Raw genomic sequence first — 138663 nt, forward strand, 5'->3', positions numbered from 1 at the left:
GTTTTTATCTCTAGCCATGCAGTAAATAAGTGTTGTAATTTTTCTTTTATTTAACGTTAGCATTTTTAAAATGTAACAAACTTTCTTTAGCAGAGTTGTAAAATTTGTCACTTTCTAAACCATGTTTATCTTCTCTCTGTGTAGTTGTCAGTGTTCTACAGTGTATGTTTCTATTGTTATTCCTAAACTTTTTTTGACAAATTCTTCCCAGTTTCTAAGTGAGTTTTTTGCCGAAGAGGGCACCCGATTGTGCTTGTTTCACCAAGGGGGCTGCTTGCAATTGCTGGTAGTAGGACATCAATGAATTGAAAAAAGGGAAAACTTGGTTGCAGCACCATAAGTGCCAAGAAACACTGGTATAATGAAGGCAACTCCAGCCGAATGCATTAAGAATTAGCCACGTGGAGCAGACGATATTTCGGCTGGCTGTTTTCCATTTTACAAACTTTCATCTTTGCCCTGCATCTAGATGGTTTTTCGTTATGGATTTGTGCACATTTGGTTATCTTATGCTTATAATGTAGGTGCAAGAAGCGACACTTCAGACAACTGCTCCTTTATGATTAGATGTTTTCACGTCTAGTTTGTGCACAGTTGACATGCACACGGCAGCACGGTTATACAATTCTGGAGGCGGGTTAGGTGCTGATCCAATGGTCCGCAAGAAAGGACTGTGATGAAATTTACATCATGTGCACTGTACTGTACCCACACATGAAAACATTGCATGGCTTCGACTGTTCACTGGCTTGAGGAATGAGCAGTTTTTCAGATCACGTTGCTGTTAACACTCTGAGTGTGTTTGCATAGAAATGTAAAATATATCTTGTATACTACGACAAACATTTGACTGACTGATGCCAGAAAAACTCTGGAATGGTCTCGGATCCACTAAGATAAGTTTTAAAGCGTCCTAATAAACAGTGGGAAGTCAGCTTGCCATGTGTTTCCTTTTCAGGTGCTCATGCATAACAGTTGTACTCCTGTGCCATGCCAATTCTTCATTGCATATTTTACAACCAACCGTTTTTTTGGAAGGCTTTAACACAGTGTTCCCATACTTTAGACATTTTAGGTCGCAGTTTTGGACTTTCAACTCTGTCTTCGCCATGTTGAAATGCACTGCTACCAAACGTGACGACGTAACGTGATGCATGTGAATTTTTGGCAACGAATTTAATAATCAAATTTTATCAATTTTTGTCGGTTAGTTGTTCCATGCCCTAGAATCATTTGATTGCAAAATACAGAATGAGTCAATTTTTACCATATTTCTGTTCAGATTTAATGTAACACTTTTGATTAGGCATGGCACAGAATGCATTTAGTGTTTAACTCTGATATTTATCTTTGATCTTTATCTTTGAATTGATAAAGAAGTGTAATATAACAATATGTTTAATGAATGTTAAATATGAACTCTCCCAGTAATGTATGTTTCATACAAGACAACAGCAAATCTTTCTGAATTCTGGTATAATATTTAATGTTGGAGAAAACACCCTTCCTAGTCAAAATTAAAAATAGCTAATGTAAGTTTTATGTAAAAACAAAAAAGCTATTTATCAACCATTTCTAAATGTTGTAATACTTTCCTTAAGGTAAATTGATGAGATGTGTACGTTGTCCTGTTGCGTATCACACTGGAGATGCCTGTATTGCAGCTGGATGTGAGGTTTTGACATATAACTCTATTATATGCACCAACCATTTCAAGTCCAAGAAAGGCTATAGTCACCATGCACATGTCAACGTCAGCTGGTGCTTTGTGTGTTCAAAAGGTAAGAAATGGAATGAGTGGTTATATATAAATTCAGGTCTTTGTTTTTATGAATTTTAATTTTCCTGTATAGTGTAATATGGGAACAAATTTCTCTGTTTTCTAATTTTACTTCTTACGGTGGTTTTTTTTTTTTTTTTTTTTTTTGGAATACATGAAGTACTAATGCTTCATGTCATCTTAAAGTATGGTCATTTTTCCAAGTCAAACCTGTGTGCAAATTTCTATTTTTTATGTGTGACTGTATATTCTCATGCTGGAAAACTCCTTTTCAATTGTTCACATAAAGGAATGAGAAGAGGGTTGATTGCTCTGAGAACATACTGTTGGTTGGTAATTGTGAAAATAAATTGTACTGAAAGTCATTTGCTGTAGCTTCTATAATTATGCCAGGCGTTTGTGGTATGTGCCTTTTGGCAGTGATTTCTGGAAGACTTGTGCAGTATCAACAAGCTAATACCTACGGAAGCATAATAGGGCCACGCAGAAGAAAAAAAATAGACAGTGAAGAAAAAAGTGTATGTCGAGAATGAAGTCAACATGCTGACTTTATTATCGACATTTCCACAGTGAAAGTCTTTGTTAAGCCTGATCAATTATTGGCTTTGAAAAAGAAGTGAATTCAAAAGTTGTTAGATTTACATTAACTCCTGTGTTGTGGGAAGGTGAATAGTACAAATTATTACAATAAATACAAACATTATAAAATAAGAATGACTTGCTTTATAGACCAAAAAGGAGGGACAAGAGACAGATTGGATAAAACAGGACATTAATTCTGTGTTGTATATTTGGGTTCTTTAGAAGCTTTTTTGTTTTTCTAAAAATGGTTTACTTAGTATAAGAGAATCCTATACTATTGCTTAAGAGTTCTAATTTATCTTAGATCAAACAACATAGTTGAACAGTTCTGAAGCTTTCATATATATCCATTGTCCACTAAATTGCTGTTTTGCTTTAATGTGGTTTCAGCTGGAGAATTTTAATCATAATGGGGAGTGTCCTTATCTTGCCTTCGACATGTGGTTTTTGTCTTTTAGTGTCCTCAGGCTTTCTTCTCACCTCTACTATTGGGATTTTTGCCATGTTCTCTAACTTTGATTTATACCTGGAAATATGGCCAGAAGTATTATTCTGATACTTTTTTCTGTATCATTTCAAATTGCTAATTATGAATAATCAGAATATTCATTACCTAATGTTCAGATTTAAGTGTGAATAGTATTTTGAACCCCAATCATTTATTATTGGAATCAAACATTTATTAATATAAGCGAAAAGCACTAGATTTTGAAGACCCTTTGGCAATAAACAACTGTTTTATGAATGGAAACATGTTACAAGACATCTACCAAATAAAACATGAATCAAATTTAAAAAAAAAAAACAAAACTAAGTGCAAACAATAAAAGCATAGTAGTGAATTAGCTTTATATTGTGAACAACAAGGTTATGTTTCATTTACAAGATTATGGCTGCACATACCAGTCTGTCTGCCATCTCTGACATATTGGGATGCTTTGTGGCACAATACAGTGTTGCCACCTGTCCTGAAAACAGGAACAGGTGTCAGGGATGCACAGTCACTGTTTGGCCAGGCAAGTCACACTGGGAAAGGCTAGATTTATGCTTCCCTGGGGTGGGTTCCAAAATTAGCATGGAAAAAAAAATTAAATGATAATTAACAATATAATATTTAATAAATAATGCTTTATGTAGTCTATAATAGTAACTTTTTTTGTTTTTTGGTCACCTTATATCAGCTTCCTTTTGTCACTTCTAAGGGACCTGGCCAACAGGTCAGGAATATCTCAACCAACCTTCACTCCATCATGCCTGCTGTGCTAGAAGCCATTAATCAACCAACATGGCGCTACGTTTAGATTTTGTATGATGTCAGAGGTGGGAAGAGTAGCCAAAAATTGTGCTCAAGTAAGAGTAGCGTTAATTCAAAATAATATTACTCAAGTAGAAGTAAAAAGTAGTCATCCAAAAAATTACTCCAGTAAGAGTAAAAAAGTACTTGGTGAAAAGACTAGCAACTGTTTGATCATAATACATTATTTATTTTTTAGAAATGTTGTAATATGACAGACAAAAATATAAAATAATGTGCAAATTCTGCTATTTCCAAATAATAAAAAAATGAGTAAAAATAAATAGCATCTTTACAAAATAAAGATGTACAAATAACACAAAGTTCCAAATCTGTTTTTCACAACAAAGCTTTTGAAGCCAATACCTACAGTAGGTAACATGTATGTTTGAACAGTGCAAACTACTTAGTGACAAAATACACTGTACACTAGGGTTGCCCAATGCGCAATCGACCGGTAGATCGGAAAGGTAGTGCAGGTAGATCGTGTTGCATTCTAAAAAAATTTTTTTAAATGTTAGTCTATCATATATCCTCCCTATGGCATTTGCCACTTGATTGACATACAGGGCGGCCAGTCTGAGATCTCTTTTCTTCTAACACACTGGTCATCCCGCATGCACGATCAAATGCGCGAGCTACTGCAAAACTCCGGCTATCTAAGTGATCTAGTTAGCCTTCCAATTTATATTGACTAAAAAAGGGATTTTAAAAATAATCTGTTGGTTATGGGCTGGATATACTCACATTGTGGCTTTACTCACAATGTCACAATTGAAGTGTGTTTGTCTGATCTGTCAATCTATCATTGCTATTCCTAAGAAGAAAAATGTGGAAAGGCACTTTCGAACTGTTCATAAAAAAAATACGAAACTGACGTCCTTCCGAAAAGCAATCTGAGAAAGGAGAGGGAACTAACATCGCAGTTAATCGGACAGCCGTCATTTTTCACTCGGCTGAATTCAAAAACAAAGGCAGACACACCGAAGTATTGTTCTGGGTGAGTCACTCAATCATTAAGCATAAGAAGTCCTTCCAAGATGGAGAGATAAGAGGCCTTCGTTGAGGCAGATGGCAAGGGAGAAATTCCTGCTGAGATTTCAAGACCCCTGGCTGGAGAAAAAGGAGTTTCTCCTTGTCATTAAACATGCAGAATACAAGCAACTTAATAATGATCAATGGCCGCTAGACTTGGCATTTTTTTTCCGATCTGACCAACATGTTGAATGAGCTTAATTTACAGCTGCAAGGAAAAGAGAGAACTATGGTCAATATGATTAGCTCAGTTAATGCTTTCAAACGAAAAATGCAACATCTGTCCTTAAAGCTGCAGTGCCTTGATTTGGGGAACATCCAAAACCTCATGTCAGAGCTGGAGAAACAATGGAAGGCGTGCAATCCATTTAGGGAAGATGTTGAGGGTGATTCACCCGCATCAAAAATTGCAACACTGTTTCACCTAAAACTCCTCTACAGTGCAGGATGAGATTCAGCTGAAGTATGGGGCTCATGGACAGTTTTGGAACTTAATCACAGAGGAAAAGTACCCAAACATGAGGAAATGTGCTACCTCCTTGACTGCATTATTCGGCTCTACTTATTTATGCGAGTCAGCCTTTTCCCACTTGAAGATTATTAAATCCAAATACTGTAGTGACCATAAATGTATTGAATTGTTGTTCTGCCATAAGGGTTATTCAGTTATGCAAGGTACAACAACATATATTTTATGTATAAAGTATACTCGGTGTGTATATATATGTATATATGTGTGTGTGTGTGTATATATATATATATATATATATATATATATATATATATACACACACAGTACTGTGCACAAGTTTTAGGCAGGTGTGAAAAAATGCTGTAAACAAAGAATGCTTTCAGAAATATAAATAATGATTGCATTTTGTAAATTGATAACAATAAACAAAGTGAGCGAACAAAAGAAAAATCTAAATCAAATCAATATTTGGTGTTACTACCTTTTGCCTTCAAACCAGCATCAATCCTTATAGGTACACATGCACAAACTCAGGGATTTTGTAGGATTATAGTCAGGTGTATGATCAACCAATTATACCGAACAGGTGCTAATGATCATCAATGTCACACATAGGTTGAAACACAGTCATTAACTGAAACAAACAGCTGTGCAAGAGGCTTAAAACTGGGTGAGGATCAGCCAAACTCTGCTACCAAGGTGAGGTTGTGGAAGACAGTTTCATGTCATGGCAAGATTGAGCACAGCAACAAGACACAAGGTAGTTATACTGCATCAGCAAGGTCTCTCCCAGACAAAGATTTCAAAGCAGACTGGGGTTTCAAGATGTGCTGTTCAAGCTCTTTTGAATAAGCACAAAGAAACAGGCAACGTTGAGGATCGTAGACGCAGTGGTCGGCCAAGGAAACTTAGTGCAGCAGATGAAAGACACATCAAGCTTATTACCCTTCGAAATCGGAAGATGTCCAGCAGTGCCATCAGCTCAGAGCTGGCAGAAACCAGTGGAACCCAGGTACACCCATCTGCTGTTCAGAGAAGTCTGGCCAGAAGTGGTCTTCATGGAAGATGTTGCAGCCAAAAAGCCATACCTCCGATGTGGAAACAAGGCCAAGCGACTCAAGTATGCACGAAAACATAGGAACTGGGGTGCAGAAAAATGGCAGCAGGTGCTCTGGACTGATGAGTCAAAATTTGAAATATTTGGCTGTTGGTTCGTCGAAGGGCTGGAGAGCGGTACAATGAGTGTCTGCAGGCAACAGTGAAGCATGGTGGAGGTTCCTTGAACGTTTGGGGCTGCATTTCTGCAAATTGAGTTGGAGATTTGGTCAGGATTAATGGTGTTCTCAATGCTGAGAAATACAGGCAGATACTTATCCATCATGCAATACCATCAGGGAGGCGTATGATTGGCCCCAAATTTATTCTGCAGCAGGACAACGACCCCAAACATACAGCCAAAGTCATTAAGAACTATCTTCAGCATAAAGAAGAACAAGAAGTCCTGGAAGTGATGGTATGGCCCCCACAGAGCACTGATCTCAACATCGAGTGTGTCTGGGATTACATCAAAAGACAGAAGGATGTGAGGAAGCCTACATCCACAGAAGATCTGTGGTTAGTTCTCCAAGATGTTTGGAACAACCTACCAGCCGAGTTCCTTCAAAAACTGTGTGCAAGAATTGATGCTGTTTTGAAGGCAAAGGGTGGTCACACCAAATATTGATTTGATTTAGATTTCTCTTTTGTTCATTCACTGCATTTTGTTGATTGATGAAAATAAATGATTAACACTTTCATTTTTGAAAGCATACTTTGTTTACAGCATTTTTTCACACCTGCCTAAAACTTTTGCACAGTACTGTATATGTATGTGTGTGTATATATGTTATAGCCAAAACCCGAAATTGGCCAAAGCGGGAAATGTCCGGCCAAATCGGGAAATGGCCAATGTCGCTGTAAATTGACCGGCCAATGTCCGATCTTTTCCTCGATTTCGGGATTTGGCCAGCCAGTTTGCGAAATGGCATGGGGCGATCGGCCAAAGTCGGAAGGAAAAAGGCATGAGCAGCGATTTGTTGCGCACTTAGTAGTGCAATTGCGTTGAGTGTAGCTTTGGCGGCTCATGTTCAGAAAGCGGACGCCACTTGGTTGTTTCACAATAATTAAGATCAGGTATATAAGTAGATTTCACATTTCTGTTATTTTAGCAATAAAATAGTGACTTAACATCAGGGACCTATTTTATTGACCTTAAGGTTAATGTTCGGGCGAGGGGAAGGCCGTCTCAAGTGGCGTCCGCCTTGCTGAACAAGACCCACCTTGAGCAGTTTCTCGTGCAGAATGGAAAACTCACTTCTGAATCTGCATCTGAAAATTTTTAAGCATCTTCGCACCTTGAGCGGACAGTCTTACATCAGCACATCGGATTTTGACCAGGGAGTTCTCGCCACTTCGCGAAATGGCTGGCCAAAGTAGCATATATGCCGGTCATTTCTAGTACTTCGGACTTTGGCCACACCTCGCGGCCAAAATGCGAAATGGCCGGGTCAATTCGGGAACTGGCTGAACTTCGGGTTTTGGCCGTAATATTATATATATATATATATATAGATATATTACGGCCAAAACCCGAAGTTCAGCCAGTTCCCGAATTGACCGGCCATTTCGCAAAGAGAGAGAGAGGAAGAGTTAGATAGATATATAGAGATATATATATTATAGAGAGATGATATATATATATAGAGAGCGAGAGAGAGAGGAGAGAGAGAGGGAGAGATATATATAGAGAGGGAGAGATGAGAGAGAGGAGAGAGGTAGATAGATAGATATATATATAGATATATAGAGAGATAGATAGATAGAGAGAGAGCGATATATATATATATTTAGAGAGATATATATATATATAGAGTATATAGATATATATGAGAGAGATATATATAGAGAGATAGATAGATATATATATATATATATATTAGATAGATATATAGAGAGATAGATATATAGATATATAGATATATATATAGAGATAGATATATATATATATATATATATATATATTTTATATATATATATATATATATATATATATATATATATATATATATTATATATATTATATATTATATATATATATATATATATATATTATATATTATATATATATATATATATATATATATATATAATATAAAATATATAATATATTATATGTATGTGTGTGTGTTCGACCTGGTCATTTTAAAAGTAGCTTGCAAGCTGAAAACAGTGTGGGCACTCCTGCTGTACACTGACAGTATAATACTGCATATTCACTTGCCCTTCAAGTAGCACAGCTGATAGAAAATAACATTAGAACAAGGCAGGATGTGCACGTACAAGAAGTCTCACTTTACCTTGACTGTCTATGTTTGTGCATGTTTGGTTAAAACGTGCTTGTTCTTCACTCAGTGAAGTGATAGTTAAGCTTCAGCAGAAGTTGGCTCTCATTTTTCATGTACAGTATTCTTTCTTTCCCTGTCCGTTGTCTGTGACGAATTTGTGCCGCTAGGACACAAGTTTGTGTGTGGTCATGTGACTGCATGGCTACGTCTGATTTGTGAAACGGAGCCATGTTATTATTGTTGCTATGTCTGATTGGTGAAATGGAGCCTTGTGATTATTGTTGCTACGTCTCATTGGTGAAACAGTCATGCAGTAGATCCACTGGCAGATTCTCTCTGGCAAAAATATAGCGTACTGTATCTAATGGGGGAAAAAAGTAACGATTCGAGTGTTGCCCAGTGTAGCAGATTAAGAGTAGCATTTCTTCTTCACAAATGTACTTAAGTAAAAGTAAAAACTATGGTGCAGTAAAACTACTCTTAGTAGTACAATTTTTTTTTTTTTTTTTTTTATTTTTTTTTTTTTTTTTTTTAAATTTACGCAAGTAAATCTAATGGAGTAAATCTAACTCATTACTGCCCACCTCTGCTGGGTGTACATACTTAAAACATAACATGTTTTTGCCAACATAAAAAGGCAATTTGCTGCACTGTCCAGTTTTCCTGCACCGATTGCAAAATGGGCACCTAGTGAGAATGAAGCTCTCTTTTGGTCACTACAAGCATCGACTTTCCATTAACGCACAAGTTATCAGCAATGTCAATATGAGTTCTGAGGTGTTTTTAAATATACACATTTACAAGGTGATTCTGATTTATAAAAGTGTGTTTTTTAATTGGGGTACACACGCATATTTACTTGCTTAGATCCTAGCAATGTTTTATAGATGAGGCCTCTGGTGTGGAATTTTCTACAGGTGCCATGCAGGTGGTGTTGTCTAGTCTCCATCTACACTGCCCTTCTCCCATGCAAGTATCTGTCTTGTTTTACAGGGACTCTTTCTCACTGATAACAGAAAGTGCTCAGAATAAATACATCTGTTTGGAATCTGCACATATGTTGTTCATATCCAGTTGGCAGTAAAAAAAAAAAATAATAATAATAATTACAGGGAACATAGGTGGTATAATGTAGATGCTCAAAAAGTTTAAGAATTTGGAATTTCTGACTTTGGATACTCAACCTGCACAAAATGTCTGAAAGATCCACCAAAGCTTGAGTTTTATTTTAAGCATATAAATAAAAATGAATACACACATAAATAATAAATACGAAAGTGCTATGTTATCCATCTGTTTACATATTTATGCTCTGCAGTATTTAACCTAAAATTTCATGAAAATGGCTAGATTGCAATGGGGAAATATACATAAAATATTTTAAAAATGGCACTCTATAGAAATATTTTTTTAAATTGTACTGCTGTTTCATCATTCATTTCCTGGGTGACTGACTGTGCTAAAATGTCAGAATGTGAATTACCTTCCCTGCCAATTAACCAATATACTGTATTACCCTTTTCTGCTCTGTTGCCAATGAACCAAAATGACTACTGTACATGCAAAATGTTAGCATTTCACATGTTTGTCAATGTGTGTGTTTGCACCAGAATGAATTGACTAGAATGCGCATACAGCTCAGATCTGCCTTCTCAAAAAAACTGACCTAATTCTCTGCTTTGTGGGACACCACCATAACTTATGCCATGACTTAACCATTTTTACAAGTCTTCTGTTGAAAGCTTTATCAGTTAAGGTGGTACTTGTCTTTATTTATGCCAGATTTGCTAACTCTTCATGTTGTTAATTTCCATATTTGGTCCTTTATAAAAGAGCCACTAGCTTATTAGGCAACTTAACAGTATACCTCTTGAAGCCAAATGTGGATGCAGAAAATAGTTGCTTTCAAGTCAGCCTTTGGAATTTCAGATGCAAAAAATCTTCCCAGTTCTGATTTTGTTTTGGTTTTTTTTTCTCCTCCTCCCCTTTTTTCTTAAGGTCACTTATGGTTAATGGAGGGTGACAGAATATGGATTTCTGACATATCGGTGGTTATTGCTTTTTAAATCCACTTATCATTGTATCTTGCTTATTGTTTAAGATTTCATTATTGCTGGGATTCTTGATTACTTCAATAACCATGTTTAATTCCTCCAAACGTATGACTGTCATTTCTATGAAGAATTTTCCTGTTACTAGAAGCATGTAGAATCATTATTTTAAAAATAATTTTAAAAAATTTTATTTTAAAAGTTTAAAAAATTTGAAGTAGAAGAATGTATGTAAAAGTTTATGTAAATATCCTAAAATACCGTAAAGCTTTAAAAGTACTTTGAAATATATGTGAAATTCTTAGTAATAAAACAGATTATATAGCCTGTGTTTTTACTAAGAGTATTGGTTAAAGTTTTGAAAGACAAAGATATTGCAGTTAAGGAAATTAAAATTTTGCATGGACATGATTGGAGCATTTTTCATGTAGTTCATGTGAAATGTCTTCAGATATCCTATGGATCTTATAAATATTTATATAATATTAAAGTATAACCTGGAAAAACCCTTTAGATAGTGAATCACAAGAACTGGAATTCATAGAATACAGTACGTATATGCACACACAATCTGTCATGCCCACAATCCCAAGCAAAAAGATTAACAATTAGTCTTTTCATAAATGTTCAGACGTTTACACAGTTCTTTTAAGCCATGCTTCTTTCTTGATGAATGCAGTTGAAACGGGCATGTCCTAAAGCTCTCAGTGCTGACATTTAAGATTTTCTGGTAGTATAAAAGCTCTGTGATTGTGAAACACAGGTTTTTGATGGGTCCCCTCACTACTGTGGTATTTGCTATGATGATTCAAAAAGTATCACTTCTGGTTGGAGTTTGTTTTAACAGTAAATGATGAAACAGATAAAAAGTACATTTCCCGTAAGCCCTTCTACATCCTTGGAAATCCATCTGTATGGAACAGTTTCCAGTTAGACTCATAGACATCAGTTCCACAACATACACATAACATTAAACAAGTAGAAACCTCATATCTGACATAACTAGTGTTTCATTTTCTTTGTACACAGAACCATAGATACGTGGAAGAAGTTAGCAGTTGATTGAGTAGATAGAAGTTCTTGGAGACCTTCATATCTAAATTATATTTTGCAAAAGTTCAGTTGCACAGCAATAAAGATTAAGCTGTAATGGGCAGAATGACTTAATGTCAAATGGATTTAGCTTCTATAATCTGCATAGGCAGAAGATTACATAATAAGAATAGTTTGTGTAGTATGTATTTCCTTACAATCTTAATTGGTCATTGTTTGTGTATTTTTTATTTTTGACTTGTTAAAGAAATATTTTAGTTTTCTGAACATTTTTTTTCCCCCCGTGTACTGTCTTGTAATAATAGTGTTTTCATGTGTTTTGTGATATTCACTAATTGCTTACATTTTTTTTTTAATTTTCATTGTGAAATCTCTTTATTTTAGGAGGTAGTCTGTTGTGTTGTGAATCATGCCCTGCTGCATTTCACCCAGATTGTCTAAATATAGAGATGCCTGCTGGAAGCTGGTACTGTAATGACTGCAAGGCTGGAAAGAAGCCTCACTATAGGGATATTATATGGGTCAAACTGGGAAATTACAGGTAAATAAATGGATTTTGTTTTTATTTAACTCTTAAATGCAAACTCAGAAGAGCACTTCACTCCCCTTAAATGTGATTGACAATTTTAGCCTGTGAGTGTGATTATTCATCCTGCTTTTATTTTATTTAGGGCAATCATCGTTAAGCAGCCATGAAATGTAAATATATTTAAAAATGTATAGAGTTTGTTGAGAAGGTTCAGCCTCATATTAATCATGTTATCTTTTGATAATATGCATTCTAAGGTAATTGTCTTGTCAGTTCCAGATGTTATATAAAGAAATGTCAGTTTCATAATTTTAATCTGAAAAAGGAAAGTTATACATATTTTCCTACCTTTTCTTTCTCAAAGGTAAATGCTTCATTATGACACAATTAGTTTTCTGAAACTATAGGTTGTTAAAAAAAAAAAAAAAAAAAAAAAAATTTAAATACCTATATGCTAGCCTTAGCATATCTTCAAGTGTATGTATTTGTGTTAGTATGTATATGTGTATGCAATATGGGTATATATAATGCTAGTTAAACACTACTGTGCAAAACCCTTAGACAGAAGGTCACGTCGGGTTAGGCTGCATGCACTGGTACAGCACATTACCGCACCCACCACACAATGAAACACCTCAGGATCTCGGGCGGTGGCCGGAAATGACTATCTATCTTCCTTAGCCAGGTAATACATGGGTATCCCCTCCTCGTCCAGCTGCGAGCTAGATCAACCTTAGGGAATCCTGCCACTTGGACATAGTGCTGTAACTAACGCTCCCTCACAATGCAGGAAGTGTGTCTCATTCAGGACTCTGTGAGCAACTGCTCGTTTGACACAAAGCCAATGCAGCAGTACCCAAAGATTCTCCAAAGAGACACAGTACTGAAGGAGTCCAATCTTGGTCTTGGGGCACTGGATAGCATCCTGTTTTGCTATATGGTTGTGAGACATGGAAGCTCCAAGGGCCTCATGTATAAATGGTGCGCACACCTGTTCCCACACTCGCATCGTGATGTATAAAAACTAAACTTGGTGTAAAGCCATGCACATTCTCACACCAGGTCAAGCCATTGCGTACGCAAGTTTTTGGCCCGGTTTTGCAAAATAGCGGCACCCAATGTCAAAGCTACTGTGCTGCTGTTCCCGTGTGGTTTCCCTTTCTTTTTTAGATTCACATCCCTGACACAGCTTTATCAAATTCACTGAAATTAACCTCATATCGTTTATTAATTTAAGGTATCTGAATGTAATCAACCTGTAACCATATAATTGTGCACGGAATGGTCAAACTATTCCAAATACCATAGCTGCTTTAGCGTTGTTACCGTCCGTGCACCTCTGAGTATTTTAACCAACTGTATCTGATTGTGGAATCATAGCTGTACGGCAGCTGATCGGAAAACACTACAATGGGTTGTGTCGAGATATCACAGAGAATTATCTGGATACAGCATCTAGCACACGCTGCCTCAGCCATGGGTACAGTCTATTTGAACCTCTTCCATCTGGCAAACCCTTGAGAGCCTTTCTGTAGGGACCTTGCAGTTCAGAAATCGTTTCATCTCAAGAGCTCTAAATGCACTCAATCAGTCCATCAAATGCTCCCAGTAGAACTGTTTGTACTTATAAGTACAATTACTTTACTTTAAACTTGCACTACAATTGTAATATTGCACAACCTGAGCCACTTATGCTTTCATATTGCATGTTTTTCATTGTTTTATTGTAGTATTATTGTTATTACTGTTGTTTTATCATTTTATAGGAAAATAAGTTTATGGAGGATTTGCATATTGATTTTACCATACAATAACAATAATGGAATTCAGTAGAAAGCACATATTTACATATGACGACGACTGACTTCTAAGTCGATTTAAATTTCCAAATGCTATCTTCTTGGAGCTCTTGATATCATTTTTAAGATGAAATGCAGTAAAATATGTATATTATATTATACAGATACATTTTTAAATTAATTTAAATAATGTATATTGTTAATAATTAAACATGTGGGGTGCGGTGGCTCACTGGTAGTGATGAGCTTGCGCCCCATTCAGGGTTTGTTACTGCCTTGCGCTATATGCTTGCTGGGACTGGCACGACCCTGGATGGATAGATGGTTGGAATAATTAAACATGTACAATAAAGATATTTCTGTGTTCCTTAAGTTTTGAAGATACAGCGTTCTAGGCTTACAGATGGCTTGACATTTATTACAAATCTGATTTTGTGGTGACTGGTTACTTGGAGAAAGAAAAGGAAGGACAGGAATTGGGGGTTAGTACGTTTCAAAGAGACTGCTGAGAGTGTACTGCTGCAATATCATGCTACTTTAGTTACAATGGGATCTGAGAAACTCTAGTAAATTAAACATTGATTTTAAGATTAAGTTTATGACGTTCTACTTTAATGAGGAAGTAAACTGAGAATGAAGTGGACAGTTGACCTTTTTTTCACTGTGTCCCTATTTTGTTTTCTTTTCTCTGTACCCTAATATGCTTCCGTATGACACTTGGATGGTGGGCAATGACTCGCCTTTTTACGGCGACTTTGATATCTGACCACTTTTTATTTTGGGCACTTCGCAACTTTCTGAACTTGAACTTTTCAGTTTCTCTGCACTCTGTATCACTTGATCGACATCCTTTTGTTGTTTATACCATTGCTTAAGCCAACAAATAGTACATTTTTCACTGAAGTTTTTTTTTTTCACATGCTTTTTCCTTTGTCTTTTAACCAAACACTGAACGGAAAGAGCTATTTATATTGATTTGCATATTAAAATATGCAAAATTCTGTGAGGAGTAAGGGTGGGGTGTTAGGTGCATGCACGAGCATTACTTTTCACGCTGACTGGGATTTATGCAGTTTAACGTCATACCCAGCACGTTAGATGCCCTAGATATCTTAGTTTTATTTTACATTTTTTTTCTTTTACATTAGTTTGTCAGTAGAAATGTACAATAATTTAAAATAAAAGGAAAAAACTGTGAAATTGTTGTGATACTACTAAGTGTGTTTACATGCACTTACAAAATCACGCTAACATTATACAAAGTTACTGTCTGTTATACCTGCATTTTTATCACTCTTTAGTTTTAATATTGTTTTTTTTAATCAGTATGCTGCTGCTGGAGTATGTGAATTCCCCCTTGGGGATTAATAAAGTATCTATGTATGGATGGATCTGGATGGATGGAGAGTAATGTGGTTAAGGCAGAAAACCAATTTCCTAAAAATCCTAGTGAATCTGAAAACAAACATGGACCCTGTGTCTATTGAGGTTGTGTTTCAGTACCTAGAACTGTACATTCAGCTCAACATTAATTTATTGATTTCTAAAATATTGAGACTGATTACTTCAATCAGGAGAAGGAGTAATGCAATCCCTCAAATTTGCCTCAGGAAATTTTTTCTTTATGGATGCTTCCACTGTTTTATGTTGAATGCATGTGTAAAGCACAGACATGCGCAGACTACTAAATCCTTAACCACAACCCAGTTAAGGGTTTACATGGCCACATAATTGGGTGTGCGCGGTTAGGAATATTCATGTTTCCCTTATTCCAGTTAGAGAAACTGGGTTAACAGGTGGCATTTTTGAAACCTTTCTTTTGTGAATAGACTAGTTATTAAAGCACATGTAAACACACTCGGTGTTAAATGCATGTTTGATTGCCTGGTCTGGTAGAAAAATGGCAGTGATTGCACACCATTGCTCAAACATGTCACAAATTAAGCCCCATGTTGTGCATCAGTACGGAATAAGACGATATGCAGGCATATTTCACTGTTGGCTGTGCCATATGACAATTCACTGCCAAAATAGCTAACCTTAAATTGCACATTTGATGTCTGTATACTATTGTTCAGACATAAATATCCAGTAAAGTTTAGTTTAGGATACAATCATGGTTTATTTAAATTGTTAAAATTCTATTATGGCCTTTAGTTGACATTAAGGAGTGTAAATGTCATAGTTGTGTACCAGGTCTGTAAAAATTGTTGAATTAGTAAGTTTTTAGGTAAATAATTTAAAACTATATTCCTCTTTTGGTAATATTACCTAGCCCTACTGTATTACAATATATTTACTCCTTTGTTTATAAATTTTACACACCCTATGTAACATACTTGCTCTATCTTTATTATGTTAACAGATGGTGGCCAGCAGAAATTAGACATCCAAAAAGTATTCCTTTGAACATCCAGCATCTACGCCATGAAACTGGAGAGTTTCCGGTGTTCTTTTTTGGATCCAAGGATTACTTTTGGACACACCAAGCCCGTGTTTTCCCATACATGGAAGGAGATCAAGGGAGCAAATACCATCGAATGAAAGGCATCGGCAAAGTTTTCAAAACAGGTTCACAGACTTTTTGATCTATTAAGTTTTCAAATGTATTTTTATGTTTTGCAGATTTTCTGAAAAATTTTTTTCTGTCTATACATTGCTTACGTTTTGTAAAACTTCCATTTACACTTTTAATAGATGAAAACAGTATCTGAAAGCAGTTTGTTTTAATACTAGTAATAGTGTCTGATAATTTGAAATGCGCCTTTACTCACTGAGAGGGTCAGTGTGCCTTGTGAGATTTGTTTGTAGTTAATTTATTAGCTGATGCACTGTTTATACACACACATTTACACATTAGTATTAATATTATCCATATTACTAACCGAGAATGGTAAACCGGATATGGACGCAGGGACCTGCCCGTGGACACAGGAGACATAGTGCGCAGGCGCCACACAAAGCCCCCCGCCCCAGAGCGAAACGGGAGAGACTACAAACCGTCTGACATGCCGCAAGCAGGATAAAGCAAGGTCAGAAATAAAAGACAGAGTAGGAAACAAAGTAAAATGTCATAAAGAGGTTAAAGAACAGGGCCAAACGCATGAAGAGCAGGTGCACAGCGAGATACAGAATATAAAGGCAGAAAAAACGACAATTAAACGTCCACACCACACAGCGGAGCCAGACCCGGAAGGTGCAGGCGCCTACATCGCGCGTCTGAAGGAGCAGGAAAGTACGAAAGGCAAAGGCGCCTAAACAGCATGGTAAAACCCGACATAATACGGAAGGCGCAGGCGTTGCCACCATATTGTGAGTGGCACTACTGCGTAGTGAAGGCGCATGCGTCACCACCATATTATGCGTGGCACTACTGCGGAGTGAAGTTAGGAATAATGCGCTGCTTGGGATCGTACAAAATGCCGAACGCGACCCAACCTCTGAAACTAAGGAGGCAAAGCAGGCACGGGTTCAAACTAAACGAGCTCAAGTGACGGATATACGCCTACAACGCGCGTCTCAAACCGCAGAAGCAGGACAAGCACGGGTTCAAAACAACGCAAGCTCCTACAACGCACGTCTGAAACTATGGCTGCCCAGTGGGCACGGGTTCAAAACGCCAGGGGTAGGCGAGCGAAGCGAGCAGGGGGCAGAGCCCCCTTGTAAATTTCTAATGTAAAATGCAGAATCACTGAACCAGCCATGACGAACAATATTACACATCCTCTCTGCTACACTATCATTAAGTACTTTCTGTCAGTGAATTAATCGACTGAAGTGTGTCAAACGCCACTGTTTCTCCTCAATGCTAATAGCAATGTGCCTTAACACTTCAGGGTGACTGCTCTATTTATCTTTAGCCCTTCAGATGTTTTTTGTTTCTTTTTAGTACTTCTGATGTGTATTTCATGGTGTTAAGTTGATTATCGTGTTTATTTAATTACTTTCTGCAAAAAGATAAGTTCTCCTTGGGGCAAAAAGTGCTATCTGTCTGTCTAACTAGCTATCTAAATACAGGGTAGACCCATGTGTTTTCCACAAAAAAAACTATCTGTGAGGACACACCTGGGAAGGGGGTTCACGGGTTATAGTAGTGTCGGTCCTCCTTAGAAGTAGATCATTATTTTTGTGGTATACTTTTAATGTTTAAGTCACTTTCTTAATGGTTACAATGAGTATTACTATTTTGCATAGAGCTGATAGATAGAAACTTTATTAATCCTGAAGGAAATTGCAGGGTTAGAGCAGCAAACAATAAAGTCGGAAATATACATAACAAGAATGATAATAATCTTAAATATGCTAACAAGATACCAACATACACATAACAAGAATTATCTATAAATAAAGTGTAGATATTTACCAAGTGATTAGAATTACACATAAGTTAAGATTTTAATGTACTGGCTAGTAATAATTCTTTACATTTACATAACGCTTTTCTCAATACTGAAAGCGCTCTCCACACAGGGAGGACCCAGAATGCGAACCCATCATCTCCTCAACTGCGAGCCCGCAACACTACCACTGCGCCACAGCATTTGGCACAGTATATGGCATAGTGTCATTGTCTGTTAAAATGTCTGCCAGACCAGCTCAGTAACATTCAACAAACACCAAACAATTCCTCCTCAGCTGAGCAGTGACTTATTATAGAGCCTCATGGCTGATGGTGGAAATGTCCTTACATTGCACTCCTTGGAACAATGCAGTTGTCTTAGTCTGTTGCTAAATGTGCCCCTCTGTTTAGTCAAAACTTTAAACACGGGTGAGAATCATTGTCCAGGATAGTAAGCAGCTTCCTAAGTGACAGAAGTTCACAATCCCAAAAGTAACGTGTGTTAAGAAGTCCAAAATTTTTTAAAGTGACAAGTAACCTAATACTCTACTTGTTTTTTTGAAGTAAAAATACATCCATTATCACATCAGCACAGGGTGAAAAGCAAGAAGCAAATGTATTAGTGTGGCACTGCTTAATAGAGGTCAGTTGTAAAATAAAAATATTAAGTGTTAGTTTATTTTTCATCCACCTATTTGCTGTAGATATGTTAAAACATTATGATTTGGTGACCCACTGGCCAGTGTCCATACTACGAATTATTGGTGGCTCAGATAGAGGATGTTAAAGGAATAAAATTTATTTACTTCAGAGCACATGAGGGTCTAAACATATTTACTGTATAGTGAAAGCACAAGAAAATTATCACAGGCTCCATGTTTTCAGATTCATGGTAGCCAATGATGAGGTTTTTTTTGCACAGTTTAATGACTTCAGAGAGATTTGCCAAGTACAACTTAAGAATATCATTTGCAAGTAAATGTAGATTAAGGAAGGAGGTTACTTACCTTATCCTGGTTTTGTGTGTGCATGTAAACCCACTAAGTAAGAACCAAAGGCAGTGGTTTTGACCTTCCTGAAGCCTATGATTATGTCCTTGGTTTTACTGATGTTGAGCTACAGGAAGGTCAATTTTCACCATTCAACAAAGTCCTTCACTAGTATCCTGCATTCACTCTTCTCACACTTCAGATAGTGAGGGCACATAATGACATCAAGCAGCTCTGTGTCTGGATTGCATATTATCTCTTTAACCATAAAATGTCCAGGATTAAACCAGTTGTTGTTTACAAGCACATCCAGCCCCCGTGTCTTTACACTTACTGCGCTGTTGGTGAATTTGGTCTATTCGCAGCATGGTAAATCCTTTTAAGGCAATATGTGAATCTGGAACATACTCGTGTAGCCACGTCTTTGTAAAATACAAAACCTACATGCACGATATTCTGTCTGTGGTGTCGCCAGTACAGTTCATTCTTCCACTTATTCTCTAGTAATCTTAATTTCCCTTAAGATAGTTTATATCTCTGTTTCTTGTTTCTTCTTTTAACACTAGGTCTACTGCCACACTATCTACTTTGAAGCTCCTTCGTTATATCCTCCTCCTGCTGGGCAAACAAAGTCTGCCGTCACATGGTTAATAGCTGATCCCTCATGTATTCAATCCTATCCCTACTGTTGTCAAAATCTCAGTGGAATAAAACATCCCAAAAATTAAAACAAGATTAAAATTTTCTACAGCTGATTAATGACCATCATTACAATATACAGTGATACCTTGAGATACGAGCCGTCACTAGGTCGATTTTTTGTCTTGAGTTACGAGCCAAAATTCGAAATAAGAGCCATCAAAGAGCTTGTCCCTGCACATTCTGAGGAACTGACGACAGAGGAGGTGACAGAACTACATTCGCAGCAACATATGGAGGTTCTGCAGGAGATCGGTATCACGGAGGAGTTTATCTCTTAAAGTGAGATAAAGGAAGTGTTTGCAATGTGGGAAAAAGTTTCGAACTTTAAAGAAAAGAAACACCCTGAAAAAATTACAACTGATCATACAGTGGCGCTATTTAATGTCGCTTGCCTAACGCCTGACTTTACTGAAATGAAACTGAACTTGCAGCCGCGCTATTTAATGACACTTGCCTAACGCCTGACTTTACTGAAATGAAACTGAACTTGCAGCCGCGCTATTTAATGACACTTGCCTAACGCCTGACTTTACTGAAATGAAACTGAACTTGCAGCCGCGCTATTTAATGACACTTGCCTAACGCCTGACTTTACTGAAATGAAACTGAACTTGCAGCGCCGCTATTTAATGTCACTTGCCTAACGCCTGACTTTACTGAAATGAAACTGAACTTGCAGCCGCGATATTTAATGACACTTGCCTAACGCCTGACTTTACTGAAATGAAACTGAACTTGCAGCGCCGCTATTTAATGTCACTTGCCTAACACCTGACTTTACTGAAATGAAACTGAACTTGCAGCGCCGCTATTTAATGTCACTTGCCTAACGCCTGACTTTATTGAAAAGAAACTGAACGTGCAGCCACGCTATTTAATGACACTTGCCTAACTCATTTCAGAAACATTCTAAAGGGGAGGACTAAACAAAGCTCCTTGGACAGGTTTCTATTGAAACGCCCAGCGAATAAAAGGGATGAAAGTGTGGCAAAAAAGAAAAAAACTAGTGAAAAAGAAAATTAAGTTAAGCAAAAGTGAAGTGAAACAAAAAAAAACATTACAATACGCTAATCGGCTTTGCCAACATCTGTTTATTTCTTTAGATTCTCTTTTATATATTAGGTTTTATTTTGTTTGTATACAATATTTGTTCATTATAAATACATTTTTCTTATGTTGAAAACATTTAACAAAAAATTGGAATGGTTTTTTGGGGGCTGGCACGAATTAATCTCATTTCAATTAATTTCAATGGGGAAAATTAATTTGAAATACAAGCATTTTGACTTAAGAGCTCGGTCACAGAACGAATTTAAACTCGTATCTCAAGGTATCAGTGTAGTAAAACTAGAACAAATGCAGCAAAAAATAAAGACTGCAGTGCTGGAAAATAACCAGTCACTGAGCTACTGTAACTTAAAGCCACTCCCCATGGTGCACTTGAAAACTGTTGACATTTAACTGAAATTGAATGTAACAAAGTTTATATATCTAATTGAATATCAATTTCCACTAGGTGAATTTCAAAAAGCATTAAATGTGGCATGTGAAATTGTTATGGATCTCCATTATGTATACAGTTTTGTAACCATGGTGGTGGAAAACTTTGCAGTGGTAGCCTGCAGCTAAATTTATTTGTGTGAAGCCAGGGGTATGAAACTCGTAAGTCCAAGATGTTGCATTAATCATAACAGCAACAGAAATAAAGTCTGAATTAGCATATGTCACCCTAATTCAGGGTGTTCATTAGAAATTATTTACTTCATGAGGTAGAAGTTCATAATAAACACAGCATAATAACAGTTGCATCAAATGTTTTAGATATTAAAATGTGTAATTCAGTTTAAATATTTAAAGTCAAAATATTATTGATTGTACAGTAACAGAAATTTGTCATTCTTTTACCCTTTGATAGAGGTCCATAGATGGCTAGATCTCTCTTAAAGGATCAAAAATAACATTTGTATTTGTAATCATTGACCTTGAAACAGTCTAAAATGATACCCCATCTGATTATATTGAAATTTGTCATTTTTACCCTTTTGGTACTGTCTGTTAGAGGGCTAGGACCACCAGTAAGGAATTGTATCAAAATATATTCGTGATCAGCAACCTCAAAATAGCATAAAATGACACTTAACATGCCTGTGTTACCAATACCTGTTTGTTCAAAGTTTTGTGAAAAAGAGTAACTTTGACCCCTTGCATACTTTTTGCAGGTGAACCCCTGGGGTTGGTTGGTTGTGGCGTGCACAACTACAAGTCTAATCATTTTTGCTGAAGGCAGCTGTTGGTTTACTCCTTTATCATAAGTGTTATTTCATGCACATAATATGGTCCACAGATGTCCTAATGAGTTGGGTTTTTTTTGGATCTAGTGTGCCAAAAATTGGGGGTAACCCCAAAAAAATCGACGTCTTACATAACTGGACATCAAGAGGAGTCGCACGGTCTATGTGGGGGTTTTCTTATAGAAGATGACAGACAAAATAAAATGAAATATCAAAGTGTTCATAAGTATTTTTTATGAACACAATACTGTGTTCTTATTTTCAAGCAACATTAAGAATATACTCAATAGTGTCACAGTCCAAAATGAGCTTTTATCAAATATCAATGTAGAGAAAAGCCAAGCAAAATGACACCTTTTATTGGCTAACTAGAAAGATTACAATATGCAAGCTTTCGAGGCAACTCAGGCCCCTTCTTCAGGCAAGATGTAATCTTGAAGAAGGGGCCTGAGTTGCCTCGAAAGCTTGCATATTGTAATCTTTCTAGTTAGCCAATAAAAGGTGTCATTTTGCTTGGCTTTTCTCTACATTCATAATGGCTAACACGGTACAACACCCTAGTACTACATCAAATATCAAGTAAGTGCAATCACTAAACTACAAGAGTTATAGTCTTGGCTGTAAAATCTGAAAATATAAAATATACTTGATGTACTTTTTTGGTCTTTTACATTATAAGCAACAGATGAACTTAAGTCAGAGGCTTCTGCTGAGTGCTTTATATTAAGCAGTCATTTTTAAACTTAAAAACACTTCAGAAATCTGTGCTTCTCTAGGCCTACAAGTGGCCTCTTTATGTATGCCTGCTTAATTGCTTTTATTACACTTTGCATTTATTCAGGATATGAGTTCTACAGTTGCAAAGCAGCTAGTGGAGTCTGTCTTCTATAAATTGCTCATTCCTTCTAGCAGATTGCCCCTGAAACAACATTCCTTAAGAAACAATGAGAATGCGTAAATTAACAAAAAAGAAGTTGCAAAAAAAAAAAAAAAAAAATTGTTAGAATTGAAATTTAATCGAAGAAGCTGCAAAACATGAATATTTCAATGGAGCATGCATCATTCAGCACTTTTTATTCTTCATTTGTGATGTCGAGCCAAGCATCTGCTTTTTATAAATGCTTCCTACACTGAATGGTGCTAATGGAGTGGAGAATATTCAGTGCTAGTAAATTATCCGTTCTTAAATGAATTTTATAGTGACTTATATTTGCAGATGTCAGAGGATGATCTCCTCTCATAAATTACAACACATTTTGTATTCATTTAATATACTATAAAATTGTGTTTAGCTAAATGTTGTGTGACATTAATTGTTGTTCCAATAACTGTAAATGGATATACAGAGAAGTACAGACACTTCATGATTTTAAAACATTTACAAACAACCATTATTATTTCTATATTAAGGCACTTTAGAAATTTACATATATATTACAGCGGTTGGACACGTTACAGTTGTAGTTCTGCTGCCTGGCTACAAGAAGACTTCAAAACCTGGTTACTTCCTTTTTAGGATTTTCATGTTCTCCTCTTGTCTACCTGCATTTCCTCCTACAGTCCAAAGACATGCAGGTTCCGTGGACTGGTGATTTAAAAATTAATTCTAGATGGGTGTGTGTGTTTGCATACATGTGTGTTCACCCTGCGATTGAGTAGTGCCCAGTCCAGGGATTGTTTCCTGCCTTACAGCCGATGCTTATTGAGGTAAGCTTCAGCTTTCATGCACCCCTGCTCTGGATAAGTAGGTGTGGAAAATTGATTGATTACATCTATTTAAATCTTTTCATTTTTTGTCACTATTATTACAGTTGGGGCATTGGCAAAAGAGGTCTAATGATTTGCGAATAGAGTGTGTGGATTTTACTTCCATACCAGCTGCACTGCAGTAAAGCTGTTTCTGACACTTCAGACTTTGAAATAAGACTGGAAATTTAAAATTTTGTGTCTTGTTTTTTCCAGCACTTCAGGAAGCTGAGATGCGTTTCAGACAGCTCAAAATTGAGCGCGAGACTAGAGAGGCACAGGAAAATGAACGAAAGCCACCTCCTTACAAACACATTAAGGTATTTAGGTTTTTATTTTGTGTATGTATAAATATTTTGGATGATTAACTTTCTACATCCCAAGATAATTTACATTTCTAAATATTTTCTAAAACTTTGTTCACTGAAGTAACCAGAATTGTTTATATTAACTATTATTTGGCTAAAATGTTTTTACGGGCTTTATTTTGAGAGAAATCCTTTTTAAATAATCGCGCCAGACTCTCCATTGTTACATTATAAACCTAAAAATCATGGGAAGTTTTTCAGTAATTTTTGTTTGTCTTTTGAATAAAGTGCAGACATTGGTGAGACCAACTTTTTTTCTGTGTTAGAAGAAACCATATCTCAAGAGTAAATTAAGAGAAGAGCTTCTAGACCAACATGAGGATTGTCCGATTTGAACTGTGAAGAGTTGGGGGGGTCTGTCATTCTTGTAAAATTGGTTTTTCAGGATAGCTATACAGTAGATAACATTTGTTCTATTGTTTGGATGTATTTTTTGCACATAAATATAACAGTAGAAACGGTAAAACTTTACCTAGTATTTATAATTAAGTGTAAATTATTGGGACCATATACTAGGAATAGTTGTTTGTGAGCTGACCTGTTCTTGTCAAAACATTGATTTTATTTTATTTTTTTTTAATTCAGCTAGTAATGTTTCCTCTCAAACCTTGTTCAGTCTTGATCCTTCTTACACCCTGATAAAAACTTGTTCTCTAGCTTAATAAATATTTTAACTGCATTTTAATGCTCTCATGTTTGGTTATTTCAAATGTAGGTTAACAAACCCTGTGGCAAAGTGCAGATATACACAGCAGACATTTCTGAAATCCCAAAGTGCAACTGTAAAACCACAGATGAAAATCCTTGCAGTTTTGAATCGGAGTGCTTAAACAGAATGCTGATGTACGAGTGCCATCCCGCTGTGTGCCCTGCAGGTGAACGTTGCCAGAACCAGTGCTTTACTAAACGTCATTATCCAGAAACCAAGATAATCAAAACAGCAGGAAAGGGATGGGGGCTTATATGTAAGAGAGACATCAAAAAGGTAAGTTCAGTTATACTGTGGAACTGTGGGTAGTATAGAATTGAGAACATTTTGAGAGTTGTTTTTTTTTTTTCCCCCTCCACTCTCCTTAATGATAGTTTCATCTAACATCTCTGCTTTCCAGACAATTGAATGTATACCACAGCTATGAAAAAATAAATTCAAATTTTAATATTCAGAAATTGTGCTTTAGTTTGGGCATGGCATACACAAATTGAGAAAGAATGTATTTATCCCATTGTTGACTCCTTCTCTGGTGGTCTGATTATAAGGTTCCGTTCTCAGCACTATTTCAGATTATCAATTTACATGTCCATTAGAAGTACTATAGTATGAGGGTAAATCAGAAAGTAAAGACAATTTGAAAATTATGCAGAAACCACAATGGATAGAAGCAGACACAATACAACACATTCTCGATGGCTTATGCATAGTCCAAACATGTAAATTTTATGGTACCCCAGTTTGTCTTACACTATGGCATGTGCAGATCCATAGCTGATATCCAAATGTGCAGTAACAACAGGCTTCGTATTCCATCGACCTTCTCTGAGGAAGGCATTCACCACGGCTTGTGTACGTGATATTGATGGTCGACCAGATTAAGCTTTTTTGGTTACATTTGTTTTTCCCAAGTTAAATCTTTCTAGCCGTTGACAAACTTTTCTTTAAGTCATACAGTTTTCACTGAGTGCTGAGACAAGGTACTTCAGTAAAATTCAGCAGGTTTCACTTTATCTGACTAAAGAAATCTAAATGCAGTGTGTTGTTTCAACAATGGTGCAATATCGCCACGGAGCCTCTGTTCATTTGACCTTGGCTTCAGCTAGACTAACGGCAGAGCGCTGTATGGATCTGAGCTAATCCTAACCCATCACAAACGTGTTGTATTGCGTAAGCTTCTATCCATTGCGGATATATCATTTTCAAATTGCCTTTACTTTTTGATATTTCCTCGTACAGTATATAGAGTAGTCCAGACCTGGGCATTTTACGGCCTGCAGGCCACATGCGGCCCACTGACTACTTTTGACTGGACCACATGAGTTTGTAGTAAAAGTGTAGCGACATCTATTACTTTGTGATAGGTGCACGAAATACAATTACACAGCTTTTATTTTGAAGGCCACTGTTGTTTTTCTTATCAGTGCGCTTATGCACGTCAGCGAATGTGTTGAACAGCGTCCAAGAAATGAGCTCTTAGCCCTTAAATATGTAAGCTAATGTTAAATGTAGAGTTTTTAACAAGGTGTGGACATCTAAATATTTATTTGCTGAAATCAAAGGTAAAGTTGTGTGCTTAGTGTGTGGAGAAACATATAGTGGTGTTTAAGGAATACAATTTGAATCACCATTACGAGAGTAAACACTGAGAAAAATACAAGAATTTCAGTGATGCAGAGCGGGCACGAGCATCGGAAGATTTGCTAGTTAAACTGCAAAAGCAACAAGGATTTTTTACAAAGCCCCACTCATCCAGGGATGCAGCAGTCATGACCAGCTTTGTAATATCCCACAAAATTGCAAGATACAGTAAGCCATTTTCTGATGGGGAGTTTATCAAAGACTGTTTGGTGGAGTCTTCAGTGCTAATATGCCCTGAGAAAAAAGTCGCGTTTGCAAATGTGTCTATCTCGAGGCGCACCGTAACGAGGCGGGTCGAGAACATCATGGGGAATTTGGAGCTTCAACTGCAAAAGAAAACGGGACAATTTTGTCTCGTTTTCCTTGGCTCTGGACGAGAGCTGTGACGTCCGTGATACAGCCCAGTTACTTATCTTTGTACGTGGATTAATGAAAGACTTTGAGATGACGGAGGAGCTGGCAGCTATGCGGCCAATGAAAGGGACTACATCGGGGAGTGATTTGTTCACAGAGGTAAATGCATCCATGGACACGCTGGGACTGAAATGGGACAAACTGGTAGGTGTTACAACCAATGGCTATCCAAATCTGACAAGGAAAAATGTTGGACTTATGAGGTGGATGCAAGATAAAGTGACTGAAATTAACCCAGAACAGAAATTGATATTTTTGCATTGTATCATTCATCAGGTGATGATGTGCAAGTCAGTGCTAAAAATTAGCCATGTTGTTGATGTTGTAACTAAAATAGTTAATTTCATCAGGGCAAGAGCACTGAATCAGTTTGTTTCACTGTTAGAGGAGTATGAAAGTGAACATAGTGACATAGGCTACCAGACAGCTGTGAGATGGCTCAGCCTTGGCAAGGTGCTTAAGAGTATGGGACCTGAGAGCAGAGATTCAGGAGTTTTGTGAAAAGAAAGACAAGGACATTCCAGTGCTCTCAGATACACACTGGATTGCAGATCTGGCCTTTGCTATTAATGTGACTGCACTAATGAATGAACTAAATACCAAGCTGCAAGGCAAAGGCCTCTTTGCAAATGTACAGCTTGGTAACAGCTTTCATGAGAAAGTTGAAGTTTCTTTCAAGTCAATTAGAGGGCAACAGTCTCACTCACATACCAACACTGAAAGAAGTCACACTATCAGCTGATCACCTCCACAAGTATTCATCCATGTTAGGGGTACTGCATGGTGAGTTTTCAAGAAGATTTGAAGACTTCAAAACAGTTGAGAGTGAAATGCACATGATTTCTTCTCCCTTTACTTATAGTGTGGATAATGCACCCAGTGATGTCCAGCTTGAACTTATTGATCTGCAGTCTGATAATCTACTGGCCGAGCATTTTAAGTCAGTATCACTGGTAGTTTTATTCCTCTCTCAAAGAGGAAATCTTCCCACACTTGAAGAGGCATGCTCAGAGGATGTTGGTTCTCTTTGGATCTACCTACATCTGTGAATAAACATTCTCAGTGATGAAGTTTAACAAATCCAGATATAGATCCTCTCTGTGATGATCACTTATGTGCTGTCCTTCGCATATCCACCTCAGATATTCAACCTGACTTCCGTAAACTTGTTCAAGCCCAAAACAGGCTAAATTTCTCTCACTGAACACCAGAAGAACTGAGGTAAATTAATGTGACGTTGGTCTTTGAAAACTAGTTAATAAAGTTATGATGCTATTTTTTTAAATGCTGCAAAAAATGCACATTTTCTAAATTGTTTTTATAAATGTTCCTTAAATAGTACAATAATTCTGTGCTCCACACTTGTTTGATTGGCTGTTTGACATGTTTGGTTTACTGTAAGTTGATGCTGCTATTTTACGTCAAGTTATGATGCTAGTTTTTTTAAACATTGCAAAAGATGAAATTTTCTAAACTGTTTTTATGATTGTTCATTAAATAGAATTTTATATCTTCTACATTTTCTCATTGTAATGTTTCATTTACTGTCTCTTATAGTGGGATATCATATATATTGGAAATTAATTAAGAATATTATAGGTATTAAGTATATGTATGTATGTATATATATATGTATGTATGTATGTATGTATGTATATGTGTATATATATATATATATATATATATATATATATATATATATATATATATATATATATATATATAAGTATATTAGGTATATATATTCCGGCCCTCTAAAACCATTCCAATTTCTCATGTGGCCCCTTTGGAAAAATAATTGCCCACCCCTGGGGTAGTCTGTTATAAAAACTGAGATAGAAATCTATATGAGGCAAGCAGAGTTATTTGTTCAAAAGCCTCGTAATTGTACATAAAATAAATGCTTGTGATTAGCTAACTTACATTCTATTGTAATACCCTGACTTATTTTTTGATATTAATGAAAATGGTTAGTTTTAATGTGTGTTTTTTCTCATATACCCCCCCATCCTAGGGAGAGTTTGTCAATGAATATATTGGAGAGCTAATAGACGAAGAAGAATGTAGAGCAAGGATAAAATATGCCCAAGAAAACGATATTACCCATTTCTACATGCTTACCATTGACAAGGTAAAGTAATTGCTTATCTTCAAGATTTCATTCTGAAGGATTTTGTAAGCTTATTTAGTATTCATGTTTTGATTAGAAGTTAATTGTATATGTTTATATTAAAAAATACACTAGATAACCCAGCAGACACCATTATACTTGTGTTCTGCCATCCCACCAACTCAATTTCTGTTTATACCTATGAGAAATCGTTCAGAGCAAATGCATTGTCTTTGTTCATAATTACTCAGATAAAGTTCCTCAAGTATGTGATTTAAAACTTCTCTGGTGGAAATAGAACTACTACCTAGTCTTCTATTTATAGCTGTATGCCCAGCATGTTAAAATGCGTTTGTACCCTGTTTGAAGTGACAAATTAAGAATATAATCATCACAGTAACTTCTAGCTGCTGTATTTTCTAACAAAGGAATTTTCCCTACTAAGCAGACTTTTTTGAAAATTATTGAAGTTATAATCTTTGTTTTTGATTATCATATATAATCAAACTTGTTTCCAGTCCAGTTTCACGGAGTATCTCTGATTTTCAGGATCGTATTATTGATGCTGGTATGAAAGGCAATTATTCTCGCTTCATGAATCACAGCTGTCAGCCGAACTGTGAAACACAGAAGTGGACAGTGAATGGGGACACCAGGGTAGGATTATTTGCAGTCTGTGACATACCTGCAGGTGGGTTGTTTTCATGCATGGTTCTTTAAGCAGTCACACAAGATTTTTACAAAGAATAAAATGTGAATTTCTTGTATATAAAGTTAATGACTTCCAAACTAAAATGAAACCATGCTTGAAAAATGTCAACAATGGATTATTTTTTTTCTTGCAATTAATAGGTACTGAATTGACCTTTAATTATAACCTTGACTGTTTGGGCAATGAGAAAACTATTTGTAGGTGTGGAGCTCCAAACTGCAGTGGTTTCCTTGGAGACAGACCTAAGGTAACACCCAAGTCTTCACTTGCCAGTTTCTTCCGTACTGATTAGCATAATTTGTTATTGGAAATGTGAAAACTTCCTAGGTAGTGTGACTTATCTATAACTGAATTGTAATTAACTGGTAATTATACTTGAAAAGAATATATTTATAAATCACACAGTATATAATGATATACTCAAGCATACCTGGCGATCCTCAGCCCTCTTTATGCACAGTTTGAAAGGTGAAATAATTAAGAGTAACCTTCATTTTTCTTATTAAATCACTAGCGCTTCTGATCTAGTCTGAAATTTAAAACGCACAGTAAATACAGTGGATCTGTATTCTGTCAAATACGTATACAAACATATACAATATTTGAATTCTTATGGTTCACTATTCAGTAACCTTATGACTTACGGAAAAAATGTCTCTATCTACTGGGCAGAGTGGGAATGGTCCTATACTACTTGTCGGAAGAGAAGAATAAGAAAAGTGGATTGATAGAATGGCTGAGGCGTTTAATTATACTGTTTGCCTTTTTTTAAAGCAGCAAGTGTTGTATTATATTGTTTAGTATTGGCCAGGAAACACTGCTTTCACTTCCTAGATCAGGTTTTCTTTGAAATTAACCCTTTTTCTTACATAAGAAATGTATGTCAGTTGTCTTAGCCTGCAACTGTCATATCTCACAGTAATAAGTTTTTAAAAGTGTTGGTGTAATTAAATTCTTTGCCCCATCTGCAAGGACCCCTCTAGTGCAGCCTCTCTGAAAAGACACTTTTGAATTTTATTGAATGTTGCTCCATTTCAATTTTTTACCACTACATATTGAATCTGATCAGTTTTTCTGTCTTGTAACCATTCTGATACAGTATATAGGAGTCAATATTTTAAAAAAAGACCCATTTAAATTTAACTTTTGGAACCTGATGGAGAGTGCTAAGCTAAATGTTAATAATTATATTTGTGGATTACATTACCTAGGAGGATTGTTATTGTCAAAATCCTCTGGATTTTTATATTTTAGCTTTATTTTCCAAAGTATCTTTATATGTTAAAAATCCTTCTTTAAAAATTGGACCTCTTTCTTAAAAGAGAAAGGGGTGTGATGATGCGGGTTTGCTCCATGCTCCCATGCAGCTTCAAGGAGCCCTTGAACCCTGCACTGTTGGTAATGTTACCAATGAGCTCGGCAGTGAGGCATAACAAATGGAGCAAGGGGATGGTGTAGTAGTGCAAAAGTGCTTTTATTAAAATCAAATCAAAACAATATCCCAATAAATAGTGCAGTGCCTTCCAAAAAGTCATTAAATAATCCATAAAACAAGTGATGAAGTGGAGGTTAAAAATACCATAGAAAAAAAACAGTCCTTTTAAAACAAAGACATAGTAACCATGCTGGAAGCAGTCCCTTTAAAATCCCAAATCCAGTGTCTTTATCTGGCGGCTCCCCTGCTTCTCCCATATACTCTTCTCAACAGGGAAGTCGCCCTTTCTGCAGCTGACCTTACAACAGTGGAACCTTGGTTCACGACCATAATTCATTCCAAAACTCAATTTCCCCCATAGGATTGTATGTAAATACAATTAATCCGTTCCAGACCATACGAACTGTATATAAATATATATATATTTTAAGTTTTTAAGCACAAATATAGTTAATTAAACCATAGAATGCACAGCGTCATAGTAAACTAAATGTAAAAACATTGAATAACACTGAGAAAACCTTGAACAACAGAGAAAACTAACACTGCAATAGTTTGTGCTATAGTGCTACCAACCGCTGGCTAAAAACACTTTTTTTTTTTTTTTTTTAAATGAGTTTTAAGCACATTTGAAAAAATCCATAATTTAATAAACCACCAAGAAAAGTAACATTGCAACAATGCACGCTACGAACTGATTGCTGTAAACAAAAGTGAAAACAAAATCAAGCCCAGTGCATTCTTTAACTGCCTTCCTACCTTATGCGTCTAGCTCTCTCTCGTTGCCTGTGTGTGTGCGCGTCTGTCTCTTTCTCTTGCACTGCCTGTGTGTGTGTGTGTGTGTGTGTGTGTGTGTGTGTCTCGCGCTCGCTGCACTGGGAGAGACTGAACATGTACAAACCAAAAGGGAAACTGGCTTGTTCGTATACCGAATGTGTGGTCGTGAACCAAGGCAAAAGTTTGGCAAACTTTTTGGTCGTAAACCGATTTGTACGTGTACCGAGACGTTCGTGAACCGAGGTTCCACTGTACTGTCCGGTTGCCTTCCGTTCCCTGGCTCCGTATGGCTACTTTACCGCACCTTGACTTGGGTTCCTCAACGGCCAGGTCGCTCATGCTGAGGCACACCTTCCCAAGACTCCATGACTCCCGCTGCCATCTCGGCCTTATGCGGCCAGCTGTCTTTCATCCCTGGTCACTCCAGCTCCTTGTTCGCTCAGCTGGAGCGACCGCTTCCTTCTGCCCCACCAAGTGTCGGCAAACACCCCTGCTAGGACTCGCTGTCCAGCTGCTTGCCTGCGAGCACACGCTCCCTCCCTCTATCGCTCGATCTCGCTTTCTCTCTCTCACACCGGCTTTCTCCTTCAGCTTCCTGCCTTCCTCCTCACTCCCGCAACCTCAGTTTCTGTCTCTTTTACTTTTTCCTCCTGCTCTCCTGCAACCTCCGGCTCTTTTTTTCTTTTACCCTCCTCTTTAGCTGCCTGGTGCTTCTATTTATGAAGAGGACATGGCAGCTGTGGCAAATCAGCAGCCCTGGAAACAATCATGGATGCGGACGGTTTCTCACCTGTGCACTTAGGTGAGAAAGCCCATGTCACAAATCACCCAGGGAATCGCGTCAGCCACACAACCACCACACCCCCTCGCTAAGCCGCAAGTGCGGTGATTATTTATTTAAAACTGGCCTTCCTGATGGGAGCTGTGGACCCGCAACACCACAAGGGGCCACAGAAATAAAAAAAGAAAAAATACCACTTTAGAGATTTAAAGCAGAAGGGGAATTTCACTATCTTTCTTCCAGTTCTACTACAGGGTCAGTGATATATAGTTACTAAGTCAGTACAGTTTAATTTCTCAATTAGCTTAGATAAGGAAATCCTATTCAAGCTGTTCTTCATACTCCTTGCTCCATTAATACTTGTCATTCTAATTGCTTTCCATTTAGCAGGAATCTAGTGGTGGCACAATTCTTAAATTATGGTATCAATGTAGAATATACATAGGTGCAACTGTGAATAGTATCTTATTCCTCTATCGATTATTTATTCTTTTTCTATTCATCACAAAGAAGGTTCTTAGCATTGAAGCATTTAGAGATTTCTATATTGTTAATACATTTGCATCCTTTGAATATCTAGTCTTCTAATAGAGGCTGCATTTCTTCTACTATGTGCAATTCAGAAGTTGTTGTAGCTTAATTACTGGGCTTTCTTCATCTTCCTTTAATATCAGTGGTGGAAACTGTACAATTTGTCAATATTGAAAACATATGTAGAATCTCTACATTCTACTACATTTTGTCAAAATTTTTCTCCTAGATGAATTGAGGCAGAGTTATGAAAGGAACCTACCTGAGTCGCAACAATATTTGAGAGTAGTGCTGTCAGGCACCTCATATGGGCACGTTTTGGGATTGTCCCACACTCAGGTCATACTGTGAAAGCAGTCTTTGCCTCCCTGTCTGACAGTATTTAATCCATTAATACTTTAAATCCACATACAGCAGTATTCCAAGTATTACTTGATGGGATGATTTTTGCTTAGTGAAAAATATGTTGTCGTAACTTGTAGCACTGTGCAGTATATTGAATTCTTGATTGGATGTTTTTTAAAAAAAATATATATATATATAATAAAGCCCATAAAGTTATTTGATTAGAACATGGATGGCAGTATATTGGCTGCAAGGACTTAACATGTTTATAGAAAACACTTTCACCTACTTTACTTGTGCCCTAAAAATACATGCACGTTGTCCGTGATCAGATCATTTTATTTTGTTACGGTACTAAAACACAAGACACTAGATAGATCAACATCTCTTCTGTCTGCAAGGTCCAAAACACCCATGTTCCTTTTTCTTCGTCACTTCATTACATGCATGGGACTTCCAGGTGAGCTTTCATTGGTTGTCAGCTGTTATGCACACAGATGCCCATTCCTGTGACTAAAGACAGACTCTAACCTGTTTGGTTTTGTCGGAGCAAGTCCTGGATAGTTGAAATGAGTCGCAGGGCATGTTGTAATATGTCACCATATTGCCAATTGTCTTCAACTCTCTGAAAATCGCAGTAAAAGTTGTTGAATATGACATGGCCTTAACACTGCATCAAAAAAAAAAAAAAAGTAAGCATGTAAGATTGATTTATCGATGGGAGCAATGTTGGTATACATCCATTTTTAAATTTGTTCCTTGGTTATATGTACATATCTGTAAATGTTTAGTTTATTCAGATGCAGAATTGGTGTTGGTCTTTATTATAATATGAACATTAGCAGTTTTCTCTATAGTTTTCCGTTAATCCACTTTATATACATACATTCTTTTGTGTATTTTTGTTATTTCAAATCTAAGAATGCCTCCAGCAATACTTCAGAATTCAAAGGAAAGAAAGCTAAGAAGAAAATGAAAAGGCGCAAGTCTCGAAATGAAGGAAAGAAGTCTGAAGATGAGTGCTTTCGCTGTGGTGATGGTGGAGAGCTGGTTCTTTGTGATAAGAAATCCTGCACCAAGGCTTATCATCTTTCATGCCTTGATCTCACTAAACGTCCCTTTGGTGAGTGTTTATCATGGTAGTGAAAGAAGGTTGGGGAAATATCATGATACAGCAGGTTTGGTATCTTTGCTATTTACGTATAGCATTCATTGTATGCTGTATCTATCTGCAGTATCAACCCTAAGAACTGACAAAGCACGTGTCACTGTAAACAGTTCATAGCTATTTACACAGAGGTATTCTTGAAATGGCTTAGAGTAACTAAAGGTGGCAGCTTTTTTGGTTATGCATTAGCTCTTGTAGCCATCTGTACTGCAAAGCATTTACAGAAAAAAAATATCTGACTTTTTTTTAATTCTAAGAGTGTATTGTTGCTTAAAACTTCTGAAAATATAAAAGTAAAATGTCTGCTAAAAATTACTATTTTTAATGGCAGGACGTTGGGACTGTCCTTGGCACCACTGTGATGTCTGTGGAAAGAACTCTGTGACATTTTGCCAGATTTGCCCAAATTCTTTTTGCAAAGAACATGAAGAGGGAGTTGTATTCATTTCTCTGAATGGAAAACTATGCTGCTCAGAGCATGAGGACCTAGACTCAAATCAGGCTCAAGAGACAGTGGAGAAAGCACCCACACTGGAGAAGACAACTGTGAGAAAGTCCAAAGTTGCCAAGATCTCCAAGAAAGCATAGGCATAAGAAAAAGGTGGCAAAGGACAAGAGACTATTTGCAGTTCCAAGCTGCTAACACTATTCTGTACATATTTAATGACAGTTTTGAAGCAAACAGTTTTCACTGTACAGCATATTATTTCTTCAGGGAAAGCAAATTATATTTTTTTTCCTTCCTTTGAGCCACAAAAATCATTTAAAATATATTAACCAGCATTTTTGATTTTTTTTTTTTTTGGTTACATTTTCATGCATCTGCACTGATACGGAACTGTGGTAAGCACAAACTTAAACTGTCAAAACCTTCAGTCTGCAAAGCATTACAGTTACACTTGAATATTTTTTAGTTCTTTGGAAATTTTAATATAGAAAAGAGATATATTAAGCAACCAAAATTTAAGTAATACTGGAACTTGTAGAGATTTGAAAGCTTCTCTCCAGATAATGACATTGTAATCTTAAGACACTATCAGTAGCCTGTAATTTATCTCTTCCTGTATTAGTGTATTTTGCATTTAATAGGACAGTTTCAGTCTAGTCTTTAAATCAATGTAGCTGAAACAGTCTTTGTAAGAAATGGTATCAATCATGTTTAATAATTTGTTTCAGGTATATCTGGTGCTCCTGTGGCAGAAGATCTAATATATACACTTAAAACTAGGTTATGTGAGCTGATTAGTTATTTGATGTATTATAGGCAGAAAGAAAGCTTATGGTGTTATGGTATGTTTGCTTTGAATTTCATAGTGTGTGTGCAGTAAACTATGTCAGTGGTGACCAACCTGCTGCTACTACTACTTTTTTGCTTGTTATTCTCAACTTGAAAACGATAGCACTTGTTTTGTAAAACAACACTGGTTCAAATGTAGAGCAGCTGAAACTCAGATGCAAGTGCAGCCAGACTGAATGTTTTGCTGTGCAGCCATAAAGGTAGTAATTTTTATTTTATTTTTTATTTTTTTTCTGGAGGAAACTTCTTCAGTGATTCATTTTTCCTTTAAAACAAAGGTTCAGATCTACATTGACGGTCACGTTTAAATGGGTGTGGTTCTGCTACCTCTTTGGCTATTAAAGAACAAATGAAATGTAGACTGATTTTTAAAAAAACAAAAAAAAAAAACTTGAAGAATAATGATTTTATTTTCTAGGTCCTTAAATAGACCTACTACAATCTAGTATTTTTTGATTTGCACCAATGAATGATCGGGTTTTAGCTACCTTTATTTGAATTTTATATTAATATCCTCAATTCTCCTGTCTTCTGTTCAGTAGCCATTTAAAGTCCTCGAAGAACTTGAATTTCCCATTTAATATCCTTGTTGAGAAATGAAACGGGTTTACATTGTGTTTATGCAATATAATCCCGTTCCATCCAAGGATGATTGACGGGGGTGGGTGGGTATATATATATATGTGTGTGTGTGTGGGTGTGGGTGCGCGTGCATGTGTGTGTGTGTGTGCATGCGTGCACGTACATTTTTAATAGCTGTTATATATTTAAAGTGTAATTAGGATTTTAACTGATGTTAACACCCACTGCTTACACAAGCATCTTTTGTAACGTATTCTAGATTACCTAATTGTGTCAGGTATATAAATCAGGTATTATACTAAAATGTTTTGTTGTTAACAATGATATGCTGTTATAAATTAGCAGCTGCACAGTCCAGACAAATATTTAGTCCAGAAAATATCAGGTATTTTCCTATAGTTTCTGTATTACCTTAGCTTGTCGGGTATTCCCTTTTTTGTAATTATAAAATGTTTTGTAGTTGTACTACATTATTTGGCCTCAGTTTATAACTCTGCTGCTTACATCTATGTATTACTCAACAAAGTCTGCATTTGCTGGCAGTGCAAATGCATGCAAGGTTATGGGGAGTAAGGCTCAGCCAACAAGATCACTCTCCTCTTTTACAAAGAGCTCTCTTAATTTCAGTCATTGTTTTGTATTGGGGCAATCCCAAAGTAAGTGAAAATGTGCTTGTGGCCAATGATACCAGAAGTTTCTGACTTAAAGTGTGTTGTGCAATTTTTAACCATTCTGTTTGGGTCCTCCAAGAACCTGACAAGTTAAAATAGAAAAGTATTTTGGGTTTCTGCAGATTTTTCATTTTATTGAAAGATAGCAGTTGTTTGTTTTTAGGTACTTAAATGGAATTATTTCTTAGATTATATTTTCTTGTAATGTTTGTTAAAATTAAATATTATAATTTCCACTTTCAAACCCTCATTATGAAACTTTTTTTTTTTTTTTTTTTATGGCTAAAGAAGATGGTATAATTCATTCTTTGCTAGGTGGGAATTCAGGAGGTTACACAAAGACTAACAATCATTTGTGGGAAGTGTAAAGGATGGCTTAAAGTCAGGGTGTGCTCACGTTTATTTATGCAGGAATTGCGCAGAAACCCTTGCAGTAAACAGCAGTGTAAATTCTGCAGATGAGCTATTGATCTCTTCTAACATAGAAGAGGTCCATGGTGGTGGCATCATGCAGAGGATGAGAATGTGTGTTCAGTTCTAATAAATTCTCTTAGTAGTTAAGGGGTCAGTTTGGTATTGGACAAGTACTTCCCTGCCCCACTTCAAAGATCGTTCCTGACTTTTTGAATGTGTAAATACCACAATTTTGAAGAGTGTGCCATTTTGTAAATTTTGACTTTTGTAACATTAATTCTGATGCCAGCTTGACTAAGATGTACTTGTTATCAACAGTTTAAACTATCTGTCCATCTTCCCAACTGACTTATCCAGGGTGGGGTTGTGGGGCAGCTTCTATCTAAAGCAGTTTTAAAAGTTAAAATGGCAGAGTACAATAATTTACAAAATATAATGTAAGGGCAGGCAGGTTAAGTGAGAGACACAATGCCTGGGAGGTGGGGATTGAGCCACTGTACTCTACAGTCTGTTAAGCTTTGGAAGGTAAAGAAGTTTAGCTACAGCAAGTAATCTGCTTCCATTCATGTTTTTTGTGAACTTTGTGAAATACTCTTAACGTGATCGATTCCTAAGAATACAATTAAGTCTTTCCTAAGTAATACACTGTGTTCTTACTATAAAACAAAATGGACAGTTTGCACATTTGTAACCTATATTTATTCTTCAGGAGTTAATTTAAGAAAAGTACATTTGAATGTTTTTGTAATGAAATTTATAATGATGAAATTTCTGTGGAATTGACAAAAATCTCACCAGTCTAGCTAGCTCCTATTTGAGATTTTCATGATGGTATAAATGTTTTGACCTTCTTTTCTAAGAGCCTAGACCAATGTTTCCCAGCCTTTGTTGTCATGATCCAGTTTTTCCACATGGTGGGCCATGATTTTAGAGTGATCATCTGAACAGAAAAGTCAGGTTGTATGGTCCTCCTGAGGTAGCCATGATCCACCTGCAATGCTGCTGCTTTCGATACAATGTGAATGTTAGGTGTGGTTGGGGGCAGGCAGCGTTCTCACCAGGTTGAGCATCGCTGACCTAGACTGATGGAATCTTTGCCGACTTTGCTTATGTTCGCATACTGCCCTGGGTACATTGCCTAATCATTTCCAGGTACATTTAGTAGCCACTTGTCTAAAATAAACTGTGGGTTCCATCATTCCATAGCTGACTAGGTAGTGCTCAGACCTGCAGAATGAAAACTGTGTTAAATATAGGAGTATTGTTCACAATGGCAACAAAACCTTTCATCTGCTACCCTTTCTGTACTCAATAACATGCAGAAAAGCTTTACCAATAAAATGATTTGCATATACAATGTATTATTTTAAAATACAGGCAGTTTAAACAACTCACTCAGAAAATGTCAGGTTCATCCTTAGCCTCTGAACAGCTTGCTGATTACTCTTAAAGGTAGCCTAGATACTTGCACCTTTATAATAATACAATACTTGACAAGGTCAGCATATTAAACCTAAAATTACAGCTTTTTTTCTGACTGATATAAATAGACATCAGAGACTTAGATTTTCATCCACCATTTTGAGATGCTGCAAATTTGTGACTTGCTGGAATCCACCTTGATGTCTGAGGAATCGATGTATTCGTGCGGCTTCTGTTTGCTGGCCCTGAAGAGGAAAGCAGTATTCAGGTTTGGTGTGGATGCCAGCTAACTGCTTCACAGCAATACTTCTCAAGAACACTGCTCACCCCATCTAGGGACACCATGGTGCCTTTTATGAATCTATTTACTACCGTAGTTTGCCCAAGTGCTTCCAGGTCTTCTCTGTCCCCAGTCAGTTGAGCAATGACAGTTTCCTACCTTTAATTTAACACCTTGGTTACCTTATGGGGACTCAGTGACCTCTAATCTATAGCAGTGACAACACTGCCAGTTGGAACCTTGTCAGGTTTAATGAAGGACTTATCTAGCTTTCTTTATACTTCTTCCTCACATAGGGGCATATAAGGCAAGTATTAGGTCACTGCCTTTGGTCTTCATGTTTGATTGTTAGCACAACCTTTTGTCAACTAATTGTTTTGGCTTGAACCAAAGGGCAGTTTACGTGTACAATGTGGTGTTGCTGTTGTCAAAAGTCTTCCATGAAGTTTACCCGATTACTATTTCTTAATGTGGGAAATGAGCGGACCTTAGAAAGCTAATGACTGATGAGCAGGAGACCAGATGTAACACTTGTCACCCTATAGTGCAGAATATCAAATGCTCTTTAAAGGGGCCTGCTTATGAATGAGGTCCATAACTATATAGAGGGCAAAATGAAGTTTGCTCACAGTGATGCTTTTACTGGTTTTCAGTAATTCTGTATGATGATAGGAAACTGTGCTTTGCCATTCTGAAAAGCTTAGCAGTATGGGGGAGAATATGTGAATAATTGAGTAGAAGAGTACAAGACACTTGGTGTAGTTTTGATAAAATACTGGCTGGGTTAAAAGTTTGTATCTCTTGTGCTCAGTTAGGTGAGACTTGTAGTTTTCTCACTCGCTGATGTCATGTTTCTTTTTTCTGCCTTACATAATCTCACAGTACGTGTTGATGTCTTCAGCTGCAGGGACGCCATCTCATGGTACGCTTTCTTTCTTGGTCCCCACCGCTGCTTTTCAGCTTCTGTCTTATAATTTGAGTGCGTCGTCCTTGATGCAAAATGAAGGAAAACTGTACCCTAGCAAAAAGTATTTGGATGACCTTACCTGCTTTGATTGTGTCATAATTTTACTTTGAGCTTAAACAAATGTACACAATTTACGATTAACTGTGCAAATGTGGCAGACTTGTTTGATCATCATTCAGATTGCTGTCCCATGAGGTTTCTGTAAAAAAAAAAAAAAAAAAAAACGCACTGCTTCGTAAATGAAGCTTTGTAGTACGTAGCTTGATCAGTGCCATAGCACTTGTAAGAGCTGAGCAAAGACTTGAACAATTTGGCACGCTGCTTGAGCCAAGTTATTCCTAAATGAAACTGGAGTTGTCCTGTACTTCTTGAACTTTGAGCAACTGCACTTGCTGATAACCAGTAGCAGCTTCAGCCTTCAGAAAGTTCCATGTCCAGGCGAACAATCGCTGTTCCTGTCCTTCCAACTGCCATATGTTGACCAAACAACCTTTACGTAGGACCCTTTACAGAGCAGACCATCGCAATGTACTTTATAAAGTGCCCTGAGCTAGGCTGGTCACGATACTAAAATTTCAAACTTTCAATATGATATGAAGACATACACTGAAGTTCAGAACCCAATACAGTATATTATTATGTAACTAAATAAAAATGAATGCATACAGAACTGAAGTTTACTTAAATACAAGTGTTAAAATTGATGAAGACAAATAATACATGTAAGTCATTAAATGCAAACAGTTCAAGCAGTGCAATCTTTTGTAAAATATGAGTACAGTTCTGGAAGCAATAAAAAGTTAAGTTTAAATCCAGTCACGTTTTTTTTTTTTTTACATTGATGAAAACAAACATTGTTACCAAGTTAGTACACAGTAACATGTTACAAATGTCATAAAATGTTAATTGAATAAGTATTGCAATGTTTTTTTTTATAACAAACAGCCAAGTAAAAGGAGCATTAATGGGGTCTTTTGTAAAGGCTTTGCTTAAACACAAACACCGCACATTGTATTTTTGTGGTAAATAAATAAACTACAATGTCTTTGGCACTTCCATTGTGCTCTGACTTGAGCCCTGGTGTACTCCGTACACGACCCACTGAGAAGGCGCCCTGTACGTGAAATTGAGCACTAAAAAGTGATAGCACCTTACATTAGATAGTAAACGTGATGCAACCTAATTTTAAAAGCGCACTTTACAATGGCATTTAAAAATCGAGGGACTGACAGAGCTCTAGTAGTGCAGAGTGTTGCCTCAGAATAACGGCTAAATAAAAAATAAATAAATAAAGAGCCCCGTCTTAATGCGTTATGTTAACTGGCTGTAAAATAAGAAGTAACAGTTGTATTCTTACTTCAAATGCAACACTTTACACGTTTGTACGTATTAATGTCTCTGTGATGTAGAAGTTTTCTGTATCGACTCTCCTGCAGTTCTTGTGCTTTTCTCTCCCCATTTGTCCCAATCCCAGGGGGTTTCCTGACGCCGCTGCTGAAGTTGCCATCTTGTTGTTACCACCTGTGCTTGGATGGAATCGGGGCTACGACTCAAACTGTAAGTGCATTAGTAATGTAGGCTGTCTGTAGAAAAGCGAGCATTGGAGTAATTGTAAAACGGTACGATCAATACTTCGACACATTTGACAGCCCTACCCAGAACCCCTTGGCTTTCATTTTTTCACGAGAGTTTTCAGTTATGGTTTTGTTTCCCTCCCCTTCTTCGTCTCGGTTGTTGTATTAATCACTCTTGACAAGGTTTATTTTTTTGTATGCTCCAGTTGTAAGGTGTATTATTTTACTGTCACTTCATTTTATGGGGGGCTTGTCTGGGTTAATGTGAGGCCAAGAGTTTGGGTTTAGTACCTGACCTATACAGGTGCCACCAGTGCTGCTTACTCGTAATTAAAAGTGGGAATTGTCCAACAAAGTGCCAACGATAGCCAACTAATGGTAGAGATTGACTTAAAGCTGCAGCATTGTGAAGATGTCAGATGTTTTGAGAAGGCACAAGCACAACAAAGCACTGATGGATGTCAGCTTCGTAAGTTGGCCATCCATTTGTAGAGGAATGTTTATTTTATAAAGGAAATGTCACTGGTAAAGGGAAGTACGTTATTGACATAATAAGGTTATTTATATTCAAAGTAAGTGTGCAGTTCTTTTGGGCGGTGGACCATCTAATTGCATTGTTGGAACTGGAACTATGGCAGCTGCAAAAGTGTGTCCACTCTGTGTGAACTGGTGAAGTATCTGGACAGCAGTAACTCCTTCAGAGTTCTCGCAGGTCTCCTGGTGGCCTCCATCGCTTGTTGTTGTCGTCATCTTGTTCAACCACTTGGTTCTTGTGGTCAGCCCGCTCTGTGCAGATTTATGGCTGGGCCTATTCTTTCCATTTCTTAACCATTGATTTCATTCAACTCCCGTGATATTCAGTGACTTGGATATTTTCTTGTCTCACTGCATTGCTTGACATGTTCTTTTATCTTCATCCACACCGACTCCCAGACATGGAGGGGCATTTAGACAACAATCTGTTGAAACTCCAGACATTGAAGTACATGTGTGACTTCTAAAACCAGTTGGCTCCACCAGTGATGATTTACTGGTGTCAAACTAATGCGGGTGAATTCTTTGGAGATCATTTGTTTTGCTGTCCCGTCGTGTTACTCCTGGTAATTCCTTCCTCCTACAGCGAAGCTCAAGTCCCATGATGGTCTACAGCAGCTGCCTAATGGAGAGTTACAAATATGTAGCCAGTGCAGGTAGGAAGAGCTCCAGAAACCTCCATTGTTGCATTTTTGTTCACCCCCAGGGCTGCTTTCAGTGTGAAGTGGTGGCAGGATTACTGCACAAGTGCAGGGCACCGTGCCCCATCTGTGTTTTTTGAAGTGCACAAGGGGTGCGGGGTTGTTGGCTTTCAAGCTCAGGGGCTTCTTAGCAGGAGAGACCTTTGCTTTAAATGCAATCATTTGGTAAAAAAACAGTGCAATGAAAATAAACAGAGAACTGAAATAAATCTTTGTGTGGGTGTCCTGTGCCAAAGCAAATGCTACTCGGGCACCTTATTTATATATTAAAAAAAACAAAGCCCCCTTTAGCAGGTGCTCTAAAGACTAAAAATGGAATCGCTGACTTTGCCTATTGTAAAAATAGTCGTTAATCTGCACAAATCCTACTTTACACAAGCCAAGCCCACCTTCTCTGCAAGTCTGTGGTTCCAGGATCCCCTGCAGCTCAAGACGTCTATAAAAGCAAAACGACGAACACAAGGGCTGCTGCAGTGGCACGGAGGGTAGTCTGACTGGGTGGGCACGCTGTGACTGCACTGCATGGTGTTTCTTGGGTGTAGTTAGTGGGCAGTGCTGCACATGAGAATTTCAAACCATGGTGTGTCAAAACTACTGAAAGGATGAGGTGGTCTGACTGTAATATTGCAATACAGGAATAAAGACGAATAAAAGCGCTGTGCACGTGACCCATTCAGCTTTTTAGTTAAGTGTGTTTGTCAGTCGTGTAAGTAGAAGAGCTCATCTTCCAGACAGCCATAGGAACTCCATAAAGGCTGAGTTAGCGTAATGTGATCCTGTAGAAGTACAGGATTGACCAGAAAAGCTGCATCTGACCTTTGAAGTATTGAGACGGGTCCTTCAAGTGAAGCGTCCTTTTGTTTGTTTCTGGTGAATGGAGGCATCTCTTGGCTTACCGGGGGCGGCTGATCATTTTTTCTGAAGATGCCTCTTGATTTACTCTTTATCATCAGGGTGTAATTTCCTGCACATAATATGAACCAAAGATGGCGTAAACTGAGGGGTTTTCAGGCCTAGAGGGTCAGAAATAAGGGGGCAATCCTAAAAAGCTCAATAGCTGCCATAATCGGACAGAACCACGTCAACCATTGTGGCAGATGGGGGGGGGGGCGCTTTTGTCCAAAGAAAGCTGAAATGACTCCAAAGCTTTCAGATGTGATGAGCGATACTCGAGGTGACACATTCAACTGGCCAGCCTTAACAGCAAACTTTATTAATCGGTCTGTTTTTCCTTTAATGGGCTCCTTCCACATTGTGTGTCCTCTCAGGCCCCACTCTTCCTGGAGTTCAGGTTTGCACTTCATCAACTGAATCGCCTGTACTGGTACCAAGACTACAAAACTGGAAGAACCCGATACCCAATAAGGAAAACAAAAAACCCAAGTCAATGACACTCTGCCCATATCGTGGGCACTTTGGTAATGAATGTCTGCTCTTATTTTCACTCCTTGTTCTCAAGTCGTACTTCCACATGTCCTCAGAACAGCTGCCACACAACTAAACACACTAAATAAGAAGGCGAGAGACCAGGCCACCTTTGCTCTCTTCAGTATTTGACTATTCAGCACCCCTATGGCCCTGAAATGACCACCAGAACTGAGGAGTGAGGAAGGTGGCTGCAGGAAGGTCTTCTAAGGCAGCTAGTGTTTAATACGTGCTGAAGAGGATGACAACACTCACTGCCAGTAATATCCTGTGCCACCTTCAGGACCCTCTGCAGTGCTTCGGGTGGATGAGCCTTTCTGCACTCTTGGGTTCATGAGTGACACTGCACACTATTTCAACAGCATCAGTGTAGACAGAAGTGGGGTCTGCCACCTTTGTTCTTAAGACTATGACTTGTTCCTGGTTTTGCTGAAATTTTGGGTGAGTTTATTGTCCGAACACCACTAAGTCAACAGGTAAACCTCATCTCAACAACACTAGAATTCCTGAAGCCTGTGGTAATATTCGTAATGACGAGCCACCTTCATTTTACTCGCCGCTCCTCCTCACTGCATTAATTGCACACCGACTACCCCATACCCCACGGAGGCAGCTGAAGTCAGACACAAAATACTCACAGCTGGAATCGGTTTATCTGGGCGTGAGGTGTTTGGAATTGTATAGGAAAACATATCCTTATTTGAAACTTATATTTCACGTGTGTTCCATGTCTACAACAATCAGTGTAAATACAGGGTGACACTTCCTGTAAGGCATGTTGAACACATCTAAAACAGATACTTCTTCATATGTTATAATAATAATGACAAAAAGCGGATGTAAAGTGTATAATGTGTGAAGACGTGAACGTGACAGAGAATTTTAAAAAAATGCTAATTAAGGTGGCCCAGCATTACGAATATTTTCACTGGCTTCAGGGATTGCAGTGTTAAACTGTCACATCACTGCTCATGATAAGGCCTAGGATGGTTTTGTCATCGCCAAATAAAATGATAGAGAAAGCTGTAACTGGCCACAGAGACATAGGTGAATAAAAAGTACAGGTGGAGTGCTTGTGTTGAGGGTCAGTGTATGATGCTGCTAAGGTCTGTTTTTGAGAAAGTCCAAAGTCAAATTGCATAGGATGGTCCTAAATTGAGGAGGTTGGTGGTACAACAGTATACAATGCTAAGCTGGAATGCACCAAAAGGACAGTTTTTATTATTCTGATGTGCCAGGACGGTATGAAGTGCAAGGGATATGGCATTCCCTGTGGGCCATTTGTGAGGACATGCAAACTGGAGATGGTCAGGGATACCTAGAAACGTCTGTTTAAAGAGAGTGCCACCAGTCTGTGGTCATTCAGACTGCCAAATATGGTTTTCTTAGGCACAGGAAAAATCGTAATTTTGAAGCAGCCAAGGACCAAAGGCTCTCATAGTGAAATATTGAAGATATCACTGAAGACATCAGCTAATTGGTTCCTACAGGTTTGTAAAACACGCCCATGTGAGCAGGATGCCCTTGTGGACATTAAAGTGGTTTGAAGTCCTTAGGAAATACAGAGAGCCAGAGAAAGGCCCTTCATGACAGGCTGCTTGTCGTCACAGACGGCTCTGGATTGGGCTGGAAGTAAAAAAAAAAAAAAGAAGAGGACACTGCATTCGGTTTTACTCCCAGTATGTCTGCTCCTCTCAGTTTGTTTCTGCACTAATGTCAGTAAATGTAAAGTATTAAAATGTTAGGTTTGAATACACAAAGGGAGGTCTTAAACTCAAGTGTACAACGTATGAGGAGGATTTAGGAGTCCTAGTGGACTCTTAAGCTGTCAACTTCCCAACAGTGTTCAGAAGCCATTAAGAAGGCTAACAGAATGTTAGGTTATATAGCACGATGTGTGGAGTACAAGTCACAGGAGGTTACGCTCAACCTTTATAATGCACTGGTGAGACCTCATCTTGAGTACTGTGTGCAGTTTTGGTCTCCAGGCTACAAAAAGGACATAGCAGCTCTAGAAAATGTCCAGAGAAGAGAGACTAGACTCATTCCAGGGCTACAGGGGATGAATTATGAAGAAAGATTAAAAGAGCTGAGCCTATACAGTTTAAGCAAAAGAAGATTAAGAGGTGACATGATTGAAGTGTTTAAAATTATGAAGGGAATTAGTACAGTGGATCGAGACAGTTATTTTAAAATGAGTTCATCAAGAACACGGGAACACAGTTGGAAACTTGTTAAGGGTAAATTTCACACAAACATTAGGAAGTATTTCTTTACACAAAGAACGATAAGACACTTGGAATAAGCTACCAAGTAGTGTGGTGGTCAGTAAGACGTTAGGGACTTTCAAAACTCACCTTTATGTTTTTTATTTTTAGAAGAATTCAGAAAATAAGACTGGTGAGCTTTACTGGGCTGAATGGCCTGTTCTCATCTAAGTTTCTTCAATTTCTGGATCTCCATTTCAAAAGGCATTGCTATTTGCATCTAGTAAATTGGCAGCTTGTTTTTATAAGCTCTTAGTCGCCCACGTGTTTTGTGACGAGTCTCCATAAACCCATCCCAGTTTGCACACTCGGTGGTCCTGCAGTGTTTCCCATTTTAGCCCAGCACTGTACCCCCTTTTTTTCTCAATGGCTCCTCTCATCTTAGTTTTAGTCTGGAAGGTGGCAGAAGGAACAGGTGAGTTGGATCATCCAGCGTGCTGGCACAAAGACGGGTCTAGCAGTGTATGAGCAGCACCGGTGTGACAGGTACCATGCTGGTGATATTTAAAACAAATATGCTTAAAATTTAGTTTTAGTCCAGAACAACAACAAAAAAACCCAATCACTCACATTACATTGCTGTAAATATTCTGTGCCAATGTTGTACAAAACCTTCAGCATGGAGTCCATGTTGGCTTGCAGAGGCATATGAGCAGCGCCAACCCCCTAACACTCTCGGAAGATAAACTGGATGACCCGTTGTGGCTCACATTAACAACGTAACAATTAGTGGAGGTAAAAAAAAAACACACAAGACCCCCTGCATTGTGTCACTTGACAGTGCAGCCGATCCCCATGGAGGACAGTAAAGCCCCCTGTATTGCAGCGTCAGGTTCCTCAGCCGTTAGTCCCGTTTCCAAGAAACAAACAAAAAACCCCACGTCTTCCCTTCTAGCTTGTTAGCCAGGGACTGCAAATCTGACAGACGGAGGAATGCTGGGTAGAGGAGGTCGGCTGCCAGTGTTCTGTTCTCCCCCAGATGCCTCCTCTTCATGCCCTTTTCCTAGTTCGCTTTGACTGCCTATTGTTGGACGAGTCTGCTGCTTGAGTGGGCTGTGAGAAGCCGATGTTTTTTGACGAAGGTCATTTCTGAATTCTCAATGCGAAGTTTGAAAAACTCTTATGGTTATTATAACTGACTGCACAAAGAAGATTCTATACAAAGAAATTCAGATGCCTACAAGGAGGAAGGTGCAGCATGTGGCCACAGTCTGGTGCCGGGAGTCCTGAAAGACGCTGAAGATCTGCGAGGCCGTGGCAGACGTGTCTTTCGTTTTGACAGTCGCGTATTCTTGAAAAGTAGCCAAGCTGTAACCTGGAGAGAAAGGCCTACGTGACGCTCCTACGGCTTGATGTGAATGACGCATTTGTCAGGGAGCCGTTGCAAAGGCCTGATGAGGCTGCCATAAGGGAGTACTGCCACGTGGTGCACATTACACAAGCCCCCATTTCTGTGCAACTAATAAGAAAATAAAAGCCACAGAGCGTTCGGAGTGCGTGCCTTGTGTGGCGAGTGGGTCCGGCTCACAGACAGTCGCTAGGCTTGAGTGATCTCATGCTGTACCAGGAGATTAAATAACCCAAAGCACAAAAATGAAAATATTGTTCACAAAATAATTTATTACCAATTCTCAAAAATATGCCAAAACTCCATACATAAAAAACGGAATGTGCAACAGTGAAAACATAAACAGCTGGAGTCACACGTAAAACGAGTGCAAGATTAGTCTTTACTGTGCAGGAAGTGACGCGTATTGTTAACTCTGGAAGGCAGCAATCCTAGCAAAACAATTTCCTTGACGGTTGTTTTTTTTTTTTTTATATTACATGATATTAAGTATCTGAAAAATAATAAAAGCTTTATACACTTGAATCATTACACCAAACTTCCATTATGGCTGATGTGCCCATCAGGTACAAGTTGCCTACTCTGAAGACAACAGAGAAGTCTTGGCCAGACCTCAGGCGTGTTTTGTTTTTAATCATATTGGCAAAAACAGTTTGTCTTAATAGATACTCAGTAATTAACATGAATGCTGGCACTTCAAAAAGATTTCAAAAACAGAAATAAGCAACTAAACATGTATTGTGACAGAGCATTAAAAAACGACTGGCCGCCTCGTCACCTGACCAGGGCTGGACCCCCGACTGTGTGCCTGAGAGATAATCGAGTGAAGAGGGGCTTAAAGGTCCGCAAGTGTCCAGTTTCAAAGTTTATTCTCACTTGTTCCAAAGAGAATCTCTAAAATGCCCGTCTTAAACTCCTCTTTAGGAAAAAAGAAAAAAAAGTGCTGGACACTTAAATAAATGGCGGGTGTTCATTCAGAACAACAACTTGAAAATTAAACCACCATGGTTTTTTTTTGGTTTTTTTTTTAAAACTATGTATTTAAACGTTGTTGGACGAGTCTGCTGCTTGAGTGGGCTGTGAGATGTTTTTTGACGAAGGTCCGGTATTTCTCTCTTCAGAGAAGTCATCATATTCGCTTGTCACGGTAAGTAAACATTTGCCTAATGGTAAAACAACGATTACACAAACTATTAAAGTTTGGCCCAGTCCTGTCACAGTGGCTATGCCGCAGTCCAATCAGGTTCAACTGATTTTAATCTAAACGATTCTCACGCCAGGAGCCAGTTTAACAATACCTGCCATCATGGATGTTATTCACAAGAGCAATGCTGGAATGACATCCAACTGGCAGGAGAACATACAGAAAGTGCGGCCCCAACTGGCCAACAAAACGAATACCTTACAGGGGCTGACACTGAGCAAACACTCATCTCCAGCAGGCAGTGCTGCAACCGCAACAGATACGCCATCGAGTAGTTTAAAACGAAAAAGTGGCGCATGTCTGCTGCTTCTGATTTATTGCTGTAATCACACCCACCTCTGCAGCCCATCATCACTGCAATAAAAGAACAGAGTGAATTATCAACATGCCTTACAAGAGAGAGAGGACCTGCGCTTAAAGAGAACACCTGAAGATAGGACCATGTTCCCATTTAAAGACACACACATACTGAATCCAGAATAAGAGCTGTCCAAAGCACACGGCGGTGCAAAATCCAAGCTTACGTCATCGAGCAGCTTGACACAGCTCACTGAAGACCTGGTCTGCCTTTGAAGTTTCTCAGAAACTGAAGCAGCTGAATAAATGTCAGTTCTTTCCAGAAGTGGAGTATATGCAGTCTTTTGCACTTCATTGGGTCTTCAGTATTGTTTTTTTGCTACCAACCAGCATAAACTGGTTCAGCATCCCAGGCTACCCCATAACTCCTCTTTGGGGTTCTCTCTTTGGCCAAAAGAGGAGTCCTCGACAAAGTCAGCTCTCTGTCCTGATCCTTCCTCTTCCTAAGGATTACTAGAAGGATGACGACAATTATAACTGTGGATGGGGACAGAAAGGCACAGTTATTAAGTGTTCTTAGCAAATTTGTGCATAGAATATTACACACGTGTGTGTGTGTGTACCAATTTATGAATGTCTGTATTCAAGCCAGTGCATCTGAACTGATTATTTTTTTCCTGAATTGTGCCTCATAAACACACATATATACAGTATATAGAAATACATAAACATTCATATATACTGTATACACACATATATACATATTTACATTTTCACACAAATGCACACACACTGAACAAAAGCATAGTCTTTCAGGACCATCACCATGTACTAAACTATTATGAACCAAACCAAGAGGGGTACACCACAATGTCAAACTCCATTATCTTGATCAGTCACAACAAATCAGACTCTGTTTTGGCACAAATGGATGCAAGGTAGGAATCCATCCTGCTGCTGCTACAATGTAATGTGTGCACACTGACGCTGGCCAATGGAAGGATGTAACTTTGCAGTAATGTGTGTGCAGGTGTGAATCATTTGTGAGTATTAGCCATGTGTTACAACATCATATTCTGAACACTTATTAGAGAAGCTACTCATTTTAATTAGACGGATCCTTTATAAGCAGGAATATTAGAGGCCTGCGATTGTTTTTCCCTCAGCAAACACACTGTTATGTATTAGGGTGTCTTGTTAACACTAGAATCCCTGAAGCCTATGAAAAAACTCGTAATCCCGGCCCACCTTAAATTTCTTTGCACCTCTCCATTAGCGTCTTTTGTTTTGTAAATGTGTCGATCAGCTTCATCTGGGTGTGAGGTGCCTGGAGTTGTAGAGGGTAAATAATGTATTGTTATTTGGAATACATATGTTTCATGTGTGCTCCGTGTCTACAATGATCTATGTAAGTGTAGGATGGCAGAAAATGTAAGAAATGCTGAACACATACCTAAAACACAAACTTTTTTCATGTTATAGTACTAATGACAAAATTTTGACATGAAATGTATAATGTGTGAACACTGAAGTCCAAATATCAAATAAAAACTTTTACAAAAGGTGGACGTATAACAAAACAAGTGCGCTTTTATTCAAGAATATGACTGAAGAAAAACAAATAGAGTTAGGGTACAACGCTGATACGACCGCTTGGGTGGTGCAATGGTAAGAACTGCTGACTCGTAATCAAGAGGTTGCAGGTTCGATTCTGCCAGCTTCCCAGAATTACCGTGAGCTGCACTTATTGTTATTATTATACAATAAAAACATACATTTGATTCGAGTCTGTAACAGCCGGTATAAATTTATGGTACTTGTAAAAGTTAGCTTTTTTTTTTTTTTTTTTTCCGTTTTTATTCTCTCAGTCACTTTCATGGTCCCCCCGATCTGAAACTGCTGTTTTCAAATAAAGACATGTTATAACAGAGGTGAACTCTGATGAGGATGAGGGTTCTACATCTGAGAAAGAGAACAGAAGCTCTCCCCACAAGAAACGTCCACTCACACATAAGTAAAACGCAGCTACACCAGGCATAAAGGCGAAAGACGGCACCGTTTGGATGCAGCAAGCAGTTGGGCGTCATCCTGCCAGTGAACCTGCCACACATGTCCTTCAACAAAACAGCAGGCTTACGGAGCTTGCCAAGGTATCGTGCAAAGTTCCTTTTATGATTGTTTCTTGATGCTCTTTATATGAAAAACACTCATACGTTACTTATATAAACGCCACATCGAATGTTGTTTACTTATATTTATTTACTTATCTTCCTACAGCGTAAAGTCACAAGTAGACTGCAGAGATTTCTGTGTTTGATCGACATGGGAATGCTCAAAAAGTACATGTGCAATGCCACTCCTTACTCAAAAAAGATCAGTTACGAAAAGTGCAACGGCTTTTTTTTCAGTACGCGAGCGCCTCTCCACACTAATGCTTAGATCTGGCAGTGCCATGCTAACACTTCAGTATGCGAGCAATGGTACGAGAATGAAGTCAGACTTTTCTTTTTTTGGGCACATACACTGCCAGATCTAAACACCAGCATGGAGAGTCACTCGCGTACTGAAAAGAGTGTAGAGCTGCAGGTGGATGCCGCCATCACACTTTTCATAATTGATCTTTTCCTGAATAAGGAGTGGCATTGTACATGTACTCTGTTAGCATGCCTGTGCCCTTTAAACACAGGAAGCTCTGCAGTCTACTTGTGGCTTTACGCTGTAGGAAGATAAATAAATAAATATAAGTAAACAACATTCAGTGCGTCGTTTATATAAGTAACATATACATGTTTTTCATATAAAGACCATCAAGAAACATACTCGCAAACAGAACTTTACACAATACCTTGGCAAAGTCCGTTAGCCCTGCTGTTTCATTGAAGGACATGCGTGTGGCAGATTCACTGGCAGGATGACGCGGAACCTCTTGCGTCTTTCGCCTTTTTGCCTGATGCAGCTGCACTGTTCTTATGTGTGAGTGGACGTTTCTTGTGGGGAGAGCTTCTGTTCTCTTTCTCTGATTTAGAACCCTCATTCTCATCTGAGTTAATCTCTGTTATAGCACGTCTTTATTTGAAAACAGCAGTGTCAGATCGGGGGGAGCATGAAAGTGACAGAGGGAATAAAACTGAATAAAAAATAAATTAATAAAATCACTAACCTTTACAAGTACTATAAATTCACATTAACTGTTACAGACTCAAAACAAATGTATGTTTTATTGTGTAACAGTAACAATAAGAGCAGCTCGCTACTCAAAACGGTAATTCTGGGAAGCGGCCACCTGATTAGGAGTCAGCAGTTCTTACCGCCGCACCACCCAAGCGGTCGTCTCAGTGTTGTACCCGAACCCAATTTCTTTGGTTATATTCTTGAATAAAAGCACACTTGCTTTGTTATACCTTTTGTGAAAGTGTTTATTTGATATTTGGACTTCAGTCTCAGTACCAGAAAAAGTTGGAACGAGCAAAACACAGGAGTCCAACATATGCAAGTAAGTAAGTTTCAATCAAGTCAAGTGTCAAGTTACAGAAAAGTAAGTCAAGTCGAAACACAGTTAATACAACACACAATGAGACCATCAGAGTGAAAATTTGGGGGTTCCAAAGTAGTCTTTCTTGTCCATTTGGTTCTAGAGAGCAACTATGCAAAATTTGGTCAAGATCAGTCAAAGGGTGCAGGATTGTATAGGGAGCGTACAGACACTTTTACTGTGCACAACTAGATGCATGGTGACAAACACAACCCAGCATGCATCAAACACCAGACATGTGTAGTAACTATCATGACAGGCAGCAGAACCTCTGCTTTTTGGTTTGGTTGAGTTTTCTGCTAATTTTTCCAGAAGCTAATCTACATCCAGCCCAACAAGCAAGTCCTCCAACTTGCAGGGGAAACTTGGGGGTTGGTGGCAGGACTGGCACTCCAGAGCCACCAGTTAAAAAAAAAAAAAAAAACCTCACACTGTTCCAACGTGGTGTTGAGGTGTCACCCACTGCACTCTGGTCCCAATCTGCTCCGCTCCATAATCAGCGCATGCTCCCAACCTACAACTGCCACAAGGCATTAGGACTGATGGCTCAGGGACCCCTAGGCAGCATACTGTAATGTCTCAAAGGGGCTTTGATGTTGGCCGCAACACCAGTTGCCTTACACAGCACTTGGGGATTACTGCTTAACACTAGAATTACCAGAGTCTACGAAAAAACTTGTAGATGCGGCCCACCTTAAAACAGTTCTCACCTCTCTTTTGTCTTCTAAATGTGCTGATTAAGATGAGCAACAAGTAGCCGGCTATTCCATCCCCCACCGTCGCAGAACGTTCACTAAGTTTTCGCAGCTCATGTCTTGTCTGATTATCTGGAAGTGACTGAACTGCTGGAGTTTTACAGTGGAAATAATAGATTATTTGGAACACACGCATTTAATGCGTGTTCCGTTTCTACAGTAATCTGTGTAAACACATTGTTAAAACAAACTTTTTCATATTTTAGTAATAAATGTTACAAAATATAGGCATAAACTACAGAATGTGTGAAGCCTGACGGCCAAACATCAAATAAACACTTTCACAAAAGGTTCAAGGATGATATGACACCTTCTGTGGTGTAACGCTAAGATTTGCAGACTCGGAACACAGCAGCCCTGCCGTGCCTTAAAGACCGAGTTCGATTCCCCGCTGAGGAGGAAGTGTTTTTTTTTTTTTTTTTTTCTTTGTAACCTCAAATGGACATAAAATTTATAAACTGGTATGCACTGTAAATCATTAAGTTTAAAATGTCGATTGCGGTTATTTCTGTTGATTAATTCATGCTTTTTTACTTAAGAGTCAGAACAGGAGCTTATTCAGCTTTTGATCTGACTAACAGCGCCACAGTATAACTTCACACCCGATCTGACGCTGTTCGTTTTCATATAATATTGCATTACTTCGACGATGTTTTCTGATTGGTACTATTCGCGTCATAAAATGATTTCATCAAAACGTCTCATATATTTGTCTGTCTTTTTTTTAAATGTGCGTTGATCACCGCCAGCATGTTGTAGCACACAGCAACTGGCCACCTGCATGTTCTTGCACGCACCGAATAAGACAGCGCTATATGCAATCATCAGATTCAAATGTTAACAGTTAACAGTTCACACACACACAAGGATCATCTTTCTTACATTTACAACGTGTGTACCTGTTACAATGAACTCACTTCTCTCTATGCTGTGGTTTCTATTACACACCTAAACTGGAAATTCTCTGATGTGGAATCAGTTCTGTATGGTTGTGAGTGTGAGTGGTGGACATAACTGGGAATTACTGTGAAAGTGTGTGGTGTTTTGAGATAATGAATAGAGCTGCAAATTACAGATGCTTGTTCAGTGTAATAGGAACCATAGCACAGAGAGGTGTGTACACTGCAACAAGTACACATGTCGTAAATGTAGGAAGGGCACTCCTTGGGTGAGCTATAGTGCGTCTTTATGTGAAAACAGCAGTGTCTGATGATTGCATGTAGCGCTGAAGTTACTGCTCTTTACTATGTTTCCTCTGCATGTCCTGGAGTACAAAAGAAACAGCATACAACATCATGTGGGGACAGGCAAGATTGGGGGGGAAAAAACACGCGGTCGTACATATCGTGATACACTGCAGAGCTATAGCTCGTCTTTATGTGAAAACAGCAGTGTCAGATGGGGAAGGGAAGGAACCTGAACCTTTACAAATATCAAATTACACCGGCTGTTACAGACTGAAATCAAATGTATCTTTTAATTCTAAAATAATAAAAATAAGAGCAGTTCACTTCTCAAAAGGAAGTCGAACAGGATCGAACTCGTGACCTCTTGATTCCCAGTCAGCTACTGATACTGTTGCACCACGGCGGCAGTCGTAATAAATGAGTGTCAATGTCGCACACTAAGGTACCTTTCATGAAAGTGTTTCTTTGATATTTGGACTTCAGGCTTCATACATTATATAGTTTATGCCTACATTTTGTCATTTACTACTAGAATATGAAAAACGTTTCTGTTTTAAAAATGTGTTTACACAGATTACTGTAGAAACGGAATACACATGAAATGCATGTGTTCCAAATAACGATCTATTATTTCCACTCTAAAACTCCACTTCACTCCCAGATAATCAATCACAGCATGAGCTGGGAGAAGTTCGTGCACGTTCTAAGTCGGTGGGGGGATGGAATAGCCAGCTGCTTGCAGCTTGTCTTTACACATTTAGAAGACAAAAGACGATGGCAGAGAGGTGCGAAGCGATTTAAGGTGGGACGGATCTACGAGTTTTTTCGTAGGCTCTGGTAATTCTAGTGTTAAAAGGGACATCACTCACTGTATAGGACAAAGCATTTATGATTCTCTCCTCTGCAGTTTCCCTCTGCTTGGCTTGGGGTCCGGACAGATCCTCACTTAAATCAGCAAGTCAGAGAGACAGAAAAACAAGTACAGCGTGTGTCGCACTTGCACATGATATACAGTAAGCAGTGGGTGATTTCAATCTGCACGGGAGCATGTGGATCAAAGTTAGAGAGGGGCAGTGCGAAATGGGGTCAGCAAAGTTGTCATGCAGCCTAGGAGACAGGTGGTGGGCTCTGTGGCTGAAGTGGTACATTAGTTGGAACAATGACTCGTACTCCTGCAGCACGTGGAAAAGATTGTAGACAGAGTACTGAGAGCGCCTCAGCTAACTGCTGCTATTATCTCTGGTCTCCCAACAAATGAATTTGTATGCTGAAAGATACCTTAATATAAGCCAAGTATAAACTTATTACAGGTTGAACAGTGTTAGAACAAAGTGCTGGGAACAAAAAAAATTATACTGAGAAATTACCTCAGTATTAAAAACTGACTGACCACCACCTTGGCTATGTCTTCATATGCAGCACCTCGAATACGCTTTTGATAAGCTCACCCCATGCACCTTTTCATCAATTTTAGCATGTTTTTTGAAGAATGTGAACAGTGTCAATTGCGAAATGCTGATTTTGTCAGCCACATCCTTTTTCTAATGAGTTCACAACTAAGAGTATGGTGTCTTATTTTTTTCCTTCATTTTTATTGGGATGCTAGGAAAATTCTGGGATACCAGGTTTGAATCCCAACACTGCTACCATCTGCATTGAGTTTACATGATCTCCCCATACTTCTGTGGCCATTTATCAGACTACTTTGGTTTTCTCTTACATTCCAAAAAACATGTTAAGCTAACTGCTGAAAGGGCCCAGCTAAGGCGTGTATGAGTGTAAACTGTGGTTTGAAATACAATGGGTGTGGAAAATAAATATATCATTATAAAGAGAATGGAGTTATGTATGTAGTATACAGCAGAGTGGATAAAAGGTAATGGAAAAAAAAAATCACTAGACCATTCACAGAGACATCTATGGGTCACAAAACTTATAATAATGAACTTTCCAAACAGGTAAAATACTTACATGCAATTGCAATGACTAGCAATGCAATGGTGAGAGGAGTTAACTGACACGTATCTCCAACCTTTCTGAAGAAAGTCTCCATACAGTAACCAGGAGCTACGCTTCCCTCTGGACAAAATGCATCAACAGGACACAGGATAGGACTTACGTCTGGGCTCTGGAGGTGGGGATTCAAAACACAACCAAGGAAAGGAGATTAACACTAGAATCCCTGAAGTTTACAATTTTTTTCAATGCCCCGACCTTAAATTTTCCTGATATACACCAAGAAACTCATAGCTCCTTATCACTGTGCTAATAGCGCACTTTTATTCTGCAAATGTGTAGATTAGCAGTATGCAGTCAGCTACACCCCCACCCCACATTCAGTCAGATGAAGGCAACACCCTGCTGCAATCCTCACAGCTGAGCTCTGTGATGAAGTGTTTATTTGGTGATGCGTTTATAAGGAATTATATAGGTAATTAAATACCAGGATTTGAAATACACACATTCCATGTGTGTTCCGTGTCTACAACAATCTGTGTAAATATGGAATGACAGAGGAAATGCGAGGCAAGAAATGCCAAACACAAAGCTAAAACAAACAATGGTTTCATGTGATACAGTAATAATGACATAATTTTGACATGAAGTGTAGGATGTGTGAAGCCCAAATATCCAAGAAACACTTTCACGAAAGGTGTTAACAAGTATGTTTTTATTCAAAAATATAACCAAAGAAAAAGAAATTGCTCAATTGACATGTTGCTGAAGCCCAACTGTCAGTCAGTACAAAATAAAAGACGCTCACACACGTGTGTTGTTTGCAAGTTTCATTTTCAACCAGTTTTGACAGTGGTAACACTGCTGAACAATTTCTTTTTCTTCGGTTATATTCTTGAATAAAAGTAAACTTGTTTTGTTACACCTTTTGTGAAAGGGTTTATTTGATATTTGGACTTCAGTCTTCACACATTATACATCTCATGTCAACATTTTGTCAACTATTACTATAACATGTAAAACGTTTGTTTTTATTATGTGTTCAGCATTTCTTACCTCGCATTTCCTGTCATCCTACATTTATCAAGATCGTTGTTGACACGGAACACAAATGAAATGTATGCATTCCAAAAAATGATATATCACTTACCCTACACAACTCCGGATACCTTCAGACTTTAGCTCTGAGAATTCTTCGTCTGACTTGACTTCAGCTGCCTTGGCAGGGGATGATTGAGTAGGCTGCCTGCTGCCAGACACTGATGAGGAGGTGCAAAGAAATTTAAGATGGCCCGGGATTACAAATATTTCGTAGGCTTCAAGGATTCTAGTTTTAACCCTTGCAACACAGCACAAATGAGGTAGGAGCACCAATATTCCAAACTGACTTCTCCACTATATGACAAATTACATCTGTCAGTACCCTGGAATAAGCATTTCATTATTTAGGCAGTCTCAAACATTTTTTCCTCTTCCAAAAAATTTACATGTGCTAGAAAATCTTTAATGTATTCTGGCCCTAAATAAAACATACATGGCTGTACTATACAGCGTGGGACAATTCTAAAGCCTTTTATGACAATTCATAGAGGAGCTTACCGGACAATAGTAGTTGGAAGGACAAATGTCACAATTCTCCTGTCCCCACTTGGTTTGATAAGAGCCACTTTCACAAATATGGCACATGGTGTCATGGACAGTTTTGTACATACCTGTGGAGACAGATTTCTGTCACATTAAATGTACACAATAATACTACTAATAATATTTAGGAAAAGTTTTATAAGACACAATAGGAATGCATGTCTTAAACAACAACAATAAGAAACAAGTAAAAATCTAAATCTATAAAGAAACAATACTACATCTTTTTACTAAGAGTTCAAAAGTTCAATCATTACTCCAAAGGTTAATAAAGTTATCTCCGATTACCACTTAATTGTGTTTTATTTTTTCTTTTATCCCAAAAAAAAAAAATTCACAGATTAAAACAATGATAGTCTGAGATTTAGATACTGTAATTCCTTTGACTGTATTGTGAGAAACTAATGCAGGCTGGCAATGGAGAAGCTTGTCAAATACGTGTTCAGAATTTATAAATCAACTGCAAGTTCTTATGTGTATAAACAACTGGCAGAGACTTTGCTGTGCTTTATATCTAGCCTTTGGTTGTGACACGTAACCCCCTCCCCGTAACACAAAACTCTTCTTACTTTATCTCCTAAAAAAATATCCTCAGAAAGTCAACATATTAGAATCCTTTGAATTTATTGATCAGAGAACATCAAAATTATTTAACATACATAAAGGACAGCAAAGTGAACTGTGCTTGCGTGTTTACGACAAACTAATTGCAAAACAAAGTGCCTACCACCAGAATAAAGAAGATGAAGAAGAAGAGCATCGACATCTGATGACCATCAAACATATCACCAAAGACACTTCTGTGACTGAGGACAACAAATAATTACAGGACAAGACACTGAAGCACACAGCCAAACAAAAGGTAATCCTGAATATACAGCAGTAGAGCAGCAGGCAAACATGCTCTAAGGCATGCAAGACAGAGTCCAGGAATTATAATGCAAGAATGAGAACAAGAGAGAAATGCATACTGACAAACAAGATCATTAGATAATAGAAGAAATCTCCGACATATGCAAACATTACTTTTACGTCCATTGATCACGGTTTGTTTGAAACTTCTTAGGAAAGTAAGATCACCAATATGATTAAATGGAAATGTTTGGCTTCCTCTATATGAACAACCAGAAGTAATAAAATACATTATCACTTCTACAGGAAGAGAAAGAAGTGACTTACGAAAATATAAAAACTATCAACAGCTCCTTCTTTTGCGTCAATGGGAACCTCCACAGATGATCACCTAGAACTCATACGTGTTCAGAATTCATAATCAAGTTCATCATTACATTGATGGACTACTACCCCAAAGCCAAGATCAACTTCCAACCTACACCAATCTTTAAGTAACAGATCCTGATGAAGCTCTTAGGCAAACAGCATCTCAATGTGAGCTTTGGAATCAGCAAATGGAAAGATTCTATTGGCAGATTGGATGGTCCAGCACAAAAGTTACTGTATAATGCCCATGACCAGTCAGCAGAGTTCTACAGGAATGTGACTGTGTCCGACATTTTGTGTTTGACTGTGGATCCTCAACCCGAGAAGTTTATTTTCTCCAACAATGCCACATTCATTATGTAATGGGTAATTTGCAAAGTATGCAGTTACTTGTGAACTTGTCTTAGCACTCTGTGCCTGCACTGTTTGAACAGCATTATACAAAAGTAAACAATCAATATCATTTAGGGAAAAGAGCTGTGCTGAATATTTCTTCCTACTGACCAAGAATAAATCTTTTATTTTTAATGTTAATGAGCACTTTGTGAAAGTTCCATTATATAAAAGACCATGCATTCCTCTCCAAGGAACTGCAGCTTAATACAGTGTACGTCTAAGACATCTTGTCCCAGCATTCATGGGCATTTTTTCCAGGGATCTCAGTTTCCTCCCACAATCCACAGAGGCATGCTGGAGATTGGTAACATTACAGAAAACTGGCCCAATCAGAGTGAAAGTGTGCAGGTATGCATAATGAATGCAGCAGCACCCAAGACCACATAAACAGGAGAGCCTCAATCGAGGAGGAACTGTAAATAGGAAAAGGAATGCAATTATAAAAAGTTATTAAACATGTGATTCATGGCACAAAACTAGGAAGGTTTTGCTACTAGTCCACTGTCATATCATTTGCAATATACTGTTAGCACCGATAATGACAGAACAGGCCACTATGCACCTTTACACACACATCCACACACATAACATTCAGATACTATGACTGATTATGTGTAATTAACTAGGAAAAGGACATTTAGAATAATGAGTAGATACTTCATTTTCCATGGACGAGGAATCTATGGTGAGTGTTGGTCATTATGTAAGGAAATAACCAATGAAAGCACCTCTGTAAAGTTTTTTTTATTCTACCCAAACTGTGAGGACAAGCCTTTGTGACTTATTTAAACATTCAAACAAGAATATTGCAACTATGCCTCCAGCTGCCCTGTGTCTGTATTTGCAGCACACTTCTCTAAATCACTTTAACATCTTTACTGCACTACCCAAACGTCATTTGCCATGTTCCAGTTTTTGTCGACTCATCTTCCACCCCTCCTGTCGACCCTGCCTCCATCTCCTTACTTTAAGATTTGTGCAGCTGGCGCTAAGACAGAAGGCTGCTCCATGCCTGATGTAAAAAAAGCAACAAAACATAACTATTCAGTAGCATTTTCTGTTTAAGACTTTTTTGTATATAAATTACTTCATCCAGCTGGCACATACAAAGAGAAAGCTGTGGAAGTTTAAAACTGTCATTCTGAAATATTTAAAGTTTACAAAGCTTGAATACAGATTTCATAATGATACTCTTAAGGTCTTGATGCCAATTTGTCATTAAAATGTGGACTACTACTGATATAGCTAAAAAAAGACAATAGTTTACCAGGACACACACACACACACACACACACAGAAGAAAAGATTGTCATACAGCACAGCTTAAAATCATTTTGCCCTTCCAATTATTAATATAGCTAATTGGAAAAAGTCACCATAAAGTGACCCATCTTTCATTGCTACTACCAGCTCAATTGTAGATGAGGTTCTTTGATCAGTCTGGGCTGCTTGCAGATCTGGCAAAGCGGGGTTGGGGGTTGCGGGGGGGGGATGTTTAAACCTGTCTCAATGGAAGTCACCATAGAAGAGCTTCCATTTGTGAATTTTAGGAAAGATCATTATCTTCTAACGCTATCAAATTTTGTGCTGTTTTAGTTGTACTTTGACCACTAATTGTTCTCCAAGTTACTTATGTGTATACAGCTATTTGATCAATTCTCAGATATGGTTGGAGATGATGTCACACCACGTGTGCAAAGAAACTGAAACATCTAGCCATAAGTAAATAATGAACCTACAATTTCAGAATTTCTTGTGCAAATATTTCAACCCTTTTAAATAAATATACTAATATTATCTGAATCTGACTACAATGGCAAACTTCATCAAATGGGGCAGCACTGTAGTCTTCAAATAACCAAATAATAACAAACCAGAAATAACACAAAAAATAAATTTTTGTTTCTAGATTACGTTAAAGCTTCTGTTACAACCCCAGATACCTTTCTTGAGAAAACAAAAATAAAAATACCAGATGAATTGATGAAAAAACGATATTCTGAGATCTATTTTGACTGAGCCTTATTCTGATATAACAATTTTTAAACACTAGCAACCACATTAGAGCAAAATTGTAAAAATTGGTTTCACTAGTCAATGAGCACAAAACTGCTGCCCAAAATTTTTGCAGATAGATTAGAAAGGTTTATCCTTAATTAATCCTGCCAGATCATCCTTGTTTAACCATTACTACATAGTGTACATGTGCTTATTTCAATATATTAAAATGCTACCCAACACACCATTTTCCCTCCGCTCTACTTCCACTGAACACAGCATGTCATCTGAGCAAATAATACAGATAATCGGCCATACAGATTATAGATTGTTACATAAATATGATTACAATGACATATTCCATTACATGTGTTGTTTTTCTAACAAATATGTCCAGTCCACTCCCAATCCAAAGGAATTCTTTACCTGTCATGGGACTAACTGCACTGAACATCTGACAATGCCGCAAGTCATTTTAATGAAGATCCCCGCCTTTGCTCCTCATTTCTAAGAGTTCTTACTTCAATTGAATATCTTGATCTTTTTTCAACACTTTTCACATGTATGCCCTACACTGATTTTACAGAAGTATTTATTAAACAATATTTTAGAGAAAAATATTGTTATATACATTTTTAACATGCGTTTTGGACATTGTGAACATACGTCTGTGGATTAGGCGAAACACAAGTAACATTTTAATATTCTCCACTGCTGTTCAGGATTTGGCCATCTATGTTCCCCATGAAAACAAGTAGCACAAGATTAAAATATAACAAAAATTTGTTTTTGGGTTGAGTTCACCTTTAAAATGTTTTAGAGGATTACATCACTCAGAACTAACCAGTCACCACTTGTATCTTTTACTGTTACATTTGGTTTAACTTTCAGCACTTCACTTTAATGTCAAAGTGTTAAAACCTTTGAACATTAAACTTTTGATTAATGAAAAGTTAAAAAATAAATAAATAAATAACTGCACTGTGATTCAATATTGCATTAATATCTTCTTCTTTCGGCTGCTCCCGTTAGGGGTCGCTACAGCGGGTCATCATCTTCCATATCTTTCAATATTGCATTAACATAAAATGTGAAAACTTCCAAGTGGGTGAATACTTGTTACAGCTATTATAATTTTCTATGCATGTCCTCTTGATTTTGCTACAGCATGATCTCATCACCTTTCCCTGGTCTCTCTTCCTTACTGTTGTGGTATCATCCTTAGGAACATCTAAAACATCCCATCAATGCCAATTATAAACCCACACAGCTCTAACTACATTCACAAGCATTTGAAGCCTTTGAATCATCAGGCAGTGAGGCCTCATTTAAACGTAACCTCCCAAAAGAACAGATCAATCTTTCAGTTTTGTTATAACCATGCTGTTCCTCTTATTCCATTTATTTATTTTATTCTTATTTATTTTCTCTTATTCTACCTAAACTACCCCTGTTTAAGGGTGATCAGAAAGGGCTCTTAACCAGCATATATCGAGCAACCAAATGGTTTTCTTCCAAAAGCTAGCCTCTTCTTTCTCCTAACTCTACTCTGCTGCTATTCAAGCATATTAACCACTCTTCTCATTGCTTAAACTCCTCCATGATGTCACCACAGAGCCTCTGGCCCCTAGAAAAGGTCATTTAGAAGAATAATGCAGCTACAGGCCTTTTACAGCTATCACTCTTTCTCACACATCCGAGTTGCATAACAAAAACCCTTGTAGGATGCTCTTCCTTCTATGAAAGTATCCCTGTCCTTGTAATTTGTTCACAATAGTACTCATCAAGTTTTCTTTGAAAATAACCATGTCTTTTTGTAATGTGAAAGAAAAATTAAGTGAATTATTTCTCACCACCAAAATTTACTAGAGCTGTGGTTTATTTGTTCAATTCAACAACATCTGAAAGCATGGATAAAACCGGATTTAAAGTGTCAAACCTGGTCGACAAAGCGTGCAGTCCCTTGAAGCTATCTGGAGAGCTTCCCTTCCGGTAGGGCATTTTAAACATTCTGTGCATCTTGAAGTACTTAAAAATGAAAAAGAATACTGTCCGAGTTACTCTTATCTGGTATGCACATCAGAGTAAAGACAAAATTAACAAGGAAAAACATTATACACAGCAAGTGATATCATAAGTAAGAAAATATCAAACCTTTCCAGTGATAACAATGAAGTGGAAATAATCATGGAACATTAACAACTTCGCAAAAATAAGCTTTTTACAGGATTTATTTATTGCTGAACCAAACAATTAAAATCAAAAAATATCTTATTTGTATACAAGAAGGTTATCTATTTCTTCAACTTGAATAGGATGTCAGTTTACTGTAGGTCAAACTTACTCGTATCAGAAATTTTCAGAGTAAATCAATAGTTGCTCTGTTATATACCTTCAATGGCTGAGTTGACAATTAACCTAATATTCGTGTCTTTGGAATGTGAGAGGAACCAAAATAGCCCTAAGAAAACCCACATGAAAAGAATATTAGGAGAATGTGTGGACTCTACAGAGATTCCGACTGTGCCGAAAATCAAACTTAAGGATCAAGAGATATGAGACAGTATTATGATGCAAAACATAACATGCTTACAAGAAAGCACACAAATGAGAAGCCCCTTCATATGACATGGGATATCCGATGATGATGAAGAGTGTTAGTTGTGTAATTTGTGAATTTTACAAATAAATACTTTTGTTATACTTTTATTCATTGGACATGAACAGGTCATGAGCTACAGATGTATTCATGCAACAGCAAATGTTTTAGGCTTATTTTTTTATTGGAAAGCAAACTAAAAAACTAAGTAATTCTGAAGCATTAGTAATTTGTCAATACCAACTTTTCAAAAAGCTCACAGTACAGATTTTTCTCCTACTCTAACACTTATCTTCTGTCCATTCATTCATTCTATAAACTATTTCTCCAGTATAGATTAAATGACAATCAGCGTTTATCCTGATTGCATTAGACATGAGACAAGAGGGGCACAAATGACCAACAAGCTTAAAATACTCTACTTTAAACTCTGTTTAACAAAAAAGATTTCCAAGTTTATTACAGTTATAAACACACATCCAAAACATGAAAGCTTAGATAGCTTACTCAAGCCTTGAGGTGCACCCTGCAAATTATTGCTTAAAGTCACAAACACAGTCTTCAAACAGAGAAGAACTAGGATAGCCTATTCTTTAAGAACACTATGCTGTCAGAAACTATGCTGAATGGTTTTTAACGTTTGTTTCAGGTTAGAGGTTTACGTCCTTTTGAGAGGTCTGCCAATTATTTTTTTCATTATTGGTCTGATCTGTCTAATGTGCGGTCTTATAGTACACTAATCATGTAACCTACACACTTGGGAGTAGTTGTGCAGGGTTTCTACTAATTTTATGTGGGTGTTCCATGTGCAAATAGTGGCAACACTGGTGAAAGATACAGTTGAGTATTCTAAAACCAACATCAGAAAATCTGTAGCTGAAAAAAAAAAAAAAGATACTGACTTGAGAAGAATCTTACTTATTAAACTGACAAAGCTATTTAAAAAAAGGATATGGAGAGACCTCTGCTAACCTGTCCATTACTGTATGTACTTCGTTTCATTTTAAGGTAGGCATATTCATTGACACTGCACACTGTTTTGCTAGAATTCGTATCTTTAATTCCTTAAGATTAATTGATAAATATGAAGTGCATCTAAGAAACATTTGAGTCTAGGAATCAAGAAAATACAGTATTCAAATAATTAAATATAAAAACTTTATTGCTGATAGATGCGGAGATGCTGTTGCATCAAGTATAAAAAATAATCTGGAAGTGTCTTGCTTACTTTGCAAAATAATTATTTTAAATACAGAGAACCATAGGCATAAGGAATACATTACCAAGTAGTTCGGTAGACAGTAGGACTTCTGGGACCGTCAAAATTCAACTTAATGTTATTTTGGGAGAATTACGTGGATAGGACTGGCAAGCTTTGTTGGGGTGAAATGGCCTGTTCTTATATAAAATTTGCTAATGTCTTAAAAATATATGCCATTTTGTATTTCCCACCACCTCCCAACATCTTGTTGCTACCTTTACAACAGCAGTAGTTATTTGATTTAAAGCAGTGAAATTGTTATGACTGATTGCTATACCATTTTTCTCCTTATACAACTTAGGTAAACTGGTTTATAACTGGTATAAAATGTCTCTACTTTTTCTCCAAAAATGTTTTTTTTTCCTTTTAATAAAAGTGCTTTCTGATTTATTGTCAAAAATGTATTTGCCAATAATTCATCTGTTATGTTGCAACATAACAATACATGAATTAGAAAAATCATAGCACCCAATTACTTCTAGTTATAGGAAAGACAACTGACTGCTTGTGAATTACCTCCAAATTACTTTGAAAAAAGCTGCATGGGTACTCTGTAATATCAAGTTCAAAAGGAATGAGTAATAGCATAACTAAAACATTATTTTCTGATCAGTTATGCCATAGAACTGGTTTCCCCATTTTACACCAAAAAAGAGCATATAAGCTGGTAATTATTACATGCAAATATAAAGTGGCTTCCAAATTTTACACCTAAAATGGGCATGACAGTTAAAATTTTTTATATCAGTGGTAGTAAAAAATTAGAGTTGCAGACTGCAACTTTGTATGAAGCTATGTATCCTGTTAATTTGAGGTCAGAAATTATTGCACTTTGATACATTAATTGGAAACAATATAGTTAAACCTTTAAATATTGTTGTGCAACAAAGACTGTTGTTATTTAACGAAGTGACAAATTCACTACAGAGTTATTATGTTTCAAACTTTTTTCAGTGTGGGAAATGGATGTTCTTCTTGTAACTACTACAGTAAGTGTTGACTAATAAGTAATCATTAGACAAGCAATAAATAAAATAATGGAATTATAAACCTTGGAGTCACTTATATCAACTGGAGGATCTGCTTCATTAGGGAAAAAAAAAAGAAGATTTACAATTAACAACTTAAAATCCTACCTTAGGCAAGAATAAATGCCACTAAGACTATATAAGATTGAAGAAAAGCTAAAAGTTATTTTTTTCTCTATATTACAGAAAAAAATACAATGTACTCACTTGCAATATGTCCCCAGTTGGCAAGCCTCACATGTTGTGGAATTTTCTATAGATGTGTAGTAACCTAAAATATAGCATCAGGAGAGGAAACATATCAGTCATGCCATCAGCCTGGTCTGAAAAATGGCCAGTTTAGTTTGCATGTTCTTGCTTGTCACTTTTCTTTTTATACTGTGTTGAGTTCTTAATTAGTTATGCACTTCATGCTCACATATTTTCCTCATGACTGCAGGAGCTCTCACAATACAAACACTGAGATACGTTCATTTATTTACAGTTGATAACTTGATCATCAGATTACCTGGGATTTTTTTTTTTATTACAAGTAAATCTTGTAATGATAAAAATTTCTATATACAACTTCATGCAAATAAAGCAAAATAAACACTGTTTTATTATTTTTTTTTTTTACCTGGACCACATTCAGAACAAATCTGAGAAGCTGTCTTGTTTGAAAAAGAGCCAGGTTGACAAGAATGACAAAAAAGGGCTCCAGTTGAACTAAGAAAAAAAAAAAGTTAATCCAATGAATCATAATGCAATAAAAGTTATTATTTATCATCATTACAAAGAAAACACTGAACATAACACTGTAGTTTAGAAAAGAAAGGGAACAGTTACAAGTTATAAATTAACACTGATGGCATTAACCCAAAATTATGATGACATGACAATAAGTAAGTCATACTCTTTCATTTTCTGGGCACAAAAGTTACAATGAACACTAAAAAGGTTAGTGCTGTACATGCATACAGTTTATGCTTTGTAAACATTCATCTTTTTATACAACAAAGTACACACATTACAATGAAAAAAGGAAGAAAATTTTAAAAAATTTCTGGCTCATCAGTTACAAGAAGGCATTATATGCAGATGTATTGCCGTTGGTATAAACGAGCCCCAGCTGTTTTTCCATGATACTGCACATTTCTGTTGAATAATTTGTTGGCTGAAAGTCCACAGTGTTAGTGTGTCAGACAGGATGTGCAGTATTGTTCATAATGGCATTCAGTTTTGTTTTAACTCTCTGCTTTGCTGCTACCTCCAGGGTATCAAGAGTGTGTCCTATAACTGAGCTTGCCCTTTTAATTAGCTTGTTGATTCATTGGCCTCTCTAAGTAATGTTACCAGCCCCAGCACAGCAGGTCAGGTCGAGGAGCATGCACTAGTATAGCACATTGCCACACCCACCACAGGGCAAAACGGCTCAGGATCCTGGTAGGCAACTCCACAGGCAGAACTGTGGCCCAGTCCCAACCCAGTGGAAATGACCATCTATCTTCAGCAGCCAGGTGTTAAGTGGGTGTCCTCTAGGCCTGGTCCAGCTGCTTGAGTCCTCAACAGTGAGGATCCTGTGAGCTGGATCACCCTCTGGGAATCTCGCCACATGGCAACGGTGCCATAACTGGAGCTGCCTCACGATGCAGGTAATGTGCCTCATTCAGGACTCTGTGAGCAACCACTCGTTCAACACAAAGTCAAAAAAGCAATACTGAAGGATTCTCTGGAGAGACATAGTACCAAAGGAGTCCAGTCTTCCTCTCAGGTCACTGGATAGCATCTATGTCTCACAATCATATAGCACACCAGGAAGCACCAGGTCCTTAAAGAAATGGACCTTCGCCCTTTTGCAAATATACTGGAAGCACCACACACCCCTTTTCCAGCAAACTAAAGACCCACCCCTCCCATGCTCTCCCAATCCATCTACTGACTTCATAGGAAAAGTCACCAGAAACAAGAATGTCGCTTCCAAGGTCAGTAAACCTCTTGACGTTCGACATTCTCTTCGTAGACACACACACTGTTGATGGCAGTCCCCAAGAGGTCATGAAAGGCCTGGATCATTTTTTTTATCCAGGACACTCACAAGCCCAGATATTCAGACTCCTCACTCAGTCTCTCAAGAGCCCCGAGCAGAGCCTCCATTGACTCCATGAAGATCACAGCATCTTCAGCAAAGTCAAGATCAGTGAATCTTTCTTCAACAAGATATTCTACAGCTGTTTGACCCCACAAAACCTTGTCTAACATCCAGTCCATGCAAGCTTTTAACAGAATAGGCAACCCCAGAAACAACTAGGAAAAACACAGACGTTCTGCCTCCACTGTGCAAGACACTCACAGTACTAGTGTGCAGGCTGGTCATTATATCCAGCAACTTCGGGAAAGATCCCGCAATATCTCAGGATGTCCCACAGGAAAGCTCGCTCAACTGAGTCAAACGCTTTACGAATACTGACAAAGGCTGCAAAGAAACTCAACCAACATTCGCATTTGGCTATGGCTATATATAAATGTTTACATGCAGTGGTTTAACAGTTTTCACAGAACACTTTTGAATAATATTTCCAAAATACGAACAAGTATCTTCATTTTGGTACTTAAACGTCTAAAATGTATGAGATGATCTAGGTTCAATATTAATTACACTCCTCAATTTATCTGCTGCAAACAGAAAAGTATATTCACACTTTTAAAAAATATTGTCTGGGATCAGACTCCTAAAAATGCATTTACCATTTAGCACGTAGTTAGCCCTATGATGAGAGTGCCTCTGTATATGAAAACCAGTGTTTGAAATTAATACACATAAGTGCCGGTATCCTATGTGCTACACTGATGTATTAACTTAAAGAACAAAGAGTGCAGAGCAGCAGATACGGTCTTCGGGACACTACCCAGGGCCGATACTTCAACTATCAAGTTTGCAGCAATGTCATGGAAGGGAAGGGTTGAGAGACAGGAATCTTTTGTTTTAGTGCTATGACTGGAGGTCAATGGAGAGGAAAGGATAACCAAGATGAGAGCCATTATGCATCGAAGATTGCTAGTAGTCAACAACAAAAAACAGTGTTTTCTAACCATTGAGGTTTGAACCTTTCTTGAGCCTCACTAAACTCTCTTTTTCACAACGTGATCACCATGGGTATCCACACAAACGTTTTTGGGTTAACAATTTCTGTGAACAAAATTAAGGAATGTTAATAGAGACCAATATAACTATTAAAGAGAGAAAGGTAAATAAAATATTTGGCTAATATTAAACAGAAATAATAGAAAATAAACTCAAATGGCACCCAATCTCTTGATTTTGAAAGACATGTTTTACAATTAGTGATATTATAGTCCAATAAATAGGTAATGTAATGTAATGACTGTGTGGCTGAATAGAGAAGACTATAATAGGAAAAAGTCTACATTTTTCTCTACAGTAGATGCATTCACAACAATCTTATCCAGCACACAATTCTGACCCATTACAATCTTCAAAAGTATGAACCTGCATAATCAGACATAAATAAAAAGCATTTATAAAAGTTGATATGAGGGGGACATGATCAGAGAATGTGTCTTTTTTTAAAAAAATAAATAAAAAAAGAGTGCACATTTAATGTGTTTCCAAACCACAAAACAGAAAATGGATGGTCATTCAAACCAAGAGTCCAGTGGTTCATGAAAAATAAAAATAAAAAAAGAGAACCAAAAGAACATGTTGTGCTGAAAACTATACCAGATATTAAAAAAAAAAAAAACTAAAAAATAATTTGAATAAGCACTTTAAACAAGCTGCAAATACTGCAGCTGAGACAATGAGAATGACCTTGCAGATACAGTGCATCCGGAAAGTATTCACAGCGCATCACTTTTTCCACATTTTGTTATGTTACAGCCTTATTCCAAAATGGATTAAATTCATTTTTTCCTCAGAATTCACACACAACACCCCATAATGACAACGTGAAAAAAGTTTACTTGAGGTTTTTGCAAATTTATTAAAAATAAAAAAAATTGAGAAAGCACATGTACATAAGTAGTCACAGCCTTTGCCATGAAGCTCAAAATTGAGCTCAGGTGCATCCTGTTTCCCCTGATCATCCTTGAGATGTTTCTGCAGCTTAATTGGAGTCCACCTGTAGTAAATTCAGTTGATTGGACATGATTTGGAAAGGCACACACCTGTCTATATAAGGTCCCACAGTTGACAGTTCGTGTCAGAGCACAAACCAAGCATGAAGTCAAAGGAATTGTCTGTAGACCTCCGAGACAGGATTGTCTCGAGGCACAAATCTGGGGAAGGTTACAGAAAAATTTCTGCTGCTTTGATGGTCCCAATGAGCACAGTGGCCTCCATCATCCGTAAGTGGAAGAAGTTAGAAACCACCAGGACTCTTCCTAGAGCTGGCCGGCCATCTAAACTGAGCGATCGGGGGAGATGGGCCTTAGTCAGGGAGGTGACCAAGAACCCGATGGTTATTCTGTCAGAGCTCCAGAGGTCCTCTGTGCAGAGAGGAGAACCTTCCAGAAGGACAACCATCTCTGCAGCAATCCACCAATCAGGCCTGTATGGTAGAGTGGCCAGACGGAAGCCTCTCCTTAGTAAAAGGCACACGGCAGCCTGCCTGGAGTTTGCCAAAAGGCACCTGAAGGACTCTCAGACCATGAGAAAGAAAATTCTCTGGTCTAATGAGACAAAGATTGAACTCTTTGGTGTGAATGCCAGACGTCACGTTTGGAGGAAACCAGGCACTGCTCATCACCAGGCCAATACCATCCCTACAGTGAAGCATGGTGGTGGCAGCATCATGATGTGGGGATGTTTTTCAGCGGCAGAGACTGGGAGACTAGTCAGGATAAAGGGAAAGATGACTGCAGCAATGTACAGAGACATTCTGGATGAAAACCTGCTCCAGAGCGCTCTTGACCTCAGACTGGGGCAATGGTTCATCTTTTAGCAGGACAACGACCCTAAGCACACAGCAGTGGCTTCAGAACAACACTGTGAATGTTCTTGAGTGGCCCAGCCAGAGCCCAGACTTGAATCCGATTGAACATCTCTGGAGAGATCTTAAAATGGCTGTGCACCGTCACGTCCCATCCAACCTGATGGAGCTTGAGAGGTGCTGCAAAGAGGAATGGGCGAAACTGGCCAAGGATAAGTGTGCCAAGCTTGTGGCATCATATTCAAAAAGACTTGAGGCTGTAATTGCTGCTAAAGGTGCATCGACAAAGTATTGAGCAAAGGCTGTGAATACTTATGTATATGTGATTTCTCAGTTTTTTTGTTTTTAATAAATTTGTAAAAACCTCAAGTAAACTTTTTTCACGTTGTCATTATGGGGTGTTGTGTGTAGAATTCTGAGGAAAAAAATGAATTTAATCCATTTTGGAATAAGGCTGTAACATAACAAAATGTGGAAAAAGTGATGCGCTGTGAATACTTTCCGGATGCACTATACTTGAGAAACTGCTAGTATCACCAATTCTAGTAGGCTTAGCGTTACTGTGTAGTCCAGTTGTGTGGAGTTGCTGACATGGACGTGAACAACCAACAATGTGGCAGACACCAAGGCAACTATGGGAGAAGAGACACGCGAATCAAAGCCAAACCCTAATAAAGGATCACTTTCCAGTCTTTTACTTTATTTGGCTCCAAAACATTCTGTTACAGATCACCTTTTAACCACAAAGTGACATAAATAACCCTTTTAGAATGTGTAATTGATGTTCAGTATCTGTGACATCGAAAACAAAAGCTGAATCTTAGCAGATGTGATGTTGTACTCATCAATTTGTTTCATTGCAAAACACTATTGACAAAAAAAGGAGACTGAAGTTTGGAACTTTTTTCTGCTTTATTCCCTGTACCTAATTTATTATTTGCAAATGTTATGTTCCTAATTTTAAAGTATACAGGGTGGGCCATTTATATGGATACACCTTAATAAAATGGGAATGGTTGGTGATATTAACTTCCTGTTTGTGGCACATTAGTATATGTGAGGGGGGGAAACTTTTCAAGATGGGTGGTGACCATGGTGGCCATTTTGAAGTCGGCCATTTTGGATCCAACTTTTGTTTTTTCATTAGGAAGAGGGTCATGTGACACATCAGACTTATTGGGAATTTCACAAGAAAAACAATGGTGTGCTTGGTTTTAACGTAACTTTATTCTTTCATGAGTTATTTACAAGTTTCTGACCACTTATAAAATGTGTTCAATGTGCTCCCATTGTGTTGGATTGTCAATGCAACCCTCTTCTCCCACTCTTCACACACTGATAGCAACACCGCAGGAGAAATGCTAGCACAGGCTTCCCGTATCCGTAGTTTCAGGTGCTGCACATCTCGTATCTTCACAGCATAGACAATTGCCTTCAGATGACCCCAAAGATAAAAGTCTAAGGGGGTCAGATCGGGAGACCTTGGGGGCCATTCAACTGGCCCACGACGACCAATCCACTTTCCAGGAAACTGTTCATCTAGGAATGCTCGGACCTGACACATTGAACACATTTTATAAGTGGTCAGAAACTTGTAAATAACTCATGAAAGAATAAAGTTACGTTAAAACCAAGCACACCATTGTTTTTCTTGTGAAATTCCCAATAAGGTTGATGTGTCACATGACCCTCTTCCTATTGAAAGAACAAAAGTTGGATCCAAAATGGCCAACTTCAAAATGGCCACCATGGTCACCACCCATCTTGAAAAGTTTCCCCCCTCACATATACTAATGTGCCACAAACAGGAAGTTAATATCACCAACCATTCCCATTTTATTAAGGTGTATCCATATAAATGGCCCACCCTGTATATATGTATTCAGTAGCGATAGTGAGTTCGGAGCCAGCCTTGATTATACAACACTTAAATCCTTGTTGCATGAAAAGATGTGCTTGGTGCTTATTTTGTCTCAACCTATTCAGACTTTAACAGTTCAATCTTATGCTTAGGAGTATTAGTTAGCTGAAAACATCATGCATGCCCAAATGACCATATATGTAATGTACTTGTCCTCCGCCAAGTTTTCACATTTTTGATGACTTCACTTCCAAACTGTTGCATGCAATATTTATTGCAATAAGAAAAGAAAAAGTATAAACAACAATTTTAATCACTCTCTGAAATTAAGTTTCCTCCTATACCAGAATGGGCATGTGCTGTGATATAAATGAATATTTAAAACAAATAATGAATGGATACAATGCTAAGCAAAACAACATTTTACATGAATGGTCACTTACGGACTGAAAAACCTAAGTGTATTTGGATGAGGTGATAGTTGAAGTGCAGTTTCACTTTTATTGTCCACTTTCTTTGTAAACATTTTTCATTTAATAATGGGGATAAAGTAGTCAACAACAACAAGCACAACACTTTTATTAATAATAATAATACATTTATTTGTAGGCGCCTTTCTAAACACTCAAGGACACCGAACAATAGATAAAACACAGATTATAAACTTAACTAAAAAACAAAAATTAAAATCAGACAGAGCAATTGTAATAAAAGAGAAAAAGAAGTCTTAAACAAATGAGTTTTAAGTTTAGATTTGAAACATGAAAATAATTCAATATTTCTAAGCTCAGATGGTAGTGAGTTCCAGAGCTGGGGAGCAATGGTGGAAAGATGGACGAAGGGGACAGTCAAGTGGATGGATGAAGAGGATCTAAGGGTGTGGGAGGGAATGGCAACATGGAGGAGGACAGACAGATACGGAGGGGCAAGGTTGTGGATAGCCTTAAAAGTTAACAGAAGCGACACAAAACACAGCCCTATGACCAGACTGTGGCATGATCTTCATCTTTTCTGGAAGGGAGGGCAATTTAAAAATTCTCACAGGCACACATGCACACTTTTCCAAATTGGGGACTTCAATTTTGATGGTGAACTTTGAATACAAATATAACAGAATAACTTTCAGATAAAGTGACTAGAAATAGTGAAGGACTGTTGTACAGTTAAGTATTAAAAGCCTGTAATTAAAAAGTTGAAAATGTAATATACTTACTTGCTATAGAAGCCTTGCATACAGGGAAGACACTGCAACTGTCCAGTCAAAGCCTGAAAGTATCCCATGGAGCACAATACACAGTATGCAAGAGATGAACACATACCAGCATCTGGACAGCAAGAGCAATTCACTGTTTCTAGTTAAGTTTAAACAGAAATGGGGGAGACAGAAAAAGAGAAAGATCACTTAAACACCACGTTATTAGATATTTACAGAACACAAAATAATATAAAGTCAGCAGTTGTTATATCAGACAAATACATGCTACACCGATCCCTCTCCCACTTGGACAGAGGCAGTGTGCTGTAAGAATTATGTTTCTAGACTTCTCTAGCACCTTCAACACCATCCAACCTCTGCTCCTTAGGGACAAGCTGACAGAGATGGAAGTAGATTCATACCTGGTGGCATGGATCGTGGACTATCTTATAGACAGACCTCAGTATGTGCATCTCGGGAACTGCAGGTCTGATATTGTGGTCAGCAAAACAGGAGAGCCGCAGGGGACTGTACTTTCTCCGGTCCTGTTCAGCCTATATACATCGGACTTCCAATACAACTCAGTGTCCTGCCACGTGCAAAAGTTCGCTGATGACACTGCTATCGTGGGCTGCATCAGGAGTGGGCAGGAGGAGGAGTATAGGGACCTAATCAAGGACTTTGTTAAATGGTGCGACTCAAACCACCTACACCTGAACACCAGCAAAACCAAGGAGCTGGTGGTGGATTTTAGGAGGACCAGGCCCCTCATGGACCCCGTGATCATCAGAGGTGACTGTATGCAGAGGGTGCAAACCTATAAATACCTGGGAGTGTAGCTGGATGATAAATTGGACTGGACTGCCAATACTGAAGCTCTGTGTAAGAAAGGACAGAGCCGACTATACTTCCTTAGAAGGCTGGCATCCTTCAACATCTGCAATAAGATGCTGCAGATGTTCTACCAGACAGTTGTGGCGAGCGCCCTCTTCTACGCGGTGGTGTGCTGGGGAGGCAGCATAAAGAAGAGGGACACCTCACGCCTGGACAAACTGGTGAGGAAGGCAGGCTCTATTGTAGGCACGGAGCTGGACAGTTTGACATCCGTGGCAGAATGACGGGCACTGAGCAGGCTCCTGTCAATAATGGAGAATCCACTGCATCCACTAAACAGTATCATCTCCAGACAGAAGAGCAGCTTCAGCGACAGACTGCTGTCAATGTCTTAGTCCACTGACAGAGTGAGAAGATCGTTCCTCCCCCACACTATGCGACTTTTCAACTCCACCCGGGGGTGGGGGGGGGGGCGGGTGGGGGCAAACGTTAACATTATACAAAGTCATTGTCTGTGTGTATACCTGCATTGTTATCGGCATTGTTATCACTCTTTAATTTAATATTGTTTTTTGTATCAGTATGCTGCTGCTGGAGTATGTGAATTTCCCCTTGGGATTAATAAAGTATCTATCAAATCTAATCTACATAAATTCAAGCCAAATATATAGTTTTAACATCCTGGTATAAAATTTTTACAGGTAATATATATAATCAGACATTTAAATAACTATTTTGTGGAGTTTAACAGTAAACATAGATAATCCTAACACAATTAAAGTTTTAAATTAAAATGCGGTCTAAAGCAGTAAATTCTAGCACTGTTTGGTCTTTCCTTACCATTACTATAATGGGTTCCCGGTGAGCAGGCCAAACAGGTCGATATGTTTACCATTAAGCATTCAGGAGATGCAGTGCTGGAAAGAACAGCACTGGTTACTGTAGAATTGTTGCTGCTCTCTGTGCTGTTTGAAATTGATGGACCATCTGTAGTCTGACTGACAGCAAAACCTGGAAGCATTTACAAAATAAAATAAACATTCAACAGTCGACTATAAGTAAAATACTATTGTTAAAAATTATCTTTTTGCCATTGCAAATGGGGAGGAATGAGACAAATAAAATAGTTTTTCAAAAGGAAAAACATTCAAGTACACATATGAAGTAAGTTGTATTTTGTGTTTTTTTTTTTTTTTTTTTTAAATATACATAATAAAACATCCTGCTATGGAATAACACTCTTATCCCATCCAGTTTCTCCCTGCCCTCTACCCAGTGCCAAGATAAATTATTGCTCCCTTATAAACCTAAAATCGAAATGGAAAAGGCTCAATAAATGTAACAATGGGTTATATACTGCACATAAATTTTAGAAAATGAAACATAACACACCTTAAATATAATCATTTAGCTAAACATGCAATTAGTACTTTCACATTTTTTATTTTTATTTTTTTTTTTAAAGTCCATTCAGGAATTTGTGTTTCAGACATGAGCCTTCTCATAACTATACTTAAAAAGTGTTTATTTCACTGTTGTCCATTTCAGTCCATTTCACTGTTGCCTGCCAACTATGAAACTAGAGTAGAATGATGCATTGTTCTTGAGTTGGAGAAGCTTGTTGGTCAAACCAGCCCAAAAAGAAATTTGGAGTTTGTAGATACAATATTGTTCAAACAAATGTTCTCTAGCAGAAAATGCCAAGTTGTGTCATAATGTGGAAACCTGAAAAATATCTGTCAATGTATGCTGTGACACATACAAAAATGAAGGTAAAAATTGAACACAGCTCACTACTTTGACATACAGTATTACATTATGAACGGCAAGTTCAATGTGCAGTAAGGAAGAAATATGTAGGAGACCTAAACAACAGAAAGAGCTTATTGCCTTTTTGATTATTAGTGAACCAGGATTACAGGTCTTTTGCTGCACTAGGATGTGATGCAGCCACTGAGGATGAACTCTAATGTGTACCTGTAGAAGTTAATGAGAATAGATATAGAAATGTGAGGTGTCCACAGATGTCTGAGGGTGTAGAGGTATTGGTAAGCCTTTCTGAAAAAGAAAAAAAAAAAAAAAACTATGTTGTGCACTCTTCAGTTCATCGGTAATAGTCACTCCAGGAATTTTAAAGCTGCACACTGTTTCAACAGCATCAGTGTAGACAGAAGTGGGGTCTGCCACCTTTGTTCTTAAGACTATGACTTGTTCCTGGTTTTGCTGAAATTTTGGGTGAGTTTATTGTCCGAACACCACTAAGTCAACAGGTAAACCTCATCTCAACAACACTAGAATTCCTGAAGCCTGTGGTAATATTCGTAATGACGAGCCACCTTCATTTTACTCGCCGCTCCTCCTCACTGCATTAATTGCACACCGACTACCCCATACCCCACGGAGGCAGCTGAAGTCAGACACAAAATACTCACAGCTGGAATCGGTTTATCTGGGCGTGAGGTGTTTGGAATTGTATAGGAAAACATATCCTTATTTGAAACTTATATTTCACGTGTGTTCCATGTCTACAACAATCAGTGTAAATACAGGGTGACACTTCCTGTAAGGCATGTTGAACACATCTAAAACAGATACTTCTTCATATGTTATAATAATAATGACAAAAAGCGGATGTAAAGTGTATAATGTGTGAAGACGTGAACGTGACAGAGAATTTTAAAAAAATGCTAATTAAGGTGGCCCAGCATTACGAATATTTTCACTGGCTTCAGGGATTGCAGTGTTAAACTGTCACATCACTGCTCATGATAAGGCCTAGGATGGTTTTGTCATCGCCAAATAAAATGATAGAGAAAGCTGTAACTGGCCACAGAGACATAGGTGAATAAAAAGTACAGGAGGGGTCTCTACACACTACCCTGTGGAGTGCTTGTGTTGAGGGTCAGTGTATGATGCTGCTAAGGTCTGTTTTTGAGAAAGTCCAAAGTCAAATTGCATAGGATGGTCCTAAATTGAGGAGGTTGGTGGTACAACAGTATACAATGCTAAGCTGGAATGCACCAAAAGGACAGTTTTTATTATTCTGATGTGCCAGGACGGTATGAAGTGCAAGGGATATGGCATTCCCTGTGGGCCATTTGTGAGGACATGCAAACTGGAGATGGTCAGGGATACGTAGAAACGTCTGTTTAAAGAGAGTGCCACCAGTCTGTGGTCATTCAGACTGCCAAATATGGTTTTCTTAGGCACAGGAAAAATCGTAATTTTGAAGCAGCCAAGGACCAAAGGCTCTCATAGTGAAATATTGAAGATATCACTGAAGACATCAGCTAATTGGTTCCTACAGGTTTGGGAATAACTTTTTTTTTTTTTTTAATAAACAAAATATCAGGCTTTATCAGGGTGGATGAACCTAATATTTAGCTGGGTTAGAAAGTTAGAAACTTGTTTTATTCTAGCTTTACCCAGTTCTTTTGGGTAATTCACGCTTTACCTGGGTAATCCTAGGTTTATCCAATTTTCAGGCTTTACCTTTAAAATAAATAAAAAATATAAACAAAATGCTGCAATACTTTTATGTTTTGCACATACTTCCACAATCAGCATTTTTACAATTTTCTATTGTTAATTTAGATATATTTTTCTACTGTACTGCTGTGATGAATGGGTAATAGGTGTACTAATAAATTTTTTAACACTTCTTGTGCCCGTAAAGTATTGCTTTGTTCTTGATCCTGTTTTGTTTCACTCTTGAACCTGAAATCCAGGATTTCCTGTTGTAAAACCATTAAGCATTCATCGTAGCAAATAAAAGTTGGTTTTCTTTTTCATTAAACATAGGAAATAACTACAATATTTCTGATTTTCTTTTTACTATTATAACAGCTATTATATTTAAAAAATAAATAAAAATCGGCACTTTAAACAACATTTTCAGTGTCAGGAAAGCACACTTACCCACCTCAATCAACACATGTCTTTTGGAGAATGCTGACTTGACACAATTTGTAAAACTGGTAGAATGAAAAAATTAAGGTTATGCGTTATATTTTTTCTGAATCTGTAAAGGAGGAAAAGAGTCGTGTATGTTATTCTTTGACCACCAGCACCCCATTCTGCAAACTTAAATTGGGCTGCTCCGCACGCTTGAGTTAAAAAAAATAAAAAATAAAAAAAAGTCTTGTGATGTTTTGAAGTTTTGCAGTGTAATTTATTTTTTTACTTAATGGCAGAATATTTATGTTCCTGTTAATGAAAATGTATGCTAAGTAAAATATAATGAGAAGGGAATACTTAAATATCACTATAATAAAACAATTACTACTTTCAATAACTCCTTTTGTGAAGCACTAATAGTTTCACTGTGCCACGACTTACATAAAATATAGATGGGCACTGACTTCATGTCTTTTGCAAGTAATCATAACTGATTTTAGTTTCATATACTGTATGCATTACAGGCATGTGAAGCATTCTAGTTCCACTTTTCTCTTCGATCATGCCACTTTCCATGTATAGAAAGTCCTTTTTGTGCAGGAGAATCAGTGCACAAGTCATAAGTGCTACATGCCACTCGAGCAAACAAGCAAAATAATAAAGCATAAAATGGCATGTTAAATACAAATACACATACAGTACCTGTATAGTAGAACTTAGAACCTTTAGCCTGCATTCAAATATAAGGCACTCTGTATATTTCCTAATAATCTGTGAATAAGCACTAGGGCTGTTAAATTATACTAAAATTAGGATTTGAACGCTCCTTTTAAAAATAAGTAAATATTTACTTATTTTTAAAAGGAGCATTCAAATCCTAATTTGGGTATAATTTAACAGCCCTAGCGCTTATTCACAGATTATTAGGAAATATGCGGACTGCTTTTATAGGCACTCATCCATTTCCACAATGTTGACAAATCTCATTACAATGTCTGCATACGCATTCAGATCAGATGAGGAATCTCTAAACAGGTTCCAGTTTGCAGGATCTATTTATTACCAATCATATTAAGTTCAGCTCAGTCTATGCTGGGAGCACTGGGAACAAGATAGAAACCAAAATCAAGATAACACACCAGTTTATTGCTCTCAGTTGCACTTGCCAGTTTACATGGTTCTTGTGATGCTGGAAAAAAATTAGTAAAGCCAGACCAGACAAACTCTACTCAGGCAATTCCCAGATAGAAATTCAAAACCATGTCTCTGGAGATGAAGCAGCAGCACTTAACACAATGCCTTAAGTGAAATATAATTTATGGTATACTGTATTTAAGAGTACACATGCTGTACAAATTAGAAAATAAAAAAATTGGTGTCTCAAAAAGCTCCTACTCAAAAAGAACAAACCACATTTTTCTAAACATATTTTAGAGATATATTTCAGTTTTATAATGAATAGCATAATTGACAATCACAATTTGAAAATTCCAGACTTAGGGTCTCAAGTTGGCATGACTCGGTCCACAAAGTACTCTAGTCTTTTCAACTCTGGCATTATAAGCAATGTATTGCAAAGCCAGGCATGCATTTCTCCAAGGTGATTAGGATGGGGCAATATAAAATTCTTAGATCTTGTTTCAGTCTATCAACAAGATTGTTCACCATTACAAAGTGCTATACTCTCCATTTGCCTCAACATACTATGATTTTGCTGTCAAGTTATTTTTAAAATAAGATCACATCTTTCCACCTCCTGTTTCTTGGTTCCCTTTCTCTTTGCCATGTCTATCACAATTTAGAGCCTTCTCCTTCGGTTTCTCTTTCCAGTATTAATTTTTTTTCCTCATTCATCATAACCCCGAGAAGTTACTCAAAATTCAACGCCCTTGTTGAAAATACTATCCTCTGTAAGTAAATACAAGGTTTCATGAATAATACACTTGAAGTCTTGGAGAATCTATATCTACCACTCCCACTCCAGACACTCAAGTACCCCAGAGCAATGTGCTCAGATCATGGTTGTTGTTCCAGATTTATTCACAGTTGTGTTGACAAGCATGACAACAATTCCCTGTCATTGAGTTTGCTGGCAGTTAAGACTGGTAAACAACTATGAAAAGACTGCCTACAGGGAGGAGGTTAAACTTCTTATTAAACTGTGCAGTTACAACAACCTGTCCTTCAAAGTCAGCAAAATAAAGGCTCCAATTGTTGCCTTCAGAAGATTTCTGGAGAGGTCATGCTTCTATTGACAGCAACTGTGAAAACAGAGATTAGCTTAAGGTTGGAAGAGGTCCACATTCCTGAGGATCTCCCATAGTATCTTTAAACTATTTCTATTTAAAAGTCAAGAGTGCCTTCATTTTTTTGACCAAAAAAAAGAAAAGAAAATCTAGCCACTACCCATCAACCTCCCCTTCTCTATTATTAAATTCTGCATTTACACACTGGAGAACATACTGACTAGTCTCATTACATGGTAGTAGGGTAAAGGAGGAGATTAAAATTCTAACTGACTAGTGCAGAAACTACAATCTGTCCCTCAATGCCAGTGACTGACAGCAGCTGCTAGCTCAGTGGAAAAGTGATCATTAAAATTGACATTATTCATTATTCAGACTGACTGTAGCAAAATTGAGCTTTGACGTTCTAATGGCACTACATTACTGTCGATTGTGTGGAAGAATAATGTTAGGGTAACATAGCATTCATCTTAAAGAAATAGCATAAAGGGTTAATAAATGTCAGAAACCTTTGCAGGCATATCAGGCAACCAGATAAAGAACAAGTGAAGGATGATACTGAAAGATGACTAAGAAATCAGCAGATGTCCTATAAAACAACGAGAATGGACAGTAGTTATATGCACAGAAATTTAAAGGGTGGAGACTCAAATCAAAGTTATAAGAAGAACCAGAATAGACTTATTTAATACAAGTCATTTTGATGTAAACCAACCAGAGTAAATGTATGCATTGATTGACAGTGTATGTAAACTCAATAGTTTCTAAAATGAACCTCTATTCTTTGTTTCTCTGATCATTCTGACCATGCTGTAACAGACTGCTTTTTCCCCACCAAGGGATTTTGCCGAGGAGTAATTAAAAGATTCAGTACAATGAATAGCTATTCTCCTGCCTGATTACTGATTTGTCCTGTTGGAGGAGGTTTCTTTTTTTAGTAAGATGTTAAATTTATACCACATTTTCATTATCCTTTATCACCACTGGTTTAAAGCAACTGGTCTTCTAATGGAAGCTGAGAGAACAGAAAAATCAATCAAGACCGCAATTACACAATTCAGACCATCAATAACTATAAACAAATGACCATTGGCTAGTACAGTAATCCCTCTTCCATCGCGGGGGTTGCGTTCCAGAGCCACCCGCGAAGTAAGAAAATCCGCGAAGTAGAAACCATATGTTTATATGGTTATTTTTATATTGTCATGCTTGGGTCACAGATTTGCACAGAAACACAGGAGGTTGTAGAGAGACAGGAACGTTATTCAAACACTGCAAACAAACATTTGTCTCTTTTTCAAAAGTTTAAACTGTGCTCCATGACAAGACAGAGATGACAGTTCCATCTCACAATTAAAAGAATGCAAACATATCTTCCTCTTCAAAGGAGTACACGTCAGGAGCACAGGCTGTCAGAAAGAGAGAGGAAAGCAAACAAATCAATAGGGCTGTTTGGCTTTTAAGTATGCAAAGCACCGTGGCACAAAGCTGTTGAAGGCGGCAGCTCACACCACCCTCCGTCAGGAGCAGAGAGAGAGAGAGAGAGAGAGAGAGAGAGAGAGAGAGAGAGAGAGAGAGAGAGAGAGAAAAACAGTCAAAAATCAATATGTGCCCTTCGAGCTTTTAAGTATGCGAAGCACCGTGCAGCATGTCGCTTCACGAAGCAGCTGCACAGAAGGTAGCAACATGAAGATAATCTTTCAGCATTTTTAGACGAGCGTCCGTATCGTCTAAGTGTGCGAACAGCCCCCCTGCTTACACCCCCTCCGTCAGCATCAGAGAAAGTCAGCGCAAGAGAGAGAAAAGTAAGTTGGGTAGCTTCTCAGCCATCTGCCAATAGCGTCCCTTGTATGAAATCAACTGGGCAAACCAACTGAGGAAGCATGTACCAGAAATTAAAAGACCCATTGTCCGCAGAAATCTGCGAACCAGCAAAAAATCCGCGATATATATTTAAATATGCTTACATATAAAATCCGCGATAGAGTGAAGCCGCGAAAGGCGAAGCGCGATATAGCGAGGGATTACTGTATACTGACTAGTTGCATTAAAATTCTGGAATTATAATTGCACTCTAGCAGATCACAAGACCCAACAACAGCAAAAAGTGAAAATGGCACAGTGAGCATAAACTGAGCCTAGGGAGAAAGAAAATGCAAACAGCACGAATCTGGTGTTTACACTCCTTTTTTAAAATGAGAAGGGCTCTTGAGGTAGTAGAATTCAAACTCTGAATGATATGTGCAGTTCTTAATAGACAGATGTATTAATCAAAGGTGGGTTTGTGTGGTTAAGAATATTAAGTGTGGGCATAGTTTTTAGTTATTTGCTTCACTACCATTTTGTTACTGGTACTTGGGTCTGAAAGCAGGTTTTGATACCAAATTCAAAATTAAAGTATCGATCCAACACTACTTTATGCCTACATTTATAACCGGACTCTGAACTCCTCTAACACAGGTTTACTTGTTACACTAAGAGGAAGAACCAAGCATAAATGAAATGGTGAGGTGTTTCTTTGCTCTTATTTACAAAAAAAAAAAAAAAAAAATCTGGAATGCTTTACTGATAGAGAAACAGCACACTAATACCATTGAACAATTTAAAAAAAAAAAAAAAAAACCTGCTATAAACCCACTTTTTTCATTTAGACTTTTCATAATTCTTTTTTCCGTACTGGTTGTAACCGATTATAAAGAGAACTACAATATAATATACTTAAAGGATCTGCACAAGTCACTATCCACTATTTTTCTGTTTTCTTTTTCTGGTGGCATCCTGCATAACAGCCATCTGATCAAAGTACCCTGCAGCCAACTTCAATGTGGGAAAAGATGTGGATGCTACAACTCTGATTAGACTCACAGCATCTAATATTGTAGGAGGATGCACCATCATAATGAATGTATTTCACAATTATGTTATTTAGAATGCTCACGGGTCCTTGGAACAACTACTGGTTTATTTCCTCTAGAATCACATTGTCGATATTTTCTGTTCTAGTAGGGATCTTTATATTTCTGTCTTTTCTAAGGAACAGCACCTGAACCATTTGCCTTCATTATATGTATAAATGAGAAGACTGTATGATATAAGTTAAATTAAATACTGGCTTACTATTGCTTTCTACATTCAAGAATGCTCAGAATCACAGACATATATATAAATATGCCTAGCATAATCTGGGAATAACTCTGCACATATAATGGTATCCCACACTCAGTTATAAGCAAAAGATACAAATCAATCTACCCCAAACAGTCCAGTGAATCACAGAAAAGGTTAAGATCAAATAATCTTAAATACTTCCACCTTGCTCTGGATTTTCTTGAAAACATGTGAACACTGGACATTTTTTTGTCGAATAAGGACATTTATTTGTATAATAGCTGAACTCCACCAATTTTTCTGAACTTTTAATTGAAAGATGTTTTTTTCCCCCCATCACAAAGGAATAAATTCCTTGAAGCTTAATAATATACTCTACAGATGTTTTCTGCAACTTCATTCTCTAGTGCAGATACAGAGAAAATATTGCTAAGTACATTACTGTAAGATTAAATCATGAGATTATTAGTTCAAAGTATGTCAATTCATTACCAATAGAGATCTCTAAATGTTGTGATACCTAGTTGATTTCCATAGTGTAAATACTGTATAGGTTACAAAAGGCATGTTTGCATTTTTATAAATACGCTGTTAGTGCCCCAAAAAGTTTTGAGGTTACACTGGGATGAATGAAGGATTCCATAAGTAAGTGACAGCAGACTATAATCCATTTGCAAGAATTTGCTAGGTGGTGAAAAGCAGGGTGATGCCACATCACAATTATTCCTCATCATCAGCTTTGCATTCATTTGCTGGGATACCATCAGAGTGGTAGACCCTGACATCTTTCATTTGATTGAAGGCTTCAGTGATTTTTTTCTATGGCTAATGGATCTAGATGTGTATTTTCTGAATTCTGAAGAAATGCTTGAATGGTGTCAACAATTGATTTACAATAAAAGCAGTTGTTCTTACTGCTTTTTGCAAGATGGTGGCATCATCTTTCATGAAGTTTCTTGAGACCAAAGTGCTGAGGTGCAATTTAGGCTCAAGAAACACTATGCACCCCCTCTGCTATATTCTGCTACAACTTGTTCTTAATGACCTTCCACTGGGTCTGATTAGGTCTTTCAGTTCAAACATGGAAGCATTCCTGAAATTCATTCTTCTTTATGGAGTCTTATATGGCTCATCTTTAAGCACTTTGGATACTTGTAAATAAATTGAAAATTCACGACTGGATGACTCAGGCAACGGCCAGTTAAGCTGGAACTATTGTTAAACACAGCTATGGCTATCTTTCATGTCATCACTGTTACATAGCCTAGAAAACACCAGTGTTTGCATTGGGGATGTATCTGTGATTTCCTGTACTGTATTTGGTTTTCTGGCAAAGCACTGCAATGGTGAAGAAAACTTCATGATACATGCATTTGCTTGAAAAGAACATGCAATTGACCTTTCCAACAACTTTAATACCAATCGCGTCTCATCATCCTTTGGAGTAGCACCCAACTCCTGCATTATAACATAGTGCGGCAGATGGGGATTTTACCCAGCCAGGATGCCTTGAAGAAGGACGGACCAGGACAGAGTCAATGCCTCCCCCGGACACGAGAGGGCAGGCCCTCTTGTTTGCATCAGGGCCACAGGATTGGAGCTTGGGAGTTCAATCCTGCTGGGGCCCGCGGCCACCGCCAGGGGGAGCCTGGACAATTACAAAACCTTAGATGGCAGCACTCTGCCAGAAGATGATCTGGGGACACCTGGAGTACTTCCTCGTGCCCATGCAGCACTTCTGCCACACCTGGGAGTGCTGCCGGGAAGCGAATGGGAGCATACCTGGAGCACTATACAAGAGGATTCCTCACTCCATTCGGAGAGCTGGAGTCAGGAGGTAGAGAACAGAGCTTGTGAAGAGAGGAGTGGAGGTGGCAAAAGGAGAGAGAGAGAAAATAACTGAGCATTACTTTTGGGAGAATTGTGGGCATTTTGTGCTGTGAAAAGGAAAAGAACAAGAAATAAAGGCGTGTGCTTTTGGACTTGTGTCATGGTGCCTGTCTGTGTGTGTGTGGGGGGGGGGGGGGGTTTAAAGGGGGTTTGGGTTGATTTACCACAATAGTTTATTTGATGTGAGGCGCTGCATCTTCTCTGAATGCATGGTTAATGTGGAATATATTTTAATATCAATACTGTATTATTTAAAAAAAAACAAACAAAAACACACACCACACACTATATCAGGTAACTAGAGAATATATTAGGTGTATTTCTACATTAAAAAAAAAAAGCTATGCTCTGAATCAAACAAAAAATTCTCTTAAAGGTTCACCTACAGTATTAAAGAGTGCTACTAAAACTAGCTATTACAAAGCAGCAATGATTATGAAAAGTGGTAGAGATTTAGGTATGATAAAGTTTATAAAGTTCACAGAATCTGCCCCTATACTGCTAGCATTCTAACATACAGTACACCCCCAAAATTCACAGGGGTTATGTTCCTAGAGCACCCGCAAATTGGGAAAAACCGTGAATTTTGGATGTGGTTAAAAAATGCCTATTTTTATAGTTTAAACCCTAAACATGCCCCCAAAACACTTTATTTTTAGGTAATGTATTAAGCCGAGTTTGAAATTAAATTAAAGAATGTAAAGGTAAACCTGCATACTGTACAGTACTGTACTGATATGTCACCCGCAGTGCTAGAATGTAAAATACCGATGTTACCGCCGTATGTACTGTAATTCATGCAAGTGCATTTTTATTGTCAGAAGCCTTAGAATGTGCAGGGCTTTTCGGCGGCATCTTGGGGCTTTAACACTTAAACTGACACATACTTTGCGTTTAATGCATCCCTGGACGCCAAATACTTTTTTGCTGCACTTTAAATAAACGTCACAATTCACAAAGAAAAGTGAAATTTTAATGGAACACTTTTTTTTTCATGCAAAGAGCATCACAATTACTGCAACACTGATCATTTTACACACTGCTAATGAACTGTAAAAACTATTTAAAAAACAACTAGAACAATATGTACTAAGTGCAACTGACGCAATGGATGAAATTCAGTGAATCACTGAGTCAGCTGAGCTTGAACTGGCTGAACTCAAGCACACAGAGGTAAACGCCGACGCTGGCAGGCTAGTCTAGTGCACCGGCTCAATCCCAGGGACAGTGAGGCTGCAGTATGTCACGCTTGGGTCACAGAATTGCACAGAAACACAGGAGATTGTAGAGACAGGAACTTTATTCAAACAAACATGTCTCTTTCAGAAGTAAAACAAGCTCAGAATGTAGTTAGTTCTCGATTAAAGAATAGACAAGCATCGAAGGGGAGCACAACGGGAGCGGGACCACCAACAGGAGCAAAGGATGTCTGGGGGAGGAGAGAGAAACAAAGCAATCAGCCAAAAAGGACAGGTGCTGTTCAGGCTTTTAAGTATGCGTAGCATTGCGTGAGATGCATATCACGAGACAGAGCAGCCGCAAGTAAGTCCAGTAAGTAAGGAAGCAATGTAAAAGTAGTCTATCAGCGTTTTTTAAGAGGGTTTTTTTTTTGAGGAGTGTCCATGTCTTCTAGGGGTTTGTTCAGCCCCCCTACTCACAAGAGGCCTGCAGTGGCCATGAGCTGGCTGCTCAACAAATGTATGGCACTGACTGATCAGCTCCTGCATGCTTGCAAATGGCACTGAGAGAATGGTTTAAGGATTAAGAGGAACAAAACAGAAAACACAAGAACACTCAGCTGAAGATGCATCACAGTCAATCAGCAGCAAGGAGAACTGAATAATGCTGTAGTGGTCCAGCACCACTAAGATTCACACCGTCGAGAAGACGGTGATTTATTTATTTTTATGGTGGAGATTCCAGGGGCGCACCCAGCCTTGGCCCGACCAGCACGCGCACACACACAAACAAAGACAAAAGCAAAGCAAACCGGTAATCAAAGAGCAAATAAAGAATATAATGAAAACAAATTAAATAAATGACAACAACAACAACAATACCACCCCTATTCCCTTTACGGCGATTACACATTAAATATAACAAACCACAAACAAAACACACAGTAAATCATGAAAAACAGCAACGGATGAAATGTAATGATGAAAATAGATTGTCCAGAGTTCCGCACGTTGAATGTGAATGTAAAACCAGTCCTACCGCTAGTTCCTCAAATGGTGAACACGGGTTCAGGAGCGCTCCTTTCTTTGCAGGATGGCCATGAATCCACTTACAGTCCTCATGTACACAGGCAGACAGCAGACAATCCAGGATGAAACAAATAAGTACAGGTAACCCAATAGAAGACATTATATATATATATATATATATATATATTGTATATTATATATATACACATATATACACACACACACACATACACATACAGACCGACTGATGCGCAGGTCTAACACTAACCAATTTTGACAAAACCCCTAAGAGGAGCACTAAGGGTACATGAATAAACAGAACTATCATAATAGTTAACACTTTCTTAATCCAACCATATACCAATACTATGGGTATAAAGAATATTTATTTATCCATCCATCCATCCATCCATCCATCCATCCAGAGAAAAGAAAAGACATTATCAATGAGATAGTTTGCAGAATCAGTGCATTGAGGAAAATTGAGCCTGCACATTACGAGGAATGTTTGAATTAAAAGTGTTAAGGATTTCCATAATTTTACATAGCAAGCTAAAAAATTAACATGGAACCCAGCAAGACTTTTCTTTAGTTTAGCTGAAGCAATATGTTCCAGCTGCATAAAGACACTACAGTACTTACATTTTTCTCACTCTCATAGATAATGTGCTCTCTCAAAGGTAGACACCAATTCAGGAGTACAGGAGATGCAAATGGATATACAGGTACAAAAACAAAGTGACACGAAATGTTGAATATGGAAATAAGAGATACATTTTTATAGGCCTCTAACTACCCAGCCCTTGCAAGAGATGTATAAAGAATGCCATGCTAAATTAGCAGCTACATAGTCTTAGGTAAAGCACAATGCCTCAACTACCGCAAAACTATGGAGCCATATTTAAGTCTTTCTGTGCAGAACATTAAAAGTGATTGTGTGATTCATATCTACAAACAAGCTATTTTCCCCAAAGACCACAGGGGTGAAAGCTTAACTAAAAATGTAACAAAATTTCTTAGCCCTAACACGCCTGAATTTTTAATTTCAGGAAAAAATTTTTTTTTTTGTTTTTATTCTTTACTTTCATAGTTATCAATATATAAAACAACCAAAATATATTAAAAAAATATAAAATTTGCAATGTTTTTTAAATGTAACCAAATTGTCACATTCGTCCATGGATCCAAAGATGAACTTTGCATTTGCTGCAGAAAAATACTGGTGCACTCTTGCAATTTACATTTTTGCATCTTCCTCTGTTTGTGACCTCAGGGTAATGGTGAAGACCATCCAAACGGATATCACTTCCAGGGATACTTTTGGTGGCAGGACCTCTTCTCTTTTTGTTAGCAAACTCAACATCAGTAGAACTAGTAGAAGGTCTGCCTCTTTTTGTTGGTCTATTACTTTTTTCTTCAAGAAGAAGAGCTTCGGTGATGCTCATTTTGAACTCTTGCAGACTTTGGATCTTTTTTTTTGGTAACTGAAGGCTCTCACAGTCTCTACGATAACGTAGCCAAGAGTTCACAACAGTCACATCTATAAAATGAAAAAATAATTTGTGATAATATTTTTTCGATCTGATGTGAATTCTGTACAGTGCAATTGACGAGTCCATCAAATCAACACCTCCCATAAACTGATTGTAGGTTTTCACAATAGCGGGGCAATCGATTGTGATGGTTTGTTTTGTCTTTTTGTCATATCGCTTACAGTTGGCCTTTGGTTCTGCCGAGGCAAAAGTTGACATAAGGTTTACAACTCTATTATCTGCCCATTTCACTACACGTACTTCAGTATCTTCAATTAGAGCAGTCACTTCTTGATGGGACCCTTTGCCTCTTTTCATCAAATCTTTGTCCTTGATTAGTTTGATGCCAGGCAAACGATTGATTCTAACAGTTCCCAAGCTAAATATTTTTTTCTTTGCTAAAGTTGTCATCAAAGGAAGTGACGTAAACCAGTTATCAAAATATAATAAATGGTTCAATCCAACAGGAATTGATTGGGCCAATTTCAGTACTACATTTGAACTAGCTCCCAAGTCAGGTTCTCCTAATACCGGTTCAATTTTCTCTGAATATATGAAAAAATCATACATGATGCCTTTGTCATCGCAAAGAACAAACAATATTTGTATCCCCACTTGTGTGGTTTGCTGGGTATATATTGTTTCATGCTTGATCTACCTTTGAATGGAACTATCTGTTCATCCACGCATAGCATTTGGGGCATTGGTATTTCCCGAAACTTTTTTTGTAAATGGTCTATCAAAGGCCGGATCTTGAATAATTTATCTGTTTTCTCATTAGGTAAGGGAATTTGTGAATTATCATTGAAGTGAATCTTGGACTTTATATCTTCCCATCTATTTCTACTTATCACTTCCGATACAATAGGACAGTTTAGTTTGCTCTTCCAATATAAACGTGAATTTGAGAGCTTCACCATAGACATAGCAAGCAGTGTACCCAAAAATTGCTCAAGTTCCTGGCTACTCAGTGCAAGAGGTTTATTGGGATTTTGCTGGATTGCATAAAGATTTGATTGGTCGACAATATGAGTAATGATATCCTTCGAGAAAAAATGTCTAAAATATTCAACAGGATGTTTTATTACCCCAGAAGAATCTATTTGTCCTAACCATTCAGGCATAGGTCTAGCTGTACCGTCTCCAGAAATGTGCCGCCAAAGAGGAATTCTTTTTGATTGGAAATTTCTTGATGTAGATGGCTTTGAACTTGTAGTTATTGGAATTGATTCTTCAACTTCAACAACTGAAGTTTCTAACTCATCTTCACTAGTATTATCATTACTAACTACGAGGTCTTCTAATTCATCCAAATCAAAATAATCGGGCGCATATTCACTTCCTATCATGGGAAAAAATAAATATTGTTATCAAAATAGTTTGAATAGCAATATAATTAAAATTTTATATCCATCCATCCATTTTCCAACCCGCTGAATCTGAACACAGGATCACGGGGGTCTGCTGGAGCCAATCCCAGTCAACACAGGGCACAAGGCAGGAAACAAACCCCGGGCAGGGTGCCAGCCCACCGCAGGGCACACACTAGGGACAATTTAGAATCGCCAATGCATCTAACCTGCATGTCTTTGGACTGTGGGAGGAAACCCATGCAGACACGAGGAGAACATGCAAACTCCAAGCAGGGAGGACCTGGGAAGCAAACCCAGGTCCCCAAGTCTCCCAACTGCAAGGCAGCAGCGCTACCCACTGTGCCACCGTGCTGCCCAAATTTTATATTGTAAAATCAAAATTTTTAAATATAATACACATTTTATTTACCAGTGTCATCCATATTAGCATCTGGTTCCTTGTCTGAGTCTGTACCGCTTCCATCTAGGTCATAAATTCGCCGTTTTCCATAAAACAAACCACAATCCATGCTGTGGTAATTTTTGTCACCGTCGAATCAAAAGACGAACGTAACGAATTCGTTATGTTTTGAAAAAACGGAAATATATAATAAATATAATGTTTTTTATGAGTATTACACCTTTGACATAAAAACTACAGTTTTATGAACATATACAAAAAATATCAACACTAAAACTTCACTAGATTGAAAATTATCGTAAAATGCACTGAATGCCAACGAGCACCTAACCTCACACGCACAATCGGTCGAAACATGTGCCACTATTCAAACATTTGGCCGCTAAAATGCCTGACTAGCGGTATGCATTTGTAATAGTAAAGTGCGACGATTTCGTTGACATCGTCGTCGGCTCCAAAAGCTTTAGAATTTCTGTACCAGATATGTTTTAATTAAATGTTACGAAAACGTCGCGCTCGGCGTTATAGGGTTAGATCATGAGAAGGAGAAACAGGTTTGTGGGCTAAAAGACAGCAGAGTAGGCCTATTAATGTCTAAATGGAAGAAGAGAATCAAAAAACCCTGGCTCCAAAAACAGTTTATTAATAATTATAAAGTTTATCAGTAAAATGCAAGCAAAAATAGCAAAATGTAGAATGTTACCTCAAAAAGAGGCAACTTGGAAAAAAATAACCAACTCCTAATTCTGTAATCCAAAAACAGGGCATGAGTAGAAAGTCTAAGGCCAAAAAATAAATAAATAAATAAAACATCTCTTATGCAATCCAAAATTCAAGAATGCACTCTAAACAACAACATGAGTAAGAGCTAATTCCTCAACTTTAAGAAAAGTCATCTCAGGCCTCATATTGACCAAGAGCAGTTATCACGTCTGGATCAACATATCAGCAAAAAGGGACTTAACAGAATTAACACAAGAAGACAAGGCAAACATCAATAAATGAGAAAATACTAGTTAAATTTCAAAAGAATTAAAAAAAACAAACATACAAAGAGAAAAAAAAAGAGCCAGGAACCGGGACTTGGATAATATGCTCATTTAAAGCCATGATGTACTATATATCGACTGGATATATTCTGCCTCATTTGTTTAAAAAAAGTAAAACATGTTTTGTTTCTAGTATCAAAGATTAATTAGGAATTAATATGCACAAAATTTTTAGAACTAAAGTTAAACCTAGTAGCTTTTTTGACAACATACCTTTCTATCCGATTTTACTGTTTACATTTATCCTGAGGATATGAAGAACAGTTTTGTGCAAGTTTCAGTCTATTTACTTTTACGCAAAAGTTTAAAGGGTACTTTGTTGTTTTTCATGTTAACATGTACATAGAAGACTTTAAATTTACTTTGTTAATGATGGATATTTGACCCTTGTTTTTAATAAGAAAAAATGAATATAGTTAAACTTTGTACAATAACTAGGGGGCTTCGCCCCCTGCTTGCTTCGCTCGCCAACCCCCGTATTTGGTTTTCCGGATACACACTTTTAAGATTGTTTTTTCTTTGAATTGCTGCTATTTCATTAGTTTCACTTTTATTTCAGAATTTCTGTAAAAACAATATTTGTAATCTTGCGAGTCCCAATATGCTGAATCTTTTTAATGAAGTCAGGATAGGTTTCTCTGTTTGGAATTTCAGCATAGACAAAACGATCTACATCATCAGCATTTAATAATTTTTTTTTTTTACAAAGTAACAAAGTAAGTAGAGTTCTGCATTGGACTCCTGTCTGTAAAGTTGTGCTATTTTCCGCTCACAGTTCCAAAAGTACATGGGGTTACCAAGGTGATACCCCAGCTTTTGTCTAGGTTTTTGTACAAGGGCTAGACAGAACGTTTTTGACACCTGGGGTAAATTTATGTTTTTAAATAAGCAGACAGATAAATATATATACATGAACAAAGTAACCAATAAATGCATGTGCGGTAAACTCTGTTTTTGAAATTTGCAAGATTCTTTATTTGTCACATGCATAGTTATACAGGACAACACGCAGTGAAATGCATCCTGATCCGCTTATCAAAAACTGTGCAAAGTTAGAAGAATATCAGTTAGATTAACAAAAAGTCATAGATCGAAAGATAACAGTATAGTAGAACATAATAAATAAGTAAAATAATGTGAATAAAGTAGAATTAAGTGTTAAGGTGCAATAGTGTAGTAATTATTGTGCAAAACCAAAGTTGGACTGGTGCATAGTTAAATGAGGCAGTTTGTTTGTTTGCGCTACTGCGATCTTTACTTTTTTATATTTTCCTACTTTCATATCCTTTAACTTTCTCCACGTGTATAGCGCCAACATTTTTTTTTTTTTTTTGAGCCTTTCTAATTTCCCTGGTTTCATAATCTCTAACCTGCTCTGCATGTGTTTAGCGCCAACGTTTGTAAACATCTCTATGAAGTTCTACTTTGTCATTTTACTCACTGTCATTTATTTAAGAGCCGGACTGGACATGCTTTTTTTTTCAATTCCTCTTGTTCCGGGCTGATGATTACTTTCTTTATTTTCTGAATTTGCACCTCGATTATTCTTTTTTGCTCTTTTTTCTGTCCAACACATTTCAGTCTCTTTTCTCAGTGCTTTTCTTTCTTCTTCATTTAATTGTCGACGTTTCATTTCTACCCTATTCATTTCATTTCTACCGTATTGACCTTATACACTTTATATACACTGAGAGCCCTGGAGCTGTGTCTGCTGCATGACTGCCTTTACACTACTGATTTGTTTTTTTTTTGATATTGCTTGTAAGTAGGGTGTGTCTTGCAAGACTCTCGTTCTATGTTCCCGTGAGACGCACTGTGGCAGGTCTCTTTCATCTCGTGGGTCTTTAAATTATCTTCCAAGAAAAATCACGTATCGTAGACTATCAGGACGGGGGACAGGATTTCTTTTTATAATAGAGAGATAGTAGTTTAGCGCTCGTTGGAATTTATAATAAAATTTTTCATATTGTCATCAAATCCTTTACTGCAAAAATGTCCTGAAATATCATGATATAGATTTAAGTCCATATCAGACACTTTCAATACATACATTAGTTATGTAATGAAGTATTTCTGCATATACGCTATGTAATTACTGATTTTGAAACTAACCAAAGCATTATTTGCCCAAATATTTTCTGAGGAAAAAAAGGTTACTTGTTTGGAAAATTAGATTAGAGGCCATCCCTTCTTTAATTTATAAATGGAGGAATGGAGAAACAGGGTCAGGGTTATAATATTTTTTGGGGTTTTCTGAAACTTACATCAATAAATGTACAAAAATGCGACATGTCCAGTCCCAATTTACCTAAAAAAAAGCTGTGCTTTTACAAATAAAATACTGTTGTCAAGTATTTGGGAAAAATGGAAAAATCAATTTGTGTGATGGCGTACCTCTGTAGGCCACCCTTATCTAGAAAAGAAAGTCAAAAAAGTCCTATATCAAAATAAGAGGTCTTATTGTACAGAGCATCGGTACAAAAGGAAGGGTAAACAGTGAGGAAAAGCAAAATATTGAATACAAATAAGGAAAACCATTCTCTGCCATTAAGCCTAATTACATGGGACTGGATCCTACTTATCAGGTGGGGTAGCTTATCCAAGGATCCACAATCCCAAAATGAAACAACAAACACAACAAGGTTTTCTCCCAATCACCTCCAGTTCTTCTATCTGGCTGCACTACCTCCCTGCCAGCTTAAGCTTTTCCCCCACAACTCTCCTCCTGTGCAAACCTCTTTGGACATGGGGTGGCTTTATACTTCTTCCCCTCAGGGATGCTTTCAGGGTCACTCCCTGATTCAGGAATCTGTTCTAGAAAGTCCTGCAACCAAGCACTATCTTGCCAGACCAGGAGGTTATATTCATACGTGGATTACTCATTTAGCCAGATGTAATTGTTGACAATTTGGCCTGATCCTGCATCTGTTGGTTTTTCGAAACTCTTGCTGGATGTGTTGTCATAGCAGCACATCCAAATCCTCAAACCTGCTCGGAGCAGGTTTGTTCTATGTAAACAAAGATTAGCTCACACACTTAATCAGTGTCCGTGCATGGAATTCATTTAGTCATGGCTTCGCCGTTCATGAATGAGCGACAAATTGATATCTGTGCACAAATCATAAGAAGAGAATTTCATATAGAGAGGGTTTTGCGCAATCGGCAAGATCCTTTATTGCTCCTGGAGGAAATTATTTTCGAAAGATACCGCTTTAGCCGAGGGAGAATATTGTACCTCAAAGATTTATTAGCACCTTATATTCTAAGTCAAACTAGGCGAAGTCGGGCTCTCACAACCACACAGACAGTAGCCATTGCTTTGATGTTTTCTGCAAGCGGCACTTTTTTTTTTTTTTTTTTATATATACTGTAGGCGATACGGAAAATCTATCTAAAAGTGCAGTTTGCCAGGCAATTTATAAAGTCAGTTTGGCTCTGAAATATTTCCTTCGGGTTTTCATAGTGTTTCCTGAACACCTGCGTGTGCAGACAATAAAAGAGGCGTTTCATGCCATTGCAGGTAGGTAATACACAGGCAAAAACACCCACAGTTCCATAAAGAATCTCACAATCAGCCTAACATTCTCATTACCCAGGATTTCCAAATGTGATTGGGGCACTGGATTGTACGCAGATCCGAATAATCAGACACAGTGTCTTCATCAAATATTTGACCTTTGTCAATATCTTGTTGGTCAGACACAAGTTCTAGGGATATGACATTCCCTTCAACTGACCCAACAAAAAAAGAGGGCTACAGTTGTGCTTGAAAGTTTGTGAACCCTTTAGAATTTTCTATATTTCTGCATAAATATGACCTAAAACATCATCAGATTTTCACTCAAGTCCTAAACGTAGATAAAGAGAAACCAGTTAAACAATTGAGACAAAATTATTACACTTGGTCATTTATTTATTGAGGAAAATGATCGAATATTACATATTTGTGAGTGGCAAAAGTATGTGAACCTTTGCTTTCAGTATCTGGCGTGACCCCCCTTTGCAGCAATAACTGCAACTAAACGTTTCTGGCAACTGTCTTATCAGTCCTGCACACCGGCTTGGAGGAATTTTAGCCCATTCCTCCGTACAGAACAGCTTCAACTCTGGAATGTTGGTGGGTTTCCTCACATTAACTGCTCACTTCAGGTCCTTCCACAACATTTCGATTGGATTAAGGTCAGGACTTTGACTTGGCCATTCCAAAACATTAACTTTATTCTTCTTTAACCATTCTTTGGTAGAACGACTTGTGTGCTTAGGGTCATTGTCTTGCTGCATGACCCACCTTCTCTTGAGATTCAGTTCATGGACAGATGCCCTGACATTTTCCTTTAGAATTCTCTGATATAATTTATAATTCAGAATTCATTGTTCCATCAATGAAGGCAAGCCGTCCTGGCCCAGATGCAGCAAAACAGACCCAAACCATGATACTACCACCACCACGTTTCACAGATGGGATAAGGTTCTTATGCTGGAATGCAGTGTTTTCCTTTCTCCAAACACAATGCTTTTCATTTAAACCAAAAAGTTCTATTTTGGTCTCATCCGTCCACAAAACATTTTTCCAATAGCCTTCTGGTTTGTCCACATGATCTTTAGCAAACTGCACGAACAGCAATGTTTTTTTTGGAGAACAGTGGCTTTCTCCTTGCAACCCTGCCATGCACACCATTGTTGTTCAGTGTTCTCCTGATGGTGGACTCATGAACATGAACCTTAGCCAATGTGAGAGAGGCCTTCAGTTGCTTAGAAGTTACCCTGGGGTCCTTTGTGACCTCGCCGACTATTACACACCTTGCTCTTGGAGTGATCTTTGTTGGTCGACCACTCCTGGGGAGGGTAACAATGGTCTTGAATTTCCTCCATTTGTACACAATCTGACTGTGGATTGGTGGAGTCCAAACTCTTTAGAGATGGTTTTGTAACCTTTTCCTGCCTGATGAGCATCAACAACTCTTTTTCTGAGGTCCTCAGAAATCTCCTTTGTTTGTGCCATGATACACTTCCACAAACATGTGTTGTGAAGAGCAGACTTTGATAGATCCCCGTTCTTTAAATAACACAGGGTGCTCACTCACACCTGATTGTCATCCTATTGACTGAAAACACCTGACTCTAATTTCACTTTCAAACTAATTGCTAATCCTAGAGGTTCACATACTTTTGCCACTCACAAATATGTAATATTCGATCATTTTACTCAATAAATAAATGACCAAGTATAATATTTTGTGTTCACAAACTTTCAAGCACAACTGTATATGGAACATACCCATGGCACACATTGAGGACAAATATATGTAATGACCATCCTTTACCTGAAATGAAGTGACCACTACATCCTGCCACTGGTTCTGGGGAGGAGCTTCCCCCTGGAATGCCCTCAGAAACAGGGTGATGGGCATTTTGCTGGACAGCCAACTCTTCCGCAGGGGTTAGGTCTGGACCGCATGGACCTCCACCTGTTTTTTGCTTGTCTGCCTTCTTATTAGCTTTAAAATTTGGACAGAGACAACTTTTTTCTAATTTTGGTTCTGTACATTACCACAATGAATTTGAAATGAAACAACTCAGATGCAGTTGAAGTGCAGACTTTCAGCTTTAATTCAGTGGGGTGAAAAAAACAATTGCATAAAAATGTGAGGCAACTAAAGCATTTTTTAACACAATCCCTTCATTTCAGGGGCTCAAAAGTAATTGGACAATTGACTCAAAAGCTATTTCATGGGCAAGTCTGTCGTTATGTCATTATCAATTAAGCAGATAAAAGGCCGGGAGTTGATTTGAGGTGTGGTGCTTGCATGTGGAAGATTTTGCTGTGAACAGACAACATTCGGTCAAAGGAGCTCTCCATGCAGGTGAAAGAAGCCATCCTTAAGCTGCGAAAACAGAAAAAACCCATCCGAGAAATTGCTACAATATTAAGAGTGGCATAATCTACAGTTTGGTACATCCTGAGAAAGAAAGAAAGCACTGGTGAACTCAGCACTGCAAAAAGACCTGGACATCCATGGAAGACAACAGTGGTGGATGATCGCAGAATCATTTCCATGGTGAAGAGAAACCCCTTCACAACAGCCAACCAAGTGAACAACACTCTCCAGGGGGTAGGCATATCAATATCCAAGTCTACCATAAAGAGAAGACTGCATGAAAGTAAATACAGAGGGTGCACTGCAAGATGCAAGCCACCCAAAGCCTCAAGAATAGAAAGGCTAGATTGGACTTTGCTAAAGAACATCTAAAAAAGCCAGCACAGTTCTGGAAAAACATTCTTTGGACAGATGAAACCAAGATCAACCTCTACCAGAATGACGGCAAGAAAAGAGTATGGAGAAGGCATAGAACAGCTCATTATCCAAAGCATACCACATCACCTGTAAAACACGGTGGAGGCAGTGCGATGGCTTGGGCATGCATGGCTGCCTGTGGCACTGGGACACTAGTGTTTATTGATGATGTGACACAGGACAGAAGCAGCCGAATGAATTCTGAGGTGTTCAGAGACATACTGTCTGCTCAAATCCAGCTAAATGCAGTAAAATTGATTGTCCATCTGTATCATGAAACGCCACCCAATGACACAAAACATACAGCCAAAGCAACCCAGGAGTTTATTAAAGCAAAGAAGTGGAAAATTCTTGAATGGCCAAGTCAGTCACCTGATCTTAACCCAATTGAGCATGCATTTCACTTCTTGAAGACTAAACTTCAGACAGAAAGGCCGACAAACAAACAGCAACTGAAAGCTGCTGTAGTAAAGGCCTGTCAGAACATTAAAAAGGAGGAAACCCAGCATCTGGTGACGTCCATGAGTTCAAGATTTCAGGCTGTCATTGCCAGCAAAGGGTTTTCAACCAAGTATTAGAAATGAACATTTTATTTCCAGTTATTTTTGAGCCCCTGAAATGAAGGGATTGTGTTAACAAAATGCATTAGTTGCCTCACATTTTTATGCAATCGTTTTGTTCACCCCACTGAATTAAAGCTGAATGTCTGCATTTCAACTGCATCTGAGTTGTTTCATTTCAAATTCATTGCGGTAATGTACAGAACCAAAATTAGAAAAAAGTTGTCTCTGTCCAAATGTTTGTGGACCTAACTATGATTTTTTTTTATGTCAACAATTCTTTAAATAGTTATATACCAATATTTACCAGTTTGAAGTATATTCTTGTACTTCACTTTAACCTGTTCCCATGTTCTCCTTGTGCTCACGTTTGATCTGGAATTATGACATATTAAATAATTATTAATCTGACACATAGGAAACGAAACACTGCATTCAGTAAGTACAATGCACACTACTTAGCGTTTAATTTGTCGGCCACTTTTTTCCAGCCGTCTTTTCTGCTTTGGGCTGCTTTTGCAGCGTTACCCCTTGTGCATATTAAATCTTGAAATTCTTCATGTCCTTTCGAATAAAAGGTCCTGCTCCGCTTGTGTGAAAAAAAATGCGCCCATTCTTTCGTCATTTTGTTACAGCCTATCAAAGACTTGCTGATCATGTTTTCTAGACTCAACATATATGGGCTTTTCAATCAGCGTGGGCGTGCACATTCATCTCGGATGATTAGATCCAGCTAGACTAATCTACTACACGGTTGCGTTTGAAAAACCGACTTATACCAGATGAGTTTCACCGCATTAACTAATCCAAGATGAGGCATCTGATCTCGGATGATTTAAGCGACGTATGGAAAATACCCCCCAGCACCCTGTCACATTTAATGAAAAAAAACAATTTTCTCCAATTGTCCTACAACGGGGAATAGATACGCAGGTGAAACAGACAGATAGACACATACACACACACACATATTCTCTATGTAGCATTACAATCTACTGCTACAATTTTGCTTTAAACAAATAGGCTTAAAGAATGTTACACTGCATATAACCATGGCAAGTTTCACTCTAAAAACTTGGTAATTGGCAAGTTGCTGAATTTGTGGGTGTATGTGTTTGTGTACTTTTTTATCTTGCAGTGCTAACTAAAGGCGGTGATCAGCATGAGCTCAAGCACATGCAGAAGGAACTCCGAGTCCAGCTCAGGGCGGCGAAGGAGCAGTACAGGAGAAAGCTGGAGCAGAAGTTACAGAATAACAGCATGAAGGAAGTGTGGGATGGGATGAAGATCATCACTGGCTGCAGCTCGAGGTGGGGTGTCACCATCAAGAGAGACGTGGAGAGAGCAAACCTGAACAACTTCTTTAACAGGTTTGACCACCCTGACCCACTCTCACCTCAGAGTACTGCACCCTCCACCCATCCTTCTGCTGATGCCAGCATAGGAGAGTGTTTCCCCCCCATCCACAATTACAGCAGCCCAGGTAAGCAGAGAGCTGAGGAGACTTCGTGCCAGCAAAGCAGTGGGTCCAGATGGAGTATCGTCACAACTGCTGAAGGCCTGTGCATTGGAGCTGGGAAGTCCTCTGCAGCGCATCTTCAACCTGAGCCTGGAACAGGGGAGAGTCCCGAGGCTTTGGAAAATGTCTTGCATCACCCCAGTCCCAAAGGTATCATGTCCTGGTGAGCTGAATGACTTCCGGCCTATCGCTCTGACGTCACATGTGATGAAGACCATGGAGCAGCTGCTGCTTCACCACCTGAAGCCACAGGTCTGCCACACCCTCAACCCTCTGCAGTTCACATACTAGGAGAACGTGGGAGCAGAGGATGCCATCATCTATATGCTACACCGATCCCTCTCCCACTTGGACAGAGGCAGTGGTGCAGTAAGAATTATGTTTCTGGACTTCTCTAGAGCCTTCAACACCGTACAACCTCTGCTCCTTAGGGACAAGCTGACAGAGATGGAAGTAGATTCATACCTGGTGGTATGGATCTTGGACTCTCTTATAGACAGACCTCAGTATGTGCGTCTCGGGAACTGCAGGTCTGACATTGTGGTCAGCAACACAGGAGTGCAGCAGGGGACTGTACTTTCTCCGGTCCCGTTCAGCCTATATACATCGGACTTCCAATACAACTCGGAGTCCTGCCACATGAAAAAGATCGCTGATGACACTGCTATTGTGGGCTGCATCAGGAGTGGGCAGGAGGAGGAGTATAGGAACCTAATCAAGGACTTTGTTAAATGGTGTGACTCAAACCAACTACAACTGAACACCAGCAAAACCAAAGAGCTGGTGGTGGATTTTAGGAGGCCCAGGCCCCTCATGGACCCCGTAATCATCAGAGGTGACTGTGTGCAGAGGGTACAGACCTATAAATACCTGGGAGTGCAGCTGGATGATAAATTGGACTGGACTGCAAATACTGATGCTCTGTGCAAGACAGGCGAGAGCTGAGTATACTTCCTTAGAAGGCTGGCATCCTTCAACATCTGCAATAAGATGCTGCAGATGTTCTATCAGACAGTTGTGGCGAGCGCCATCTTCTACGCGGTGGTGTGCTGGGGAGGCAGCATAAAGAAGAGGGATGCCTCACGCCTGGACAAACTGGTGAGGAAGGCAGGCTCTATTGTAGGCACGGAGCTGGACAGTTTGACATCTGTGACAGAGCAGGCTCCTGTCAATCATGGAGAATCCACTGCATCCACTAAACAGTATCATCTCCAGACAGAGGAGCAGCTTCAGCGAAAGACTGCTGTCACTGCCCTGCTCCACTGAGACTGAGGAGATCGTTCCTCCCTCACACTATGCGACTCTTCAATTCCACCCGGGGGGGTAAACGTTAACATTATAGAAAGATATACCTGCATTTTTATCACTGTTTAATTTAATATTGTTTTGTATCAGTATGCTGCTGCTGGAGTATGTGAATTTCCCCTTGGGATTAATAAAGTATCTATCTAAAAAGAAAAACATTGCATAGGAAGGTACTTGAATAATATTTCATATAAATTTATTACTGTGAGATTTTCATTTCAAATAGGTTCATATTTAATACAAACAAAACAGTCCGTATTTTGACAATTAAAAAAAAATTACATTGTTTTAAATTTATGGTAGCATGGAAGTCATGTGGACATGGCATGTAAGGTGGGAAAACATTTAGCAAGGCAACCTACAACCGTTTATAATCAGGACAGTTTTTGCTTTAACAGATTGACACCCAGTCAGAAAAAAACTTCTACTCTCTACTTGATAATTAAAGGCCAGTATGAGGATGGATTTACAGCACGCACTAGAAGAATTATGTAGTACTAAGTATGTATATCATTAATAGTAATGAGGAATGCAAAAGACTAACAAAAAAGAATATTAAATATTCTGCCCGATGTAAACATTGAGGAAGCTAGATAAAGTGTGCAAGTACTTGCAATATTACTGAACGTAACCTTTACCGATAAAACAAATACAAAAAAGGTAATACTGCTGAAAAAAAAAAATATTTGTAGGTTACTACGATATATAACATAAATGGACACAAAATGGAAATAAATGTAGAAATGTTTGATGTGGAATGAATATGAAAATTATGAAGTGAAGCTGAATTAGGAGATTAAAGTGTGCAAATTAAGGGAATAATTTCAGTAGTCAAACAATTTCCCAATTATAATGTAATAGACTATGAATGGACTACTAAAAATTACTAGGAGGGGGGACTTTCATAGGTACTGTTTACTCACTAGAAAGAGAAGTGTTCTGAAGAGAAATTCTTTTTTGTTCCAGGATTTCATGGTGTTTTCATGCTTAGATCTGGCTGAGTCATAAGCATGTGATACAAAGGCAGATTCTGTCTACGGGAAGTTTTGCACTAGCAGAATACCAAAGCCAATCTGTGGTGGATTGTGGGGAATACAACAGTGCTTGATTTTTTTTTTGTCATCACAAGACATTCATATTTCTGTCACACAAAAAATTCTGTAAAAAACCAGGTTAAAATAAGAAAACATATACAGTATCGTCTTCAGCACTGAACTCTGGTTATAGATAAATGACACTAGATTCACACAAATAAGGAAATGTTTGTTGTATGGACTCTAAATAACACTCACTTTAAGCAGTCACACTTATCACATTACTGTTTACCAAAACATCACATTCTGGTTTTGCTCTATACTGAAAGGCATTGAATTCAAGCACATCACCACTGAAACCCAAAAGTAACATGATGAGGTCAAAGGCTGTGACTGGTGGACATAGCCATAAACAAAAAAGGTACCACTACATCAAGCAAAGCAATAAAACTGAACAAAACTGCAATAACTAACAGTTAACTATTATGGTCAATGAAAATACACAATAACAAGTACAGTACAGATCTGGGTTCTCAAATTTTCTTTCTGTATACCCATCCCCATTAATTGATTTTTTTCTCTGTAGTAAATTGTTAAGTACAGAATTGTTATTAGGTAAATCTAAAAGTAATATTTCTTTGCACCCCTGCCCCAACCCCAAAACTATCTAGGAAGTTGGGGGAACAAGGGAGTAACAAGGCATTACAGATAATTTTTGCAGATGTGTCTTAATGTTTCTTATATAAATCTAATGTTTGACATTTTTAAAATAAATTAGCAACAGTGAGGTTTAATATAAAAATCAGAAAGCCTAATAATGTGCATACCTTAAATTAACAAGCTATATATACTGTAGTTCAGAGCTTGAATTTTAATGCGTTGTAAAAAAGTGGAGAATTACACCCCTAAAGTAACAAAAAAATGGACGGGTAATTGACTTTTCGGGATTTCAGAGTAGAGGTTATGAACAATTATTTAATCCTCATGGCATTCATCTACAAGTTCTGTCTATTAACTGAAAAATAAACACAGCTTAAAACCAATACTAAAATGTTAAAATACATTTGTACAACCTCTTTAAAGCTTTTTTTTTTGGTAAAAACAGCACCATTTTTTAATCAGGTTTGTATTTGCTACTGTGAAATTGCATCACTGTATGGAGGCAGCTTTAGCCGTTTAACAACATTAAGAAAAGAGTAATATTTAAAGAGCAAGCCAAATTAACTCAATATTACAAACTCCTGTAAGGTATTTTCCAAACATGTACCTCATTTTTTAGATTGAAGGCTACCTTTGTAAAATTAAACTATTATTTCAAAATTTTTGTACAACAGCCTTTGTTCTCTTTTCAACTTGCCTCACATAACTAATCAAAGTTTGCCATTATTTATGCCTGTGTACTAATCCAGCCTTGGCCAGCAAATACTCATAACTGGAGGCTGCATCCCATTCAATATCATACTATCGAAGTATGTGTTGTTTATGTTTTTAAAGATATCTTCCACACAGTACTGAACCTTAGGTTAATTTTTAGAAACACAATGAATGACAAACACAATGCTTGCAGATTCTAATTCAGCTAATAAGTATTTAGTTTTAGTATCGCCACTAACCCCAAGATTATGCCCTTCCATTAATGCATTACATGACATATGGCTAGGAATGTGCCTTTGAAGCTTTACAAGCTGAGCCACACAACTGTCGGAGAAATGTGGATGTTTTGAAACTAAAAAAATTTTATTTTGTAGTGAACATATTGAGCAGCTCATTTCATCACTGTTGTAGACAGATACATGTTGGGTGGCACTATGTATAGTGGTGCCTGCCTAACACCTAATGCAGCCGGGACAGGCACCCAAACCCAACAATCTTTACCTGGATAGGTTTCTTATAAAATGGATGTTTGGTTGGACCAAAAACTACAGGCAAAAACCATTACAATCAGAGGAATAGTGTGAAGCCTCTAGCTGTTTATTTCAACTCCCCCATTCACATAATAGTCATTTCAACTTGTAACGCTGACTGAAACTTCAGTGACATCATACTCTCAAAACAACCAAAATTAGGTATTTGTTTTCTGTTTTTTTTTTTATTTATTTATTTCTGAGCCAATCCCTTGATTCCGTAAACTGTTAAAAGTGTAAATAATGAAAACATTTCTGGTTGCTTCATGAGGTGTAACTGCAACTGTGGAAACCTCTCTCTGCCTTTACTTGGACATACACATATATACATACTACTTAAAAAAACTAAAGGAACACTTTTTAATCAGAGTATAGCATCAAGTCAGTGAAAGTAGTAGTGACACTGACCGTAGCCAAATGCAAAACTAGTGAAAAAACAGTCAGAAAGGATGAGGAGGGAAAAATGTCAGTGAAACGTCTGGGCTATTGAACTGGTCAGTTAAGTAGCAGAGGGGGTTGTTAATCAGTTTCAGCTGCTTTGGTGTTAATGAAATTAACAACAGGTGCGCACTAGAGGGGCAACAATGAGACGACCCCCAAAACAGAAATGGTTTAACAGGTGGAGGCCACTGACATTTTTCCCTCCTCATCCTTTCTGACTGTTTTTTCACTAGTTTTGCATTTGGCTACGGTCAGTGTCACTACTGGTAGCATGAGGCAATACCTGGACCCTACAGAGGTTGCACAGGTAGTCCAACTTCTCCTGGATGGCACATCAATACATGCCATTGTCAAAGGTTTGCTGTGTCTCCCAGCACAGTCTCGAAGGCATGGAGGAGGTTCTAGGAGACATGCACATACTCTAGCGGGGCTGGACAGGACCATAGAAGGTCCTTAACCCATCAGCAGGACCGGTATCTGCTCCTTTGGGCAAGGAGGAACAGGATGAGCACTACCAAATCCCTAGAAAATGACCTCCAGCAGGCCACTGGTGTCTCTGACCAAACAATCAGAAACAGACATGAGTGTGGCCAGAAGGCCCGACATCCTCTAGTGGGCCCTCTGCTCACTGCCCGGCACTGTGGAGCTCAACTGGCATGTGCCATAGAATGCCAGAATTGGCAGGTCCACCAGTGGCACCTTGTGCCTTTCACAGATGACAGCAGGTTCACATGTGACAGACGTGAAAGGGTCTGGAGAAGCCGTGGAGAATGTTATGCTGCCTGTAACTTCATTCAGCATGAACGGTTTGGTGGTGGGTCAGTGATGGTCTAGGGAAGCATATCCATAGAGGGACGCACAGACCTCCACAGGCTAGACATGGGCACCTTGACTGCCATTAGGTATCGAGATGAAATCCTTGGACCCATTGTCAGATCCTATGCTGGTGCAGTGGGTCCTGGGTTCCTCCTGGTGCATGTGGCGAGAGTATGCAGGCAGTTCCTGAAGAATGAAGGAATTGATACCATTGACTGGCCCCCATGCTCGCCTGACCTAAATCCAATAGAACACCTCTGGGACATTATGTTTTGGTCCATCCGACGCCGCCAGGTTGCACCTCAGACTGTCCAGGAGCTCAGTGATGCCCTGGTCCAGATCTGGGAGGAGATCCCCCAGGACACCATCCGTCGTCTCATTAGGAGTATACCCCAACGTTGTCAGGTACGCATACAAGCACATGGGGGCCCATACAATCTACTGAGTACTATTTTGAGTTGCTGCAATCAAATTTCAGCAAAAATGGACTAGGCTGCTGCACCATTTTTTCACTTTGATTTTGGGGGTGTCTTTGAATTCAGCCCTCTCTGAAAGCTGATAATTTTCATTTCCATCAAACGATGCGGCATCCTTTCGTTCCTAACACATTACCCAGTCCATATCAGTATAGATATCCAGCATAATTTGTTTCCCCCATTGAGAGCTGATGTGTTTTAAAAGTGTTACTTTAATTTTTTGAGCAGTTTATATATACACATATACAGTACATACACACACACACAAAACACATACATACATACATACATACATATACACACACTCACTTATATTACCAAATTTTCTAAAATAAAGACTTGAGTGGTCCTCGTTGTGTAGCTCTCAGTTTTGGAATTTTGATTTTTTTTTATTTCTTACTTTAGACTTGTGTGGTTGTGTCTGGATTTTGATTGCTGGATTGTGGACTTGGTTTTGTTAGCTTTTGGCTTGTTCTTGAAAAAAAAAAAACGTTTTCAATGTATTTCATTTGTTTTTTAATCTTTATCAAAAAATTCTTGTGGGTGCCTGCTTAGGAGTTTTAGGGAGAGGTTTTATACAGTTTATATTTCCAGGCCTTACTAGAATGAAAAGGCATAGTTTAAATTAAACTGAAACATTTTTTGAATTTCAAATGAGTCCTTCATGATAACAGAATTGTAGAAACTACCTACTGTATCACATTAAGTTTGTGATATGGGAATGTCCCAGGAGCTTTCCACATAGATTCCCCATTGCAGAACCGGACAACAAGCCCATTTAGCTGCAACACTAGAAAAGCACCTTATCTTTCTAGGGAAGCTGTAATAGCACATCACCCAATTTTCCACAAGCTTTCACACTTAGAAATGTTCAGACACACAAAAACAACGCTGAAAATGCACTTTAATTTGCATACAAAATAAGAAAACCTAAGCATTTTTACCTCCTCCTGGATCTTAATTACATTTTTGAAAGTTCCCTGTCTGCAGTAAAAGAGTAGTCCTAACTGTCAAGCCCAATATCCACTAGCCAATGAAATGGATACATCTTTCAGTATGTGGTGATTCACTCTGCAACGGATTACAGTATCAGGGGTGCTTGTATTTTCACTTTAGTATTAGTCAGTGTAAAAAGGATAGAGCTTCCAGGGAAGAGGAAAAGAGGACGGCCTAAGCGAAGGTTTATGGATTTGGTGAGAGAAGACATGCAGGTGATGGGTGTAACAGAGCAAGATGCAGAGGACAGAAAGATATGGAAGAAGATGATCCGCTGTGACAACCCCTAACGGGAGCAGCCAAAAGAAGTAAAAGTGTAATGCCTAGCAAACGTACAAACAGAAAATATGGTTTTTACAGTTATATAAGACAAACATGCCATGGAGTAAGTCTATCACTGCACAGATCTGGTTTAAGGTGTGGTATCAAACACTTGTATTTTATCAGTTGATTGTGACCAAGAAGTGGTCCAGGCAAGAAAAAGAATAGTTTGTCCCTGATGGCTCAAGTGTTTATACCACTAAAGGTTTATTCACCACTGTAAAAAAAAAAAAAAATACTCTTCAGAGGACTCCCTCAGAAAGAAAGGTTTATTCAAATTTTCTTCTAAACAGCACATTAAGCATTCTTAAACCTTCTTACTCTCCGTGAATAATGCTCATTCAGTGTTTATTATGAAGTCTACATTAGCTGTGAGAGAGTATGTCATTTGAAAGACTGACATCCATTTGCATCACGTTCATTCCTTCTACCAACACATGCTGGAACAGACTGAGCCACCCTCTGCAACACAGTAGTCCAAGTTGATTTGGGGAATATATATACATATATGTGAAATAATATTCTGCACATTTAGCTGAAAACCCTTAACAGAAAAAGTACAATTGATCTGCGCATGAAAAAAATCAGCATAAATAAGAATTCAAACGTAGCTGTAACAAAAAGAAAACAAATACTGCACTTAAGTTTCTTTTACAACTTTTATGCCACAAACAGTGTAATATTATGGTCTACACCAATTACAAATGCTGCATTTCTAAAGGTTTAGCATGGATGCAAAGTATCAGCACAAATATAAGGCATTCCTTAAGAGAAACTATACTGTGTCATACCTGCATTAAGTTTTTGTGTGACTTGTTACATGCAAAAATGTATGATTATATGAAGATGCATGATTAAAAAATGATGCATTAAACGGGACGTTGGTACAAAAAAAAAAAAAAAAACACACAACAACCATACAGGAAAGCAAATGTTTTAAGACAGGAGAAGTCATTGTTATAAAGAATTGGTACCGCTATTTGGGACAAAATATGAAAAGTTTTTACTTAAAATTAAAAACAATCTGCTAAACTTCAATAGTGCATGAAACCCAGCTCACCCAGAAATAGTACTTTATTTGCCCATAGGGATAGAATTTTACTTTTTATAATCTCAAATAAATATTATTAGTGTACATTATTACAAGCAACAAACCACTTTTTGTGTAGTTCGGATTCAGCGGGTTGGAAACTGGATGGATGGATGGATGGATATATTATATATTTATAACACAATTTTTTCACAAATCATACTTTATATGTGCAGGATACTTTACAAGAATGTCTCAACCTGTTCACCATCATTTTCAACACATGTACCATATGTGGCACATAAATTGTCCACAAAAATTGTATGTAAGTATATACATAGCAGTACCATTAGTGTTAACATAATTTTGACTCACCCTGTGTATGTGTATATATATTTTCACAAACACACTTGGGACTTGGCAGTCCCAGTAAGCCAACATAGTGGTGTACTGATGTTGGTATAAAGGAGCCCAGTAGTGTTTTTGGACACACTTCTGCCAAATAATCTGTTGGCTGAAAGTACTCAGTGTGAGTGTGTAATAGAGAAGACATGCTACGTTGTTCATAATGGCCATCAGTTTTGCGTTCATTCTCTCCTTTCCTACTACTTCCAAGAGATTTACAGTGCACCCCATACCTAAATGTGCCTTTTCAAACAGCTTGTTTGTTCGGTTGGCTTCACTTGAAGTGATGTTACCAGCCCAGCAATCCACAGTATTGGGAAAAAAGTCACACTAGCCATCATTGAACTGTAAAATATGTAAAGGATACCATTACCCACATTTGCAGTCTCTTAAGGAAAGAGTCTGCTCTGCCATTTCTTATATAGTTCTTCTGTGCTGAGACTAGTCAAGCCTGTCATTGATGTAGGAAACCCCCCACCCCCAAGTAGTACTTATAACAGGGCACGACCTTTACATCCACTCCTTGAATAGTGACCAGACACAGAGGCTCTTTGGTACAGCAAAGTCAATAACCAGTTCCTTGGTTAAAACAATGGTTTGATGATTTAATACGGTTTAATTTCCCTCAGTACTTTATTCTACTTTGTGCCACAGAGTTACCAACTATGCCAAAAACAATCCGTGTTTCTATTCCAAGTTTCACCTGCTAAGTCTTTTCATTTTGTTTTTAAATTTATGCCAATAAAAGGTGTCATTTTGCTTGGCTTTTCTCTACATTCATAATGGCTAACACGGTACAACACCCTAGTACTGCCCATTAAGGTATAGTCTTCAGGCATATTCTGATGATATGACAACTTTAGGAAAAATACATGTTACATGTTTCTGTGCCAAATTTTTCTGAACACTGCTTTATCAATATATCTGTTAAGGAAGAGAAGAGAAAAAAAAAACATGCCACTCAATCGTCGCTTTGTTTACATTGAGCATGTTAGCGCAGAGGTGGCACATTGAAAACTCGCTTCAGTGCCACTGCATACAAAGTGATGTCACTAAATCTTTCCATTTCAAAGTGTTCACTTTTATTGGTTTTACTACACTCGTGTAAATTTCATGCCGTGTTGGTGTTGTGAGGTTTACTCTGCTGGGCCCTTGAGCAAGACCCTTAACCTGTAATTGCTCCAGGGGCGCTGTACAATGGGGTATGCGAAAACTAACAAATTCCTAATACGAGAAATCGTATAAGGCGAAATAACGAACAAAAAAAAAATTAACTCTAGGAATTCATGTACTTTGCCTTAACTGGGACCGACTATCTAAAATGTCCCTGTAAACAAAACCATAAACAAGAATTACACCACTGCGGTGGGTTGGCACCCTGCCCAGGATTGGTTCCTGCCTTGTGCCCTGTGTTGGCTGGGATTGGCTCCAGCAGACCGCCGTGACCCTGTGTTCGGATTCAGCGGGTTGGAAAATAGATGGATGGAAGAATTACATCAGGAAAAAGGCGAAGCGATGTAATACAACAGATGTAGGAACAATGAAACACTTGTCAACTATTGAATTGTGATTTGTATACTGCTGACTAAAATCGAACGTAACAAGGTTCCCTTTTCGTGTCAAAATGTGTACAATGGGTACAGCAAACTATCAAGAATTATCCAGGTGAACTTAAGTTATACCATTAAAATCTACAGATATATTTACATACCCCTGCCCACTAAACCTTGGTACATAATGAACGTCAAACGCTAAGCACACAACGGAAACATAAAATGACCAAACTCGCCTAGCCGGTGCCCATCCCGGCAGCAACCGGGCGCAATGAAGGAGGAAGCCTCCGGCCTTACCGAGTCACGCACAAACACTTTTCTTTTGAGATGAACAGGAGAAATATTACCAGCCCAAGGAGAGAACCTGCAAAGTCGATACAGATAAAGACCGAACGCAGAAAATGAACCCAGTACGTCGGGCTCGCGTAGCGGCAGCACAGCCACTACACCCCCATACAGCCGAGCAATACAGATTAATTTTCTAAATCCAAAACTCATGCCGGTCACAGGACAGGGTGTGCGATAGCAGATTTGCGACACTTATTGCAACAAACACAGAACGGCTGTTCTTTAAAAGCGTCACTGAAACTGATTTTAGGAAGACAGCTTTTAGCGAGTAGCCACTGTAAAACTAGCGAGGAAAGGTAAAACAAAACCAAAAATATACTTACCAAGTAAGCAGAGGACAAAAACTACCGAACAACAAGTCTCGTGATACCGTGGCATTTTTGAAGTATTTCGAGAGAGGTTTTGAAACGAAAAGACGACTACTATACGCAGTGCAACCAGTTTGACGAGCTAAACGAAGCAGCGCTTTAACAAAGTGCCGGGACTCCGGAGGACTGCGCCTGCGTAAACCGAGCGCGCGTGGTATAGTGGTTTCCATCAGCTGACAGTGTAGGAATAAACAAAAAAAAAGACGAAGGCACTGGCAGGGTGGACGATCGCAAGCCACATGTGTTTAAATCTATGCAAACTCGTGGTTGCTCGATCATTTTTGAGGTGCGATATAACATTACATTTATTTTCCTTTTGGAGATTGATCATCCTTGCCATTCATTTGGATTAGTAGACTCAGAGAAGGGTTGCATGGATAGTTAAAAAAACCTTAAGTTTATTTGTGTGTTGTTCACAGTCAGACTTGAGTTGTGTTTACTGTTAATTGAAGGATGAATTATTCTCTACTTAATATGTAATTAACTTTAGTGTAACGAAAATGTTTGATTTTTGAAAAACAATAACGCCGTAATGAAGAAGCAGTGATTTTTTTTTCGAAGTTATGTGTTGTATACATTCTTTTAGTTTCTATTTTATTAAACGTTTCCATGAAAAATTAAAACGAATGGTTTGCTAGGATTTTGATCTGCTAGGATTTTGATCATTTGTTTACATGCTTCTACCGTGTTTGGTTATTTATCAGGGCACAAAGATGACTAAATAGCAGTCTATAAAATGCTAGGGCGTCGCCAAACTCTAATTTGAATAAACAGCCCTGTCGACAAGAGTTCAACACGGAAAAAGGCGGAGTTACACGTGGGCGGGGTCGCAAGAGAGAAGCGCAAACACACTCGATCGAGTAATATTAGCATAAAGCCCATTCTTTTCCTTGCTCATCTGTCAAGTGTTGGTGAAGAAGACAATGATACAAAGACATTACATCATGAGCATCGCTGGTTTTGGGCAATTTCAGAAAAGGATATGGTTTGGTTTGTATTTGATGACCTGACAACTATTGACGTCATACATTTTTACAAAAAATAAATAAATAAAAGGTTTATAGGGAATTTTTTAAATGAACAAAAGGAATGCCTTTCAGAGTAGCACTTCAAGACAGAGTGTAACAGCTAAGCTATTTTCTCCAGCCAGATATTCAGCTTCACTATTTATTTCAACAGAGTCGTTGAGGGTGACAGAGTAACCCAGCCAGGGGGATGCATAGACCAATGTGTTTTTGTTCGTGCTATTCCCAAGCCCAGATAAATGGGGAGTTACATCAGGTAGGGAATCCGGTGTAAAATTTTGCCAGATTAATATGTAAACAACAATACACATTTCCATACCAGCTCAATCAAGGAGTGTGTTGACAACAGACGCCACTAGTACTGTTAGCCGATAGGGTGCTGGGGACATTGGGCCACTGTTGGCCGAAGGAGAAGAAGAGGGGGAGGGCACGTCCAGAGGCAGGAACAGAGGTGGAATGTTAGGAGAGTGGAAGTGAGGGTAAGAACTTTGAATGCTGGCAGTGTGATTGGTAAAGGGAGAGAGTTAGTTGATATGATGGAGTGAAAGAAAGTTAATAAATTGTGACGTGCAACAGACCAGGTGGAAGGGGAGTAAGGCCAGGTGTATCAGAGGAGGGTTCAAATTGTTCTACCATGGTGTTGATGGGAGGAGAAATGGGGTAGGGGTTATTCTGAAGGAACAGTGTATTAGTGGATATCTCTCGCAGGTTGGGTGTGTAATGGATGAGAAAGATGATTTCTGGAGTGAGTTGGATGAAGGAGTTTTGAAGAATATACCCAAGGGAGAAAGAGTGGTGGTTGGAGCAGATTTCAATGGACATTTTGGTGAAGGGAACAGAGCAGATGAGGAGGTGATGGGTAGGTATGGTGTTAAGGAGAGGAAAGGTCAGATGAAACAGGATGGACAAGGCTGTGGTGAATACATATTTTAAGAAGAGGGAGGAACACAGGGTGACGTACAAGAATGAAGGAAGATACACACAGGTAGATTATACCCTATGCAGGAGGATCAGTCTGAAGGAAATTGGAAACTGCAAAGTGGTGGCAGCGTAGTTAGGCAGCATAGGATGGAGGTCTGTAGGATGATGATGGATATCAAGAAGAGGAGGAGAGTGAGGACAGGGCTAAGGATCAAAAGGAGGAAGTTAAAAAAGGAAGACTGCAAGATTGAGTTCAAAGAGGTGGTAAGATGGGCATTAGGTGGAAGTGAAGAGTTACCAGATAGCTGGGCAACTACAGTAGAAGTGATAAGAGAGACAGGTAGAAGGGTGCTTGGTGTGACATCTGGACAGAAGAAGGAGAACAAAGAAACCTGGTGGTGGAATGAGGAAGTACAGGAGAGTATACATAGGAAGAGGTTGGCGAAGAAGTGGGATAGTCAGAGAGATGGAAGAAAGTATACAGGAGTACAAAGAGATAAGGCATAAGGTGAAGAGAGAGGTGGTGAAGGCTAAAGAAAAGGCATATGATGAGCTGTATGAGAGGCTGGACACTGAGGAGGGAGAAAGGATGTGTATCGACTGGCTAGACAGGGGGACCAAGCTGGGAAAGATGAGCAGCAGGTTAGGGTGATAAAGTATAAAGATTGAAACATACTCACAAATAAAGAAAGTGTGTTGAGCAGATGGAAAGAGTATTTTGAGAGGCTGATGAATGAAGAGAATGAAAGAGAGAGAATGTTGGATGATGTGGAGATAGTGAATCAGGAAATGCAACAGACAGACACAGAGGAAGCAAGGACAGCTATGAAGAGGATGAAGAATGGAAAGGCTGTCGGTCCAGATGGCATAAGGATGATGTGCATAACTGTGGTAACTACAGAGGAATAACATTAATTAGCCAAAGCATGAAGTTATGGGAAAGAGTAGTGGAAGCTAAATTAAGAAGGGAGGTGAGCAGTAGTATGCCTTCATGCCGGAAAAGAGCACCACAGATGCACTGTTTGCTCTGAGGTTGTTGATGAAGAAGTATAGAGAAGGCTAAAAGGAGTTGCATTGTGTCCTTGTGGACCTGGAGAAAGCATATGACAGGGTGCCTAGAGAGGAGTTGTGGTATTGTATGAGTAAGTCAGGAGTGGCAGAGAAGTATATAAGAGTTGTACAGGATATGTACAAGGAAAGTGTGATAGTGGTGAGGTCTGCGGTAGGAGTGACGGATGCATTCAACATAGAGGTGGGATTACATCAGGGATCGGCTCTGAGCCCTTTCTTATTTGCAATGGTGATGGACAGGTTGACAGACAAGATTAGACAGGAGTCCCCATGGACTATGATGTTTGCTGATGACATTGTGATCTGTAGCGATAGTAGGGAGCAGGTTGAGGAGACCCTGGAGGGGTGGAGATATGCTCTGGAGAGGAGAGGAATGAAGGTCAGTAGGAACAAGACAGAATACATGTGTGTAAATGAGAGGGAGGTCAGTGGAATGGTGAGGATGCAGGGAGTAGAGTTAGCGAAGGTGGATGAGTTTAAATACTTGCGATCAACAGTACAGAGTAATGGGGAGTGTAGAAGAGTGGTGAAGAAGAGAGTGCAACCAGGGTGGAGAAGAGTGTCAGGAGTCATTTCTGACAGACAGGTACCAGCAAGAGTGAAAAGGAAGGTCTATAGGACGGTAGTGAGACCATCTGTGTTATATGGGTTGGAGACGGTAGCACTGACCAGAAAGCAGGAGACAGAACTTGAGGTGGCAGAGTTATAGATGTTAAGATTTGCATTGGGGGTGATGAGGATGGACAGGATTAGGAACGAGTACATAAGAGGGTCATCTCAGGTTGGACGGTTTGGAGACAACACCAGAAAGATGAGATTGTACTGGTTTGGACATGTGCAGAGGAGAGATGCTCAATATATTGGGAAAATGATGCTAAGGATGGAACTTCCAGGTAAGAGGAAAAGAAGAAGGCCTAACAAAAAGTTTATGGATGTGGTGAAAGAGGACATGCAGGTGGTGGGTTTGACAGAGCAAGAAGGAGAGCAGGGAGATATGAAAACAAATGATCTGCTGTGGCGCCCCTCTATCTATCTATCTAATGGGAGCAGCCAAAGAAGAAGAAGGAGGTGGTTCAGGGTGGCAGAGTGTTTAGCTAAAGGAGACCAGTTTGACAGTGAGCCCAGTCACAATTTCCATGGACTTTTTATGCAGGTACTTCACACATTCTTCATATTCCAAAAATGTGTTTCTCTCTTAATTAGCCAGGTTGTGGATGTGTGCCCTTTAATAGACTGGCACCCCATCTCAGACTGAATCCTGCTAAATCCTCCTAAAATTTTGTGGCTAAGTAAATGGATAGAAGGGCTGACTCTCATAGTGCTAAATGGGCAACAATATAAGCAGAAAGACAGGGAGAAGTAACTACTATTAGGGGAATATTAATTTCACCTTCAGACTGAAGGTTTGCTTCTGAAGTATTTCAGGGGCACTAAATAAAAGAAGTCTTGGCCAAAAAATCAGAAAAGTATACTTTAGCTTTCTGTACATGGAGGGAACGCCTTCTCTGCGTTAGATACTGGGAACTATCATTGGTACCTGGCCAATTAACTCTGTAAAGAGAGGCAAAAGATAAAGGGTACACCAGAGAGAGCTCAAGGAAAAGCCCCAGGAAGCCGTATCTAGAATTGTGTATGGAGTAACTCTAGGTTATTGGCTCAAAGGGTGGTAGGACTGCAAGGTCTTACCATTTCTCTCAAGATCCTGGAGAAAGCTGTTCTTTTGCAACTCCAGACCATGCGGGATCCCCTAAGGGTCCATTCTGGGCCACAATGCTATTTTTATTACTTTCATTATTTTATTATATATGCTCACCTTGGGGTTTGTCTTTAAAAATAGGCCATTTCCTTCCACTGTTATTCTAATGACACTCAAATCTATTTACCACTGAAACGCGGCCACTCCCCAAAGTCCTTCTTGGTCTGTGTAGAAGATATTAAATCTTGGATGTCAATACATTTTCTTGATATTTCTGTAAGAAAATTCAGATTGTGATGTTTGGACTCTCTGACCTCCACACTTATGCTGATTATAATTTTGGTTCACTAGCCCTATACATTAAACCCTGTGCTAGGAACTTAGGTGTGATATTTTATAGTAACCTAAAGTGTGACAAACATATAATTTCTGTTGTTAAGGCCTGTTTTTCCAACTGCGAGTGTTAGCTAAGATGAAGCCATTTGCTGATCCTGAATAGGTTTGTCAAGTCTTTATTTCTCTGCAATTGGACTACTGTAATTCATTATATACTGGAGTTATGAGTTACCCAGCAATCTTTTTCTTGCTTACAATTGGTAGGGCTGCCAACTCTCTTTCTCTGGAAATGAGGACTTTTGAGGATGCCTTTACCTATGATGCCATAATACGCTTTTAAATCGTCTCATGGTTTTTTAAATGATATAAACCTTTAGTAACAGTTTATCACTATAATTATGGTACGATGGCCACAATCACAGTCACTGGCAAACTAATAAGCCTTTAAATATTTTGAACATGTCAAGCCTCTTAAATTAACAGACTTCATTCCTTCCATTCTTATTGGGATAGCTTAATTGTCATAAACCTGTAAGAAACGATACACATGGTAAATTCACTTCTAATAAAATAAAAATCATTTTACTCTTTTGCATTTATCTACATTCTTCTATATTTTTCCACTGAAGCTATTTTTCTCAGTAAATCTGGGTCCTTGGATAAATATGAATGGAAATCTTTACATAGCATGCTACTGAAATTGAATCTTGTGAGCATTAGCCCCTTAATTGAATCTGTTCTGCCCCTTCGAAAACAAAGAGATTTGCTGTTCAAGTATTCTGTGAACTTGCACTTTCTTTTCTGTTTAATGGGTATTCCTAAATTTATGTAAATGAAAGAATTATGAAAATATTATAAAATTACTTGAAGAAGTGGCTTATTTTTTTATCAACTGATAACTAGAAAGATATTGCATTTATATGACAGAATAATTGTGTGATTATTTTTTAATTAACAGAAACTTTAATAGTTGACTCATTCATTTACAATTATAAATCCATTTTGGAACAACGGGTGGTAATAACAATATTTTCCATTAAAATATCACAAAGCAGTACTTACTTGCACTTAAATACGACGGACTGTACCTGGATGTATAAAATTTCCTGTTTAACCAAACTGCTGAAAGAAGAATCGAAAATAAGATCTCACATATGATACGTGAAATTGTAATTTCGATTTTGAACAAATTCACTTAGTTATGGTGAATTAGGGTTACAAATAATTAAGGAAAGGAACAACATTAATAATGAACTGTCTGATCACCACGAAGATAAAGCTGAATTCAAAAGATGAAGTGAAAAAGCCAAACTGGACAGACATTAACTATTCTTGTCAATATCTACGTTGTTTACTGCCAGAATGGAAGTGAAGATTATGGGGGAAAAAAGTATGCACACTACTTCCGCAAATGCTGATTGGTGTACGGATTTCAATTTTTACCAACGATAAGAATATGGAGATTTTCAAATTTTAGGAGCCAAAATTCCAGAATTTTTCAAAATTTTGTAAATTCCTCCCGGACAATTCATGGTGTGTTAAAAATGAGGATTTGTCTGGGAAAATAAAGACGGTTGTTAGACCTAACAACTGGTCCAAAACACTACTGCTAGACTTCTGATGGGCACATGTGTGGCCATATTTCTCCTGTTCTAGCCTCCCCTTATTGGCTTCCAGTCCATTATACAGTTGATTTTAAGGTGTTATTCTTTGTTTTTAAGTGCCTAAATGAATTAGCATCTTCCTATTTTTCCAACCTTTGGGTCTTCTGATCAGACGCTCTTAGTGATGCTGAGGGCTTGACTGAAGCTTACTGATGTGTGTGCTTTTGCAATAGCCGCTCCTAAGCTTTGAAACAATCTCCCTGCTCATGTCAGGTCTGCAACAACTGTGGCCATTTTTAAATTCACGACATTTACTTTTAAGTGCAGCACTACGGTTAACATTGGTTGTTTTAAATGTGCTTTATTAATAAACTAAAAACTAAAACTGGAGTCTAAGGTGAGATGGGCAAGGCCTCAAATGGTCAATTATTGAGAAGAGAACAGGCCATTGTATTGCATGATAGATAGGAGGAGGTTAAGGGAGTAGAAATGGAGAGGTACCTTGTTGGGTAAAACACCACACTTTATAGACGGGATTGAAGATGCATGCTAATAGCCTAAATGTGAATTTCCCCTTGGGATTAATAAAGTATCTATCTATCTATCTATCTATCTATCTATCTATCTATCTATCTATCTATCTATCTATCTATCTATCTATCTATCTATCTATCTATCTATCTATCTATCTATCTATCTAAAGAGGCATCTGCTTCCTGTTTCTTACTATTTCTGTGCTCATTCTGTACTCACTCCTTCGTTGTATTATTTTATTATAATAAATTTTATTTTGTAACAGGCCTTTCAGAGCCCAAGGATGTAGTAGAAAGCATAACAAAAACAGTTAAAAATACTTAAAAAGGAACCAGTAAAGGATAACACAACAGAATTATACAAAGGATTTAATAAACAGATAAGTTTTAAGTCTACTCTGAAAAGCTGGTTGTGACTTGACTTCTCTAACCTTCTGAGGAAGTGCACTCCACAACATCAGAGCTGCAACACAGAAGGTTCTGTCACCCATTGTGCTCTTTCTAGTCCTAGGAATGGTAAGCAGAGGACCGATCTGAGGTGATCGGAGTTGGCAGAGCAAGTGTAGGAGGACAGAAGAGATCATTTCAGGCTTTGTAAATTAACAGAAGTATTTTGTAATGAACACGAGATTCAATCGGGAGCCAATTTAATTCCCTAAAAGTTGCCGTGATATGTTCCCAGGCTTTGGTGTAAGTGAGAACCCTAGCAGGAGAGTTCTGAACGTCCTAAAGTTTGCTAACAACAGATTTCGGAAGACCACACAATAAGGCATTACAGTAATCTAGCCTAAACGTAATAAACATTCAGCATCTGTCAAAATCAAAGATGGTCGAAGGCAGGCTAAATTCCTTAAATGATAAAATTAGGTTTTTACTAAGTTGTTAATATATGGAACAAATGACATAGAGGAATCAAATGTAACATCCAGATTTCTAACTACTGTATAGCAGGAATGAGAAACAGGGATATAATCAACTGATAATGCAAAATGATCATCCTAGCCAATTGAGGCTTATTCCCAATCCAAAGTACTTCAGTTTTTCTAGCATTTCATTTAAAAAATTGGATCTCAATCATATTTTATTAAACAAGCTCACTTATTTTTGTAACCTAGAGCCTCGATGGTTTTCATACTTGTCTACGAGGGTAAAAACACGCCACACAAATGACTACTAGAGGGAAACGTGATGGTTGTGCTTCATTGGTAAAGGGACATCAGTAAGCAATATGTGTCCATAGTTGTCAGATTTGGAGAGAAGCTGAACACACCCTACCCTGCGGTGGGCTGGCGCCCTGCCCGGGGTTTGTTTCCTGCCTTGCGCCCTGTGTTGGCTGGGATTGGCTCCAGCAGACCCCCATGACCCTGTAGTTAGGATATAGCAGGCAGGATAATGGATGGATGGATGGATGAACACACCCTTCTTTGATCGAAAATGGCATTGAACTTGTGTTTCCTTAAATAAAAAGAACCAGAAGGGTTTGCAGTGAAAACCTGGATAGCTTGCCACATTCTAGTAATTCATCAAGTTAAAATCAAGATGTGTGATCAGCCTAGTGATGTACCCAGGAATCAGGTACATACCAACACTTTTTTTTGCTGCCCAACCAGATGAAAGAAGGAAAATTCTCAAGAATGGCAAAAGAGACTTATGTGATCATTAAATAGAAAGGTTCCTGTAATTCAGGACAATAAGATGCTACCTTCATAAACATCTCTCAGATTTCCTAGTTTCCACTTTTAAAGTAAGAACTCAAGTAGCACAGTTACCATGCAGCCTAATCCAAGCCTGCGAGACATGTGTATGCGCTTCCTAGGTTGGGTTTTCTCCCACTTCGGCCACTCAAGAGTGGCTCCGAGTTAAACTTCAATGTAATGCATTCACTGCACACACCACTCTAGTTCAGTTCTTCTCTTGCACCAGATGCCACCAGAATGGGCTCCTAGGATTCTCGTAAGAATTATTTGGTTTAAATGGATGAACAATCAGAATTCTGATTTTGGACATATTCAAGTGTTCCAACATGGAAAAAAAAACATGGATGTTCAGTAAAAACCTGTACATTTCGGCACTGATGAGAACACCATAATTAGGACTTTCCCTGCTGTCAGCAGTTTTGCAAGTTAACCACATATAGTCATATTAAAGCATGTCTTGTGTAACCTCAAACAGGACTGTGCGTTCAGAAACTTATAAGCACTTTGTTTTCATCACTTTCTGTAAATTCCACAATATTTGGTTCCTGCTTTGTGTCCAGTTTTGCTGAGTTGGGGCAAATGACCCCCCCAAACTGGAAAGATAAAAAGTGAAACATTCAGTTATGTTAAGCTATAAACATCCTCTAATTATTTAAATACCTCAGACTTTAAAATCAGCAGCTTTTAAGAATATTACAAATTCTAAGATTTGCTTTTGTCCTGCTGAATATTTTATTTCATTATCATTCTTCTGGTTTTGCTCAATTGTGCTTCATCCGTCCTGCCCTGCACTCCTTGCCCTCTCATTACTGTGCTCGCCATGGTACAGCCATAAACTCTTCCAAAAAGCACCCCGATGCTCCATTAACCAACACGTCGCTCTCATTACTTTTTAATCCCCACTGTAAATTTGTTTAATATTCTGATCTCATTTAACTTGTAATACAGAGAGAACTTCAGAGCGCACCACCAGCATCAGCTCAGATCTTTTCATTCCTTTATCCATCTCACATATTATGATGTGGACAATGAATGATGACTCCAAATAAGTTAGAGCCTTATACAGGTGCATCTTAATAAATTAGAATTTCATCGAAAAGTTAATTTATTTCAGTAATTCAGTTCAAAAAGTGAAACTCGTTTATTATAAAGATTTATTACACACATAGTGATATATTTCAAGTATTTATTTATTTTCATTTTGCTGATTATGGCTTATAGCTCATGAAAACCCAAAATTCAGTATCTCAGAAAATTAGAATATTACATAAGACAAATAAAAAAAAGATTTTTAATACAGAAATGTTGGCCTACTGAGAAGTATGTCCATGTATGCATTCAATACTTGGTCGGGGCTCCTTTTGCATAAATTACTCATCAATGTGGCATGGCATGGAGGTGATCAGCCTATAGCGCTGCTGAGGCGTTTTGGAAGCCCAGGATGCTTTGATAGCGGCCTTCAGCTCATCTGCATTGTTGGGTCTGGTGTCTCTCATCTTCCTCTTGACGATACTATGGGGTTTATGTTATGTGACTTTGTTGGCCAATCAAGCACAGTGATACCGTGGTCATTAAACTAGTTATTGGTACTTTTGGCAGTGTGGACAGGGGCCAAGTCCTGCTGGAAAATTAAATCAGCATCTCCATAAAGCTCGTCAGCAGAAGGAAGCATGGAGTACTCTAAAAATTTCCTGGCAGACGGCTGCACGGACTTGACTTGATAAAACACAGTGGACCAACACCAGCAGATGACATGACTCCCCAAATTATCACTGACTGTGGAAACTTCACACTGGACCTCAAGCAACTTGGATTCTGTGGTTCTCCACTCTTCCGCCAGACTCTGGGACCTTGATTTCCAAATGAAATGCAAAATTTACTTTCATCTGAAAAAGGGACTTTGGACCACTGAACAACAGTCCAGTCTGTTTTCTCCTTAGCCCAGGTAAGATGCTTCTGACGTTGTCTCTGGTTCAGGAGTGGCTTGACACAAGGAATGTGACAGTTGTAGCCCATGTCCCGTATATGTCTGTGTGGTGGCTCTTGAAGAACTGACTCCAGCCACAGTCCACACCTTGTGAATCTCCCCCCAAATTCTTGAATGGGCTATGCTTCACAATCCTCTCAAGGCTGTGTTTATCCCTGTTGCTTGTGCACCTTTTCTCCTTCCACTCAACCACTCATTAATATGCTTGGATACAGCACTCTGAATAGTCAGCTTCTTTAACAAATGACCTTATGTGGCTTACCCTCCTTGTGGAGGGTGTCAATGGCCCTTATGGACAACTTTCAAGTCAGTAGTATTCCCCATGGTTGTGAGGCCTACTGAAACAGACTGAGAGACCATTTAAAGGCTCAGGAGACCTTTGCAGGGTTTTGGGTTAATTAGCTGAGTGGAGTGTCACACCATGAGTTTACCATATTGAACTTTTTCACTTTTTCTGAGATGCTGAATTTTGGGTTTTCATTAGCTGTAAGCCATAATCAGCAAAATGAAAGAAATAAAACACTTGAAATATATCACTCTGTGTGTAATGAATCTATATAATATATACATTTCACTTTTTAAATTGAATTACTGAAACAAATTAACGTTTTGATGATATTCTAATTTATTGAGATGCACCTGTATAGAGGTACGACAGGAAACACACCACGTGACTTGGACCGCGTATGTCTCGATTCCTGGAAAGGATTTACCGATGACTCCCAGTTATGGCTGTAATCCCAGAGTTATCTCGGACACAGAAGTTTATGGCCTTGGATGTTGTGCACCACCTGTCGTGCTAACACCTGACAAAGCAGTCTGCAACAATCTTCATGAAGTGTAGGCTCTGCACATTCAGTGATGGTGTCACTTGAAGATGTTAACCTCCACATAAAGTTGTTTTCTTGAATTTAAGCGGGCCATGCGTTACAGTGACTCCATTAGTACATTTTTGATAATAGTTATGTCAACAATTGAGGACTCCCTATATCAGTTCTACGCGAAGTCTGTTGTTTGTCGATATATAATCCCTTTCAGGATTTAACAAATGCACAGTAAGTGCTTTAGTTTTCACTACTAAACACCTGTTTTCAGCTTCAGCAAAAAATGAATAAACTGTTTTTGGCCCAGTCTCAGCATGCTGCACAACCTGCTGTAAAACGGCCACGTTCTTTAAATAACACTTAATGTCTTGCTGTCATGTGAAAACATCTGGACCAAAGACTAGACCAATCTGATCTTAGTTAACAAACACACTTTAGTTTATTATGTTTTATCCAATGTGTCAAAAAGTGTATCGTGTGAAAAAAGCATCCAAAACCAAAAGTGCTTCCTTTAACCATTTGATCTTCCTGCATTTCACGTGTTCAGACTAACAAATCCGTAGCTTCAGCACTGCGTTTTCATCAGTCAGAGTTTATATATTATTGCCTGCACAGACTATGCCTGCTATAAAAATATAAGCTGTATTAGTTATAGATGTGATAAAATATGAAACGTCAGCTTGCCAAGATGAAACTCTAGCAGCACATGTAAAAATGGGACAGACTTGACAAATCTAAAAAATCTTAAACTCAACAACTGTCCTACTTCTCTGTCCTTGTAAGAATTAGGAACAGCCGATTTAACCTGTGCAGACGATACGCCTCCACTGCTTTGGACTTCCCATTCCTAGACAACAATAAACTTATTTTTTGCACTTTGGGGGATTGCTGTTTTTTCTACTAAGAAATTAGACCACCATCTGTAGTAGACATAATGTTCCTCCACCTCATATTGTGATAGTCTGATTTCCATTCAGGACGTTATATGCAGAGATTCTTACAGCTAAAAAAGTTTGAGTAGAAAATAAAAAGCATTTTCATATGCCTGCTATATTGAAACAGAAACCCAAGAAAACGTGTACACATCATTAGTTTATCCCCCTAAAACTGAAACTAAGCATTTGTTGATCTCTGCTCCTCCTTTACCTTCATTATTGTGTCTGTAGCTACCTGATTTTGACTAAATTATATAAACTTTATTAATCCCAAGAGGAAATTCAGATGAATACAGCAACATAAACATAAAAAACAAAAATACAAATTCGCAGGACAGATTATACAGGCAATCATTCAATCAACTCATCAATAAATAAGTAAATAAAGAAATAAAAATGTACTGTATATTGTGCTTTCAAAATTAATTTAAAGAGGAAGCATTGAATTGCCTGATAGAAGTGGACAGAAAAGACCCCAGAGGGGCTTTTTAAGCACACAATGGTGGAATGAGCCTATGGCTAAAAGTGCTCCAAGACAGTGCCTCCTGCAAGGAATGGAGGAGATTTTTCATGATGCCATCCACTTTTCTTCACCCTGTGATGGAGTAAGTAGGCTTTCATAATAAGTTTGTTCAGGCATTGTACTTCTTTTTGCTCAGATTGCTTCCCCAAGAGACTGCAGCTTAGAACACCACACTGGCTTCTGTGGACTGGTAGGTCATTTCCAGCAGCTTGCTGCACATATCAGAAGGCCAGAGTCTCCTTAGCAACTACAGTCTGCTCTGGCCCTTCTTCCACAGCGCCACTGTGTTGTCAGACCAGTCCAGTTTGGTCCCTGTATATACTGAGCAAGAATGTGCTTGATGCTGAGTGTGGGACTTTACCAAAGGTGTTCTCCCATTCTTGATTTTTGTCGGCATAATATTTAAGGAGCATTCAAGACTTGGAGACTATGTGGAATGAGTCTAATTCTTAGCCTCATCAAACTGTACAAATAAATCCTCTGATGAAACATTAATTTTGCCGTCAGTCTACATCCTGATCCTCACTTAGTATATTCACTGGGTTACTCCCTTGAGAGGTGTACCAGACATGGCCCACTGGGTGAAGACCCACACACTGCAGGGATGGAGTCTTTCGACTGGCTGGGCATGTCCAGCAATTCCCCAGCATTTGGGACAAGTTGACGAGGAGTGGTTGACCTTGTTACTGCTCCTCTGCATGTTGCCACTGCTCAACAAATGGTCAGGGATACTTCATGAAACGTTTCAATCGTTCAACACATAAAAGCTTTCTTGCTGATGAGATGCAAAATTTTCAAAACATCACAAGTCACATTTACAGGAGTTTTAGTATAGTTAAAAGATTATAGGCTATAATAAAAATTACAAAGCTAGAAATCAAGTAGTTTAGGATGACATGAATCGTAACAGTAAGTTAATAAATAATGTAGAAAAAATACATATACACAATATATTTAAATATTATGGTAATGTATTTCTATTGTTTTCAAAAAATAAAACAATTTATTTACATTAAAATGTAATACCATTAATTCATCAGACATGCCTAAAATGGAAAAAATAGTCTGAATAATTATGATACCCTCACTTGTTCTGCTGTATCCATGATCTTTGGAGAGTAAAATATTTTATGCACCATCTATTGGAATGACAGAGACATACCAACCAGATGGACACAAAAACACTTTCCCCTTTTATTAAGATGGATAATAACTTCAATAATGTGTTATTAATATAATAAACCTCATAACAGTAGGAATTGGAAAATGGTATACCCTGCCTGGATTAGGGTTACCAGGACCCACCCCTAAAGCTTGGTGTTTGCTGGCGAGTATCTAGTGGTCGGGCCACCCACATCACTCAGCCAGACTTAGCCTGAAAGTGTTGTGGAGCTGTCTTATGGACTTACCACCTGCAAGATGAAGGGTGAGGTTCGAGTGCGATGCCCAGTTTAGTGGACGGCGTAAATAGGAAACACCTAGATAGACTAGACCCTGGAAATGGAGACTGACTTTGGGAACTTTCAGCATTGCCTGTCTGGCAAGGAAACAGCCTGTGCTGGTGCAGGAGGTGGGAAAGTAACAGCTAGAAAGTGTTAGTATCGCCTACACACAGCATGGGTTCTGGAACCAAACTTCTTGATCAGGAGTGGTCTGTCTTCTACTCTACAATTCTGATGTGTGAAAGGCCTGGAGTGAGTGTGAAGATACTCACAAGCCCCCTCATTGAGAACTGTGCATTTGGGGATGCAGCCAATGCAGCCACGAGTCACAGAGAGGAAAACATGACTATGGTTTGAGCTAATGCACCAAATAGCTGTTCAGAGTTTTCAGCCTTCTTAGAGTAGGTGGGTGAGGAGTGTAAAAGGTACTGGCCACTGACTTGGTACACTTGCTGGGTGACTTCAATGCTCACATCAGGAATGACAGACTCCTAGAGGGGTGTGATTGGGAGGAATGACTGGATCTGAACCAGAACAGCGAGTTGTTAGTGGATTTCTGTGCTAGTCATGGATTGTTCATAACAAAAACAAAGAGCCTCCTTGCGTTCAATCACAAGTGTACCTGGTAGCAAGGCACCTTGGGCCAAAGGTCAATGATTGACTGTGTAATTGTGCTGTATGACTAGAGGCCAAATTCACAGAGCTGTCAAATGTTCACTGCTTGTTTGTGAGTTGGAACTGAAGTGAGGGATACAGGCCAGATAGAACAGGGAAGCCTAGGTAAATAGTTATGGTGTACTGGAAACACCTGGCTGAGGCTTCTGTTCGTGATGCGTTCAACCCCTAGCTCTAAAAGAACTTTTCCCATGTGCAGAGTGAGGGCTGGGGCATTGAGTCCAAATGGACCCTGTTCAAGACCTCAATTGTACAAGCAACAGCTACAAGTTGTGCTCTTAGAGTTGTCAGGGCATCATAGTAGCCACCCTAGGACCAGATGGTGGGTAGCAGAGGTGAGAGAAGCTGCCATGACTGAAGAATGTAGCCTTCAGGAAAATGTTTTCTGAATGATCTACTGACTGGATTGTGAGGTACTAACAGGCTAAAGGGACTGCTTCATAAGTGGTTGCAGAAGCAAAAGTTCGAGCCCGGGAAAGGTTTGGAGAGGCCATGGACAAAGACTATCAAATAGCCTTGGGGCTGTTCTAACAAACCTCAGAAGAGGAAGGCATGACTGTGCCCAGCCTGTATTAAGCAAGAATGGAGAGGTGCTAATTTTTTGGAAGGAAACTATCAAGCACTGGAAAGAACATCTTGAGGAACTTCTCACCCAAGTGCATATATATGAAAGCAACGTAGGACATGTCAGGTACAGGGGATCCTGTCACTGTTACCAAACTCAACTGTGGTGGTCATCCAAAGTCTTCACATTGGTAAGGCTGTTGGGGTAGATGAGATCCAACTGGAGATGTTGAAAGCACTGGAAATTATTGGGATACCGTAGTTAATACCTCCATTCAATGTTGCATGGAAGGTGGGTAAAGTACTCTTGGACTGGCAGACTGGTGAGGTGGTCTCCATATTAAGAACAGTGACTATGGATTGTTATCCAACTACAGAAGGATGACACTACTCAGCCTTCCAGGAATGGCCTCTGACAAAGTGCTGGAGGGATGACTCTGTCCAATGGTTAAGCCTAAGCCACAGGAGGAACAATGTGTAGTCTGTCCTGGCCATGGAACAGTAGATGCAGTTCTTCTCTCTGGGAATAAGATAATCCAGTCTACACATTTTGTAGATTTGGAAAATGAACATGGTCATGTCCTCCTGGAGGGTCCTGCAAGAATATGGGAGTAAATGGGCCACTCTTGCGCTCTATTCATTGCCTATAGCAGTGGTTCTCAAGTTCAGTCTTGGGGCCCTCCTGTGGCTTCAGGTTTCTGCCCAAACCCAACTCTTCTTTTAATTTGATTCCTACTTCAATATAACAAACCACTGTTTCTCAGTTTCTATGTTTTCTGCAACCATCCAGAAATTACGAACTGGTTATGCTATATTTTTACTGAATGAAGCAGTAACTTATGTGTTAGATGAGTAAGGATGATGATCTCCATCATCAAGACTCGCTTGTTTCTCACCTATTGACTCTCTTGCCATCTCTGAACATTAATAAGTCTAATGCCTCCTCCTGTCTGCTTGATCCTGTCCCCACTTCTCTGCTTAAGACATGCTCATCCATAATTAGTATTCCTGTGGCCTCATTGGTAAATGCAGGTTTCATTTCAGGTTCTGTCCCTACTGCCCTCAAAACTGCTGCAGTTACCCAATCCTTAAAAATCCTGACCTGGATCCTTCTTCTCTCTCCAGTTACAGGTGTATCTCTACTCTCCCTTTTTTGGCTAAGGTGATGGAACATGTGGTTGCTACACATCTCCATGCTTTTCTTGTAGATAATACACTCTATGAACCTTTTCAGTCTGGCTTTCATACACAGCACAGCACTGAGACAGCTCTTCTCCGTGTAGTCAATGATCTTCTCCGGTCTGCAGATTGCGGTTCCCTTAATATTCTCCTTTTTCATGACTTAAGTGCAGCATTTGACACCGTTAACCATGAAATCATCCTGTCACGTCTCTCTGCTGTAGGCATCTCTGGCTTAGCCCTTCAATGGCTCACATCATATCTTTCTAATAGGCAACAGTTTGTCACACTCTGCCTATATAAATCCTCCACCTCACCTCTGTCGCATGGTGTCCCTCAAGGTTCAGTCCTTGGGCCATTACTTTTTCTACTTTATATCCTTCCTTTAGGTCAGATTATTCGCAGACATGGCCTTAACTTCCACTGTTATGCAGACAATATACAGTTATATCGTAGTACAGACTCCCCTACAGATTCATCTCCCAGCACACTCACTGAATTCATCACTGATCTTAAGCTATGGTTGGAAAATAACTTTCTCAAACTTAATGCCAATAAAACTGAAGTGTTACTGGTAGGTCCAAAATCTCAACTTTCTAAGGCATCCAATTTCTCTATTTCTGTTGATGGTACACTTGTCAAACCTGCTCCTGTTGTCAGTAATTTTGGTGTTTTGTTTGATTCATCACTTAACTTTTGAGTTACACATCTTTCCAAAATTTCACTCTATCATCTCCGTAACATTGCCCACCTCTGTCCATTTCTGTCCTTGTCTGATGCTCAAACTCTGGTTCATTGTTTCATAATGTCTCATATTGATTACTGTAATTCCCTCTTCATTGGCCTCCCTGCAAAATCTATACAGAAGCTACAGTATATTCAGACCTTACCGCTAGAGTCCTCACCCACACAAAGCGTTTTGCTCACATCTCCCCTGTTCTCTCCCAGCTTCACTTGTTACCGGTTCAATCAAGGATTAAATTCAAGACTCCGCTTCTCGCCTTCAAAGCCCTACATAACCTTGCCCCCCTCTACCTCACTCAGCTACTAGCTCCTTACACTCTCTCAGGTCCTCGAGCAGTAATCTCCTTACTGTCCCACGTACCAGACTCTCCACCTTGGGAGGCAGGTCCTTCAGTGCTATAGCCCCTCAACTCTGGAACTCTCTTCCTCAGTCTCTTCGAGATTGCTCCTGTTTCTGCACTTTTAAAGCGCAACTGAAAACTTTCCTCTTTTTTTTCAAAACTTTTGTCATCTGTGTAATTTTTTTTTTACTCTGTATGTAAAGCAACCTTGGGTTTATGAAAGGCACTCAATAAATGTAACCTATTATTATTATTATACATTCCTGTTCCCTTTAAATAATTTTAATTTCAGATTCACCTGTGCTGGCGCCCGCTCTGCTCACCATTAACAGTATGTATTCAGATACAATTACGAAAGCAAAAGCCACAGAAAAAGTCATATAAAAAAAATAACACAAAGCATTTAGAGGTAAACAAAAAATACAAATATGTCTTAAAGTTCTATAAATGCATATCCGTCACCACTGCACTTTTTTAAATGCAAACAAAAGAGGAAAAAAGGGGATCAGCTAATTAAACACGACAATCAATTAAAGGTAAAAATGGCTGACTGAGAAACCAGTTGGAACCAACTCCTACAGCTACAAGGAGCCCCCAGAACTGAACTTTAGATCCACCGTGCTAAGTGAACACAGTGAGAGCTATGCAAGAATACTTGCCTTTTATGTCAAATTTGTTCACTGTTGGTGTCGGAACACGTCAAGGCTGTGTCTTGTCACTGCTCCTTTTTGTGATTTTCATAGAAATGACCAGTTGGAGAGGCCATTGGTAGCATTGTTGCTTTATTTAGAGGATGATGTCCTATTTGATACATCGGACTGCTACCTTATGAACTCATCCAACACATCTGAATGATTTGCTGCTGAGCGTGAAGGGGCAGGGATGAGGATCAGCAACCTCCAAATCCGATGTTATAGTTTTCTGTTGGAAAAGAGTGGATTGCTTTCTTCTGGTAAGGGTGGGGAAAACTGTCTTTAGTGGAAGAGATCTCGGGAACTTGTTCACAAGTAATGGAAGAAGGAAACATGAGATTCACAAGCAGATTAGGGCAGTACCAGCCTGTGGTGGTTAAGTGGGATTCAAGTCTAAAGACAAAACTGTCTATTTCTTGGCTGATCTACATCCCTGTCCTCATCTATGGTCATGAGCTGTGGGTAATGACCAAAAGAATGAGATTGTGAGTGCAAGCATCATAAATGAGGCTCAGCTCAGCAATTCGTGAGAGTCTCGCTAGTCAAAATTCTTATGGCGGATTCAGAAAGTGTTACGACCCTTTCATGTTCTACACACAGCACTGAGTTGCCAATTTCATTTTAAACAGACATAACTGCCATTTTTGCCCATCAATATATAATCTATAGTAACCAACAAAAACATGTTTTCAGAAAGATTTGCATATATTTTCTAAATCAGAGTACTAAACCAGGACACCAACACACAATGCTTCACCATAGGGTCGGTATTAGGCTGGTGATGGCCAGTGCTTGGTCTTCATTTGACATATTTGTGTCAAATCAGACAAGTGAAACTTTTTTCTCATGCTGTCACGAGTCCTCTAAATGCAATTTAGCACACTCCAAGTGGGAGTTGGCCACTCTACCATAAACGCCTGATTGATCGAGTGCTGCTGAGACTGTTACCTTTTTGACAGGTTTTCCTACCTCAGCAAAGGACTTTAAAAATTCTGTTAGAGTGACCAGTAGGTTCTTGGTCATCTCTCTCTGACCACAGCCCTTCTTGCCTAGTTACTCTGCTTGGACATTCAACCAACTCTAGGAAGTATCTTGGTGGAGCCACCTTCTTCCATTTCACACTAATCAAAGCCGCTGTACTCCTGGGAAAATCTAAAGCTTTGCAAATGGCTTTAACCTTTGCCCCGATATCTACTTCATAACAATCATATTGCAGAGGTCTACAGGGAGAGTCGTTTGGACTTCAAATCTTGGTAATAGGGTTGGGTGGTACAGACTTAAATTGATATTGTGATTATTTTGACTCAAAATTCAATATTCTATATTTCCTATTTCTCTGCATGTTCTCAAAACAGTAATGATTGGAAGACAGCACCATATAGACATACAGTAATGGCCAAACATTTTGGCAGTGACACAAATGTGTTTTTACAAAATGTGCGGCTTCAGGTTTTGTGGTGGTGATTCACATTGCTATTATATTATAGAGTAGAGTGATCAGACACATTAATTCATTGCAAAGAGCTTTATTAGCATAAAAAGTTAACTATCACAAAAAACAATTTTCACTTATTTTGGCCCTGGCACAAAATGATAGGCTAAAAGTGTCAAGCAAGCCCCAGGACCTTCTCCTCCGGAGGAGTCAGCTACAGAGTCGTGATGCCACCAGTGCAGAGCTGTAAAATTATTTTTTTTGGATGAATCCTACTTCCCACTGTTAGGGACATCTAAAAAATTGATTGTCTGGAGAAGGAAATGGTGAACACTACCATGAGTCCTGTATTGTGCCAACAGTGAAGCATCCTGTTATAATCCATGTGGTGGGTTACTTATCATCCAAGGGAGTGGACCCACTCACAATTCTGCCCAAGAACACTGCCATAAACAAAGAATGGTATCGAAACATCCTCCAAAAGCAACTTCACCCAGCAATCCAGGCCCAATTTGGTGATTATCCACCATGATGGAGCACCAAGCCACAAGTCAAAAGTGATAAAGTGGCTCGGAGATCATAACATTGAGAGTTTGGACCCATGGCCAGGAAACTCCCCAGATCTTAATCCTATTGAGAACCTGTGGTCGGTTCTCAAAAAGTGGGTGGACAAGCAGAAGCCTACAAATTGTCATCAACTCCAAGCACTAAAAAAGCAAGAAATGATTCACCATCAGTCAGAATTTGTCTCAGAAGCTGATATCCAGCATGCCACAGGAAAACTGTGGAAGTTACGAAGCAGAAGGGTCAACACTGTAAATATTGACTCTTTACATAAATTTAATGTATTTGCCAATAAAAGCTTTTGGAACTTATGAAATGTTTATAATTGTTCTTCAGTATACCATAGAAACATGTAAAAATGATCTGAAAATGCTGATGCAGCAAAGTTTTCAAAACACATTTGTTTTGTGTCACTTCAAAACTTTTGGCCACTACATACATGTTTTCTATACAAAATACAAAACCTGACATTTTATCTCAACAATATAAAATACTAACAGAAAAGTTTTTTTAATTTAAATTGCATGAATATCCATGCCTCAAAGAAGCAGCTCAAAAATTGCTTTTATGGACAGTTTTGCTTTGTATCATCTCTGCTTATATTTAAGTTTTCATTGTGTGTATTGCATCTGTATCTGACAGACAGTAAGGAATGCTCTCAATACATTACTGCCCTAAGCACTGATAGTAATACAGTACATGTGCTCATGTATATTATACATGTACCATTTTATGATTTTCATCATTTGAAATGGTTCAAAATGATGTATTAGTATTATATGTGTGGTTTATCTTTTTTGTAATTTTTACCAGCATACCAAATACCACTTTTCCACCCGGGCAACTCGTATTTAGCATGCAGTGCTCGTAACATCTTCTGGAATCTTTATTTTTCTACAGTATAGATAAGTACTTTAAATGACTGGCGCCAGGTAAGAAGCTATAAGGGGCATTTAAAACTCCGAGGAGGTTTGTTGGACACAAAGCCATTTCAACTACCCAATGAAGCTTTACTTCTACTTTTAATCTAAAAACAGTACAGTAACATCTCCCTATTAAAATAAGGAACTATAAATTCACAAAGATTTCATGAATTGATATTTTATTATCCTACGATTGACATCTGCTCATAAAGTATATGGTTGTATATTTGATTTCCTCCAATAATCTTAATAGATACAAATATCACTAAGACAATGTAGTGTAACAACCCAGGGTCTAGGCCTGAGAAGGACATGCTAATCAGATGGATACGGGCTGTCAGAGGGGGTGAAAATATGTGGGGAAGCCAGCCATAAAACACACTCACACACAGACACCACACTTAGTCTGCGTGTCCCCACTGCCAAATCTCATCGGCCTTGGTGTATGTGGCTGCCAGCGAGCTTTGGAGGTGCTCACAGAGCCCAGGTGACCATGGATGAACAGGCATTAAAACAAAGCAGTCAGGGACTCATGGATCCATAGAAGACCTGTACGGTGTAGAGGAGCTGCCGAGTAAGGCAGTAGAGGGTTTAACTGCTTAAGAAACCAATGGCCCTTTTCAGTTTGTTACATTATTTATAAATGTTAATTCAAAATGAAAGCACTATATATTAAATATCCGCAGCAATGGGTTTGAATACTAAATAAGATATTTCATTTTTTTTAAAAATAAATTTGCTAAACTTTCTGAAAACATGTTTTTTCACTTTGTCATTATTGGTTATTTGGTGTAGAATGATGGACAGATAAGGCAGATTTATCTATTTAAAATTATATCTATAATACAATGAAGTGTGCAGAAAGTAAAGGGATCTGAATAATTTTTGAATCCATATATCTAATGGTAGAGGTATAAAAGTAAGGCTGTGAAAGCAGAAAGAATCAGAATCTTTACAGCATGGTCCATAAGAAGGTATTATAACATAATCAGTCATGGTAACAACAAAAAGAAAATAAAGAAGGGGAGAGAGTAATGTATGCAACAAATGGTACATCACTATATTGATCTACCACTTCATGCATCCAATAAAAGTGATCCAAGCAAGTGTAAATTCATTGACTGCTTATTTTACCTTGATGCCATCATGGTGAGCACATTAGCACAAAACATCACATTTCCTATGTGATTCAAGATATGCTGTGAAATTAGTACAATTTATTTATGTTTTCTGCATAAAGTTTATGAAATAGTATATATAAAGGCAAAGAGAGAAAGTTACGTAACACAGACTAATTAGAAGAATAGCACTTTAAATGTGAGATACAAGAAACAAGGTTCAGGCCTGAATTTGAATAATGGGGCAAAAGTTATTTCATAGAAAAGACCCAGAATTTTTACAGAGGAAGTGCCAAATGTAAAGGAAAGATGCTTGAGGAAAACTCAGAGCATGTCTCGGGAAAATGTCAACATATACTTATTAACTGCATTGTCATTAACTTTGAGCTTGGAATTCTGTGCTATTACGCTTAAACCCTAGTCTCAGGGTGACGTGTAATGCTATGCTTTATAGTGTTACATCAGGAAAACCCATGGGACAGTATTCTTCTGCCATCTAGTGGAAAAAATAACATCATACTTTCTAACACTTTATGGTAACTCATCGATATTCATGAGTGGGGAGGTGCCTTGAATGAAAAACAATGTCAAACAGAAAGCTGTCGAGGCAGTTTTAGAAAGAAATGAAAACTGAACCTTTGCTCAAAAAGAACAATAGTGACGACAACTGGGTGTGATATGTCCGGTGAATTTAGTCGTGTGAAGGTTCAACGTGATGCAACAGTAGCTGCATGACAAAAAGACAAAATAACTTTGACCAAGTGCAATGACAAACAAGAAGTTAGCGCCCTAAGTACTGTTCACAAAGCTGTTAATGTTTGTGTCAGGAAAAATGTGGAAATCACTAAGCCTTGCGCTGTAGTAGTCTGCAGTAACACAAGGGATCATGCAGGTCAAGTACAGACATTCTACCCTCTCATGAGCAAGCAACTTAAAAATAAGCGTGCTAAAGAACATGCTTCTACTGCAACAACAGGCTGTGCGTTGGTGACAGTGTCAAAACATATCACACAAAGGATATGTACTAAATCTGCATTATTACAACAGTGAACATTACACAAACCTTTTGAATTGTATTTAATGTTGATGTTTTGGTATTTATACTTTTTTTTAAATTTTTTTTAAACAAGTAATACCTTTTTTGTTGGGGGAAAAAAAGTATGGCTCGTTTTTCCTGGGGTAAACTTAATGCTATGGAGATTTTTATCTTAGACACTTTTGATATTCATGTATAAAACAAATTTGTAAAATTATTTTAAAATAAGGAAGAAGTTAAGGTAATTTTCTCTTGTGGGACTTATAATTTGAAAAAACAAAAGGAACAACAACCTATAACCCTTTCAAAGTTAGTTAAATTATATTATATAGCATCTGGTAAAATGCATTATTAATGATGCTGTTAACTGCAGGAAATAATTCTCACTTGGACAACAGGAGTCTCAATTAATCTATATACAGTATATAAAATCCCTATGTGCGTCCAGGTGTCCGTGTGTGGGTGTCTTCTGGTGAAGTGCGCATGCGTGGGGCACGGTGCTGTGCGCGATATTACTGTCAGAGAAAGTTAGAGGTGTTTTACGGAAATACAAATCAGTATTACTGCGAGAGGAAATTAAAGGTACACAATACAGTGACGCATATTATAGCCACATACAAGCCAGTATTACTGTCAGAGGAGATTAAAGGCATATTACCGACGCGCACACCTGTATTACCGCCAGATAAAATTAAAGGTATATTACGGACGTACAAGCCAGCGGACGTACAAGACGGTATCCTTCAATAAGGGCGCGCACAGGCATCCTTCAATAAGGGCGCTCACAAAAAGGCGATCCTCAAAAGGACGACCTCAATTGGGCGCAGCGAATAAAGGCGCTCGTAAATAAAGATCTGCACCTGTTACTCTTCACATATTCCAGAGCCATTTGAACTAAATTATCTACACGCCCTTATTGAATAGAGCCATACAAGACAGTATTACTGTCACAGAAAATTAAAGACACACAATACACGGCGGCAGCCCACGAAGAACGGTCAGCTCAGCAAGTAAACATCAACAAAAGAAAGGCTGAAAGAAAGAAAAATACGACCAACAAAAAGAATGAGGTCAAAGTCCCTTGCCATTTAATACAGACTGTTCCTACTAATGTTTATGCACTACTGTTCTAGCGCCCGTTATTGTAACGGGCTAAATGACTAGTTTAACAATAAAATTGCTTTATTTCAAAATTACTCTTTTTCATCAACTACCTTGCTCAATATAAATTTCTGCTGCTCCAAATTATAAGTTGTCAACATTAGTTAAATGTGCTGTTTAGGGTGGTTTGAGCACACAATACACTATCA

At 38.4% G+C, this 138663-nt stretch overlaps 2 protein-coding genes across 4 annotated transcripts in view; one reads left to right on the plus strand and one right to left on the minus strand.

Moving 5' to 3' along the window:
* The window catches only part of nsd2 (nuclear receptor binding SET domain protein 2), a 144457-nt gene extending 108194 nt beyond the window's left edge, over positions 1-36263 (plus strand). For 2 of the 3 annotated variants that reach the window (XM_028801627.2, XM_028801626.2), the window contains exons 14-23: positions 1602-1781; positions 12035-12191; positions 16344-16549; positions 24262-24365; positions 25129-25398; positions 29192-29308; positions 29837-29978; positions 30140-30246; positions 34790-34991; positions 35368-36263. In XM_028801627.2, coding sequence (XP_028657460.2) covers positions 1602-1781; positions 12035-12191; positions 16344-16549; positions 24262-24365; positions 25129-25398; positions 29192-29308; positions 29837-29978; positions 30140-30246; positions 34790-34991; positions 35368-35624 — 1742 coding nt within the window. In that variant the 3' untranslated portion in view covers positions 35625-36263. The remainder of the gene's footprint in view (positions 1-1601; positions 1782-12034; positions 12192-16343; positions 16550-24261; positions 24366-25128; positions 25399-29191; positions 29309-29836; positions 29979-30139; positions 30247-34789; positions 34992-35367) is intronic. The other variant, XR_003716225.2, reaches the window with a different exon arrangement.
* Positions 36264-49007: 12744 nt separating this feature from the next.
* On the minus strand, positions 49008-113698 carry si:dkey-21a6.5 (tumor necrosis factor receptor superfamily member 9). Its single transcript, XM_028801629.2, has 9 exons — positions 113447-113698; positions 77258-77428; positions 75602-75740; positions 68216-68304; positions 67804-67867; positions 64648-64736; positions 59049-59161; positions 57465-57621; positions 49008-50556 (listed from the first exon to the last, which is right to left on the minus strand). Exons 1-9 carry the CDS (start codon positions 113499-113501, stop codon positions 50399-50401), a joined length of 1035 nt encoding a protein of 344 aa, XP_028657462.2. The 5' UTR covers positions 113502-113698; the 3' UTR covers positions 49008-50398.
* Between the last annotated feature and the right edge of the window lie 24965 nt (positions 113699-138663).

This window comes from Erpetoichthys calabaricus, chromosome 5 (assembly GCF_900747795.2).
Source record: "Erpetoichthys calabaricus chromosome 5, fErpCal1.3, whole genome shotgun sequence".
Lineage (NCBI taxonomy): Eukaryota > Metazoa > Chordata > Cladistia > Polypteriformes > Polypteridae > Erpetoichthys > Erpetoichthys calabaricus.

Coding starts and splice junctions, on each gene's coding strand:
- si:dkey-21a6.5 (XM_028801629.2), bottom strand. CDS start 113,501: ATGCCACGGTATCACGAGACTTGTTGTTCGGTAGTTTTTGTCCTCTGC. Junction 75,741..77,257: donor GGGAACCCATTATAGTAATG/GTAAGGAAAGAC, acceptor AAACTTAACTAG/AAACAGTGAATTGCTCTTGC. Junction 50,557..57,464: donor GCTAGTCATTGCAATTGCAT/GTAAGTATTTTA, acceptor CCCCATCCACAG/TTATAATTGTCGTCATCCTT.